The 130000-nt window shown below is 42.4% G+C and overlaps 3 protein-coding genes across 4 annotated transcripts; 1 reads left to right on the forward strand and 2 right to left on the reverse strand.

Moving 5' to 3' along the window:
- Window positions 1–44997: 44997 nt before the first annotated feature.
- Window positions 44998–94040, reverse strand: abcb7 (ATP-binding cassette, sub-family B (MDR/TAP), member 7). Its single transcript, XM_080416478.1, has 16 exons — window positions 93881–94040; window positions 89904–89987; window positions 88748–88825; window positions 85780–85899; window positions 77442–77574; window positions 72892–73160; window positions 70467–70555; window positions 70280–70367; window positions 66572–66746; window positions 66127–66284; window positions 63117–63280; window positions 61602–61731; window positions 58272–58443; window positions 54000–54103; window positions 50546–50653; window positions 44998–47038 (listed from the first exon to the last, which is right to left on the reverse strand). The coding sequence occupies exons 1-16, from the start codon at window positions 94034–94036 to the stop codon at window positions 46820–46822; spliced, it is 2247 nt and encodes a 748-aa protein (XP_080272604.1). The 5' UTR covers window positions 94037–94040; the 3' UTR covers window positions 44998–46819.
- Window positions 94041–96729: 2689 nt separating this feature from the next.
- On the forward strand, window positions 96730–106660 carry LOC308076268 (uracil phosphoribosyltransferase homolog). Of its 2 annotated transcripts, none has more exons than XM_080416481.1 (8): window positions 96730–97053; window positions 98924–99222; window positions 100004–100046; window positions 100481–100550; window positions 101749–101811; window positions 102344–102505; window positions 103810–103908; window positions 106077–106660. In XM_080416481.1, exons 2-8 carry the CDS (start codon window positions 98960–98962, stop codon window positions 106181–106183), a joined length of 807 nt encoding a protein of 268 aa, XP_080272607.1. In that variant the 5' UTR covers window positions 96730–97053; window positions 98924–98959; the 3' UTR covers window positions 106184–106660. The 2 variants fall into 2 exon arrangements, with proteins under 2 accessions (XP_080272607.1, XP_080272606.1); XM_080416480.1 differs by having other exon boundaries at window positions 96730–97010.
- On the reverse strand, window positions 106367–118275 carry zdhhc15b (zDHHC palmitoyltransferase 15b). Its single transcript, XM_080416479.1, has 11 exons — window positions 118023–118275; window positions 117013–117039; window positions 116704–116798; window positions 116077–116197; window positions 115435–115504; window positions 114363–114395; window positions 113848–113968; window positions 112422–112554; window positions 111915–112041; window positions 111149–111264; window positions 106367–109728 (listed from the first exon to the last, which is right to left on the reverse strand). Exons 1-11 carry the CDS (start codon window positions 118138–118140, stop codon window positions 109685–109687), a joined length of 1005 nt encoding a protein of 334 aa, XP_080272605.1. The 5' UTR covers window positions 118141–118275; the 3' UTR covers window positions 106367–109684.
- Window positions 118276–130000: the final 11725 nt, after the last annotated feature.

Consider the following 130000-nt stretch of genomic DNA (forward strand, 5'->3'; position numbering starts at 1 on the left):
CCAAAAAACGTTACTTTTCAGGAAATGTGGGGGGAAGAAAAAAGAAGCTGTGTTCCCCGAAGAATCCTATCTAGTTCTTATTTTGGGTCACAAGCTCTTGTTAACGCTTTTCATTTTAACATGAATAAAACCCCACAAACTACTGTAGACTAAATCACGTTCACTTTCACCATTTTTATAAAAGTAGCGGAAATAATAGCCAATCTGCAAGACTCACAACGCGCCGTGAGCTTGCAGATCGGCCGTTTCCACTACTACGACACTCTTCCGCACGACACTCTTTTCGTACGACGAAGCAGGACATCAATTATGTAGATATTATGTAGACAATTTGCTATAATTTTTTTCTTTTTCTTGTTTGATCTCCCTTGGTCCCTCTTCTTCTTCCCTTTCTTGGAAATAACGATACGATGGGTATTATGCACAAAAACAAATTTCACCCACTTCTTTACTTCTGTAACCTGTGATGTGACAATAAAGCTGATTCTGATTCATTTACCAAAATAAAGTTGAAATACGGAGATACAAGGTTTCTGCCGGACAGCGACTATATCTATCTGGGTGGTGGTGGTGGTGGAGGGTAGTGTGTGTGTGTGTGTGTGTGTGTGTGTGTGTGTGTGTGTGTGTGTGTGTGTGTGTGTGTGTGTGTGTGGGGGGGGGGGGTGTTCAAGCTTTCCTAGAGAACAAATGAGAACAAAGGCAGCGCTGCCTCCCCGTTGGTAATCAGCCTATGATTAGTGTTGCTGTGTGGGCTGTGTGAGGGTGTGCGCGTGTGCGTGTGTGATTGTGTGTGTGTGTGTGTGTGTGTGTGTGTGTGTGTGTGTGTGTGTGTGTGTGTGTGTGTGTGTGTGTGTGTGTGTGTGTGTGTGTGGAGGCCTGGAGCACAGTGGTGCTGCGGTGGTGCATATGCACTGGGGCATTAGCAGCGCTTATTCTCCAGGCTTTGGCGGGACAATGCGAGCTTCTGAGCGAGGTGATTAACCCATTAAGACCGGGAACGCATCTGTGTCATTTTACGATGATTTTTTAGCTATAACCATTATTTTATACTTTGGGCTAGTCAAAAATAGCAGATATACAAGCTTGTAGCGCAGCACCGAGTGCCACGCTATGAACTTGCAGATCTGCTATTTTTTAAACATCTTGAACGTTTGTAACTCAAATCTTTGCTTCTGGGGGTCCAGGAACAACATATTTTGATGGGGATCGGCGGCCAAAAACATATAATTCTGGGAGGTCCTTGGCAAGAAAAGGTTTGAGCACACTGATATAGCAACTATAGTTTTTCAGAAAAATTAAGACATTTGTTGAGACATTTGACAGTTACAAATGTTTGCTTTAAAATATATATATATTCAAAGATTTGCACACATTTTCGTGATTTTCCAAAGAAATCTAAAAATGACACAGATGCGTTCCGGTCTTAATGGGTTAAAAAGGCCTTGGCTATTGAGCTCCTCCGATCAATGGCCTCTCCTGTGCTATATATACGGGACAGAGCCCCGGAGGCCATAGACCTCCTAAACAACACCCTGGCCAGCCAGCCAATGGCTTGGAAGAAGTACTCTGATTTATTTTTTTAAATCTTTTATTTTACTTAAGCCCCAGCATTGTGGGAAAGCATTCGCGGGAAAAGAGCAGATTGATAATCGATCGATAATCGGCAAGCTTACAACGCGTCGCAGTGCGACGCGTTGTAAGCTTCGGCTATTTTTTGTAAGCTTCGGCTATTTTCAGCAAAAGCTTTCCCACAATAACAGTAAACAGGAAAGACACTGCATAGAGCCCTGAGGGGGCTCAACCATATGGGCTTTAAGTGGTTAAGTAAAAGTAATAGTACCACAATGTAAAGAAAATACTCTGTTACAAGTAAAAGGCCTGTATTCAAAGCTTTGCTTGAGTAAAGTATTGGCATAAAAAAATGCAGTCGCTCTGGATGAGAGCGTCTGCCAAATGCCTAAATTGTATACATTATATACAGTACATTACCAAAGTAAAGTTTTTCAAAATGTGTGAAAGTAAAAAAAAAAAAATCAGATTAGACAAGCTCATGCTTGTCTAATGAGGTTGAACTTGTAGATTGGCTATTTTCAAAAGTATAAAATAGGGCTTAATGCATGTTTGTATTAATAATCAAAATCTGCACTTGAGTAAATATACTCAGTTACTTTCCACCACTGGCGAAGGCATGCACGCAAACACGCACACGCACACACACACACACACACACACACACACACACACACACACACACACACACCCCCAGAGTCTCTATCCAAACCCCGGCTTGGTTAAGTGTCAAGGGCAAACGTGTGGAAGGGGGGGGTCAAATCCTCGCCACATCCCTGCCCAATGCACACCCCCATCCCATCCCCATCCACGCCACCGCGTGAAGGGGACGTGCCATTTTCGGGCCCCCCGCGCGTCGGCCAATTAAACGCATCTAATACTGCGGTGGGGCGGGGGTGCAGAGGGAGGGTCTTTTCATTGAAGTGGATAAGGTTAATGAGTTATTTGTATGGCTGACGTATTGGGACGCTTTTAAAAGGTTAGGCGCGTCTCCCCGGCTGCCCTTTGGACGGAGGGGCCTGGAGGGAGACGAGAGATGAGGGCGAGCGTTTCACGCTCGCCCAAGCACTGGTAATGAGGGGTCACCGTTCACACCGCCAGGGGTCCGCGAGGGGTCCTTGAGGGACCTGGCACCCCCCCCCCCCCCCCACCTCCCACTTACTACGCTCACAAGTAGGGCTGGGTCATATTATGGACAATATCACATATCACGATATTTTGACCCAATACCTTGATATCGATGCCGTGACGATAATATTGTATTGTGACGACAATTTTCTTTTGAATTCGTCAAAAAGCTCACAATACGTTGCATTGTAGATCGGCCAGTTTCACAATTTTGTATTTTTTTTGTCAATTTCTTATTGATGAATTTTATTAAATAAGGTGATTAACGCCAATAAAAGACAACACTTATTACGATATTCAAAAATCCCAATATCTCGTCTCAAGCCATGGCAACCACAGACACTGTATTACTGAGATTTCCTCCAAAAATAAACAGGCCTGGGTGTGAGAGAGGAACACGGCATGCTGGTCCAATTCTCCTTATCTACCCCCCCCCCCCCCCAAAACCAACCCCCATCCCACATGTCTCCCTCCTGCCCACTCTTTTGATTGATTGATGTTTTATTGACAAAAAAATTATATCGTTGCTGTCGTGCTGAAACCTTGTATCTCCCGAAACGGTTACTTTTCAAAAAAAGGAATCTGTGTGGATCCAATGTAGTGACAAGCTCTGGTTAATACTTTTCATTGGTTCAATATTTATAAAACCCACAGACAGACGTAGCCACTTGAATCTTTCAAAAGCAGCGAGAGAGTACAGAAAAATAAAATCAATCGTACAGATCGTTGCGGACGGGCAGAAACCTCTTATCTTGTGTATTTTTTTGCAAATCAACGCCCTAAACTTGATCATACTACAGCGCCACACAGAAGTGTCAAAAGTAGCAGATCCACAAGCTCGCTCGTGCGTTTTGAGCTTGTAGATCTGATACTTTTGCTACTTTGGAATTTGAATCCTGAAAAGTACAGTATTGGAGATGTGAGGTTTCCACCCGACAGAGACGATATTAATACAATTTCAACGTAGTAGACAAGTCTCTCTCTCTCTCTCTCTCCTGATAAGAGTTCTGCACTCAGCTCACTCCTCGGCGTCCTCGCCGCTGTTGTCAGAACATCCTCTCCTCTCATATTTTTCAATAAGTGCAGAATCCCATTTCCTTTCTTCTATTTTTTGCAGTCTCCTCCTCAGAGAGACTAATTTCATGATCAAATTTACATTTCCAGGAGAATTCTCATCATCTCCTCATCGTCAGATCTCTGCCAACATCTTCATCAACGCCTCAATTAATCAGGCTAACGAAAACAGCAGATATTCTTTTTTGCTGACACACAATTACTCCTGAAAAAGGATGGTCAGAGCAGTGGTGGAAAACGTACTAAAATATTTGACTTACATAAAAGTATCAATACTACAGCGTACAAATACTCTGTTACAAGTAAAAGTCTGGTAATCAAGAGTAAAAGTACAAAAGTATTGGCATCAAAAAAAGTACTAATTGTGCAGAATGTCCTATTTCACAAGTTCAAAATGTATAAAAATCTTTTGAAAATAGTAAATAATTGTGAGCTTGTAGATCTGCTATTTTCAAATGGCCAAAATGTATATAGGGCCTAAGTGGTTCACACATGTTTTGTCATAATAATCTAAATCTGCAAAGTAACTAAAGCTGTCAAATAATTGTAGTTGAATAAAAGTGCAAAATTTGCCTCTGAGATAGTGGAGTGGAAGTAAAAGTATTGAAAATTGGAAATACCCCAGTAAAGTAAAAATTCCTCAAAAGTGTACTCAAGTACAGTACTTGAGTAAATGTACTTAGTTACTTTACACCACTGGGTCAGAGTCAGAGTAGCCTCGATCTCCAGGCTTTTATTGTTTAGTTTTGCTAAAAAATAAAAGCCTGGCCCAGCGCGTCGGTGTACTCGGTATGAGGAAGTGTTTCATTTCCCAACCAACCAGAGTGCAGTGGGCGTCGCTCGTAATGTTGTGTTAACGGGACGGGGGTTGAAGGACAGATCAGGCGCAATCTCTCGCCGGCTCTATACACCCGCCCCTCTATACACGAAATCAGGAGCGTTGGGGCAGCCTAGAGTCAGAGCTCTGTCACTGTGGCGTGAGTGACGGGGCCAATATGAAGGAAAACAGCGCCAGGGAGCCCAAAGCACACGGCACACCAACAAACAAACATTAGTCTGCTGCTTTTACAACCAGTAAACATCAACCCTTATAACACCAGGACTAGAGGGGAGGGGGGTCGTTCCATCACTAAACCACTTAAATGTATGTAGGTCTACTTTGTTGACCCCAACGAAGACCCCTGCTTTTTACCGTCCCTGCTTTTTACCGTCTACACTGCTTTTTACCGTCCCTGCTTTTTACCGTCTACACCAAATCTCTTGTGTCTACGCTTGTACATCTGCTATTTTTGCTGAATGTTCCACCCAGAACAGGGGCTCTAGGGTCCCAGTGTTTAACCACTTAAGCCCTGTACTACGAGCTTGTAGATAGGCTATTTTTTTTTTATATTGTATATTTTGGTGAAAAATCCACCTACTGTATACATGCCCAAAATAGGGACGCCATGGGTTGAAAGTGGTTAACACAGTGATATCGATTTGATCATTATTTCACAAGCCCGATCATCTCCAAATACTCTCCAGCACAGAAAGGCCTGCATCGACGGCAGCTCGGCGACCTGTCAGGTTTGCGGTGCGGTGCGGTGCGGTGCGGTGCGGTGCGGTGCGGCGCGGTGCGGTGCGGCGCGGTGCGGCGCGGTGCGGTGCGGTGCGGCGGGCCGACGGACGGACAGGCAGCATCATGCTGCTTAAGAGTATTGGACAAATACAAACAAACAGACAGCGGTCACTGTGACTCAGTGCTCTAATGAACCAGCATATTGACTGGCTGGATCTCCCTCTCCCTCTCCCTCTCCCTCTCCCTCTCCCTCTCCCTCTCCCTCTCTCTCTCCCTCTCTGTTCCCCTCCCTTGCTCCCTCTCTCTCCCTCTCTCTCTCTGTGTTCCCCATACCTTGCTCTCTCTCTCTCTCTCTCTCTCCCTCTCTCTCTATGTTCCCTTCCCTTGCTCCCTCTCTCCCCGTCCCTCTCTCTCTCTCTCTCTCCCCCCCCCTTGCTCCCTCTCTCTCTCCGGTGTCTCTCTTTGCAGCTCTTATCTCCCCTCCTGCCCCCTCTTCCCTTCTTTCTCTCTCGGCTCTCTCTCTTTCTCTCCTTCTCTCCGTCTGCTGTTTGTGTGTGGATCCCAGCTGCCACTCGGAATACCAATTACTGTGGGCTCCGGAGTGGGGGGAGGAGCGAGGGAGGTAGAGAAAGGGAGAAGGAGAAAGGGAGAGAGAGAGAGAGAGAGAGGTACATAGGGAGAGAAAGGGGAGGGAGGACGACAAGGCAGAAAAGGGAGATGGAGAGAGAAAGAGAGAAGCCGTGTGAAGAGGGAGGCGAGGTGGGGGCTGGGTGGAGGAGGACCAGAGGTGTGGAGGCAGGGCAGGAGAACAAGGAGAACATGACTCCATGCTGGAGCTGATGTTGTGACATCCTGCAGCTGATGCAGAATCAAAGGGGACCTATTTGTGTGGCATAGCAGCAGCAGAGGGGCCGATCTTAAGGGTAGCGCACGCTTTTAACCCATTGAAGACCGGGAACGCATCTTTTAAGATCTCTCTGGGCTATTCAAAAATAGCAGATCTATACAAGCTCAAGCTCATGAGCTTGTAGATCTGCTATTTTTGAAAAATCGTGGAAAATGTGTGCAAATCTTTGAATGTATGTATTTTTAAAGCGAACATTTGTAACTTTGAGTTTACATTTTCCACGATAAAAAAAAACTGTACATATGCTATTTTGTATATATGCTATTTTTGCCAGACCCAGGGGGTCGGCCTACAGGAGGCTTTGTCGGTCGGTCTGTCGGTCGGTCGGTCGGTCTGTCCCTCTTTTCCTACCCAGCCATTCAGATTTCAACCACTAAGGGTCTGGCAGAACCAGGTCTCCTGGTCTTGTTTTAATAGCCAAAGAAATGTTAAAATGACACCGATGTGTTCCCGGTCTTAATGGGTTAAGGATACCACATGGTACAGTAGCGGTCGGGGGTGGGGGTGGGGGTGGGGGGTTCTCCTGGGACGTAGCTTAAGCGTTCCTGTCACAGCATAGTTTGGTGTTTGGTTCAAAGTAGAGCCAGACCGATGTACTGGATCAGTTTGGGGCGATACACTTTTTTTGACAATCATGAGGCTGATGTGTCCTGATTTTTAACCACTTACAACCTGGTGGCATGTCGTTATAGGTGCATTTTTAAGTTAAATGTTTAGGGGGAAATTGGTTAACTAGGGCTTAAGTGGTTAATTGAAAAAGTTATTTGTGCTTATTATTATTTGTATTGCGTCGGCTATATAAGTAAAAAAAATTCAAACAGAGACTTTAATCCAATCTTAGTTTTTCTAATTTACTTGACGAAATATGGGTCGAAACATCAGGTCCAGGACTCTCCTCAGCATCGGACACACATACATCTGGCATCGGCCGTGCTCTAGTTAAAAGAGGCTTTTGGACCGAAGAAGGAGAAGAAGAAGAAGACTTGTTCTCTTGGCTTCCGACGACACTCTCCCTTCGCCCGTTCTTCTCCCCCCCCTTCCTCTCCTTCCAACTACCGTAACAATCCTCATGACAACCTTAATGAGCGCGCTCACATTCTGCGCGATACCACTAATTTGAGAAATTTCCAGCACAAAGACATAATTAGACAAACTAATTAGATGAAGACGTCGCTGCACAGAGATCCTCCGCAGTTCAACTCGTCCGCCTACCTGCCCAAGACCGAAATAGGCAGCCGCAGCCGTCAAGCTCCGTCTATGCTAATTCTCCCCTCAGTCGTGTGAGATGTTTGTGAGATGGTGCATATTGTCGCTGTCGGCCGCAAACCTTGTATCTCCATATGCATGTTTTTGTACTGTTTCTTTCATAAGTCAATGCCCCGAATTCGTCGTAAGACGGCGTTGAGCAAAAGTTGCAAAATGTGCCGATCTACAAGCTCACAGCGCGTTGCATCGCGACCACTCAATGCCCTGTTGACTTTGTCGAACAACAAGTTGCCGAAACTCCCTGTTCTATAAGCTTGTACATCTGCTTCTTTTTTTTTACCACTTAAACCATGTACTTATTGGACCTTATTCTTATGGGCTACCCTAAATATCTTCAAAAATAACTTGTAGATCTACAATTTTAACAATTGTGGAAGAATTTTGTACTTGTATGTTTTCGATACTGTATGTTTTCTACATACAGTGGAAACATACAAGGTTTTTCCGCCTGACAGCGACAATATGAAAGAATAACATTATCTCCCTCTAGGCGTCTCTCTCGCGCCGCCTCGGCAGCCGCTGCTGCTGCTGTGGTGACACACTGGACTCCAAGCGGGGTCTTAACCGCCAGGCAGCCACCAAGCCTGTCTAACCTATTTATAACCAACCACCATGGCCTGCATGGAAGACTTGCTTGTCGACACCAACCAGCCGTTTGCACGGAACAACCTGAATGAGCGCCGCGCGGGCCCTGAAACCCTAGTGGGAAAAAAACTAAACAGCAAACGAGAGGAACAGAGAGGCACTCCATGCTGTCATGAACACTTAAAGCCTGCCTGAGTTATACTTTGTTGTGTGTGTGTGTGTGTGTGTGTGGGGTGGGGGGGGGGGTGCGCGCCATAAATAGGCAATCTACAGGGTTGTGAGCCTATAACTCTGATATTTTAAATAAAAAAATATGACTTTTTTATGTTTTTGAAACATTGCAACAACACAAATCTTGTATGAAGGTCCCTGGCCTTTGTTTTATCTTGTGCAATAATAAAAAGATCATGGTAAGAAACGAGATAAGAGATATTTTTACACGCGACCCATAAACATAGGCCCCGCGACCCAAAAATGGGTCCCGACCCAGTGTTTGAGAACCACAGGTGTAAGCGTATATGATGTGTTCTCCAGGAGGAATGGAGGCCGTTCTATAATGAAGACTATGTGAGGAGGAGAGTGCTTGGCGAGGAGGTGGAGAGCCGAGGGAGGTACAGTAGAAAAGATAATTGATTTTAAAAAGCTCTGGGAAAACCCGCCGGTCTCTGGAGAGAGCTGCAAACCTTCTCCGTTTGACACCGAGAATAATGGAATTAATTCTTAGTTCACGTTTAAGTACATTTAATAAAATGAAAAAATAAAAAAGGGAGACTTGAATTAACAGTTGGTGAAATCCCCAGGGAGAAAGCCAAAGTGTTGAATCTGTTCACCGTTGTTTCCCTCTATTCTCTCTTTTTGCCCTCCAAATCTGCAGGAATGTTGCTGCGGCGTGCTTGGCTACGTAACGATAATCTACATAACAAACACGTTGCTCAACTCGCCTCACTGTACATTGTGAGAGATAAACAAAGATTAATTATTTCTCTGCAGTGAAATGCAGACTGACTCGCATAAATAAAACCGTGATTCACATTCTCCGCATGTACAAATAGCACAAATCGGTGCACACACTGTTTCTCACCCTCCTTTGGCTTATTAGTGTGTGTGTGTGTGTGTGTGTACGTGTGCGTGTGAGTGTGCGTGTGCGTGTGCGTGTGCGTGTGCGTGTGCGTGTGTGTGTGTGTGTGTGTGCGTGCGTCTGCGTGCTTGTAATGCTATACTTTTGAGGGCCAAATGTCCCCACAAGTATAGTAGAATTTGATTAATAGACAGTTTCAGATTTTATTTTGTTTTATGGTTAAAAAAAAGTATTAGGGGAGTTAGGTTTACAATTAGGGCACGATTCAGGCTGGGTTTGGGATTAGGATTCGGTATTTAGGATTCAGTTTAGGGGTTTGGGTTAGATTCATTCATGATTTATACTTAGATTCACGCTGGCGTCATGCACCGAAAACAGCCAATCTACAAGCTCACAACGCGTCACAGGCAGCGTAGCGTAGCACAAGCTTGTAAATCTGCTATTTTCATCTTTCGGGTAATTTTTTTAATGGTATTCATAAAATTGCCGTCCTGAAACATTGATGTCCTCAGAAGTATAGTAATCCAAATGTGAGCATGTGTGTGTGTGTGTGTGTGTGTGTGTGTGCGCGCGCGCGCGTGTGCGTGTGTGCATGTGTGTGTGTGTGTGTGTGTGTGTGTGTGTGTGTGTGTGTGTGTGTGTGTGTGTGTGTGTGTGTGTGTGTGTGTGTGTGGTGTGTGTGTGTTCCTAACATAGGCCACACATTTGGGGACCAAATGAAAGCGGTTCATTGGGGACAGCGTGTCAAACTGAGGACAACATTGGTGTCCCAATTAGATGTGACTTCATAAGGTTAGCTCGGTGTGTGTGTGCTGGGGGGGCGGTGGGGGGGGGGGTGGTGGGGATGTAAATCAATGCAATACTGAAAGTCTGATGTCAAAGCCACGCCTCCTTGGTCATAAAGACATTCACCCATTCAATTCCCGTCCAATTACATGTTTACGGTGTGGATCTGCGCTGATCCTAGCCGTCTATAAGAGGGTCGGTCTGTGTGTCTGTGTGTCTGGGTCTCCGGAGCTAATCTTGCAAACTGCTGGACTGATGACTGATGTCACAGGCTGGTTAAGTCTGAGTCGATCCACATGTCTTTTTAAATCACTTAATATAAGAACTGCGTTTCCAAAAAATGAAATGAAAAATCTCCTAGCATTTTGTCAGGGAGGTGGCTGTAGCTCTATTGTTTATATTTAGTTACATTTGATACAATCTGTGATCTGTGCGTGCAAAGTGCAACGTTTTCTTCATCCATCTTTGTGCAATGGTACCAAACAGAGCTACAATATTGTGCCAACTGCCAACTTAGGCTATAATCTAGTACTATAAGTTCAATCAATGATAGCCTCTCAAACGCAGAAACATAGCTTACTGTGATGTGCATCGCCTACTCAAAAACAAAAACAGACATACAAGCTATCAACGCACCACGACATGGCGTGTCGACAGCTTATAGATCTGTTCTTTTGGGCACATAAACAATGAGGCGCGACGGAGTATACAAATACTAAGCATTTTGGTAACCAAATAAGCCTGTAGCCTTAGCCTGTATCATTACGTGGTCAACTTAGACATGTAACTTGCTTGTAGCTTACGTTAATGCAGTGAACATTAACATAGCATTGAACGACACAGCAGCACAACATGGAACACCCGACGTACTCTCACGGATGATCCGATCAGCTTATCAAAATATTAAGCAAATGCCAAGTTAACTAAAGTTAGACAGCTGATGCTGAGCTAAAAAATATATAGTATAATTAAACATTATGATGAAAGAGCCCACACACAGCAGCTGTTGTGCTTGCCATGTTGAATACAAGAACGCTCGCCCCGGATCAATGCCGGCGACCTCGGAACGGTCACTAGAGGTGTTCCCAAAACGTGCAAGACAAGGAAAGGACAATGATGTCGGACTCGGGCATGTCATTCATTAATGTGTCAAATACATAATTAAATAGAGATTGTTCACGAGTATTTGAGGAGCGAGTCTGAGTCGAGCCTCAAGTCGCATGTATGGCATGCATGTATGGCATATATGGCATGTATGGCAACTCGAGTGCGGCTCGAGTCCGAGTCTTAAACTCAAGTCCCCATCTCTGGTATGACGGAGGACAATTGCACGAAAAATGTAACTCTCTGCGATACGATAATTGCGATAAACGATAATAACGATTATATCGTCCCATCCCTACTGTGGACTAAAAGTGATATGAATTTGTTGAAATAGTGTTTGCTGCATACAGTCAGGCAGACAGCATCCTTTTCACAGGTTGATAAGGTTGAGAACTGAATAGTGTTCTGATGTTGATTTCATAATGACAACTGGATACTGCAGTTGGATTTAATTAAAGGGTTCTATCTACAGCTTACGACAGATGGGCATGGAAAAAAACACATTAAAAAACAAGTAATCAACTAACAAAGTCTTCGGTACTCTCTGTAACCAAATGTTTGCAAAAAAACAACGTACGTGCGCATGTGTGTGCGTGTGTGTGTGTGTGTGTGTGTGTGTGTGTGCGTGCATGGGTGCGTGCATGCGTGTGTGTGTGTGTGTGTGTGTGTGTGTGTGTGTGTGTGTGTGTGTGTGTGTGTGTGTGTGTGTGTGTGTGTGTGTGTGTACCTGTGCACCAAACCTGTGTACCTGTTTTAAGAGTAGCCAATTATTCATAACCCTTTTTCTCCCAACTTGGTTGTTGTTATGCCAATTAATTCCTCCCACTGCTGTTCTACACTACCGGCTGGCTCACCTGCCAGTGAGGAGCCTCAACCGGGAGGACGTAGCACCTCCGTCCTCCGTTCAACATTCCAAATGGACCCTTACAGGTCTGTAAATCTGAGAGTGTACATTACGGGTCCATTTGGTTCCATATGAACAGAACACTCTCAGAGTTACGGGGGTCCTTGAAAATAAAACATTTGAGAACCTGGTAACCTGGAACCGGTATAGACGCTCGACAAGCCGGATGCACTGCGGTGCATTCTAACCCCCTAGGAACAGTGGTTTTCAATCCTTTTCATGCCAAGGACCCCTAAATTGATATACATTTGGCCGCGGACCCCCATCTGAAAATATTTTGTGCCAGGGACCCCCAGGAGCAAAGATTTGAGTTAAAATGTTTTCTTTAAAAAATATATATTTTCAAAGATATGCACACATTTTAAAGATTTTTCCAAAAATAGCAGATCTACAAGCTCGTAGCCAAAGCTAAAGAAACACATTAAAGTAAATTGAACTCCATGTATTGGAGAAGTGGCAATGCCAATTTTCTTCGCAAACAGAAGCTCTGCCCATTCACTCACATAGAATGGAAGCCGAATATTTAATTTTGCACATGTGCGACCGTACCTGTATATACTTCCCATCCCGGCGCGTTGTGAGCAGCTTGTAGATTAGCTATTTTCACCCAGTGACACCCATCATAAGAGCAGAGTATAAATGAAGTGCTTCTCCTCGTACACGTGCAGTGGCACAACCTGGTAATCATACCATCTAAATTGCCAAGCAGATCAATCGATAGGAACACTTTAATGTTGCACCGAATTCCATTGCACAGTAAAGATGGTGCTGGCTTCCCTCGACAAATACTTTACCTCACTGGGATTAGACCTGCATAAATAACCATAAGGAACTCCAAAAGTCCCAATCTGTGAACGCACACATACAGTATACACATTACACACACGCACGCACGCACACACACACACACACATGCACACTCACAGGCACGTGCACAGACACACACTCACGTGGGTATTGTGTGGACATCAACATTTTAGGACAGCAATTTTCTAAATGCCATTTTTGCAATTTTCTAAAACAACCATTTCTCTTGTGAGCACCAGGAACATTGTCCTCACAATGGCCATACTTGTGGGGGACAATTTGGCCCCCACAAGTATATTAATACAGTGTACGCGCGCGCACACACACACACACACACACACACACACACACACACACACACACACACACACACACACACACACACACCTCAGAGACATGTCTCAGAGGAACAAGGGCATGTGGCGGAACGTCATTTGAATATAAAAGGAAAATGGCCGCGCTGTGTGCTCCCAGAGTATTTAGCCCACAGACTCAGTACCGATCCTTCTGCGGTTGAAATACTCGCACAGGAAAGACCCCCGTCGAGAGAAGAACCACTGCGGCTCCAATTCAGGGAAGCAACTTTTTTTTTAAAAAGGGAAGAGCCTTTGAAGATTAATGTACGCCATCGACAAGTGACAAACAATTATTTCCATCGCTCGTGTAACACGCTCAGCAAAACCCCCCAGAGACTACTCAAGATATATTCAAAACCAGGTATCCCACAGCACAGAAATAGCCCCCCATTATCCCATCACATCTCCAAGGGTTTATACGACTGAATAATCAATTATTTTTCGTTTGTGCCACTGGCTGCTACACAATGAAATCCTAAGTGTTAATGTATCCCTTTGAAACGCTGAGAGTGTACAAAATGTAGCATTTTGTACACTCTCAGAGTTGAAAGGATCTTTCGACTTGGTTGTACGTTAATGTTTTAACTGTCGTGGGGGCTGTGATGTATGCATGCGGGTTGTCGTTCTGACGCTGCGGTGCTGAATGATGACTTAGGGAAACGGTTGTGGAAGGGGAGCACAGAGCTAGGGAGAGTTAAATAAATATCTCTCCTCTCGCTCATGACAGTGCTTTTGCTACGTCCCGGAATGTTGCTGTCGCGGCGGGATCTAAATAAACGCCTCGTACGCATTCCGGTCCTTCATGTCTCCCTCCAGCTGCAATCAGCCGCTCGCTTTTACGACAGCCGAGACTGGGTCACCCTAGTAATGTAAAACACTGTGTGCACGTGTGTGTATGTCTGAGTGTGTGTATATTTGTGTGAGTGTATACTGTACCTGTGTGTGACTGCATCATCACAGATGTTAGTGATTGTATGTGCGCATGTGCACGACAGAAGAGGAACTCATAGTCAGAGCTGCAGGGAAACACAGCACAAATTACTCTACCAATACACATGTGTGCACGCACGCACGCACGCACGCACGCACGCACGCACGCACGCACGCACGCACACTCAGACACACACACACACACACACACACACACACACACACACACACACACACACACACACACACACACACACACACACACACACACACACACACACACACACACACACACACACACACACACACACACACACTCACACACACACACACTCACACACTCATTCACTCTTCACCAGTGTTGGGTAATGCTTTAAAATAACGTGCTACAAAGTAATGCGTTACAGGGTTCAGATGACTTTTTCCATAAAATGAGTATCGTTATGTGTTGGTTTTGTAATTCGGTAATCAGTTACTTGGTTACATTTTCAAATAAGCAATCAGTCACGTAACAATTATTTCCCTGATTTCCCTGTTCCTTCTGTTGCCACAAATGAAAAAATAAAATTCTGACACATTTGTACTGCTTCAGTTTATTTACTATGAACATATGGAGGAAGTTTCCAGGTACAGTAGGTGTGTCAGTGCACACTTGCATCTCAGTCAGCGAGTGAGATGGTCAGCCTATAGGTTGTGGAAGTATTGGCATTATTTTGACAGGGGTAAGAACACCACAGTGAGATGCAAATTGTGCCTGGGTGACAAGTGTCTGTCAGCTTCAAAGAGCTCCACTTCAAATTTGAAAAAGCATCTCCAAGCCAAGCACAGCTCCACAACACTGTAGCAACGCCAGTACGTTCTTGATTTTATGTTTAGCCTACTTCAATCAATCAATCAATCAATCAAACAAACAAATAAACAAACAATCATTAATAAAGAGCTGTAAAGGTTATTAGCCTTCAGAGTAAAATGTTATGGGCTGTAGACTAGGCTCTGCAAAGACGGTACAGTCAAAACATTCAAAGGTAGACATTCTGTACAGTAGCCTATATATAGTAGGCTACGACCCCTCTGGACAATATAACCAACTTGCCCAAGGAATGTCCCGGTATACGGCAAAAACAAGCTACTTTTCCTACAGCTACTTTTCCTACGCACGCACGCACGCACGCACGCACGCACGCACGCACGCACGCACGCACGCACGCACGCACGCACGCACGCACGCACGCACACACACACACACACACACACACACACACACACTCTTCATCTCTGCAATTCAATCCTCACTTCTCCCTGTTCCACAAAACATTTCGAAAACATTTCTCATTTCAAAATGTCCTTACAAGACGTTTCTCTCTGTCTTACGGTGGTAAACTGAGAGCAAAGCCTTCATAATTCATAATTAAATAGCAGATATACAAGCTCACAACGCGCTGCATCCACATGGCGTTGCGAGCTTATAGATCTGCTATTTACGCCGCGAGACACCGTCACACGACGGAGCACAAATTGGGCATAAAGCTCTACTCATCAGCAGACAGTATCTGGCACAGAGACTAATGTGTCTGCTCCAGCGGCTCTGACTGTCACTCAATCCTCTCTGAATCAGGCGTGGTTCAAGTCCAGCCAACGTTAAAAAACAATCGGGTTCAATTATCACTAATGCTAGCTTAATTACGGCGCCACATTGGCGTGGTCCACACAAAAAAAAGCTGCGGCGGAATCAAATTGAAACGAAAGATAATGAAGCGTCAACAGAATGCGGCATCAACGGGCATAAATAATGTTATTTTTTTTTTAAACACTCAATCGGCACGCTGCGGCAGACGTGTGCAGCCCCAATATAGCCTGTCTGTTATTTGTACATAAATTCACAACATCGTTTAGAGTAGCAAACAAGCCTGTCTTCAATGGTTGGTAATTATGTGCGGCAGCAAATAAAGCGTGCTTCCTTTCTGAGGCGGCTGGTGGCTTGTTAAGTGGTGTGCAGACAAAACAGAGAGCTTGGAAAAATAAAAGGTGCAGGGGCAACATCCAGGGCGCAGCGAGCTCGCGCTGCCATTAGAAACAACACCGTTTGTTCCAAGTGGGGAAAGAAGAGAGCTAGCACACCCTGAACCCATGCACCCCACCCCTCTGTATCCACCCCCTCCCTCTGTCCGTCCGTCCGTCCATCCCTTTCTCATTCTCTCTTCCTCTAATCTTCTCTCTACCTCTATCTCCATCTCTCCAGGAGTTCTCTCCTATTTTTAACCCCTCTCCCCCCCCCACCGTACATCATTTTCCTCGTCTTGTGTTCTCCTTCTTTTTTTTTTCATCATCAACCTCACCCCCCACCCCCCTTTTTTTCATCCTCTCCCTTCCTTTCTGCAAACACCCCTCACCCACCCCTCCTCCTCACCCTGCCCCCACAGCCGCCCCCCCCCCCCCTCTCTCCAACCGACGAATCGCTAGATAAGGCTAACGAACGAAGGTGGCTTATTATTCCGGCGTTGGGGCTCCGTGGCGGTGGCGACACGCGTCTTCCTTTCGAGCCGCGCTAGGAGGAATTCAAAGAGAAACATGCTCAAATTAGACAAGGGGCGATGAATCTATTAGAGTTATTATATAACCAAAAACTAGAGCTTGTGTGTTGCCCGCCACCGTGTGCGCCATTACAAAGGGAACAATGCATGCGAGGCTGCACCGCGTGAGACCAATTAAAATGTAGCCCAGTCATATAGGTTTTCCTGTCTCCCCGAGTCATGTTGTGTGAATATGTCGCCTTCACACCATTCATGTCGCTGCACCTGTGTCCGTCGCATTAACCCCCCCCCAACCCCCCCGTCTTACTTAAGACTCAACCACCAGGCTGATCTCAGATCTGTTTCAAGAAGCCCAGGAGCTAAATTGCAGAGGACCCAGGAGAGAGAGAGAGAGAGAGAGAGAGAGAGAGAGAGAGAGAGAGGAGCAGGGGGAAATTAGTATCTATCCATCAGCAATATAAGAGTCTAATGCCAGATGATTTGTACTATACTTGGTTGCACGCCGTGTCACGCAACCAAAAACGGCAGATCTACAAGCTCACAAACGTGTCGAGCCAGCTGTGACACGTTTGTAGATTGGCTATTTTCGGCAGACGACACACACACCGGCGCCTAACCGAGTGTAAATCACCCTTAATGTGAAGTCAGGAAATGAGCTCTAAATGTTCAGCTTGCATCCTTGCGGTCCCAGTGGCCACCGACCAACATATTGAGATAAATCAGGCCATCCAGAAAGTGGCTTAATCGGCTACAGTTTAATTGGACTTTTATTTTTTTGGTTAATGGCAGAAATCCTGATGCATTGCTTTAATTATCCTGGCTGGACTGATCCATGAACACATTGGAAGCATGTGGTCTGAGTTGGCATCCAAACAGTCTCCCAAATCCCTCTCATCCCCATTCCTTTGCTAAATAAAACGACTACACCGTGAAATCCAGAGCGTTCATTTGGCCACTTTTCAACCTGGCGTCCCTATTTTGTGCCATGTCATTTATAGGCAAAGCTTTAAAATAGCAGATCTACAAGCTCAAAACGCCATTGTGATGTACATATAGAGCTTAAGTGGTTAACGCAATTAACACCGTAATGTCCCTGATTGTCTATACTGTAAGTCACAATGTTTTTTAACCACTTGAACCCCAGCGTTCGTATTATGGAGCCAACATTCTCCCAAAAATTGCCTTTTTCAACAAGCTGATGTAGAAGAGATTTGCTGTAGAGCAGTGGTTCTCGACTAGTGGTCCGGGGACCAGCAGTGGTCCTTGAGGGGGTCCCCAGTAAAAGGTGTTAATACATTTTCACCCCTTTATCCACATTGTATGTGTTGGCTATTCAAAAATATCAGATATACAACTTGTAGATCTGCTATTTTTGAACATTTTCGAAAAATCTTGAAAGTGTTTGAAGATTATTTTTTTTTACACAAATCTTCTCTTCTGGGGGTCTCTGGCACAAAACACTTTCAGATGGAGGTCCGCGGCCAAATGTATATCAATTTAGGGGTCCTGGGCATGAAAAAGGTTGAAAACCACTGGTGTAGAGGGACCTCGGGCCCTGGGGGAGGGACACCGGTTCAATGAAGTACATGGAGGGTTGAAGTGGTCAAAACCCAGCCGGCTGTCATCGATGAAGCCATATGAAAGGAAGAATAAAGGGGGCTGTAGTCATTAGGTCTCACACACAGCCCCCCCCCCCCCTGCACACGGTTGGTTGTGGTCCTCCCATACAATCACAGCCCAGCCTCCACTCCACTCCATATCCACAGCCGGGCCAATCGCAACATCGACCATGCTCCGTCAAACGCTGACCGGCAGCCAATGGAGTGAGACTTCCTTAATGTCTCTCTGATTGGGGCAGCTGCTTTTTTTTCTCCTCCTATATTTTTCTCTTCATTACAAAGACTGCGCTGTAACAGTTTCTCCTCGGCGCCTCCTCACACCTCGTGCTGCTGCTGACACATATCTTCTAAAAACGGGGCGTTATTTTAAAGTAGATTAGCACACTGTTTACTGCTGTGATGTGTGCCTCTTCTCTGTGTGTATGAATGTATAGATTGTACAGTAGGAGTACCAGTCAGTGGTGGAAGAAATACTTTTTACTTAAGTAAAAGTAGCAATACCACAATATAAAAATACACTGTTACAAGTAAAAGGCCTGTGTTCAAAATGTTACTTGAGTAAAAGTACAAAAGTAATGGCATCAAAATATACCTAAAGAACCAAAAGTAAAAGTACTAAAATGTTTGAAAATAGCAGATCTACAAGCTCACAGCGCGTCGCGATGCGACACGTTGTGAGCTTGTAGATAGGCTATTCTCAAATAGCCTATGTATAAAATAGGGCTGATGTGGTTAATGTATGTTTTATAATATAATAATTTATATCTGCAAAGTAACTAGTAACTGAAGTTTTCAAATAGTTGTAGTGGAGTAAAATTAAGTGTGTGTGTGTGTGTGTGTGTGTGTGTGTGTGTGTGTGTGTGTGTGTGTGTGTGCGCGTGCGTGTGTGTGTGTGTGTGTGTGTGCGCGTGCGTGTGTGTGTGTGTGTGTGTGTGTGTGTGTGCGTGTGTGTGTGATCTATTTTCAGATCTGTTTTCAATGCACAACAGATCAGGTAGTTTTCGTGCTTTAGGCTAATAGGGTTAAAAATGCCTTCATTAAATTGCGCTCCTAAAATGCTGATGTCCTCACAAGTATAGTAATTTGTGCATGTGTGTGTGTCTGGGGGGGCGGAGGGGGGGTGGGGGGGCAGAGCACAGGCAGTAAAGAGCTGAGTAGAGCACTGGGGGTCCCTGGGGGGGGCGCTGCAGCTCTCTGCTCTGGGCCATGAAAAGCAATCAGAGCCCTGCCTTCCCTCTCTGGACTTACCTCCGCCTTTAATTACACCACTCAGCTACAGCGCTGGTTCTCAAAGTGGGGTCCGGGGACCCCCAGGGGGTCCTTGGGGGGGTTCCAGGGGGTCCCCAGCTAAAAGTAGTTAACATAGCGTCACAATGATTTTAACCGCTTAAACCTTTTATACGATGGCTATTTAAAAATAGCAGATATACAAGCTCGTCGCGCGGCAGGAGTGCCGCGCTATGAGCTTGTATATCTGCTATTTTTCAAAAAATTGAGAACCACTGAGCTACGGCACTGAGAGACTGCCTCCGTTATCACACACACACACACGCACACACACACACACACACACACACACACTTTGGCATTACTACACTTTACGACAAAAACATTTTAGGAGGGCAATTTATGAATGCCATTTTTTACAATTGTTTGCCATTTTTAACCCTGAAGCCTGAGTTGTATACAGTACGTAGATGCGCACCTAGAATAGCCGATCTACAAGCTGGACAACTGCATCGCGCTCGCGCTGCAGCACATTGTGAGCTTGTAGATCGGCTGTTTTTGGTGCACGACACTGGCGCGCAGCGGCATATAAATCAGGCATAACTCTTACCCCAACCACTAAATGCATAAACCTAATCTTATAACCACATCCTGAACCTTTTGTAATTGTAAGCCTAACTCTATAAAAGTATTTTTTTTTAAAACCATATTAACTCTTTGACTGCCAGAGTATTTTCATAAAGTACTCCCCCAGTGCCAGCAATTTTCGTGTTTTTTTATTTTTATATTTTGAATTTTTCTCATGAAAATAATTTAAGGGCACATAATATAAAGACCCAGCACAAATCCGCCACTAGAGTGCAGCACATGACTGCTTGATCAGGTCGTTAGGTCTCTCTCACCCTTCTTGATAGATTAGACAGGGAAAAACATGAAAACGGATGTGACGTCCTCCCAGATTGTTTTGATCGCCAAAATTACGATGTGAGACACGACGGTGATGACTGATCGTCACCCAGACCATAGATTATAGAAGAGAAACTGTCCGTTTGTCCGTCATACCGTGTGAAAGACCGTTTATTTACCTATTTTGGACGAAAATGACTGGGGAAAAGAATCAAAAACCGGAAACGGAATCCAGGTCATGAAACCGGATGCAGATGTCCGTGAAGTAAGTGGAACTCGAGAATAACATTGAATATTAAGCAGCATAGCGCAATCAGAGATTAAACAATGAACGCGCGTCCAGCGCGTCGAGCGCGTCGACGGCCAACTGGACAAAGTAGCACTTGACGCGTTATCGCGTCGTCCGCAGTCAAAGAGTTAAAGAACAGTTACCTCTTGTGAGGACCAGGAGAACTCAAATTCCACTTTACTGTACTTGCGTTACTATTACTTGTGAGGTCATGTGGTCCTCATAAGTATAGCAATACAAGTACACACACGTTCAGAATGCTTCTACATGGATTGGAACGGAGCCAAGATGTCTCCACACTGTACAGAGACACTGGCCTTGCATAACAGGGTTCCGCGTATTATTTAATGGTAACAAGATTCTACCAAGCCCCGCCCTGCCTGCCTTGCGATTGGCTGAATGCAAAAACGAGAAAACAAGTCTCCGCCCCCAGAGGGGACGGTGGGAGTGTTGTCACTTTCTAATAAAGCCCAAAACACACACTGCAGACCTTAACCTGCGACAACCGTGGACTACTTTTTTTTCCGATAAAGTATAGTTTTGGACCGCGACGGAGGCGCGCCGTCTCAAGCGAACTTGAGCCACGAGAGGCACCACCAAGCGAGGTAAAGCGAGTTGCCGTGCCGAACGTTGCGAAGTTTGCTTGAGCCGACTCAGCGCCGTCCGAGTTATGTACCGATAGGCACAGAATCATAAATCATGCTTTGGGGCGAGTGTTTGCCCCAACTGCCACTCAAAGTGACTACTGGCCAATCACAGCCCGTCTTTTCCGGTACTTGTCACAATCTAGTTCTATAAAACTATCACGCCAGGGTTCCATATTGCTAAGGACGCCCATGGATGCTTAAAGGAAGCCTTCACCCATTTTCAACCTATCTTCATATAATTGGTCCTCACTAATGCGCATTATAATATGGTACCATTTTTGTCTACCCGTCTGTGTCTCAGAGGAGGGCTGTGGACAGTTCAGAAACCCACCTACCAGCGACATCATCGATGGGAAATCCAAACTAATAGAAAATGCAGGCTTCCTATTCCTGGAAGGTTAGCATGCTATAATGGAAGCCATTGTTCTAGGGATAATACAAATCTAAATCTTTTTTTTTTTTAATATTGTTTAAAAACAATTATCTGCCTAATGATGATGTCACTGGTAGGCGGGTTTCTGAACTGCCCACAGCCGGGCAGAGACACAGACCGGGTAGAGAAAATAGTGCTATTTTATCATGAACATTAGTGAGGACTAATTATATGAAGATAGGTTGAAAATGGGTTAAGTCGTCCTTTAATGCTTAATGAGACACACGTAGGCGTCACAGCCTCCACAGAGCAGCCTACGATTTTGAAACAAGTAAATAAGCAAATAAATAATAATACAAACAACAAACATACATGCATTGGCTACAATAACAACAAAACAACTGTGATTATAATCAGCTACACAGCATGAATCCCAAATGATTATGGCTTTAAAACAACACAACTACATCTGTGTTAAAACTATAGGGGACAACATGCCGTACTTGACCAAAGGGAACCAGCTGATAAGGTTTGTTGTTACTGCATTTACTAGTCTCTTATCCGTTAGCGTTTACAATGTACAAGCTGGGGAAAGAAATCATCACAAATGAGATCGTTACACATAATTAGCACGAACAGGGGTTAAGAAAAGAGGGTGATTGATGAGGATTAGTTCACTCTATATGATTAACCCATTAAGACCGGGAAGGCATCGTGTCATTTTAAGATTTCTTTGGCTATTTTTAAAAAAAACTTGGAAAATTTGTGCAAATCTTTGAATATATATTTGTTAAAGCGAACATTTTTAACTCAAATCTTTGCTTCTGGGGGTCTCTGGAACAACATATTTTGAGATGGGGGTCCGCAGCCAAATACATATCATTTTGGGAGGTCCTTGACATGAAAAAGTTTGAGATTCACTGATTATAGCAACACAAGTTCTTTAAAAAAAACTGTTAGGATTTAGAAGACATTTGTAGAATCCACCAGAAGCTAAGATTTGAGTTACAAATGTTCGCTTTAAAAAATATAAATATTCAAAGATTTGCAAAAAAACATCATGATTTTTCAAAAATAGCCCAAAGAAATCTAAAAATGACACACAGATGCGTTCCCGGCCGTAAAGGGTTAAAACAGTGGCGGGGCGGGCAGAGGGCCGAGGCACGGAGCCCACATGGCCGAGAGGAGATAACAGAATGTGTACACAAGCTGCTGGCTTTTATGGCTGCGACGCGTCCCCATGACAGCATCTGAACCACATTTTCACTTTCCGTGGAACGGAGTCAAGATGTCGAGAGATGTTTCACTGGGGCTCCATGTCTCACTCCATTTAAACCCATTAAAGGGATAGTTCACCCCAAAAAAATATTTTTTTCTATCGATTGCTCACCCCATGGAGACTTGAATTTGTGGATATTTTTTTGTTTTTGTCGCATTCTTAAGCCAATAATTTGATGACTTGCAGCGGTTCCAGTAGTAGACACAAAGGAGACTCTTTGTATCTCCTACCGGAATCGCTGCCTACCGGTCCACTGGGCATCAAATTATTGGCTTATTGACTGTAACAAAAACAAATAAATATCCACAAATTCAAGTCTCCATGGGGGGTGAACTATACCAGTGGTTCTCAACCTTTTTTGGCTTCAGTTTCCCTGATTTCCAAGTACGGCCCTTCACCCAAACTGCAACATTTTGCTTAGAAATCTGCCAGAGAAAACCACGGCTAGTATATGATGCTATGAATGAATGATAACCGCAACGTTTTGAAGAAAATAACATTACAAATAAGAAATGTAGCGAAAGGGTTGCAATTAGTGCATCCTGAACTGATTCGTTTTAAACTGTGGCCATTATTTCATATTATTATATTCTACAATATTCATTGAGTCCTGAGTTCTGATTGTCAATACCCTGAAAATAAAACGGCAAATAAGCATTGTTTTCCATTCGTTTAACATCAATTAACATCAATTAACATAATTTTCCATTTCCACTTTCTCCCCGTAGTACCTCTGCGTACCCCTAGGGGTGCACGTACCCCCATTTGAGAATCACTGATTTAAACATGCGAAGGGCAAAAAAAAAAAGGAAAAAAACGATAACGAGATACGACAAGGCCCAACAGGGCTGGATGTGAATGAACGCCGTATCTCCTGTTGTAAAGCTGGGTTGTCGGCGCGTCACGGAGTGAAGATGTGGTTTGATATGATCGCTCCAGTCACTTCTCCACATCTTTGATCTTCAAACGGGGGGCCGTGGCGGGCGCCTGGACCCAAGAAGACCCTCTCTGTCTGTCTGTCTCTCTCTCTCCCTTCTTCTTCCACGTGTCACCCACCTAGCCCCCGGGCCCAACGGCACGCTGTGTGCCGTCACACATGATAATGAAACCCGCGTCAACGTGTCAACTCAATTTCCCCCTCTTACGGTCTCTCCTTGACTCAATCAATGCATGGTCCTCCATCTGGCCTGTCGTCACGTTACAACGGCAAGGAGGAGGAGGAGGAGGGATTTGGGGAAGGGAGGTGACAGACACTTGCTAGATGCTCTGAAGAGGATACCAATGGAACCAAATGGACCCATAAGGGTCCATTTATGGTTCCACTCATACACACCATTAAGACAGGGAACGCATCAGTGTCATTTTTTTATTTCTTTAGCTATTCAAAAAATAGCAGATATACAAGCTCATAGCGCGGCGCTCAATCTGCTATTCTTTTGAAAAATCGTGTAAAAAAATTGCTAATCTTTGAATACATATTTTTTAAAGCGAACATTTTTAACTCAAATCTTTGCTTCTGGGGAGGGGGGGTGGTGGGTGTGCCTGAAACAACATATGTTGAGAGGGGGGTCCGCGGCCAGATACATGTCAGTTTGGGAGGTCCTTGACATGAAAAAGTTTGAGAACCACTGATTATAGCAACATATGTTTTTTTCCAAAAAACGATTTAGAAGACATTTGTAGAATCCCCACCAGAAGCAAAGATTTGAGTTACAAATGTTCGCTTTTTCACGATTTTCAAAAAATAGCAGATCTACAAGCTCATAGCGCGTGCAGCGCAAAGAAATCTTAAAATGACACAGATGCGTTCCCGGTCTTAATGGATTAAATGAACACAAAGGATGTTTTGCTGTGTGGTGTCGTTGGCCTCTGGCCCCTAATGAGTTTAATGTTACATTTTTCGAAGCTCTAATTAAAGTTATCAGACCAAATCGGTGTACAAAGCACTATTTTGCATACAGGGCACAATGTGGCAACATCCTCTACTGGGACAAATAAACAAAAAAATGTCAAAACACAAGTGTTGATTTTAAAGGGTGTACGTGATGTGTTTTTGTAAAAAACTAAAATTAAAAACAGTTTTTTGGTCAAACAAAAGTTAAAGCTCAATATTAGAGATGTACCGATATACCGTTACAGCTCTGCATCTCTGAGAGTGTGCAAATGGAACCAAATGGACCCTTATACGGTTCCATTTGTACACTCTCAGTCAGAGTTATGGGGGTCCTTGAAATTAAAAAGCTTTGAGAATCCCTGATCTAGGAATAGAGAAAAAAATCCATTAATAATTGTTAATGTGCAGCTACAAGTTAGTCAAATAATAATGTAAATAGTGCAGTAAGAGTAGAAACATCGTCGTGCAACATCAACTGAATCGATCAAAATATGACTGTAAGGCCTGGACCGCTGGCGTAGCGGTCCAGGCACCTATAGGTTACAATGTAGCCTGACAGCGCGTCGCGGGTTCGAGTCCCGATCCCAACGCCCTTTGCTGCGTGTCACTCCCCCTCTCTCTCCCCATTTCCTGTCAGCCTACTGTCCTGTCAAAATAAAGGCATAAACGCCCAAAAATAAATCTTAAAAAAAACATATCATCATGTGATAAATTCCGTGGTATCGGAAAGGCATAGACTGGCATACTCACCGATACCAGCATTTTAGGCAGTATCGGCAGCTTTTCCGATACTGCTATCGGTATCGGAACGACTCTACTCTGTATTTTGGTATGCTAGCTACAGTGTTCAGTAACAGGGGCCTCTGCCTCTCTCCCACTCTTTAGTGTATATACAGAAAATACATTTTCAGGGCGGGATACCAATTTGATACAATCGGGAGAGAGAACCCCCACAAAGGTAATGTATCAGCTTCAAATTTGTAGTGTTCCAGTTCCAATTATGTGTGTGCCATTGTTTTGAGTGTGTCATTACTTCCAATTTCACTAGTTTATCCTGTATCCTGTAGGCCTATACAGTTCTCTCTCCTGATTGGATCAAATGGAATCACAACTAAAGATCTGGAGAGATGGGGGGGGACCCTCTGTTACCGGGGTCTCACTTTATAGCAATGATTAGTATCAGATATTATAGTATATGCACTTATTTTAGCAAAAGAAAATATTACTTAAACCCCGCCTAAACCCCGCCTTGTTTTTTTATAAATTAGAAAATAAATGTGAAAAACCCTATTGAAACTGAAGTTAATAACACATTCTAACACCCTATAATAATAGGACTGCAGCTCATTATGTTGTAGCATGGTTTAGTCTGGCAGGCTGGGACATCCATCCAGTCAACATCTGTCAGGAACACAGACCTCTTTTAAAGGAGCAGACACACTGCTCTAATACTGACCCCCCACAGTGATACACACACACACACGTGTGTGTGTGTGTGTGTGTGTGTGTGTGTGTGTGTGTGTGTGTGTGTGTGTGTGTGTGTGTGTGTGTGTGTGTGTGTGTGTGTGTGTGTGTGTGTGTGTGTGTGTGTGTGCGTGCGTGCGTGTGCGTATCGCGATATTTGGCCCCGACTGGATATACATTGGGGTGTTTTTAAAACGTTTGTGATCAATCATTTAGGGGCATCCATATCACAGTGGAGAGAGAGAGAGAGAGAGAGAGAGGGGGGGAGGTGGGGGGAGGTAAGATGATGTGTTGTCCCATTGGGTTTCAATAACCCATTCATCAATCATTCATTAGTTTAGGATACATACTACTGTACTAGAATATTCTGCTTCATTCCTATCCCTTATTCCTTCTCTCTTTTTTTTTGGGGGGGGGGGTGCATTGATTCAAAATGCCGACCACCACCACCATACAGGCCAGGCCACTATACAAAAACACACCAGCAGCTAGGTGATGGAAACCCCCCCCCCCCCCAAAAGAAAACCCGGTCCAATGTCGATCGGACCCACACGTGGCATTTCTATGATCTAAGTGTGACATTTCTACAGATCGGGTCAGAAAGCTGTGCTTTGAATTAAGTGTGTGTGTGGGGGGGGGGGGGGGGGGGGTATTAAATTCTCTCAGAGAGAGAGAGAGAGAGAATATGGTAATCGATGGGTGACGAATGGATGTACAGGGCTAATATACGACAGACAGCTGTCCCAGGGAGGGAGGCTCTTCTACAGGCTACTACACACACCCGCATGCCTTTATTGGAGCCCGAGCCATTCCTGCCTTTTAAATCAAATACACCGTTCGGTCCAATTAAACACGATCTAACGCAGTGTTTAACGTCAAGGTGTCATGGATGGTGGGACTCAACCCAAACACACATCGGCTGATCGTAATAACGTTGCACTATAGTCTCTTACCTCCAGTCCAGATCCGTCTGCACCACAAACTGCGTGCTTTTTTTCTCCTCCTCCTCCTCTGATCCTCCTTCTCCGGATCGCGGTGGATCCTTTAACGGGATCCTGTTTGCTGCCTCGGACAGAATCTCAGATGCAGCGTCTTCCTTTCCCCGAAATGCAAACCCTTCTCCTGCCTCCTCCTCTCCTTCATGATCATGTTCCACAACCAGCAGCGAGCAGCGATCAGCCCGGGCCTCCCTCTCCCTCCTCTTCTCCTCCTCCTCCTCCTCCTCCTCCTCTCCTCTCCTCCTCCTCCTCCGTCCGGTGCAATAGCAGGTGAACGCGCCTTCAGTGATGGAGACGCTCCTCTCTTCTTCTCCTCCTCCTCTGCTGCCGCTGCTCCATTTTACATTTAATACGGGAAGAGATGGTTCCTATTCCAGAGGAAAGGTCCGCTGATGACGGTCAGTCAGCGTGTCATCATAACAACAATAATGCTGATAATAATGCTGATAAGAATGATGATAATAATGTTATAATATGATCCCCATATGGTATTCAGTGGATAGAAACGGGACTCGTGTCGCTGCGTCCCGCCTGCTCTCTACCTTTTAGAAGATGCTTGTGTTGCCATTGTCAGAGAGGCTTTTTTTCTTCCTTTTTTTTTTTTTTTTTTGCAGCTGGACCTCTCTCTCTCTCTCTCTCTCTCTCTCTCTCTCTCTCTCTCTCTCTCTCTCCCCGTGCGGCGCGCGGTCTCGTGGGCGCGCCCTCGCTCCCCCCCCCCTCTCTCTCTCTCTCTCTCTCTCTCTCTTCGACCTGTGAACGCGCACCGAGCAGTCGACGCAGCCAGGGCCACGCACGCACGCTGCACGCACGCGCTGAGCAAATCAGGTACCAGCCCCAACACCCCCCCCCCCACCCCTGTGTGTGTGTGTGTGTGTGTGTGTGTGTGTGTGTGTGTGTGTGTGTGTGTGTGTGTGTGTGTGTGTGTGTGTGTGTGTGTGTGTGTGTGTGTGTGTGTGTGTGTGTGTGTGTGTGTGTGTGTGTGTGTGTGTGCGCGTGTGTGTGCGTGTGTGCATGTGTGTGCGTGCGCGTGTGTGTGTATGTATGTCACACACATACATACACACGCACACCGTCTCCAAATAGGACTGTATCATAACAGGGCAACTGCAATGACATGAATAATGAATATCTACTCATGTCATGTGTGCCTGGGCTGGATGATGATACTGTAGCTACGCTCATCATAATGCATTTATCAAAATGGAAGCTTTTTCCTGTGAATAGAATAGCTGCAGACTTTCTCCTCTTTCGAAATTATGGACCAATTTTTTCTTTCAAATTCTGAATGAAGTGAGTCGATAAATCGGTGATCTCGCAAGGTCAACGAATGTGATATAGGACAGCGGTCCCCAGCCTTTTGAATGTCATGGAGCCCCAGTTTGATATGCATTAGATCTGTTTTTCATTTTGTCTCTGCGGGCCCCAATCTACACAGTGTTAATTTAACTGAGAGTGTACAAATGGACCCATAAGGGTCCATTTGGTTCCATTTGTACACTCTCAGAGTTACAGACCCATAAGGGTAATTTTTAAACCCCAGGTGATTCCCGGACCCGACTTTGAGAACCAGTATTAGTGCATTAGAGTGGTGTATTGTGTCAGTCATAATTTCACACATTGTATTGCTTAATGAGACACTCATAGTGTTTTATTGTAATTTTTTTACTCACAGTGGAGGGGTCAGAGTTGTGTGTTGACAGGCAAAAATGACATTCCTATAGACAATAAATATTGTTAAAGGAGCACTTCACCCATTTTCACCCTTATGTTCATGTTAGTCCTCATTAATGCTCTTTATATGCATGCTCCATTTCTGTCTACTCACTCTGCGTCGGCTGAAGCGGACTTGAGCCACCGCCGAGCGAGCTAAGGCGTGCAGAGCGTTGCGAAGTCCGATTCTGCCGACTCAGCACAGTCCAAGTTTTTTGATTGATTGAAAATGTTATTAGGCAAAAGAATGTAAAACAACACAGTTACATTTATAATACTTTTGTCTAAAAGGTCCGACCAAAAAAGTCCTTGCGGACTTGTTTCCGTTGGGGTCCTTGAATTAATTTCTAGACATATATAGTAGCAACCAAACAGTTCAAATCAACATAAAATACAGAGAAAAAATACCACTATGTACAAAAAAAAGCAGCATGAAAAATAAAAAATATATACAAAAAAAAGGGGAGGGGGGTCGTCTGTCTACCGGGAAACTGGTACTACCTCCTCTTATGGCCTCCAGAAAGATTAGTTTTTAGGGCCAGATTGTTGTTTACGCTCCCTCTAGTTTCGTGACTGTGGGTGTCACTAACATTTTGGAGGTATTTAGACAGATAAGCGGGTATAGGGGGCATTTCGGGCAAATCTGCATTTACAATTTTGAAGACCAGTCCCATTTTTTGTTGTTTAACCCTGTCTTCCACCCTGAGCCAGCCTACTGGCAAAGTGAGTGGGAGAGAGGTGGGTCATGGGCCCCTGTCCGAGAAGTAGTCGAATCAGTTTGTTTTGGGAGGTTTGAAGCTTAAGGGGGGCGCATGCTACCATTTTCGGTGGTCACCTTATCACCTCGGTGGTGATAGAGAGAGCTCTCTCTATCATAGAGAGCGCTCTCTCTATTACCTAAAGGGTGATAGGGTGACCACCTCATTTGGTAGCATGCAGGTCCCTTTAGTCTTCAGTGACACTGAGGTGTTGGAGTACCAAGAGGAGCAAGCATAGTCAAAAAGGGGCTGAATCAGGGCCCCTGAGAGGGTCCTGTACCGAGTAATGTACCGATAGGGACAGAATCGTAAATCATATGTTGGGGTGAGCGTTCGTACCTATACTGCCAATCAAAGTGACTGCTGGCCAATCACAGCGCGTCTTTTCCGGCCAATCACAGTGCATCTTTTCCGGGAGTTGGACATGTCACGTGACAGCACATGCCTTAACATTGAATCACCTAAAGAAAAGGCAGATAAGACCCAAATAGACCCAACTAGTTGGGGAGATGGGCCCAACTGGGCCAAATGTATGGGATGTTTTGTGATGATTTGGAGCCCAATCTATGGGCTGATAACGTGAAGATCGGCTGAGCTAATAGACCAATGATGTCACTGGTAGGCAGGTTTCTGAACTGTCCACAGCCCTCCTCTGAGACACAGAGTGAGTAGACACAAAATTGGTGGCATCTATGAACTTAAGGGGGTGAAATGCACTTTTTTAAGCATAGTTAAAGTTATACAATGCAGAATCCCAAATAACGATTTTTAGCAACCTCTGCTGGTCACTACCGTCACTGCATACAATTTCCGTAATCCTCGATTACCCAGAATTCCATTCGTTTTCACCGGAAGCCGGAAGCGTTTCAAAAAGCGATCTTTTAATTGTTTTATACTATCTACGGATCGTTTCTCTTAGCCAGTGGAGCATTAGTTACCATGAGCTGTGCTTTCTTTTTCTGTTCTTTTTCGATCTTCCAATCCTACATTATCTTAACATCAGCGTGAGGTTCCTTTTTGTTATAGCGCGGTAGTTCCTGGCCAAACAGGAAACCGTTGCGGTAGTTCCTGGGGACGTCGGCCACGACGTCATGACGTTGGCCAGGAACGTCATTTCCCCGGGAAAGTCCCCCCAGTCCACTTTCAATAGAAAATATATAAATAAAAGGCTTCCGGGGGTGAAATTCACGGAGTGGGTGTTGTGAAACTTTTGCCACTCGCAAAAGATATACAATTTAACTTTAGTTTTGTTGAAAACGTTACCTAGTATTACTTTAAAGCATAGCTAGGATGGTATTTAAAAGCCTTTTAACAGTACGAGTAGACCGGAATATTGTAGGGGGTTCAAGCGACCTCTGGACAATTACATAACACATTTCTAGGTGGAATATCTCTACCTGTCTCCCCATAAGACAATATACGGCCACCCATCCGACCACATTCGGCTGCCGTGTTAAGTGGTCATGATGGGTGGGCACTCAGCATGACAGGCTATGTAAAAGAGACATGTTTACAATCGCCCCGATGAACTCAAATACTTGATTAAACCAGAATATCCATGTGCTAAAGCAGAAACCGTATCGACTGCAAGGCTTACAGATCTAGTTATCATAATGTTAGATATAAGAAAGGACTGATTACTGCAATTACTGACATTTTATCTCTGTATCACCATCTCTCTTTCTCTCACACGCACACACAGAATACAAAAAAAGAAATACATTGAATAACAAATTGTAAATGACATATTACATAAATGCACATAGTCATTCATGCACAAAGAACACACAATCATGCACGCACGCGCGCGCACACACGCGCGCACACACACACGCACACACGCGCGCGCACACACACACACACACACACACACACGCACACGTGCACACGCGCGCACACGCACACACACACACACACACACACACACACACACACACACACACACAGCACATTACCTTGTAAACAGATTAGTTTATCTTATTAGCCTGTTGCCTCTTTTCACTTTAACCGCAAGTGCTGTAAGCTAATGATCTCCATAGTAACAGAAATACAGCTCTTGAAATACCTTTCCAACAACAACATTCATCATTACAGGTGTACGGTACAAACAAACTGACTTTATACATTTTCTCAGCAGAGGATAACAAATTTCACTAAACACAATTTTGAACTAGGGATGCAACCATGTGACATTTTATGCCATCCCGAAAAACTAGGGATGTAAGACATTGAGATTTTGCCCCATATCCAAACATAAACAACTGAAATGTATTTTTATTTAACATTTTTCCATTTGAAAGATTCCGCAGTGGTAGGCAGCACTGATTGATATGCACTCAGCTTTCATCATCACAAAAGAGCTTTTTCAGCTTCACATTCAGGCAAATAGTGAATCAGAAGGGGGATATTTAACTGTCACCCATAAAAATGGGTCTGCGACCGAAAACAAAGTGGATGAAGATGTAGAAGATGGAAGGTGGACAAAATCCACTCAACACTAGCTAATGGATGCAGAAGCTGAATTCTTGCTTTGGTGTAATGGACAACAGCCACTCAAAACTAGCTAATGGATGCAGATGGAGAATTCTTTCTTTGGTGTAATGGTCAACAACCACTCAAAACTCAGAAATAGCTACAAATAGATGGCAAATGATGGATGAAATGCATCCTAAAAAAAAAATAAAAAACAGCTGAAATACATTATTCTGAAAGTAGTGAGAAGTAGACAACATTTCTAGCTGTTTTGTCTCTTTGTACCATGAAAAGGTCTACTTTTGATACTTGTACTTTTACTTTTGATACTTGAATACATCTTAACACCAGATACTTTTCTTAAGTACATGATGTGAGCTAAGTGATTTTCTTTTTCATTTTAAGTTTTTTGTTCAGCATGTAGGGTCGGGTGTTCTTAGACAGGGAAAACTATACAGTACATAATGCTTCTTTTTCTTTTTCATACGTACAGACGAATATACAGACGCATGTACAGGACTTCACAGTAAACATAACAACAAGGATACAAGATAATCGAATGGTTTAAAGGGATATTTCACTTTAAAAAAAACGTCAAGCCTTTGTGAGCCCCCCAGACAGTTTTTAGTTTTTAAGTTGCTCGATTCAGTATTTAGATATTTGATATTCATTTTATCAGACACGCCCCCTTCCTATACAAACCCATTGTAACTTCAAACTCCATTTTAACCATGTTAGATTCATCAAAAACACCCGTCCTTGGTTCTGGTGACTCATACCGCCACCCTAATACGCGAGGGGGCCGCCGTGTTTTTTCAATTACTTTTTTCATTTATTTTCTATATTTATTTTGGAAAATGAAAAAAAATTCAATAAAAAAATAAAAAAGAATCGAAAAAACACGGCCCCCTCACGCATTAGGAGGGCAGGGTGAGTCACCAGAACCAAGGACGGGTGTTTTCGATGATTCTAACATGGTTAAAATGGAGTTTGAAGTTACAATGGGTTTGTATAGGAAGGGGGCGTGTCTGATAAAATGAATATCAAATATCTAAATACTGAATCGAGCAACTTAGAAACTCTCTGGGGTGCTCACAAAGGCTTGAGTAGACGACAAAAATACCAAAAGTTTTTTTGAAAGTGAAATATCCCTTTAAGTAAATGAGGACGTTAAAAACACAACAAAACATTCCCTTACCCTTTCCCCTCCCACGTGGAGCTTTGGATCCCTCTCACCTCACCATATAGGCCTGTAGAATATTTCTTAAAAATAATTGACTCTAAAAAACTACAGATGTCTAGGGTGTCTTTCCTCTCCCTTCTTCCTCTCTCCCCCCTTAAATATAGAACATTTAAAAAACTATATAATATCAGGAAGGAAGAAATAGAAAGATAATTTGTCAAGTGACTTCCTTATGGGTGACTTAAACTTTTAATGAGTGAAAATATCTTCAAAGTAAGATTTAAGTTTCTTCTTCTTTTCATTTTTTTACGTGTAAGGCAGAATTGGGCAGAAATCATGAAGCAGTTGCAGCTTTGTAACATTGACAGCTGCCCTTGCACAGAAGAAATAATAAAATAATAATAAATGAACCCTTTAACCAACCAGTTACACATTTCTTAACAGTTTCCGGTTAAACGGTTAAAGGTAGGGTAAGTGATATTTAATTTAATTTAAAACAAATTGTTAAAAGGTTAAAGTACTATATTCTGATAGTAATCATTGCTACAGAGCGTTTGTTTGGTCACAGGGGTCTCTCCAGCGCTTTAGTAAACAGAATTATGTACATTTTCAGGTAGGTGACAACATTTAAGCCAATCAGGAGAGAGCATTGAAAATGCATTTTCTGTTTAATAAAGAGCTGGAGAGACATGGGAGACTCCTTTTACTGAACAAACACTCTATAGCAATGAGTACTATCAGAATATAGAGCTATTTAACACTTATTTTAACAAAAGTAAATCACTTACCATACCTTTAACTATGAACGTTTTTGTTATTTTTTGTTGTCACAGTCTTGTGGCCCCCAACTTCAAGTAATTGCATAACTGTGGCCACCCTAATCTAGACGTGCTAGTGGTGCTACGACAACACGCAACACAGCGGATCTATATTAGGAAATACATACTTACCAAAGATTACATTTGCGCACATTTGGGTTGGCACAATGCAGTTCTGGTGGATGTTCATTTGGGACCCTGAGTGAGTCACAAACTTTCCTCCATTCTAAACAGAATAGCCTATATTTCATTCTTATCGGCTGAAGGTTGATTAACCATTAACCAGCTTCAGTTTACAGTCATGAAAAACATTCAAAATGGTCATCCTGTGTACAACCAACCATCCAATAATAATTTCTTACGTTCATTTTTACATTGGAATATAGAATGTCTCCTGGGGCCACAGCCTGGGGCCTGGATTTTGTCCGCGGGCCGGCAGTTGAATATCACTGGTTTAAGTGGTTAAGTGCACCCCATTGATTGGCAGAAGTGGAAATAGTATTGCGAAGGTAAGTATGTAGGATAAATGTACGCAGTTCCATGGCTATAGGGTTAATGTGTAAGACATGGCATTTTAAAGTTTCTCACTTTGACCTTTAATCATGGCAGCAGTGGGTGTTTATACGACACCTCTGCTACCAAATGTGATTCATCTCCCAATTTAGACAGTGACAAAGGAAAGTTACACTCCCAGCACATGTCTTTGTTAAGGCCACTTTGGATAAATTATTGACACCAAGTCAAATGAGTCTCTAGAGTGAATCTAAAGCTTCTAGAACGTATATAGTCTTCTAGAAGTATGTCTTCTAGCCATGCACCTTATATATACACTCTATATATACGCTCTGCTGTGCTACGTAACCTTATGTACAGGTTTATGTGTAGGGCATCTGAGTCAGTAAATGACATCATCGCTGTCATAACGGACCCTACACGCAGTTCTGTCAGGTTCTCCTCTAGACTGTGGAACCATTGGCGCACGTGTTTGTATGTCAGAAACTGAACAATGTGGGCTATTTGCATTTTTATTTCTTTTTTTCTGTTATTTTATTGTGTTTCATAATTGTAATATGGATCTCCCTGGGTCTGAAATAGAGATTGAATTGAATTGATACTGTATCTTTGTGCATATAGATCAGATACATGCATATATCTGACCACTTAACACAGCAGCCATTCGGATGTCATATTAAGTGGTCCGATGGGTGAGCCGTGTGCATTTTCAGAGCATTGATTAAGAGTTAATTTTGATGATCTATCATTCGACTGTGTTCTGGCTTGGATAAATGGAACTAACATAGTCAACTTTATATTCATCAGAAAACTAATCTTTCAAGATTTTTAAAGACAAAATAACTTTTTACAATGATGTTATATCATCAATAAAAGCGTTTTTTACCCAAATGATGTGAGGGCCCACTTGCAATATCCTCAAGGCCCATCAGTGGGCCCCGGACAACAGATTGGCAATCGCTGTATTACTGTATGTACTGTACGCAAGCACCTTATTTCTATGTTTGTCCAGAACAAGCTCATACAGTAGCGACCTTGGCTGGAATGGTAATAAAACCAGGCAAACACCTTTGTGGACAAAAAAAGAGAATAAAGCAACAGAAAAATGACAGCTGCGTTTCAGACTAGAACAAGCAGGACAGCTATATCAAAGGTGGAACAAAAGAGCAGACACCATACAATCCTGCTTTCTGTTGAGACCTTCTTTAATTGCTGTGATATTCTTTGGTAGAACTTCTTGTTTATTCCCAAAATGACTGGCTATCCACGTTTGTATAAATTTGTAGCAATTGTAGAAATATTAGGCCTTAAAGGGTTAGTTCAGATTTTTTGAGTATTTTCTGTAGGAAATACTTGCCATTAATGTAGTGGTTGCAAAGGTATTAATTGATTGCAACTAATGTTTGTGTCCAGAATCACTACGCCACGGCAGCCTACTCACGCACAAAATATATGACACAAAAAATAGTACCATGGGACAGAGGGGTCGAAATTGAACGAAACCTGCACTATATGGTAGAAATAGGTCAACAATACAAATTACGCTAGTTTTTTAAATTAATATATTTTTAATGAGCGGCCCCCACCAAATCTACTAATCTACCGGAACTACTTCATATTCATCAGAACCGGACCATAACTCTGACCACGGGACTCGGGCAATCAATTAATACCTTTGCAACCACTACATTAATGGTAAGTATTTCCTACAGAAAATACTAAAATAATCTTATCTAACCCTGTGTAAATGTTATTTTTTATTTTTATTTTTTATTTAAGTGCCCAGAGTTATCAGAGGCCCACTATTACGGTTACCAATTTCATCCAATCAGGAGAGAGAACTCACACGGATACAGGATAAACAAGTGAAATTTGGAGTCGATGAAACAAAGAAACTAGCAGACAAACATTGGAACTGGAACACTGTTGAATTGAAGCTGATGAAATAGTTCTTCCTCCCGATTGGATGAAATTGGTGCCCCACCTGAAAATGCCTTTTCTTTTTTAATAAAGAGCTGTAAACACAGGGAGCTCCCTGTTATTGAACAATAAAGCTTTAACCTTTTAATGATTTTTTTTGTTTTTTTTTAACAAAAAAAAAACATCACAGCACCTTTAAAGAATTCATAACCCAATTATTTCAGGCGTTCAAAAGCATCCATTGCTTCTAGAGCTTAAATGGGGCACAGATGACGTTGTGTTTATGTGTAAATCATAAACTGCAATTAGATAAAATATCAGAAATTAACCTGAAGCCAAGGCACAAATTGCAGCAGTTTGTTCCGCAGCCTACGGGCTCTGCTCAGCAGTTGCATCATCTCTACACAATATATTCCAGATGTCTGGAAATTATAATACCGCCATAGATGCATTTATTGACTTTTAAGAAAAAAGGGCTCTGCAGTGTGTGTGTGTGTGTGTGTGTGTGTGTGTGTGTGTGTGTGTGTGTGTGTGTGTGTGTGTGTGTGTGTGTGTGTGTGTGAATATTCATTCCCGTTTTTGACCAGGAGCACAGATACTGTACACAGGGATTACGCACATAAATTTACACTCCCACACAAAACGGTGGAAATAACTACATCTTCTCTGAGGCGCCGATGCATATTCATGGCGTGGCGTAGACGCCCATGGCCATACACTGGCTCTATTGTAGTGCAATGAAGGCAGCTGGAGAGAGAGAGGTGACATTGCACATTTGAGATATACGACAAACCTGCTGTCCATGCATGCATCCAAAAGCCAGACCAAAGGAAGGCCAATGCTCAGTGTCTGGTTCTTTAGTACATCCACTATTAGATATGTATATACTTTGATTACTTAACCACACTTATACAAGCACATTCATTCTTTACATACTCTATGGATTACAAGTAGATCTTTTAGGCATTTGCTCCTATCTGCAAATGATTGTTACAATTTAGCTGTTGACCCATCAACATTTGTCTCATGTTGTCATTTGGATGCCTATAGTTTGCATAATTCAACTCAGTTTAATGGTGATGTGTGTTTCTATGCCTCTTAATATAACCTCTACTTTTCATCTGAATAGAAGAAGTCTTTGCAGCAAGTCATTTATTATTTATCTTCACCCAAACACAATTTTTCTGTTACTGCTGTATAATAAACATGTACATCTTTCACTGAATTACAACACTGCTATGTACAACTGTGGTTCTCAACGTTTGCTCCCCAGCCAAATGAGTTAATGTCCTCAAAATCTGTTTAACCACTTTAACCTTATTTTATACTTTGGATGTTCAAAAATATCATATCTAGAAGCTCAGAGCTTGTAGATCTGCTACTTCTGATTATTTTGGAAAAGATCTTGAAAATTTTTTCAAGATAATCTTAAAATGTTTTAAGAACACAAATCTTATGGGGGTCCCTGCCACAAAATCCTTTCAGGTGAGGGTCCACATATCATTTTGAAGGTAATTGACATGAAAATGTTTGAGAAGCACTGAATGTACAACAGTGAGAGAGAATAGATGTGGAGGTGGAGTGTCTTTGTTTATTCATGATGCTTATTCATTTGAAATGCTCTCCGAGAGCTGAGGTGGAATCAGTTTGTTTTAGGGCTCTCTGCTGTCTCTGGTGGAAAGAATGCTAATGGTTTTACTTATCGCCCACCTGACTGTCATCAAACATTCTAATGAAAGTTTGTCCAGTTTTCTTGACCTGATAAAGACTTAGCAAACAGTTTAGATTTAAATATAAATTGTAAGAAAATATATTAGATTGAGAAAATCCTCAGATTTTCCCAATACCAATATTCTTTATAGAGGGTATGCGCATGCTTAAAGTGAATAGCACATCGAGTGGCAAATCGAGTGGCGTAGCAACATGCAAAGTGAGTTTAACGTTGTTTAATGCAATCAGATAGGACTTTTATGTTTGGATGCATGCGTTTCAAGGCCAGAAAATAGTTTTTTGCCACTCAGTAGGCATTCCTGCATAACTTCCGGGTTTGATGATGATGTCACACGCATACCCTCTATTCTAGTTCCCTGACTTATTCATAAATATCCACATGAGATAAAGAAAATATAGCAACTTTGCTTGATAGGATCTTAACTATCTTTGAGTGAAATCTAGGGTCTTTTCCCCGTATTTCTGTAGTATAGAGCTAAACATAATCAAGAAAATAAATGCACAAAAGAATTGTGAACAAGTACAATAGTTGCTAGAGGATAACAGGAAGGTCCACACCATCATGTGACCAGCACAGATGCATTAAACCAGTTAAACCCTGTTATAGTTGACTGGAATCCACCAGGGCTCTATACTGCCCTACAAAGCCAAAGTGCAGTAACTACGTTTTTTGTCTCAAAGGTCAAATAAGCCTTCATGATACTGGGGGCTAAACAACTCCTCAACGAACAGATATACAATTAGTGCACTCATTTATATACCAATTAGCCATTTAGTGCACTATCAATAAACCATTTAGTGCACTATCATGTTTATACCAACTAGACCATACCCGGTGAAGGTTATTGCACGTCCTGTAGCGCGGTCCCCCCGCGGGTCCCCCCGCGGCACCCCCCGCGGTCACCCCTCCCCACGGGCAACCCCCCACACACCCCCCCGTCACGCACACACCCTCATGCGGCCAGAGCTGTCCCCCGTCGCGAACACACATACGCGGCCGTCGCGCGAACACAAATAATGTCCATTTTGACACGTGCCTCCCCAACGTGCATACACGGCCGCGGAGGCGAGTGTTCTGTGTGTGCAACAGTGCAACGCTGTGGGGCTGTAGATGCGACGCATGCGCACACACAGAGCCAGCGTGTGTGTCGCGACGCATGCGCAGTTTGATCGGGCACAGACGAAGACACCACAGACGAAGACAGACAGACAGACAGAGGTTACGCAAATTATAGGATGATAAGCCATTTAGTGCACTATCATGTTTATACCAATAAGCCATTTAGTGCACTATCATTTATATACCAATAAGCCATTTAGTGCACTATCATGTATATACCAATAAGCCATTTAGTGCACTATCATGTATATACCAATAAGCCATTTAGTGCACTATCATGTATATACCAATAAGCCATTTAGTGCACTATCATGTTTATACCAATAAGCCATTTAGTGCAATATAATTTATATACCAATAAGCCATTTAGTGCACTATCATGTATATACCAATAAGCCATTTAGTGCACTATCATGTATATACCAATAAGCCATTTAGTGCACTATCATGTATATACCAATAAGCCATTTAGTGCATTATCATGTATACCATTACCAATAAGCCATTTAGTGCACTATCCTGTATATACCAATAAGCCATTTAGTTCACTATCAAAATTATACCAATAGGCCAATTGAAACACGCCTAATGTAAAAGCCTATTTGATCAGTTTGGTTCTTTGCGTATACAGCAGTAACTGCACTGTATACTATAGGCCAACATATTCTCACTCTCGTAGTCGTACTATAGTGATGAGTTGGGGCGCCATCTGACTATGTGTGACTGCGTCACCTGTTTGAGGTGATGGGATTTCCTGTCGCGTCATTCTACAACGCTACCGGTAGTTGCGCCCACACTGGAATGCGAAAATGCAGATCTCACTCCTAACTTGTAATAAGTTGACACGTTCGTAAAAAAAAAACATTTAAAACAAGGCAGGACTTGAGCCCAGTGAGGCGCCCCCGAGCGAGCTGCCATTCGAGCGAGGCCGCGCTGAGCTGTGCGAGAATGCGTTGAACAAAGGAGGTCCCCCCCAGGGACCCCCATTACACATTGTATAAAATTGTGTTGCATATTAAACCTTTTACATAGATTTCATAGATAGCTTCATAGACGTGTTTGAAGTACATTATCTTTTCTGTTAATATGTTGGATTCACGTTAGTGTGTATTTTCAGTCAGTTAACATTTTAACCCCTCAATATTTAGTCTACTTGACCGGTCTGCAACTCGGTCGTGAGTTTGTGAGTTTGCTTGTAGATCTGCTATTTTCGGCTAATGTTCCCCATCACACAAAGATTTGGCGGACCCCCTATAGTAACTCTGAGGACCCCTGCTCTACAATAAATATCTTTGCGGAACATAGACGATCTACATACAAGCTCATGGCGCGTTGCATTGCGAGCTTCTAGATCAGCTACTTTCAGCGAAGATTCGCACTCAGAATATGGACACTAGTGTTCATGTGGTTAAAATGAAGTCTCTGTGTTTGGTTTAAAGAGGAGCTTGGGCTCCAAGCGTCATGGTTGGATGAACTCTTAAAATGACACTTAAGGAGCTGCAGAGTGTGACCAACCTTCCTTTTATCCTTTACGTTTGTTCTCTTTGGAGCCAGAACCTGGTATCTCGCACAAACCTTGTATGTCCACAACAGTGACTTTTCAGAGTGGCAATGTGATGCGTTGTGAGTTTGTAGTTTGTAGATCAGCAATGTTTTGCTACTTTTGAGTGACACTGTAGTATAATTAAGTAGGGCATTCATTTACAAAAAGAAAAGTTTAAATGTGGAGATATGAGGTTTCGTGCGCCACAGCAATGATATACTGCTACAAAGTAAAACATTTAAAAAAAGTTCGACTTATCACGATGCGATGCGTTGTGAGCTTGGACCAAAAAAAAACCAAACATTTTTTACTGTACATTATATTTATTTTTGCTTTTTTTCTCTCAACATTTTGAAAATAGGGCTTAAGTGGTTAAAAGAGCATTTAACTGCTGTCTTGTAACTGCTTCAAAGTATCAGGAGTCAATACAGTTACATCCCCCACAAACACACACACACACATTCGTACGCATCACATTCATTGTCTGCTCTTATGTTGACTAGGGTGTTGCCCGTTGGGAACGCATGTCTGTGTGGTTATGCAATACCCATTGTACCTGTTGTCAAGAGTGTTTAGTGCAGTACCCATTATCATAGTACATGGAGTCCAGTCTATGACGTCAGAACTGTGACTCTGAGGGATCTCCATGTATGGGCATAAAAGGGACACAGATAGATGGATACAAGCAGACAACAGGGGGGGAGAGAGCCTTTTCACCCACACAATTACCCAGCAGCCAATGCTGGGTACTGAAACCTTAACACGTTGACTGACGCATCACGTTGTCAGCCCGACAACACTTATACTTTTCTGCTTGTTATACAGTATACATTTTGTTACTATTAGTTTAAAAACCCTTCTGTGCAGTCATATTATTTATTATTATGTGTTCTCTATGACTTTGTGAAATTGTAACATTATTTAGGTGGAGGCTTCAAATAAGCTCACTGGGTTAAATTGTGCCTCTCCTTGCACTTTGTCATTTTTGTGTATTTTTAAGCAGCATGTGTAGCCTATTACACAACATTTTGGTTCTTCTTGGCTTCAGAAGGTAGCAAGGTTGAAAGTGGGCTTTCAATCGGCGAGCATTACAAATAAATGTAGTCTCTTCATCTTAAGCACCAAATTCTGAACAGCCTTATGAAATATCTGTGGAACACAACATAATAATAAGTTCCGCATAATAGAGCTTGGCATATATTAGAGCAAAAATATGAAACCCATTTCATCTACCTTGTTCCAGATTGTGTCGCTGCATGCACTCAAAATGTTCCACAGTAATGCTGAAGGGTAGACTGCACAAATCTTTTTTTCTTATAAAGCCTCTTGCATTATTATAATTGAAACAGACCACAACAAAAGGATGTAGCCTATATAAGGAGAGAGAACAAACCCCAAGACCCCGCCACCACCTCAGAAGCCACACATTACAGATTAAAGTGTGCTTTGATAATGCTCTGCTTAAAAGGAAGCCAACTAGATGATTGCTGCTTGGATTGGGTTCTCTCTCCATGCGTCAGATGTCTGGGCTGATGACTCCATGTTAATGTCATCCCTTTAATCTAAACCTTGGAGCGGATTATGAGCCTATTCATTAGCGACTCCCAATAATATTCAGCCGCTGTCTCTTCACAGGTTCAGCGCTAATTATTCGTAGGACATAAAAATCACGGTGATGTGTTTGGCACCAGTGACTGCGTACAGGACAGTTTTCGCGTTTCAACCCCAGACTATGGAGTCTTGTCTGTGGCAGTGTGTCTTCAAAGTGGATGCCAAGGAAATTGCAAGGTTAACCCATTCAATCCGGGCACGCATCTGTGTCATTTTAGATTTCTTTGGCTATTAAAAAATAGCAGATCTACAAGCTCATAGTGCGGCACCGAGTGCCACGCTATGAGCTTGTAGATCTGCTATTTTTGAGGGAAAAAAATGTGTGCAAATCTTTGAATTTATATATACATTTTTAACTCAAATCTTTTCTTCTGAGGGGGGTCCCTAGAACAAAATATTTTGAGATGGGGGTCCGGACAAATGCATATCATTTTGGGTGATCCTTGACATATGATAACCACTGATATACTGTATATAGCAACAGTAAAATAAAATTTAAAAAAAATCACACCCAGTGTGAAGAGAGTGGAGCCTTTGAATTAGAAAGCTGGTTGCATCCTTGTGCCCCCACATGAATCTCAGATGTCGGGGCCCAAATTTACAGTACAATTACTATAGCGGGGCGCAGCTCTGAAGGTGCAAATGCGTGCCCACGAGAGAGCCAAAAATGCGCCGTTAACACCTAGAACAATAGCCCAGACAGAGTGCACTGTGCAGTGACAAAATGATTTTTCTTCCCGGTCGCGGCGGGGGGGCCGGTGGGGTAGGGGGGGAGGGAGTCCGGGGGGGAGGGAGTCCGGGGGGGAGGGCGTCCGGGGTCCCCCAGGGGTCTATAAGCCCCCTCATTTTGTCCCTCTACTACACCAAATCTCGTCGACAATTATAGCAGACATACATCCTGTCCTCAAAATAAAATACAAAAAAACCCCCAGTATAAATCCTTGAACATCTTGATAGTAGAATCCTCTCCCCCCCCTCCTTTCTCTGTAAATATACCTTATGATTTTACTGAGCTTTATTCCAATATGTTTTCTTTTTGTATCGTTTTTGAGCAGGGCTTTTTGTGTTATCCTTTTAGCATGACCTTTGACTCTACTACCTGTACTTTAATAATCATGCTTATTAAGTATTCAATCAATCAAAACAAGCTTGTAGGTCTGCCATTTGTACCGAATTTTCGCCAATTATTATGACATGGCCATATTAGGGACCCAATAGGGTTCATGCAGTTACGTTACGTAAAACTTGTCAGCAGTAGAAACAGGGAACATATATTTGTTCTCTAGTTAGCTAGTGAAAATGAAAATAATGTTTCAATAGGGTGCGGGTGTGTCCCCGGGTTTGTACAGGGTGGTAATGAGGAATCCGTCTCCCCGTTTTCCATGCAGCATAATGCAGCGGCAACAGAACGCCACACAAAGGCCTCTAATAGCATCCTTTAATATGGACCACAGCAGGAGAGCTGGCCCCTAATACAAACGACGGCTCTTTAGATCTCACATCTCTTATATGAGCGTAAGGAAAAGACTACTGGCGTGTTCATGGCATGTCCTTGCTATACATACAGCATTGATACGTCCATATTTAGCCACTGACACCAATCTGAAAAGAGTTTGTGCCAGGGACCCACAGAAGAGAAGATTGTGTTAAAACATTTCTTAATTATCTACAAGATCGTTTGTGAGATTGTAGATTGACTACTTTTGAACAGCAAAATGTACAAGATAGGGTTAAAGTGGTTAAAATGGTTGTGAACTAATTTAGGCTGGGGACCTCCTGGAACCCCTTCAAGAGCCCCTGGGGGACCTCACCCGGACCCCACTTTGAGAACCACAGGATACCGCATGTGTCCGTTCCGTGACACATCACAGCGTAGCTGCATGTGTGGCGTCATCGGATTTGATATAAATGTGGAATCCTCAGAAACACTCTCCCGGTGCTTCAACTGCGGTCGCATGGAGCTTATGCAAAGTGGACGGGTGATAAGAGGGATTTTGGACGCATGCATGCATGCGCACGCACACACACACGCCAAAGCCCCAATGAGACTCCCATGGCCTGGTGATGAGGTGCGCCGAATTATTTTTCATCATGACAACAGGCAGGAGCGGTTTGAGTCCAGGGTTCTCCCGCTGCACTAAACCGCCACCTTGCTCCCGGCCCAGGGCGCCGACGCTCTGATGAATATGCATCCAATTAGTTTTTATTTTTGCACAATTTAACTGTTAATGAGCATTTACAAATGTATTAACCTGAGAGAGAGAGCACTACAAACTGAACTAAAATGCAATTAGTAACCCATCTGTCAACACATTAAACTTGAGGAGTTGACGAACATCTGGAAATATTGAACTGATCTTTATTCATTTTAAAACTCTGTCTGCAGGCCACTCATATATACATGTTATACCTGTTCCCACTCAGAACACAATGAGAGGTTTTACATTTTGTACAAGCTAATCTAATATGGATTCTCTTCATATACAAATACAACCCCATAGTACAAGGAAGTCCCGATCAGAACGACTACACTCTTCAGCCAAGTTAAGTCCTTAATAAAACCAGGGTGTGTAACCCCAAACTGTACGTAATAACATCCAACCTTAGGTTTGAGTATTCAGGTCGTAGAAGGTTGTTTTTATCAAAACGATAATGGAAACAAGCTTGTACATCCTCAAGAAAAAGCCCAGGTGCAGGATAAACAGGTCAATAATAGGTCAAAAAGAATAAAAAGTCCACACACCGGAAAGTTACTTGCTCCCTGATGTCGACCCTACAATATGTCGGCTGAAAACATTAATAAACTGACTGGGAGCAACCGAGCAAGTCACTTTCCAGTGTGTAGACTCATTCATTTTCACCAGTTTTATCAAAATGACCATGATGTTACAATTCTAACATCATACTGCAAGTTTCCATGAGAATAGTCCAGTAATAAAAGATAAATGATATGAACAGCACAATGCTCTAAAAGCTTCAAGTCACTGTCAGGGAAGACTAGACCCGTCATGGGTTATTAGCCAGGCTCACGTGAAGCCATCTTGAATCTCTGAAGCCAAATATTCACACTTTTTTTCTGGCACATCTCTAGGTACTGTAAGACCTTATGAACTGAATGCTGCTCTGCCAAATGTGATTCTTTCATCAGGGCATATTATGAACATCGGAAGCATAGACTGTGACTCAATAACACTGAAACAGCAGCTTGGTGACAAACGACATTACTGGAACAAATGCAAACAGTTAATGTGCATCTATAATAATAAACATAGGCTGGTTTTATGTTTAAATAGTCATATACATTTATACATCCTTAAAAAAAAAAGAACGGCAACTAACTACAGGCTCAAATTACATGGAAAAATTATTTAAAAAATAAATTCAATCAACATAATTCATAGGTTAACGCCAAGGCATGTGTCATGTCAAGTCATGGTTCATTACGTGTGTGTGGCCTCATCTGTTGCCAAAGCCAATTAACCACCTAAACCCTATATACTTGACTGGAGTCCCCCAGGGCTCTATACTAGGGGCCCTGCTGTTTTCGCTGTACGTGTAAATATTTCCGCCGAATGTTCGTCCCCAGAACAGGAACACTAGGGTTCAAGTGGGTAAAGGCGTGTCCGAGTGCAACGTCAGAAAAACGTAGGCTAACAGACAATGTGTTTGTGCAGTTTGTACGTCACATATACAAGCACCGCCCCCCTGGACGTCAGCCAATGGCACACTGGCTCCGACTGCTTTCACCCCTCCTCTTCCCGCTTGGAGACCAATGGTATCTCTACGCTCCCAGGAGGAGGAGTTAAGAAAAAGGAAAAGTTCTGACCACAAAGAAAAAAATAATAATCCAGGTCTGAAAATTAAAAGGCCTTTAATTCAATGGGCTTGATGCAAAATATACATTTTGTATCAAGTCTATTGAATTAAAGGCCTTTTATAAACTTTAAAAACCTACTTTGAGTGCCTGGACCATTGTTTTGTCCTGAACATTATTCCCTTCCATAAGCACCGGTGGTTTGAGGGATACCAATCACGCTCCTGTAACCTCTCTTCAGGAGGAGGAGTTCATCTGTGTTCATGAACCTCACAGAGGAGAGAGGAGGAGGAGAACGACAGCGGGACAGGGGGCACCTCCTAACTACTGCTCCTCCTCCGCTCCTCTCAGCAGGAGCAGTTTCCGCAGCCCTTCACGCCGTTCATGATCTCCTCCTGCAGTTTCTTCCTCTCCTCCTCTTTGGCGGACAGTTGTTTCTCGGCGGGCGGCTCGGCCACGCCGCCACTGTTGAGGATCTTGCTGTTCTGGGTGTTCCACAGGTCGGCGTACAGGCCGCCGGGCATGCTCAGGAGCGTGGCGTGGTTTCCGCGCTCCGCTACTTTACCCTGGGAGAGAGAGGAGCAGAGGAGGAGCAAGAAGTGAGGGTCAAGGCTGTGAGGAAAAGAGAGACTGGAGGAGTTCCTAGAATTGGAGTTATTACCTATTTGCATCTGTCTGGTGGAAGAGCTAGGAAGCTCAAAACATCACCTTGGAAAATGTCACCTTGGTGGTAATTCAATGAAAAATAACTATTGTGGAGCTTGATCCAGTGTGCAGACGTTTTTCCTTTTTTTGATCTTTTGTCCAGCAACTGTGACTTTACATTTGGATGTGTTAGTTCAGTTTTTTGCTTCTTCTACCCCCCCCCCCCCCATGAAGATCTTGGACATCATGATGCCAATCTGTGACGCCCACCGTCAATACAGTATCTATGACTTTGTATTTGAGCAAGATTTCAGGCCAATCTGACTGCCATTGCCTTCTATAATGAAAATCAAGTTAAATATTTCATTCATATTCATATTTCATTTATTTGGAAAGAATAAAAAATATTCCATGTGTAAAAATGGAGATTGTATCAACAACAACCCCCTACCCTAACACAGAGGTCTGCACGGACCCCATTAAAAAGAGTCAAATCAAAGCTCTCAGGAGAGCAAGATCTCCAAACATTCACATCTGGGTCACGGTCAATATTTCCTCTGGTAATTTGAATGACGTTTTCATCCCGTCAGACTGCTCTGCTTAGAAAATGTTAAATAATTACCCACTGAACATTTAAAAAGGTTATTCAAAAAGGACCCCTCAGGTAAATTAGCCCCCAGAATAGGGCTATTTTTCTGTATCTCTGCTGCCCCCACTCCAACACCTGGCCCTCAGTTTACACACACATTTATAGTCAAAGGACCACCATTGATTTGTTTTATCCTTTTGACAGATATGTACAAATATATTGTTATGATATGCATGTATGTATATTTTTATCAATAAAAACGTCAATAAATCAATCAAAAGAAAGGGTCTCCTCAGCCAAGAGAAGGCTACGTAAAATAATCATTTAAATAAAATGTCTGTCACACAAAAGGTGAAAATTAACCACAACAATAATATCAGGACGATGCACACACTACATTTACTTTAGAAATCTAGGAATTCCACATAAGGTTGTATGCCTCCACCAACCAGTTGCCGTTTACATGCGTCTGTCCAGACTCATAATAGTAATATGTAGGGAATGAAGACTTAAGGAATTTAATGAACGTGTTTGTGAGGTCCCCGTGAAGTGACCCAGGGGTCGTTTAGGGGGTTCCAGGGGGGGCCAGAAAAAAAAAGAATGTAATAGCATCCAAATCAGTTTAACCATTTTAACCCTATTTTATACTACGGCTATTCAAACATAGCAGATCTACAAGCTCACAACGTGTCAACTATTTTAGATATATATATATTTTTAATCTGAAATAGTTTTTTTGTTTTTTAAACACAAATTTTCTCTCATCTTCTCCCTGGCACAAAATCTTTTCAGATGTGGTTCTGTGGCATAACAATTTGGGGGTCCTTCACATTATTTGAGAACCACTGTTCATAATTATGTAGTGTCTTTCTGACCACAGATCAGTCTGTCTGAGTCTCTGTGGAGTAATGGAGGCCCTGCCGCCTCCCCAACAACTGTTCCCTCCTCTCTGCCGCAAAAACATGGGACACATGCAGACTGCACAGACACACACACACACACATAAACACGCGTATGCACGTACATGCACCCGCCTCCATCCCACACAGTCAAACACAAATAATGGCACCCCCTTCCCCCACCTCCCAGGAGCGCATGCAGAGGTGTCGGCGTCATCTTTAGCTCGCACGAGTCATGCACGTGCCCGCTTCCACTCGTTATTTTAATGAGCACCCCCTCCCCCCCCTTCCCCCCCTCCAGGCATTCCTCCGCTCATGACACCAGCAAACGCTGTGCCACTGCAGCCGCATCACACGCTAAACAAGCCTCCTCGCCGCGACCCCTCTGATCCCCGCCATCTGATGCGCGACACTCACTCCACCAAGGCTTGATTCACACTTTCAGTTGCACCAAAAACGGCACATCTACAAGCTTGTAGATCCACTGTTTTCGGTGTGTGCGACGTGCCGATTCACAACTACGCATAAATCGCCCTTTACACCTCTCAGTTTCATCACGCATTCAACTCTGCAACGGATTGATGATGTCGCGGCACCTTTCCTTACAGGTCGCATTATAAACGCTGCATCGCGGAGTGTTGTGTGGAGGTCAAAATGCACGCATTGTTTTTCTTGGAATGACTTGAGCGCTGGTGTCACAGATGCTTCTGGCACCGATGTACGTTCGACACACAGCGGAAGGTATTCAAATAAAACATGGCTACTACACTTGCCTGGCTGTGTATTTTAGCTCTCATTTCTGCACACTTGAACGGCACATACAGTAGAGAGGTGTTTCTTTCACACAGGCCGTTGAGTAAAGGCGGCCATTGAAGGGGCGAGGCGTTTTGGTTTCCAGTCCGGGGCGAGGCGTTCATCATGGGTGTCTGGGCAGCGGGCCCAGCGCACAGTTATTAGTCAGTGAGACAAACAAGACCGTTCCTTCCAACCATCGCACCATCTGACTGCAGCGAGCGGTCGCGTCTGACTGCTCTAATGAGTTCTTATGAAGAGAAACATTACGCTGACAGTGGCCTGTTGTTCTCGGGACTTAACCCATTAAATCATTTTGAATTTTTCACAAATCTTCTCTTCTGGGGGTTCCCCTGGCACAAAACATTTTCAGATGGGGGGGTCCGTGGTCAAATACTTATCAATTTGGGGGTCCTTGGCACAAAAATGTTTGAGAACCACTGATTTAGTAGGCATTTTGTAGAATCAGCCTCAGGTCTTAATGGGTTAATGAGATATGGCCAACAATGCGTTTTTTCATCACGCACAGTTTGTTGAAGAAAGGTGAGTGGCAAGTGGCAGAAATTGAGCCTGCCTGCTAAGTTCCCTGGCCATTACTCCTATCAATACACCAGCCACCTAATTGGAGCGGTAATTAACACGGCATACTTTTGTAGCAGACAAACCTGACCCGCCATTTAATTGGCCATTTATGAAGCCACCGCTAACACTGGAACCAGTGGTGGGAAGTAACTACTGTAAGTGCATTTACTGTACTTAAGTATAATTTTGAAGTACTTTTTTCTTTACTTGAGTATTTCCATTTTTCCAAACGTGATACTTCTACACCAATAAATCTCAGCGGGCACAGATTTTACTTTTTACAACACTACATTTATCTGACAGCTTTTAGATACTACGGTAGTTACTTCTCAGATTTAGATTATTAAAACAATTATAAAAAATCTAAAAATTATTCTGAAATATGTAATCTCCATAATGAATACTTTTACTACTTTAAGTATATTTTGATGTTAATACTTTTGTACTTTGAATTAAGCTTTTTTTTACTTTTTACTAAAAACAGAGTGTTTTTATATTGTGGCATTGATACTTTTATTTAAGCAAAAAATCTGAATAGAGGATTGATGAGATGAACCGGTTCTTACCTGATTGAGGACGATGATCTCATCAGCGTCAACGATGGTGGACAGTCTGTGGGCGATGAACACAGATGTTCTGTCTTTGACCATCTCCTTCATCGACCTCAGAATGTTCTGAATAGAATGGAATATAACATTTTATATGGCAGACAATTAAAAACAACAAATCACCATAAAAGCACCAACATGTTATAAAATCACAGATAAGCTTGAGCTTGTTTCCACTGTGGTCCATTAAAACACTAAACTCAGAAGAATATACAGAACAACGGTGTTGTGGTGACCCACATCGAGAGACATTGAGAGACATTCACCAAAGAGGGCTTGTCCTTTTAAGAGCGGGGGTTAAGGGAGATAGTGACTTCTGGTTCTGGGTTCATGTTGTTGTTATTATTGCTGACCGCAGTGAATGAATGAATGTACTTATAGTGAAGCTAAGTAAACTACCTCGACTTGCCTACGTCTCCTGTCTCGCTGTTTCTTACTCCACAGTAAACACAACATTAAATACTAATGTAAACAGACAGACATAAAGACAGAACACATTTGACAAAAGACTTCACAAAGGCACACAGTGACACTGAGACAACGGGCTGGACAGCCAGGGGAGTTTATCCAATTCCAGTTTGTATTTAAGTGAAGCCATGATTTAAGATGACCATTACACTTTATCAGCTAATAACACTGGAATACCACCCAGGCAAATACAATCATAAAAATGAAATATGAAATATTCTTATTATATTGTAGGCTTACTCATCTGAAAAAATAAGATGCAAAAATATGAATGACAGGATATATATGAAATCAGCCCTGGAGCATTAACTTTAAGGTAATTTGGTTAAATAAACAGTGCTCAGAAATATATGGCTTTGTGCGTTCATGAAGTTGTTTGCTCTCCGTTCCAATGTTATATGATGGGAAGAAAAAAAGCTACGAGGCAATATGAAAATACTAAACTTGCAAATGAAGACTGAACTCCTTTTTATTCTATCGAGTTTCCCCAGGAGGACGTAATAGAACTCTGACTGTGACCCTCCCAGTCCCACTAACCATTTAAACCCTCTTTACTTAGTAAAACGGACCCGAGTTGCAACTGAACTTGGTACACTCTTTTTTTCACTCTACACCAAATTTCTTTGGCAAAAATAGGCTTGCGTTGTCAGCTTGTGTAGCCTATTTTTGGCGAATGTTTCCCCAAGAATAGGTATGCTGCGTGATAGTCTTATACAACTAGATTCTGACAAGTCCCAGAAAAGACACGCTGTGATTGGCCAGTAGTCACTTTGAGTGGTAGTTGGGGCAAACGCTCGCCCCAAAACATGATTTACGATTCTGTGTTTGCAGCGGGATTCGATCAGCGGGGGTTGGGGTCGGCAGTCCAATGCTCAGCGGAGCACAGCACGGCATCACACCAGTTTTTAAAAAAATGGTTTTAGGCTGTATTAGACTGTGACAACGCCCCCACCGTCCCCTCTGGGGGCAGAGTCCTTGTTTCTCATTTTTGCATTCAGCCAATCGCAAGGCAGGCTGGGCGGGGCTTGGTAGAATCTAGTTACCATTAAATAATACACGTCTATGGTGGGGTTCAAGTGGTTAAGGTAGGAAATCACTAGTGCAGCGAGAGTTCATTCTCTCCGCCCGACTTCCCATCTGCGAACACGGCCAATTGTGTTTAACCCTAACCCTATGCGTCCTGGACGCCCTCAAACCCCTCCCTTTATTTTTTGCTACTTAATCACTGAACCGCTTGTTGTACAGACAAGGTAGTCAACCTTAGTGGACTCGGCTGACAGTCCTCGTGATTAGTGTAAATTAGGCTGGCCCGGCCTGGACCACTGGCCTAGCGGTCCAGGCACCTAGGCTCAGTGTAGACTGACAGTGTGTCCTGTCAATAAAGGCATAAAGGCCCAAAAATAAATCTTTAAATGAGGCCCGCCCCCTTTTACCCTAGCATGGCCTACTACACCCTAGTAACCACTCGTTTGACCCAAGCAACTCCATAGCAACAGCTATGCTTTTAATAGATACACAAAAATGGCAAATATTTCTGCTCAACATAATTATGCTTTTAAATTGATAAAATCTCATTTCATTTAAACCTAAACTCTATTGAAACACTTGAACACTATACTGTTTAGTAGACCAGGGAAGCTCGGGGGCGCTGTACTTGGTCCACTCGTATTTACCTCTATACCACATCTCTTTGCCGAACAGCTCGTTGTGATGCGTTGTGAACTTTAGATAGCTATTTTTGCCCCCAGAACAGGAACGCTATGGTTCAAGTTGTTAATCTTCTTCTACATTTAAGAGGGTACATTCCTCCAAATGCTTTTCTACTCAAAAATAAACATAATTTTCTTTACAGTTGTTTTCAGCGAGCCCACGCAGTTTTCCCCAGAAGCTGCTTTTTTTCTAGTTAATGTTAACATTTACAAAGACTGTGGGCTTTACGCTCAACTAGGGATTTGGTAAGGGAGAAATGGTGGCAGGTGGCAGGGGGTGGGGTACGCATGTGTGTGTGTGTGTGTGTGTGTGTGTGTGTGTGTGTGTGTGTGCATGCGCACCCACACGCCCACACAAACGAGCTCATTCCTGAGCCAATCACCAAGCACTAATCATGCTGTGAGAAAGAAACAAAGAGATTTGTGGATTTACTTGAATGAGTGAATGTATACATCTGTGTTCTTATGAGCTGGCAGCCTACATGAACAGCACGCTGTCAGCGTGTGTGTACCTGGATTACTATATTTGTAAGGGCCAAAGGAATGGAATAGTCTAACCCCATCCCTCAAAAAATGCAGTTCGCTGGGCTCATTCAAAACAGCCCTAAAAACTCATCTTTCTGGAGGCCGAAAGAGGAGCTAGTACCAGTTTCCCTGTAGACAGACGACCCCCCCCCTCCTCTTTCCATTTTTTTTGTACATATATTATTTTTTATTTTTTCATGCTTTTTTTTTTGTACATAGTGGTATTTTTTCTGTATTATCTGTATTTTCATGTTGATTTTTGAACTGTTTGGTTGCTACTATATATGTCTATGAAATTAATTCAAGGACCCCAACGGAAACAAGTCCGCAAGGACTTTTTTGGCCGGACCTTTTAGACAAAAGCATTATAAATGTAACTGTGTTGTTTTACATTCTTTTGCCTAATAAAAATGTCAATCAATCAATCAATCAAATGTCCCCACAAGTATAGTATAATTTGAGGGGAAAAAAATACATTGTGAGGACCATGTTCCTGGTCCTTCGTGGTTAAAAAAGATTTTCAGAGTTTAGAGTACAATTAGTTAGGTTTAGACATTTAGAGCTAAGGTTTATGGTTTGGAGTTACCGTATATTTCCATATAGTAGCCCTACCGCAAATAGCGGCCCCCTTCCTAATACCACGCCAGGGGTCTGACACCATTTTGTGTAGTAAACGCCCCGTGTGTGCGTGCGTTCACTATTATGCTCACCTCTTCTGTAATAGAGTCCAGGGAGGATGTAGCCTCGTCATACAGTAGAATGGGTGGGTCCTTCAGTACGGCGCGAGCGATGGCCACGCGCTGCTTCTCCCCTCCTGGAAACAAAACCAACAGCACAATTAACCCATTAAGACCGGGAAAGTTTAACCACTTTTAACCATGATCTTCTACTTTGGCTATTCAAAAATAGCAGATCTACAAGCTCATAGCGAGCACCGGGGATTCTACAAATGTCTTCTAAATCCTAACAGTTTTCTGAAAAAACTCATGTTGCTATATCATATTTCATGTTAAGGACTCCCCAAAATTATGTATTTGGCCATGGACCCCCATCTCAAAATATTTCGTTCCAGGGACCCCCAAGAAGCACAGATCGGAGATAAAAAAGGTTCGCTTTAAAACATATACACATATATATATATATATATATATTTATTTATTCATTTTTTTTTTTAAATAACAGATCTACAAGTTCAGAGCTTGTAGATCTGCTATTTTTGAATAGCCAAAGAAATCTTAAAATGACACCGATGTGTTCCCGTTCTTAATGGATTAATTGCGGGCAGAAAAGAAGCAGGACACAAATATTTCTCCCACTGTGCTCGACATGGCCTTTATTACATGCGAGCTGAGCGAAAGACTTTTGAAAGCAACCCGGTGTTTGGCACACAGATATAAATACCACCGACAGCGGAGAGTGCGGCACAGGAGGTGAAACGCTCGCACGGCCCTGCGCTGACCCTCCAGCGCCCAGCGCTCGAGCGGCAGTCACGTACCAACCGCAGACAAATTAATGAGAAGTCAGTCATCTCTAAATATTATACCTCTCCCTCTCATCTCATCACTCACACGAAGAAAGCTCCTACCGTCGCGGTAATTGTGTCTAGGATGTTGAGTCAAAGTGCTCGCCGCGGCGTGTTTACAAGGCCGATACATGAGTAATGCAGGAATGCTGGGAGCCAAATTGCTAAATAAGCCTGCCAGGCAACATGTTGCTAAGAATAGCTCACAGACCAACATAGAAATTGACAATAAAACAACTGCATGTTTTTTTTTTTTTTTAAGAGAAATTGTTCTGTCTCTCAAAGCCGTCAGAAAAAGTTTTGTTGACACAGAGTTTGCCCGCAGTCGCCACGTAGGTGTAGAAACTGATGTGCAGCGGAGGAGCAGCGTGGGGGATCGGAGCTAATTCTGGGCTCCGTGCTAATAACGTGATGATAACGGAGTCTTAAGGAAAACAACTTTTGAGTCCACAACAACATCAGGTATTCAGTTGGTTTCACATAACACATTAGTCTTACAGGACTTTAAGACCGGGAACGCATCTGTGTCATTTTAAGATTTCTTTGGCTATTCAAAAATAGCAGATATACAAGCTCGATAAGAGTGTTTGTTCAGTAAAGAGAGACACATGGTCTGACATAAGGAGCGCTGGACGCTCCTTATGAGAGTAGGTGAGAGTAGGCTGAGGCTCCTAAAGAGTAGGTGGAAGTACTTGAGTAAATGTACGTAATTCACACATTTAATATAGCACAGTGCAGTAGGGGGCGAAACTCAAGTTTTGTAGACAACCTTTGTTTTTGTCTAGTTAGTGGCTCGAGCTTGTAGATCTGCTATTTTTGAAAAATCGTGAAAATGTGTGCAAATCTTTGAACATATATTTTTTAAAGCGAACATTTGTAACTCCAATCTTTACTTCTGGGGGGGGGGGTCCCTGGAACATTTTGAGATGGGGGTCCACGGCCAAACATATTTAAAAATGTTTTCTAAATCAACAGTATGTTGCTATATCAGTGGTGCTCCAACTTTTCCATGTCAAGGACCCCAAAATGATTTGGATTTGGCCGCGGACCCCCATCTCAAAATGTTTTGTTCCAGGGACCCCCGGAAGCACAGATCAGAGTGTGTGTTGACCCTCGTTCCAAACAATTCATATTGGTTGAATTCTAACTAGAAAAAGTGCTCCTCGGAGCACAGGTCTCCGCCAGGTCAGGTAGGTTATTGTGGGGCAGCAATGTTCGGAATTAGCCAATCAGGATGGAATATGAAAAATTGGATGGAACCATCTTGATCACTTGACTATATGTGTACCGATTTGCATGATGTTTGAATTTGTAGGAGTAATATAAAAAAGAAAAGTGTTGCAAAATTGGCCTCATGGTGGCGCTATAATAGGGCAATGTTAAAAGGGTGGCATTTGTTCTTCAATGTAGTGCGAATGTGCGTGCAAAGTGTCGCAATCGGACGCTGCATTCATGATTTGTGGCATTTTGTTCAAAACGGGCCACTCCTGCAAACTTTAGATGTCAATGTTAGCCAATCAGGACGGAATATGAAAATTTTAAAAGATCCATCGTGATCACATCATCGTGATCACATGACTATAGAGATCAAGTGTACCGATGTGCGTGAAATTTGGATAAATTCTGAAGGCTTAATATCAAAGAATGTGTTTTACATAAGTCGGCCTCCTGGTGGCGCTATGAAAGGCAAATGTGAAAAATGCAGGTCAGTTGTTTTTCCTTGGCCTCTAGGGAGTGTGCGTGCAAAGTTTCGTGCAAAGTTTCATGCAGATCGGTGCAGTTATAGGTAAAAACATAAATCGTCCATTTATAGCGCCACCATGAGGCTGATTTGAACATTTTCAAGTGGCATTTCTTCCTCGGCCTAGTGGGAATGTGCGTGTGAAATCTCACGGAAATCGCAAGCTGCGTTCATGATTTGAGGCATTTTGTTGAAAACGGAGCAATCCTGCAAACTTTGGAAGCCAACCTTAGCCAATCAGGATGAAATATGGAAAATTGGACAGATCCGTGTTGATCACATGACTATAGAGATACCGTGTACTGATTTGCGTGATGTTTGGATAAAATCTGTAGGAGTACTGTCAAGAAGTGTGTTTTGCAAAAAGCGGCCTCCTGGTGGCGCTATAAAAGGCTAATTTGAAAAATTTGGGGCAGAGGTTCTGCTCTGTCATCCAGGGAGTGTGTGTGCACAGTTTCGTTGCGATCAAGCCAACGGTGCCGGAGATTAGCTGTACACAAAATGACAGAATGACGGACGGACGGACACACGGACGGACACACACACACACACACACACGGACGGACGGACAGGGGGCAAAACATAGTCTCTCGCCATGCCTTTCGGCCTGGCGGAGACAATAATGTGAGATGCTGAATTGGTGTACAGGGAGGAAAGGAGGGGACCAAGTATACAGCCCCGGGTACTCCGGTCAAGGAAGTACATAGGGTTTAAAGGATGGTGTAAATTATATCATTTTGTTAAAATAACTGTTAAATATCGCTCCATCTACCCAGCATTTTAGTAGACATCCATTTTCAGGTCGGTATACCAATTTCATCCAATTAGGAGAGAGAACTCATACAGGATGCATAATAATCAAGTGAGATTGGAAGTAATTAAACAAATACATTAGAAGACAAAATTGGACGTAGAACAAATTATCTTTGTGGTGTTCTCTCCCCTGATTGGATAAAACTTTAACCCACCTGAACATTTATTTTCTGTTCATTAAAGAGTTGGAGAGACGGTGAGACCCCTGTTACTGAACAATAACAATGATTCCTTTCGGAATATAGAATTAAAATGTTTTAACAACTTACTAACAACTAATAATATCACTGGCTTTTGTCACGTGATTTTGTTTACAATTGAAGTAAAAAAATCCCAAAATGTAGACATTGAAATACAATTTTTAAACCAATTTAATGATTTCATAACCAGTATACAGGATGAATGACATTCTAAGCTCACACAACAAATAAATAAGGGTAGTTCTTGTGAAGAACAATATATCGGTGTGGCTGAAATTTCGGGCATTATCTGACTTTTTTGACGACATCGGCAATTATGCAACCAGTTAGGAACCAAATGGACCCTTATGGGTCTGTAAAAATGGAACCAAATGGAGTTAAATTAACATTGATATTACAATTTAAATTGGGGTCCCAGAGATAAAAATGCCATTAAATAGGGGTCCGTAGCCTAATGCATGTCAAACTGGGGGTCCTTGAAATTAAAATGGTTGAGAATCACTGCTAGAGCCGTAAAAAAAAAATCTTCTCTTATGGGGGTCCACTCCCTGGCTTATCTTTTCAAATGGGGGTCCGCGGACTAATAAGTGTCAATTTGGGGGTCCTTGACATGAAAAGGTTTTGAGAACCACTGGTCTAGGGCTCTCCAAAAATCTGTATCACTGTCGTTCGGGCTTTAGTGTGCGAGGTGGTGGGTGTGGCCTACCTGACAGCTTGAGGCCTCTCTCGCCGACCTGGGTGTCGTAGCCATGGGGCATCTTCAGGATGGCATCGTGGATGCCAGCCAGCTGTGCCACACGGTACACATCCTCTGCAGATGCCCTCATGTTCCCGTACAGCAGGTTGAAGAAGATGGTGTTGTGGAACAGAACAGCATCCTGGGGGGGCGAAGAACAACATGTTTTCCTTTTTAATAGATGATTATTATTACTATTATTAAGCAGTTTGTTTTTTGCATTATCCAGGATTAACCAATTAAGACTGGGAAAGCATCTGTGTCATTTTAGATTTTAACCACTTTAACCATTATTTTAAACTTTGGCTATTCAAAAATAGCAGATATACAAGCTCATAGCGCATGCCGCGCTATGAGCTTGTATATCTGCAAAGTAATGTTGCAAGCTGAGCTACAACAACAACATGGCAAAAGTAGTAGATGCTACATCATTTTTTCCAACATTGAACCAACTTCATTCCAAGTCGGTGTTCTCTCAGTAATCAATAAAGCTGTCAGACAGACAGGCAGGCAGGCAATAACTGTTCACTTCAATTGTGTATTAAACAATATGCTGTGTTCTCTGCTCTCACTGCTCTGAAACCAATTTGGCAAAAAAAGCAAACAAAAATATCTGCTCCACATAATAACAAAGAGCATAAAGTATGTACTGTGTGTTCCTCTCTCTCTCTGTGTGTCTGTCTCTGTGTGTGTGTGTGTGTGTGTGTGTGTGTGTGTGTGTGTGTGTGTGTGTGTGTGTGTGTGTGTGTGTGTGTGTGTGTGTGTGTGTGGACACCTGTTTGCATGGGTGTGCACTGTTCAATTTAGACTTGGGAACAATTGCTGGACAAAAAAATAAAATAATAAATATGTGCTCCACACAACATTACAAAAACACATGTTCTCTAGATAACAGTTGATGTGTGTGCGTACGAGAGAGAGAGAGAGAGAGAGAGAGAGAGAGAGAGAGAGGGGCCCATCTAAGGCCAATCAAGTAGAAACCAGCACAGATCTGACCGCAGGAATCATCTCACGACAGGGCTCACGTGTTTTTTTTCAGACGGCTGCATCCGGCCAATCACAGTGTAAGAATGGCCAGGTGTGGATAAATGTGCCGGCTGAAAACGATTGACATTTAACTATCACACTCCTAGATATTCTTGTTTCAGAGCCTAGGCCTCGCCCCCTCAGGTTTATGACATGAAGAAGTGGAATTCGGCCAAGAAGAGCAACTTCTCCGACATGCAGATAAGATATTTTAATGGCAAATAATTAAAAAACAATTTGATAATTGAGGTCCTTGGCCTGCTGTCAGCGTGCACAAGAAACATGAGGCTGATCAGCCTAATGGAGAGATTAGCGGCAGAAAGCACACACTTGCTTGCACATACAAGCAAGCAATAATGTATTTATACACATCTTTGCTGTCAGGTGGAAACCTTTTATGTCCAAAACCATTACTTTTCAAGAAATAGAAAAAATAACCCGTGTAGCAATGGATCAGATGTAGTTATTATTTATTCACAAGCTCTTGTAGTTAATACTTTTCAGTGGTTCGTTATTTATAAAACCAGACAATTTCTCAAAAGTAGCAAATATTGCTACTTTCACTATTTCGGCATGACACTTTTGTACAACGAAAAACCAGGAAATGTTTAAATATGGAGATACAAGGTTTCTACCCAACATACAGTATATATTGTTTTGATTGTAGCAAAGACGCATATAGAGAGGACTGCAAAAACAAGGAGAACAGGGAGGAAAATCCACCATAACAAATAATTCACCATCCGTTTTGATCAAATTGGAAGCTCACTGTAACCAAAGTTTGGCTGAATTCACTTTAGTTCTTATAGTTTCTCATTGTTCTATGCTGCCCCCTCATTGTAGGGGAAATTGAGCAAATGCCTTTTGGTTTTCACAAATAGTGAAATTATCAGATCTACTGTACAAGCAAACAATGTGTTAAAATGCGCCACGTTGTGCCATTTTCACTATGCGCCATTTTCACTATGCGCCACGTTGTGCTATTTTCACTATGCACCACGTTGTGCTATTTTCACTATGCACCACCTTGTGCCATTTTCACTATGCGCCACGTTGTGCCATTTTCACTATGCGCCAACTTTGTGCTATTTTCACTATGCACCACGTTGTGCTATTTTCACTATGCGCCACGTTGAGCCATTTTCACTATGCGCCACGTTGTGCCATTTTCACTATGCGCCACGTTGTGCCATTTTCACTATGCGCCACGTTGTGCCATTTTCACTATGCGCCACGTTGAGCCATTTTCACTATGCGCCACGTTGTGCTATTTTCACTATGCACCACGTTGTGCTATTTTCACTATGCACCACGTTGTGCTATTTTCACTATGCACCACGTTGTGCTATTTTCACTATGCACCACGTTGTGCTATTTTCACTATGCACCACGTTGTGCTATTTTCACTATGCACCACGTTGTGCTATTTTCACTATGCACCACGTTGTGCTATTTTCACTATGCACCACATTGTGCTATTTTCACTATGCGCCACGTTGTGCTATTTTCACTATGCACCACATTGTGCTATTTTCACTATGCGACACGTTGAGCCATTTTCACTATGCGCCACGTTGTGCTATTTTCACTATGCGCCACGTTGTGCCATTTTCACTATGCGCCACGTTGTGCCATTTTCACTATGCGACACGTTGAGCCATTTTCACTATGCGCCACGTTGTGCTATTTTCACTATGCACCACGTTGTGCTATTTTCACTATGCACCACGTTGTGCTATTTTCACTATGCACCACGTTGTGCTATTTTCACTATGCACCACGTTGTGCTATTTTCACTATGCACCACGTTGTGCTATTTTCACTATGCACCACGTTGTGCTATTTTCACTATGCACCACGTTGTGCTATTTTCACTATGCACCACGTTGTGCTATTTTCACTATGCACCACGTTGTGCTATTTTCACTATGCGCCACCTTGTGCTAATTAAAAGAAAACTAGAGGGCGGCAAAAAAGTGGCCACTTAAAAAACGTGCAGTGTGAGCTTGTAATCTGCTATTTTTGCTTTTTTTTGCATGTAATGACATGTCCAAAATAGGGATTAATGAATGGATGGTTGCAGAAAGAAAACAATTGTTCATAAGTGTCTATCTAAAAATCTGATTAATCTGAAAGAAAAACATGGTGTGGAGGGAATATGAATAAAAGACCAGAATTTTGAGGTTAAAATGCAAAAGCTAGGGGGTGGCAATTCCCATCCCCTGGAACCCTACATGACGCTCCAGTGTGTGATGTTGTTAAGTGTGTTCAGACCTGAGGGATGACGCCCACAGACTTCCTCAGGCTGTCCAGGCTGACATCCTTGATGTTCTGACCAGCGATGTAGATGTTCCCCTGCTGGGGTTCATAGAAGCGGAACAACAAGCGCACGAGGGTGCTCTTCCTGCAACCACACCACAACACCAACCATCAGTCAATGAAAACGTCTATCAGTCATCAAACAACATCTTACTTACGGTGTAAGCAAACAAATAAAATAAAGAAAATGAACACATTTTTTTTTTAAATAGATTGTTTATAGATTATATTAAATTTAACGACTATGAAAAGAATATTTAACTTGAATTACATTAATACTCAATGGGCCTCATTCACTAAGCTCTTTTACGCACACATGTTGTACTTATCGGCACTTTTACAGGTTGAGAGACTGATTCATCAAAACATTTTGCAGGTGAATTTTGACGGATGTCCACTCAGAGGCAGATTTACATGAGACCAAAGCTATTGTCAACACAAAAAAAAAAGATGTCAAACGAGCTATTGCATATTATAGACATGATACAAATTCAACCAATCTTTTTTTCTTTTCAGTTGACGCATTTAGAGCTGAATTATTAGTTCCCTCGGCGTGTGTGCCATTTCTGCAAGTGTGGCCACAGTTTCACCTATTGGGCTTTCATGCCAACTCCAACGTCGCGCTATTCATTTATAATATTGACCATGTCACATGAACGCAGTCTTACAATCTGATGAGGATACAGTAGACCTATGGATGAAATCCAGCTGTGTCCATTACTCAATTTCCAAGTCCGTAAGACAGTGTTCGTCCAAAGGACAGATTCCCCTCAGTAATCAATAAAGCTCTGATAAAATATTGGCGGATTCCAGTATCATCTATTTAAATCGGCTAAGGTGAGTGAGCAATTGTTCAGTAGAAAGGGCTTACAGGTATATAATATCCATTCCAAGTTGTATTACCCTTTGGTCGTGAGGTTAAACTTAACGTTCAGCGGATCCATCGTGTGAGGGACTCGCTTGCGCTGATCTACAAGTTGTCAAGTGGGTGAGTCCCGCCGCGTTGTAAGCTTGTAGATCTGTCCATTTTGAAGAGAGATTATGTTTGACATTGACGTTGGATGTTGGATGTTTCCGGTTGCCTTTTATGGTCTTAAATGGGGCGTGGAAGAATGCAAATGATCTCCACGTGCGCACGCCTTTGACTTTCAAACAAAAATTAGATACACCTGTGATCCGCACATATCAGGGCTCTACACTCCCTTTGGTGAATCACACGTGAATTTGTGCTTAGAGAAAATACACACCTCTTTAGTCACTATATTTACGAACAGCTTAGTGAATGAGGCCCAATGTATTTTTGTTTATTATGTCTATATAAATGTGTGACAAACGGACAATCCTGATCTCGTAAAAAATTGCCAATTGGCCAAACCCAAATATCAGTTATGCTCCAACACACACGCACACACCTAAGCTCTCATGACTAATACAATGGCCGGGTCGTCATTCCGCTCGTCCGACACCTACCCTGATCCACTGCCTCCGACGATAGCCACCTTCTTCCCGGCGGGCACCTCGAAGGACACCCCGTTCAGGACCTTCTGGCCTTCGAGGTACTCGAAGTAGACGTCCTCGAAGCGGATTGTGGCATCCTGCGGCATGATCGTCAGCGCTGGAGCCAGATCCTTCTCCTGCAACCAACCAACGCCAGTGTGTTTATTAATGTCACACAAATACTATGGGACAGAAGTCCTGAGCTGAGCGTGCTCCACTGTCAGTGGATTAAGAGAAGGAGAGACGGGTGCAGAGTGCAGACTCTAAACAAACAGTCTATAGAAACAAACGTTTCATTTCATTTATGCACTCAGTACTTGCACTCAATACTCTGGGACCTTGATTTCCAAATGAAATGCAACTTTCATCTGAAAAGTAAAGTTCCTCGTGTAAAAGGAGCCCCAACCAAGTATTGAGTGCATAAGTGAAAATACCTTTCAGAGGGTTGTTTATGTATAATAAATAATGTTTTTGATATACTAATAGTTTGAATGGATTAATCAAGATTAAAGCAAAAAAAAAGGCTTTGAATATTTCACTTTAACTCTTTAACTGCCAAAAACGGGAATTCCCGTCCGATGGCTCTATGGCTATCATGGCCAATGACGGAAAGACGGAAATATTTTTTAAATTTTTTTTTTTTTTTTTTTTTGGGTTATCTCAAAGGAACTAGGAGATAACGCTATCCAAAAAATTGCTGCTACATTCACTTCAATGTTAAAAAACAAACGGAGGAAAAATTCACCTTTTTCCTGGCACTGGGACGACACAGTCTGAAATAAGTGTGGCAGTGAAAGAGTTAAAGTTTGTGTGTAATGAATCTAGAATAAATTAAAGTTTCACTTTTTTAATTACAATACTGTAAGGAAATTTACTTTTTCACAACATCCACATTTTCTATAATGGACTTGTACCTCCATATCGATATTGTAGCATATGTATACTGTTACTGTATATATACTGTATTGTGATAACATTTCAAAAAGGGGAAAATTGCTGATCTACAAGCTCTCAATGCGTCGATATGCAACAGGCATATCGAATCGATGCATTCGATATTTCTACAAAAGCAAAAGTTTTGAAAATATAAAATAATGTTTAAGGGATTCAAACCAGGAAAAGACAATACTCATGCCATGTCATGATATATTATGATATCCAAACTCACAGACAATATCTAGTCTCATATCACAATATGGCCATATTGCCCAGCCCCAGTACGATGCAACTTCATCCAACATCTGGTACTGTTGTGGTTATTAAATAGGTCCATACAAAATGTTTCTATCCTTCATATGGTTGCTGTCGGGCAGAAACCTCGTATCTCCATATTTTAACATTTTATTATTTGTAAATTAATTCCCTATACTTCATCATATTACATTGTCACACAAAAGCAAACAAAAAAAAGCTTATGCTTGCAATATCAGCTATTTTTGCTACTTTCACATTATTTTCAAGTGAAAGTGCTTAAGTATATCTGTGGGTTTCATAAATACAAGTATTAAGAAGAGTTTGTGACTGAATAATAACATCCAATACATAGGATGCATAGGATCACATTTCCCGAAAAGTCACAGTTCTGGACATACAAGGTTTTCACCGACAGCGACGATATACTATCTTCCGTGGACGTGGAGGAAATCGATAACTGTGAATACAAAGAACCGGTCTTCGGCCAAGGCCAGCAGAGTAAAAGCTTCTATCCTGCTCTGCTTCTACACTAGCTAATAGCACCATAATCACCCTCGACCCCCCCCCCCCCCCCCCGCCCGGCCACTGAATGGAGACCATAACACATGGTCCATTAGTATAAACAGATGCTAATTTTACAAGCCCCCAAAATGGACAGGGGGGGGGGGGGAGAGAGACTACGAGGCCAAAATAACATTTTATTATTATTTTTTCTGAGCAGAAATTAAGGCAGGAAAGATGTGAATGATTTTACATCCACATAATAGGCCAACCTGTTTAGAGAAATTATTTGCTGAGAAACACAACGACAGGAGGCTTTACTGATGAGTGAAGATAAGTGGGCGGATTCATGTCTCCTATAGAAATTATAGGTTGGAGACGGGAATGGAATTCATACTGGTCGGACGTTTGCACTTAAGCGTACTTTGTGTGACGCAAAAGGGGCGGTCTTTGCCCCTTGAAAAAGTGAATAAAAAAAACTAAACGCTGGCAGGCGGCCTCGCTGATGACAACCCAGTTATTACAACATTAAAAGGAAACACGTTTTTTGTGACAAATGAACTGACTAAAGCTGAAGAAATTACGGGGTTTGGGGATCAATCGATTTATACATTTATTTATTCAATGTTCATGACATGCTTGCATGCTTTTGGGTGCCATGCCATGATTTGAACCCTTTAACACTTGTTAAGCCCTGTATACTCCATTGTAAAACGAATTTAAAAAAAAAAGCTAATCAACAAGCTCACTATGTGTTCTGTGCACTGTAAAAACTAAATATATATATAGTGTAGCGACCCTGCGAAAGACCCGGCCGTCCTTCTCCAAGGGAGCTAGCTTTCTTGGCGTTGCTTGTTACCTGCCGGTCACGAGCTAGCTTTCTTGGCGTTGCTTGTTACCTGCCGGTCGCGAAACGTTACATTGGTGTCAGAAGCGGTTGAGGACCGGTGGAGCGTGCCCTTGCCTGAGGGAAGTGAGGGACTCGAGCAGTGAAGTGAGAAGCGCGAGGGCACGCTCCAGAAAGGGGGGGGGTAGTATAGCGACCCTGCGAAAGACCCAGCCGTAACTTGTTCCTCCAAGGGAGCTAGCTCTCTCGGCGTTGCTTGTTACCTGCCGGTCTGCAGAGCTGGAGACCGGGGTTCGATTCCAGCTCGGGGTGCGAAGCGTTACAATATATAATTAGGACCATTTTTTTTTTACAATGTCCACCAGGTTTTTACACAGAGATCGTGAAATATTGGTGTGCAAAGAACCACCATTGACGCTTTGCGTCAGGCCATCAGGTTACCTTGATCTTGGTGTCCACACTGAGCAGGGTGAAGAGTGTTTGCATGTCGATGAGCGCCTGTCTGGTCTCTCTGTACACGGTACCCAGGAAGTTGAGAGGAAGCGAGAGCTGAAACAGCAGGCCGTTCACCATCACCAGGTCTCCCACCGTCATGTTGCCTAAACACAGTAAACACCTCGTCAACGGACGGCGATTTTATGTCCCCATTAGCGCTGCAAGTATTTATCATTTTATTGGTGATTATTTCAATGATTATGTTTTAAAAAAACGTCCCCATGAAAAAAAGAAAAGAAAAAGAAAATCACAATTATCTTTTCTCCTATATGTTCATTTCTCATTCATCTGTAATAAATCTTGTTATTTTCCCGATTCATGTGATTATCAGGCATTTCATCAGGTTATACAATTGAGAATCGTTGATCTGGACTGCTATCATGTCATGTACCTGCCACGATGCCCTGGCTGGCCATCACCATGATGGATGCGAGGCCCACAGAGAAGATGGCGCTCTGTCCAAAGTTAAGCAGGGCCAGCGTTGTTGTGGTCTTCAGGGAAGCACTCTCGTACGTCTGCAGGTAACCATCGTACTTCTCCGCTTCATACCTCTCATTGTTGAAATACTGAGACGGAAAAAGAAGATGCAAAGATTGTGAAGGAGAGGAGAAATGTTAAAAATTAACAAAGAGAAATGGGAAGCAGAGAGACAGTGAGGTTACAGGGTCAAGGGTGAACAAACCAGTATTGAAGCACATTAAAACTTTGGTAGAGGTTTTGGTTGTGTAGTCCCCTTGCCATGGTGTAACTCCAAATATTGGAGTCACAATATGCTACAATATTGCTCCATTGATCAAATTGACTAACATTACATTGAAAACAGGTCTAAAGAGAAGTCTCACTTCTCATACACAATGAACACAAACAAAGTGGATTCTGCCAATGCATAAAATGTGCATTATTTCTGTTCACAATGATTGATAGAAGGTACCATCATCATTTGTTACATTTGTAATAACAAACATGGTGAGTCTGGGTTTCTTTTAAATGTTACCTCTGCAAAGGGAGCCTTTACAAAACGTTGTGTCGTACATCCTTATATAAACAGGAACCCCTCGGTTAATAGCAGTCAAGGACAGTACAATACTAGTTTGATTGTCACGTTATGCACTCGCCTCTGCCTGTAGCAGTCTGCTCAAACAGTGACGTGACAAAGCATTTTGCAGATGCTTGTCTCATTTTTAAGGTTTTAAATGGGCTTGCACCTCCACCACTAAAACAGTTCATAGAGCGAAGAGAAAGTGGTGACAGAACAACAAGGGCAGCTACCAGAGGAGACTGTGAGGTACCATTCAGACAGAGTGTGTTTGGTAAAACAGTCTTCTCTGTTAGAGCCTCCCATCACTGGAACAGTCTTCCTACCGAAGTAAGAGAGACCACCAACTATCTAACTTTCAAATTCAACCTTAAAAGATGGCTTAAAGCTAACCAAATTTGTAATCATGAGTAAATTTCGGCTCCATTAATCACTGTCTTCTCATATTTTACTGTATTTGTTTTGTCTTCTGTACTACAGTATGTCTACTTGTTTTGTATTGTTGACGATGTCTCTTTTTGTATGGATAACTATACCACTTTTTTTAACAGCCCGCTCAGGGACTACAGATGAAATTTAGCCAACTCTGGCTCATTTACATGGACGTGAATAACTGACATGTTGATCAATGTGCATTGTCCCTGTTAAATTAATTAATTAATTAATTAACACATCCACCGCCAGAGGTTAATCTCATAATGTACTCACCAGTGCCAAGGTGTTTTTGTTGTTTTTTTGTTTTTTTCATGTCGCCATAGATCTTGTTAAAATCCTTAAGATTGAGCCGTGAACGGTCTGTTTACATCCGCGAGATCTCCCTGTATCTCCCAGTGAAGATCGCGTGTCAAACGGGGCATCCATGTTTGAGTTAGAGCGGATTACGTTAAACAGTGAAATGCGAGGAGAAAAAACTACAGGAAGAGAATTGAGTTTCAGTTTCGTCTGTAGAATGGGAGCGGGCGTGATCGTCAAAACCGGATCCCAAATAATTCTATTTCCTGTCATCAAACCGGAAACGGAAGTGGATCAAAAAAATTCCGAAAGTGCACCCGGACCGCGCATGCGCGAAAAGACCGCAGCCTGTAGGGCTACGGTCTCGGCGCTTAACAGTTGGATTTAACGGACCGTAGGACTACGTTCTTGGCGGTTGATGTGTTAATAAACCCGGGGCAGTTCGCAAGAATGCTGCAACAAACTTGATATGTACTTTTAGCATTAACGACTTACATGCCATCAGTTAGTGAGAGGGAAAAAAAGACAAATCTACAACTTCAAAAGCCCAAGTCCAAAAGTCTTATAATGCTAGAAGACATGTCCTGAATATAGAATCTGTTGCCAACGTGTAGGAGGGGATGGAAAAGAAGAAAATAGAGAGAAAGAAAGATGGTTGATTCTCTATTCTCTCCCAGGTAGAACTGGTCCATGGTTGCACTGCTATAATTGCAAGGATATCAGGTGGTTGCTGATGTTGTCTTTTCCTGGTTTAATCACTTCAACCGTATTCTATACTTACACAAATGTTCCAAGATAGCAAAAATAGCCTTTTTAGTCTACAATGAGTTAGCCTGTAGATCGGATATTTTAGCTATGTTTGACAATTTTGTAAATATATTTTCAATCAAAATCAATATCTACATTATAAAAGGTATTTGGAAAAAATATATATACTGCGATAGATTTGATCCATATCACCCGCCGGCCGTACATGACCGCTCCTAAACTAAACTAAGCAGCATTACCTAATAGCCCTGTTTGTTTAGTGTCTACTATTATTCCTACGCTCTGGTTAAGTGGGCGATTCACTACTGTAGCCAAAAGGCAAACGCTTCTGCTACATCTGCAGCCGTAGATTTGATTTGCATACAGGGATGGGAGATGCAGGGAATAGGAGACAGAGGGAAGTAGCACGCGGAGCGGAGGACAGACAGACAGACGGAGCCGAGCACTGTTCAGGTTTCTCATCCAGCCCCTTTGTAAAAGTGGAACGGATTTCTGAGTGGGCGGAGTAATTACATATGCACACTCAGTCTCACAGTGATGCTAAATCCAGCCGGCGCTGAGCCTGACACAGATGACACAAAGTAACACACATAACAAAAACATGAAGGAAAGACGTGGGACCATTGAACACTGTGGCACAAGAAAATGTTTTCTGTAACAAAACATAGATCTGGGAGAGCAGAAAAAGCTACTTAAAGCTGCAATCCATTTATGTCCTATGCAGGATTCAAATCTGGACTGAGGTCTGACATTTCTACTGCTGAGCTAAGACAGAGGACGCGCTTGGGCAAGGGTGATATTGATCACACTTTGAGCTTCAGGCAGTACCACATGTCAAAAAGTAGCGGTCCTACCAGAACACAGGGTCTACAGTAAATGTCTCAATGGAAGGGTACGGAGACAACCTCCAACCACTGCAGATGTACTAGTTATATTGTATTATCATACCCTATCATTACAGATTGATTAAAATAATGTTTTATTCATTCAAATAAGTTCTGGATTGCAGCGTTATTGGTGTAACCGGCACGTGCGACAGGTGACCCAGAGATTGGATTTATATTTAAAAATTGTAAGAAAACAGTGCAATAGGTAGAGTAGGCCTCATTGTTTACGTTCCTGTCCTCATGTGAGGACAGATTTCACACAAATTAGCCACGTCCCCTTCAGACAAATACCTGTAGTCCAAAACTGTAATTAGACCACGACTTGTTTACAAGTAAACCAGACCATGACCCAATGACATTTAAATATAACAAGAACAAAAGTGACTGTTTCAGAGTGAGAAAAGACGGAGGGGGAGAGAGAGAGACAGACAGACAGACAGACAGAGAGAGAGAGAGAGAGAGAGAGAGATGGGCCTTCTCTGAGTAAATTAATTAAAATACAAATCGTGCCAGAGGTAATCATGCTAATGAAACACGGCATTATCACACAAGAACAAATATTTGCTCTCACATCTACGTGCTTTGCTGTGATGGGGGGAGGGGGGGGGGGGGTGAGAGGAGGTGCGGGAGGTGTGATGCGAGGTGCGGGGTGGGGTGGAAGAGGAGGTGGTCTCACCTTAACGGTCTCATAGTTGAGGAGGGAGTCGATGGCTGCGTTCCCCGCCTCGTTGTCTGCTGCGTTCATCTCCACCCGGAAACGAGTCCTGTGTAAGATGGAGGCCGGTCACATGACACATACCCGCCTAATAGAAGCTAAACCTGCTAACCAGTGGAAATAAGCGATGGCGAGTCAATGTTCTTACCTCCATTGAGTGCAGAGGATGGTGAAGGCTGTATACGCCGATAACGTTCCCACAGCCACGGCCGCAAACTGTCCACCGCATTTATAATACTGTAGAGCAAGATAAAAAACAGTTATTAAAATTAGTATACAGCTTGCCATAACCACTTTCAACCTGCATGGCGTCCCATTAACAAATCTAAATGGTTCGAAATATTACAAAAATGTGCAGATCTACAAGCTACTTTTGCGTGACACTGTTGTATGACAAAGTGCAAAATAAGGCTTAAAGAGACGCTTTTTAGACAGTCTGTTTGAGGCTTACCAGTGAAAATCCTGGCATTTTCTTTAGCTCTGCATATCTCGAAAACCATGAATATACAGTTTCATAACTAAAATCTGGTCTTCAGACTAATTTACTGAGAACAGGTTTGGCGCAGAGCACGCAACTCAGATGAGGAGTGACATCATGTCACACAGAGCCCAATAAATTAATGACAAAGTATGCAGGGACCTTGAGTGAAACAAAACAAACTGCCCCATAATGAGGAAGTGACTGGCTTGTTTGTTTTGGTCACAGTGCGTTTGGTGGATGTTCTCTGTGGATACTCAAATTCCGGACGATCAAAATGTATGCATAATTCATGGGATATGGAATACTAAATGAGGGCAAAGATAGAACAAAGAAAAGGGTACTGTAAATCTCCTTTAGGGATGGTTCTTTTTGGAGGAGAAACGCCAAGCCATTAAATTCTGATCAGGCACCTGAGATCAGCGTCACACGGTATTACAACAGCACATTCTCTCCTTTCACCCATTTCACTATCAAATTGAGTGTTACAAATGGAGGGGAAAATACAAGAACTAATCGCGCTAATGCTTTAGCTATTTGGGCAATGGGCTCTGACCTCATTACAGGGAAGCTGACATTATTATGGTCCTAAGTAGGATAATAGCAGCAAGCCATAGAGGATCCACGCTCCTGGTGCCCGCCAAGGAGGAGGGCATCTGTTCAGGGCAAACCAGTACCACCAGTACACAGGAATACATTAACCCATTCAATCTGGGAATCTGTGTCATTTTAGATCTTTGTCTATTAAACAAATAGCAGATATACAAGCTCATAGAGTGCCGCGCTATGAGCTTGTAGATATGCTATTTTTGAAAAATCTTGAACATTTGTGCAAATCTTTGAATATATATTTTTTTTCAAGCAAACATCTTTAACTCAAATCTTTGCTTCTGGGGGTCCCAGGAGCAAAACACTGCTCAAAATAATTAAGGGAACACTTTGATCCCTTAATTCTTTTTGGCAGTTTTTGTAAGCAGTATGTACACAGTTCATGAACACTCAAAATAATTAAGGGATCAAAGTGTTCCCTACATTTCTTTGAGCAGTATATTTTGATTCTACAAATGTCTGAACAAACTTGTGTTGCTATATCAGTGGTGTTCAAACTTTTTCATGTCAAGGACCCCCAAAATTATATGTTTTAGGCCGCCGACACCCGACAAAATATGTTGTTCCGGGGACCCCCAGAAGCAACGATTTGAGTTAAAAATGTTGTTTTAAAAAAATATAAGTACGATAAGATTTGCACAAATGTTCAAGATTTTTCAAAAATAGCAGATCTACAAGCTCGTAGCGCTGCACTCAATGAGCTTGTAGATCTGCTATTTTTGAATAGCCAAAGTATAAAATAATGCTTATAGCTCAAATCTAAAATGACACAGATGCGTTCCCGGATTGAATGGATTAAGCTGTTTCCAAGCTGTGGGATTCATCATTGAGTCTAATGGGTTCCACGCTGCCACCAAAACTTCTCTGGCATTGGCTTTCTATTTAGGATGCAAATGAGACCACGTCCCACAACTCGTTTTCCACACAATCTGCTCTGAAAACAAAACGCACCACGGAGAGGGAACATGAGCCAACAGGAGGGCTACAAACAGGATTGGTACTCGGCTGGCAAATCTGTGGATGTTTTAGTCAATTTGAGACGCTGAACTGTGCGGATTGATGGCAAATCGTTCCAGCGTAATGCAATACCGTCTGACATGGGAGTCTGATCCTACAATACCCAGAATGCATTGGTCTATTGGCCCCTAGTGGCTTAGGAGAGAATGGCTGTAGTATTTGATGTGTGTGGTGCTTTCAATTGGCCGCCACGGCAAACACAAAGAGTTGACTGATTTAGCGCCAACATGTATTGACTCCCATCGATAAAGACATGGGAATAAGGCTGAAAACCCGATATCATTCCAATAGTATTCCTTTAGCCTCCTTTTCAAACTGGAGTTTACATTTTCCAAAAACATATATATATATTTTTTAAATAGTCCACAGAGGCATTTTCAATAAGAGAGACACCAAACACAACAACCAAGCCATCTCCATTTTTATAAAAAAGGTAATAATTCTACAGTATATCATAGGGTTTGCTCACCAGGATGGCACTGACGAGGCCCATCTCAAAGACGGTGGGTCCCAGGTTGAAGACCAGGGCGCTGAGGACGAAGGAGATGCCTCGCGTCCCGCGGTCGATGGCCTTGGACAGCGCGCCCGTCTGCCGGCTCAGATGGAAGCCCAGGTCCAGGTTGTGCAGGTGGAGGAACACGTTCCTGGCGATCCTGCGGATGGAGCTCTGTGCCACCTTGCCGAACACAGCGTTCCTCAGCTCATTGAAGAGGGCTGAGCCCGCCCTTGACACACCATCTGAGAGAGAGAGACAGAGACAGAGAGAAAGAGGCAGACAGAGAGAGAGAGAGTGAGAGAGAGAGGGCGATTGACAGACAGAGAGAAAGAGAGAGAGAGACGGTTTAGGACATCTGCTGCGAAAAGCATTAAGGTTAAAAAAGAGCAAGAATGGAAGCTGAAGAAGAGACCATCATTTATCTTCATCTCAAGCCTTTTTTTTTAACCTATTCAATACGGGAACGCATGTGTCATTTTAGATTTTAGCTATAACCATTATTTTATACTTTGACTATTCAAAAATAGCATGCTACAAGCTTGTAGATCTGCAATTATTGACTCATCATTGTTTTTTTCATCCCACGATTTGTGCAACCCCTTTTTTCACCCGGTGCCAATTCTCTAAGTGATCCTGGGCGCTACACTCCCCCCACCAGCCTAGGGAGGCCAGGGGCGAGCTCATGCCTCCTTCAATGCATGAGAGCCAACTGACCTTCTTGTCACCTGACAGGGGGGAGTTTCCCCTGTTGGACGTAGCGCGTCGAAGGAACACGTTATTCCAACCAGTTCCCTTCCCCTCCATCAGGCGCCCCGGCTGTCATGGGGGATGCGGTATAGCGACCAGGATTACTACATGTTTTTGTGAGGGTATTAACTACCCTCGGAGACACGGGGAGAACGCTAAAAGTAGTACACGCTAAAAGTAGTAATATATACGGTAGGCTATATTCAAAGATTTGCACACATTTTTCAAAAATAGCATATCTACAAGCTCGTAGCACGGCACCGAGTGCCACGCTACGAGCTCGTAGATCTAAAATGACACGGATGCGTTCCCGGATTGAACGGGTTAAAGACACAGCAGGGAACGCGGGAATACAGACAGACAGACCTGTGGCATGTCGTGTGTTTTTCAGATGTAATCGAGTATCGAGGGAGCGGGGAGAGAGGACCCGGCACAGGGGTCGAGGAGGCCAGTCAAGCGCTCTTAATTGAAGGCTAGTAAAAGATGGCGGCGGGACGGATCGTTCACATCCTCCCTCTCTGTGTGCTCCAACCAAAGCCCTGCAGCGGCGGCAGCAGCAGCAGAGCGGGAGCAGCAGAGCAGTTCCCCAGGCCGCGCTAATTACAGAGCAGGATGCTGTGTGAAGCCTCGCTGCTATGGCAGGCCCGGGGGGGGGGGGGGGTGTTTGTATTACTATACTTGCGAGGACCAAATGTCCCCACAAGTACATAGGCATGCAGCGATTTATCGATATCAAAAATCGATTCAAACCGGTGACAATTTAAATCGATGTAATAACAAATGTATCGAGATGCAAACAGCAGGGGGCGCGTAAAAAAAAGAAAAAGAGAATTGATAAAAAGAAGAGTTTGTCCTTTTCTACTGTATTGAAAAGAGGATAAGAGAAAACACAGTATTGTAAGAAAAATCACACCCTGTGTGAAGTGGGCGGTGTCTTCCTAGCTAACCACAATACTGAATGGAGTCAACCAATGATGTACAAAAAATAAATAACTATATAACTAAATAACTATAAATACATTTATTGAAACACTCTTTATGATGGACAAAACCATAACTTGAAAAAAAAACAATTTATGTTTTTTTTCAAGTTATGGTTGCTTATATAGGGCTATGCACATGTGTCATGTGACACTGGCCAATCACAGTCCTGAATAGATTGTGATTGGCCAATCACAGCGCAGGATAATTGTACACATTTCCAAACCTCACTTTCAGGGCCGGTTTCACTGCCCAAGATATTTGTACATTTTTCCAAATCTCACTTATAGGGGCGGTTTCACCGCCCAAAAATAAAAGAAGAAAATACTGGATTTGTGCAAGGGATTTTTCGGTCATTTTAATTTTGTATTTAACCACTTAAACCGCATATGGGTAACCGGAGTCCCTCAGGGCTCAATACTAGTGTATTTTCAGTTTTCTGTTATTGTGGGGAAAGCTTTTGCTGAAAATAGCGGAGGAGAGGAGAGGACTATGTTCACAAGAAAGAAAACAAATGTTCTATGGTTGGAAAAACATGTTTAGGGATATGTTTACAATTAGAAAAAGGATTCAGGTTGTGGTTGAGGTTTAGGATTAAGACATTTAGAAGTTTAGGGATTAGGGATAGTTTTGCCTGATTTACACTTAGTTGCACGTTAAAGTCGAGCACCTACAGATCGTCGAGTGGAGCACCTACAAAAATAGCTGATCTACAAGCCCACAAAGCGTTTTCTTTTTTGTAATGGCACTCCTAAATGTCTAAAAATGTTGATGTCCTCACACGTATAGTAATACAGACCTGTGTGTGTGTGTTTGAGCTGAATACAAGACGAGGGGGAGGAGGTTTTAATAAGAGTGCTGGGGAGACAGAAATGAGTCCAGTTGTCAATGAACCAGCCTCATTTCACAGCGGCACTTGTCTCCACCTTAAGGCGATTTATAATTTGTCTTACGTCGGGGACACGCGCCAAAAATAGTTTATCTACGAGCCGCGTCGTGAGCTTGAAGATCAGTTATTTCCGCCGTTGTACAATGAGATATCGATTATAATAGTTTCCAAACTGACCTGAAGAAGATCCTGTGAGGATCGAAACGTACATTTTTCGAATAAAGTGATTCTCTACCATAAAGTCAGAGTGCGGGCTCTATCTCTCTAAATGTTAGTTTTTTGGCCTAGTAAACACTGTCAATGTGCGTGTAATTAGGTATGCTTTGAAGAGAGAGGGCGTAAACAATACACGCTACATCACCGTCTTCTCCTTATTAGTTCAGTTTAAAAAAATAAAGTTATCTTAAATTAGCCCATTTAATGAGCTAATTCAACAACCGTGAGAACTTCAGCTCGACGGGATGCAAAAGTCAGTCATCATTTCGTTCTAAAACAGACTCCTTCTCATGAAGCCATATCCAAACAGATGGCCGGCATGACTGTTACGAATGAATAACAGCGGAGTGTTTGAATGAGACATGGCCGTCCTGCGGCTTTGCAGAGAGCGCACGGCTGTCCGTTGGCGAGCCAAAGGCGGGGGTAATAATAATAGCACCGTCCTCGGCGGCCCTCGTGAGCCTGTAATGTGGCGTTAAATAGGAAGCGTTCGTCTAATGAAACAACGTGTCCACATCTGACAAGGTAGGATGAGCACTGAACTACCTTTTAGGCCGATTTATACCCGACACTACAGACCCCACACTACAAGGGTTGCAAGCGTCTCAGAAATGGGGAAGAGAACTTGTTTCATTCCTATACTCTTCATTCTAAATTCTACCCAGTCTGCAGTTCCATTCCTGTGCCCCAATTATTCCACCACAGGCAGCATTAGCGTGCAGGACCTAAGTGGACTCATTAAAATAAGTGGCTACAGGGCCAAGTGTACAGAGCATCTGAAGCCGATCTCACTCGAGGCCAGAGTGACTCGCACGTCGAGCGTCGTGTTCGTGTTATTTGAATGATTTCTGCTCTCCCTCATCAGCACCTCGGTGGGAACACTCTGATCAGGGACGAGCTACAACTGACCCCTGACCAGCCTTGTGTTCGCACAGTCCTCTGGTACGGGAGGGAAGGGGGGTGATATGGACAAGAAGAGCGAGGACCAGAGAGGAGATACCAAATAAACAAAGCCTAGCAAAGCTTTTAGAAAAAAGGGCTGCCAATTCCCCTCATTAACCACATTAACCCTGGTGTGTTTGTAGACGAGAATTCTTAGAAATAGCCTTGGCCTATATACTAATTTAATACAAGTCGTATGACGGTGTTGCACAATCGCCAAGTTTACAAGGCTCGCGTTGTGTTGTGATCTACGGCCATTTCCAACGTATGACGGTGTTAGGCTAAGGTGGTTAATTCCACTAGAGCGGGAGAGTGTGTGTGTGTGTGTGTGTGTGTGTGTGTGTGTGTGTGTGTGTGTGTGTGTGTGTGTGTGTGTGTGTGTGTGTGTGTGACTGAATCCAAGCCTCACTACTAGAAGACACTTAAAAGTACATTAAAGATGTCTGCCCCGCAGCTGAACAGATGCATCCAGTGGCTCGGGCTCTCGCCCCGGAGCGCACAGGTGAGGCCAGTCACAAGTTATCACGATACACCAGGGGACCATCTGGAGGCACAGAAGGAAGGGGGAGGGGGACGTCATGCAAATAACGACGAGGGAAGAACAGGCAGTTCGAGGAGTGGCGTTGATATGAATGCGTTGGAGAGAAGAAAAAAAAAAAGGTCAGCCTGTAGATAATAGGCAGTCCCACGGTCTCCCCACTGATGAGCACGGCACCTGCCAGCCCCTAACGCCCGGTCTCACACTCACAGCCAATCAGCACGGCTGTTGCCATGGTAGCCACGGTGCTTGGCGCGTCATTCAGGTTCAGCATGTGTCCCGACATCTGGTTGAGCTCGTCCACCGCATACTTAAACATGAAGGGTACCACCACATTGGTCATCTGGGGAGGAGGAGAGAGGGAGAGACGAACAGAGAAATAAAGAGACAGCACTGTTCAAACTGTTTCAAATGCCAGATCTCAGCATGTTTATTTTCAGCTCAGTCCAGTCTTCTGTGTCATAATAGCAGGGGTTCCCAAACTTTTCCATGCCAAGGACCCCTCATGTCTGCGGCCCCCTGTTGCAAAATAGCTTATACATTTTTTTAAAACAGAAATAATTAAAATAACCAATTTACAAGCTCACAATGCGTCGTAATGAGACACGTTGTGAGCTAATAGATCTATTTTTATTTATTTACGATGACATGCTGAAAAAACAAACTTTTTTCATATTCCTGGCAGCTTGACTTTGAAACCCTGCGTCATATACAGAATGTGACACCATATTATATAAAAACCCAATAAAAATTTAAAAAAATGCTCTAAAGCTGGAATCAGTGGCTCTCTGCTGTTGCTTCACATTAACTCAACATTTTTTATATATTCAGAGGTTCGTGTGTGTGTGTGTGTGGGTGCATGTGCGTGTGCTTGTGTGTGCATGCGTGCCGGGGCGCCGTGTAGAGGTGGCTGATGCATCCTGCTAATGGAAGTGAGATGGTTATTAGGGCTAATTAAAAGAGCAGGGACAGCTGTGTGACGAGGGCTGGGAGGTTGTGCTGCACATTAGGACAGCCAGAGAACACTGCAGCACGCTGCTGGAAAGCATTTTCATTTGGAAGCCACTTTCAGCTGAACCTTTCAACCCGTAACGCGCTGGAACACGCCGCTTCTTCAGTTCCTTGACTCCACTTCTCCTTGTTTTCTTCTCCTTTTCTTCACATGAAGGATGTTTTAGCTTTGATTAAAAAGAAGAAATACCCTTCATGGAGCTGCTGGAGTAAATCCAACTCCACTTAATGGAACTCCATTTCGTTGCTGTCGCGCAGAAACCTAGTCACCATTTCAACTTTTTATGTTTTTTTTGTAAATCAATGTCTTACTTCATAATACAAGAGTGTCGCACAGAAGTAGTGAAAATATCAAATCTACAAGCACACAATGCGGCTATTTTCACTATTTTAAAATGTTAAAATAATAATAAAAAAGGAACCGTTTTGGACATCCACCCAACAGCAATGATTTAATACTGTAAAAGACACAGCTCCAGGGTTCCCACTCTCACCCTTCCACATCGTGCCTCAGACAATAGCAGTCCTCAGACTCCCCCCCCCCAAAGAGAAAACTAAAATCTGCCACTTTGCAACCAAGACAACAGAACACGACACAAAAATAGACTATTATCACCAGACCAAAACATGTCCTCAATTCTACCGCCAATACAGTATACGTGATAAGGAGAAATGTGCAGCAACCACTACAAGCGACACTGGGGGATTATCTCCACAGTGTCACTCTGCACCTGGAGATGTGACATCTGGTGTAATGGAGAGATAGATTGTGTGGCGATTTAGTGGTGAAGGACTGAACGCCTTTAGGCTAACATGGAATTAAGACTAGTATTTACAGTGTGTCACTCAGGATATAGCCTCGATCTCCAGGCTTTTATTGTTTAGTTTTGCTAAAAAATAAAAGCCTGGCCCAGCGAGTCGGTGTACTCGGTATGAGGAAGTGTTTCATTTCCCAACCAACCAGAGTGCAGTGGGCGTCGCTCGTAATGTTGTGTTAACGGGGCGGGGGTTGACGGACAGATCGGTGAACCAATGGGGATCAGGCGCAGTCTCTCGCCGGCTCATACACCCGCCCCTCTATACACGAAATCAGGAGCGTTGGGGCAGTGTGTGTGTGTGTGTGTGTGTCTGTGTGTGCATGCGTGCGAGCGTGTCTGTCTGTCTGTCTGACAAAAAAATAGACTGAGGACATAAGGCATAATTTATACCTACTCCAGCATACAAGGTTGTTGCTGGCTTAAAATAACTGTATATATATATCAGTGTGGCGTGTAATGGTGAATGTAACTGATCTACAAGTTTCATAAGTTAGATAGCTCCTCACAAAGAAACAAATGCATATCATATAAAATATGTGCATCGATCATAAAGTTTTAAAACCTACAGTGCTCCCTGACCAGCCCCCTTACTGGCTATACAGTGTATTCAGATACATATTTTAATAAGGTGCCATTATGGGTTGCAGACACCAGGATTCACTGCAGAAGAGATTCGATCAGAGCTTCTAGCTTCACAGATCTTTTCCTGTTTGGAGATGGAGATAAGTGTTAGCATGCATTCACACAACTCATTTCTCAGAATTGCAGGATACAGTGATAACTCTGCTTGAAAGTGAAAAGCCACATGAAGATAGCATTTGACTTTTATTTGACTTTGGAGCCAATATTTGAGAACATCAGCACCTCTCCTTAAACCAAAATTGCATTCTTAATTCTGGTGGGTTTAAAATTTCTCGTGTTAAGCAGTTTGTTTTATTGTGAGAGCTGTGGTCTTAATATACATTTCTTCTGCCCAGATTGTGCAGCTGCACCATGCAGCTCCACAATGTAAGAATGGAGCAGAAAGACTTGATGGGGTGAAATAGTTGTTCAGGTGAATCTTCCTGTATGCTAGACAGGACTGCAAGTCATTTATTGCAATATTAACAATTTCAAGTATCAAATATCAAAAGTGTACATTATGCTTCTGATAGGTCAAAAGAGTAGGGCATGCTACACACCGTGTGTGTGTGTGTGTGTGTGTGTGTGTGTGTGTGTGTGTGTGTGTGTGTGTGTGTGTGTGTGTGTGTGTGTGTGTGTGTGTGTGTGTGTGTGTGTGTGTGTGTGTGTGTGTGTGTGTGTGTGTGTGTGTGTGCGTGCGTGCGTGCGTGCGTGCGTGCGTGCGTGCGTGCGTGCGTGCGTGCGTGCGTGCGTGCGTGCGTGCGTGCGTGCGTGCGTGCGTGCGTGCGTGCGTGCGTGCGTGCGTGCGTGCGTGCGTGCGTGCGTGCGTGCGTGCGTGCGTGCGTGCGTGCGTGTGCCTGTCTGTCTGTCTGTCTGTCTCTCTGACTTACAAAAAAATACGACAGGTGGGCAAGCAAACACACTACTCGAGTTGTGAGTCATGCATGAGTCAAGAAAGCACCTGCAGACATTTTATTGTACAGGACTTACAGTCTGCAACTTGCAGCATTTACGAGATATTTATTTGCATGTAAAAATTACTTGTCAGCTCAGTTAGCCATGCAGACTTTGTCCTGTAGTCACATGTATAGGCTGTATAGGCTGAAGGTTCCACATATTTGAGTGTTAAACTATCAGTGGTGGAAAGTAACGTAAAGTAAGTACTGTAATTAAGTACAATTTTGAGGTATTTTTTACTTTACTGGAGTATTTCCAATTTTTAATACTTTTACTTCTCTGCAAATATTGTACTTTTACTCCATTACAATTATTTGAAAACTTTAGTTACTAGTTACTTTGCAGATATAAATCATATCTTATAAAACATACATTAACCACTTTAGCCCTATTTAATACATAGGCTATTTGAAAATAGCCGATCTACAAGCTCACAACGCGTCGCATCGCAACACGTGAGCTTGTAGATCTGCTATTTTCAAACATTTTAGTACTTTTACTTTTGGTGCCAATACGTTTGTACTTTTACTCAAGTAACATTTTGAGCACAGGCCTTTTACTTGTAACAGAGTATTTTTATATTGTGGTATTGCTACTTTTACTTAAGTAAAATATCTGAGTACTTCTTCCACCACTGTAAACTATATACATTTTAATAAATTGTGATCTGCATCTCGCAGCCCAGGGGTCCCTGATAGCCCCAGGGCCCCTGGACACTGACCCCATTGACCCGGTCCATAACCTGTCCGTCTCCAAGGCAACACCGACGACAGAGTATAAATGCCCATTGAATATGGATCAGTTGCATCAGTAGGATCTACCAAAGAAATCCAAAAGGGTAGCACATCCAACAATTTCAATTAATTGGAGGACAAATTACTCACATTTCCACTTTTTCCACTCACTTTATACAAAAGGTCAGAGTTGTAGGCTTGGGGTAGGCTGAGAGGTGGACATTGCTCTTGTCTTTGTATGTCTTTATGTATGTATTTTGTTTTGTTTTCTTATGTCATGTTTATTGTTGCATACATGGCTGCTGTGTCGCAAGACAAATTTCAGTGTGAACTGACAATAAAGTATTATCGTATCGTATCGTATCGTTCACCAACAGCTGAAATCTCAAGTCAATCACCAAGGTCCAATCACTAGTATGCAAGAACACAGGCAATTACAGGTAATTTGAGGCATATATCATAAAGTAACAAAGTAACACATCCAATAAACAGTGAAGGGGCATCAAAGATAGTCTTAACCCAAAAAGCATTTTAAGCTATAGTGTGGGGATGATTGAATGATTTCTTGTCTGTTGTGTTGTTGAAAATAGATGTGTGAATCATTCCAGTTTCATCCTTGGATCCAAGGATGAAACTGGAATGATTCACACATCTATTTTCAGAAAAGACATTCTTGTATTCTTGCATGTTGTTCTTGCATACTAGTGATTGGACCTTGGTGATTGACTTGAGATTTCAGCTGACCTTTTGTATAAAGTGAGTTGAACCTATTAGTCCATGAGCCAGAGCCCCAAAATTGAGCAATTATTATCGAAAGAGTGGGCAAAACCAAACCTATATTAAATTGTTCAGAGGGTCAATACGAGTAAATAAATGTATGATAACCTCACCACAGGAGCAGCTTTTTCATGGTTATCACACATTTTGTAATTTTCCCCATACGTACATGACAGGTCAAAAAATGACAACATTTTAAAAAGAGTTATCATAATGAAACTGCCTGAGTTGATTACTTACATGAAGACGATGATTTATCGTATTACAAGTTTTCTGAAATTGTATATTTAAATATGCAAATTAGGCATAGGAAAATATGCCCACATTTGCATAACTTTCCAGAATCAACATTGGACAAAGCCAGAGTCAACATACTTATTTCATTTTGTTAAGATGTTGGATTCAAAGGTTTTTAACGAGGTAATATTCAATATCTGCTCAATTTTGGGGCTCTGGCTCATGGACTAAATGCCTAATTTGCATACTTAAATATACAATTTCAGAAAACTTGTAATACGATAAATCATTGTCTTCATGTAAGTAATCAACTCAGGAAGTTTCATTATGATAACTCTTTTTAAAATGTTGTCATTTTTTGACCTGTCATGTACGTATGGGGAAAATTACAAAATGTGTGATAACCATGAAAAAGCTGCTCCTGTGGTGAGGTTATCATACATTTATTTACTCGTATTGACCCTCTGAACAATTTAATATAGGTTTGGTTTTGCCCACTCTTTCGATGATAATTGCTCAATTTTGGGGCTCTGGCTCATGGACTATATGGACATATACCAAATGAAGTATGCCAAGAAAAACGTTCAGAGGTTTATGGGTAGGCCCTACTGGTATGACACCCCTGGTTTCTGAGTGAATTATTTTCTGGTAGCACATATCCGTATCTGACGATTCTCTCTAGACCGGATTAAAAAATTGTGAAATGAGCCAGAAATCCCATTTCTGGCCTAACCAGATAGAAATCAGATTAATTTGTCTTAACAGCTGAAAAACACATGGAAACAGGTTTTGCAAATCAGATTTGAACCATATTACCGTACTAGGGCTTTGTTCAGACTGCAGATAAATGTGATTTATTGATCAAATACTGACGCACTGTATTTTGCAAGTGAACTGATTTGTGTATTCAGACATATCTGCATTGGTTGCTGTGGTAACAACGTAAAGACATAGGTGTGATTAAGTAACTTATACCGGCGTAGAACAAAGTTGTACCTAGCAGTGATGTTTTTAGCTGCGGGTCTTGCACCAATAACCAATTGTATTCCAAAAAGACTAACTAATACCATGCATGGTATTTTCCTCGACGGAAGAAAAATCGACAGAAGAATCATCTTTTTGTTTTAGCGTCTGCTGCGCATCTGCGAGTTCTGAACCGATTAAATAGTTGTTATTCGTTACGCATGTAGGCTACACAACATACCATTAACCTCCAATTCAAAACAAGTCAGTCTGTCAGACCGGCGGATCCGACATGCTGCGTCGGTGTGTGAGTCTGTGCGCGCATGTGTGTGGGCGGCTGCGCGAGGTAGAAGACCAACCGAGTTGTTTTATGCCATAGTACGATACAACAGAGTAGCATTAAATGCGACTTAATTGGGGAGAAAAAGGGGTAAAAAGTCATTGGCTACTCAAAATTTACAAAATGAATGAAAAAATCATAATAATTATAGACGGGACATCGTCATTAAACTGGTTACTTTGGAAAGAACCCGTGGTATCAACTTGGCAACGCACAATCATCGCGATGGAAGGAGGCGGGTTGTAGAGAGAGAGAGAGAGAGAAAACAAGCTGGGTGTGTGTGTGTGTGTGAGAGAGAGACATGCTGTTGTGTAGCATATTAATAGTGTATATTTTTCATATACTGTATACTGTAACCACCATGTCCTCAGCATAGGACACCCTTTTACTACTTTATTTCATCATTTGGTACTATTTAGCCTACCGTACTAGTATTTTCAGTAATAGAGTTCTCTTTTGCAGATAAATTGGTCAGATTCAGGATATTCTTTTCTTTAGATACATTATCAACATACATAAATATAATCATAATTATAGCCATATAATATTAAACACAATTTTAACAGCAATTTCTCAAAAACGACAATTCTTTTCAGGAAGTTTCCCTGGGCCCATTCAGATGACCACCAGGACCCACTACATTGAAAACCTAACAACGTCACTGACCTACAGTAGGCCCAATATGAACCTAAATCCTTTGCTCTGCTGGTTCCAAACGGATCGCTGACACTGTTTGTTTAGCTTGAGCAACTGGTTTGGTCCACACTGTGTTTGATACATTACCCAACACCAAAAACCTCAGTAACCCTGTTCTATGTACAGGATCCATGTTTGCATTCCAACTGTGCAGCCACAGTCCCTGAATAAGGCATCCATTTCAACCCGGCAGTCTGAATAGATACTGTACAGTAGATGGTAGTAGGTACACATGAAATGATTGTGGTTCACAAACACACGCTGCAAGAAATACATATAACAGTGAATATCTAGCGTCTACAGAAAGACCCATTAACCACTTTCTATCAAAAATAGCAAAAACAGCAGATCCACAAGCTGACGCGCTGTGAGCTTCTAGATCTGCTATTTCCACAGTACAACACTATTGTACGATGATGTATAAAATAGGGCTTAAGTGGTTAACCACTTTCAACCTGGCATCCAGGCCCTGGTGTTCTCTGCTGCCGAATACTGCGCCCCAATCTGGAGTAGAAGCCCACATGTGAAGAAGGTTGATCCTATCATCAACAATGCCCTTCGGATCATAACTGGCTGCTTGAAGCCCACCCCCGTGTCCTACCTGCCAGTCCTAGCGGGAATTGCCCCGGCCGGTCTCCGACGAGAGGCCGCTACCCTCGCACTTGCAAGGAAAGCCCAAGAACATGACAGGCATATCCTGCACGATACAACAACTAAGGCAGCGTCCCCAAGCAGACTCAAGTCCCGTCACCCCTACAACAGGACAGCACAAGAGATGCTTGGTTCCATCCCTGAGGACCGGTCTACAAGGGCATGGCTAGCAACTTCCTGGAAGCAGGAATGGGAGTCGGCTGAACCCACACGTCTGCACCATCACATCCCAGACCCGGGAGATGGAGTTGAAGGAGAACATCTACCACGCCGGCATTGGACCCTGCTGAACCGCCTCCGTACTGGGGTTGGTCGCTTCAAATGGTCCATGAAGGAGTGGGGCCTGGCAGACAGCGCAGTATGCGAGTGTGGCGAGCCCGAGCAGGCTGCCGAACATATAATCACCACCTGTCCCCTGTACAGACCTCCTTCAGAGGCTGGCCTCTTCCAAGTGGGACCAGAGACGAGAGCGTGGCTCTGTGACACCGAGCTGGACATATGACGACGATACACGAAAGAAGAAGAAGAACCTGGCATCCCTATTTTGACCGTCGTCATAGGCGAACATTTTCTTAAAACTTTCATTTTCTAAAATGTTATGTTCGCCATATTTTGTTCATCATATAAGGGCTTGAGTGGTTCCTATAATAGAATTGTTCAGCCTTCTGAAACAAGTAACAATAAGTGACATAAAGAAGAACATTAAGAACATTCAGTGCGGTGTCTCTCCATCATCATCATACCTTGGCAGCAGCCAGCAGCCCCAGAGAGATGGCCACGCGCGCCCGTAGATCGGGCCTGTCCTTGGGCCACACATAAGACAGCATTGCAGACAGAATCTGGGTAGAATTGACCTCCTTCAGCTGTGTAAAAAGACAACAACAAAAGGCATGGCACTTTAGACAATATTAGATAATCTTGTTTTATCCACAAGGGCATAACATTTCCTCTGGGTTCATACAGAATAAACTGCTATTATGAGAAAAATATGTTTTCCATCTCGAGTTAAAGAATACTGTGTGATGCTTGTCGGAAAACACATTCCCCTTCAGTTATGTAATCCCTTGTACCCATTGTCAAGATTACATAATGCAGTACCCATTATCATTTACTTGGAGGCCATCTATGACGTCCATGGTATTGATGACATCGAGAAAGAAACTCCATACATGGGGCTCTGTGGATTTATAGATATTTTTCAACTGAGTTATGTGAGTTAAGTTAATGTGATTTTTATAAACAATTTTAACTAAACAAGGTCATGTTGCTAGGAGATGAGAAAACAAAAAAACTTGGGACGCATCGAGTCTGTGATGACTGGTTAATATGATTTTGTAGATAGCATAGATCACAGGTTCTCAACGTGGGGTCCCCAGACTGGGGGTTGATAGTTAGGAACCAAATGGACCCTTACGGGCTAAACTGGGGGTCCTTTCCATTTGTTATCCTGAACACAGACTGTAAGTTCAAAGGTTGAACTTCTGATCCCATTTAGATCACTGGCTCTCAATGTGGCGATTAAGGACCCCCTGGGGTCCTTGAGGGGGTTCCAGATGGTCCCCAACTAAATGACTGATTTGTAATATTCACCGTTGTTACATGTACATAAGTAAATAAATAGATACAACCAAAGAATGTACAAGAATTATCTATTTTGATCACACTTTTACTGTTACTATATCATACCAGTTTAACCACTTATGATCCTATGACTGGGGTCCCCCCAAGGGCTCTATACTAGGTCCACTAGTATTTCACTCTACGCCGAATCTCTTCACCAAAAATAGCCAATCTATAATCTCGAATGTTCGCCAGAATACTAGTCTCGCGTAGCCAGACAACTATTCCACAATCTCTGAATGCTATATAGAGTCTGGAACTACAACTCCCGAAATCCAAGAGAGGAAGCTGGCACTTCCATTCACGAAAATATATTTTAAAAGATCTTTAAATTTTACTTTTTAATTTCCATTTCTGCTAAGCAGCAAGCTAATTGTACTTAGATGATTTGTATTTATATTAGGATAAATTTGCGCGACTGTAAAGACGAAACGGAAGTGAGGAGGAGGCTTCACATCCGGTTTATATTCTAATCATGATCAGAGCTTCCGAGTCCCAGACTGTATGACTGGAAACATTTGAAAATTGTGGGAGGCAACAGTCTGGCCACGCGAGACTACCAGAATACAGACGCTAGGGTTCATGTGGTTAACCAATATTGAAAGATAACCGTTGCACTTTACAATAGACTGCCCCGACAGTCCAGGTAGGACTCAGTGGGCATGGTTGGGCACACACACAACACACAAAGCATCAAATGTCAAGGTAAGTCCCAGCGGGGGGTCTGGGAGCAGCAACAGCAGCAGAGTCTCCAGGTGGACCAAAGCATCCTGCCTGACACTACAAGTCCCAGGACACACCTGTCATCCCAGCCCGCCATCACGGTGCCAACATGGATGTTTACCCATGCTCCGGCACACACCTGCCGCAGGGACTCTCCACGCTGCGGGCAGAAGACTATGCAGTAATTCCTTTAATCCACTCAATATGGCAGAGCCATGCTACAGTACTGCTGCTTGGTGGCCACACTGGCAAATTAAAGTGAGAATTGTGCCCAACACCTGCCTTTAATCAAATGCAATCAGGCAATAACTGTTGCCAGTGAGTCGAGTTAGAATTAACATTAACAGTTGGATGAGCTAGTGAAGGTTAGTGGACCATATGGAGACCTCCAGTCCATTAACACTAGTTTATGACAGTTTGAGATCACGTTCAGAATATGACTGGACTAGCCCATATGGACAAAATCTCACAACACGTTTTTAGCAAATACCTCAAAATCGATATTGAGGCAATATCGTGGGGATTGGTGCTTTCACAAAATACTTAGTACAATGAGATTTTTGATAAATAATCATCAGTAATGCCCATATAATAACTGTGTAAAGGCAAATAATCGAACAGCTAGAACAGTCAGCTAAGTTCAGAACTTTACTGTAATGTAGCCTTTAAAACCAGGAAAAGACAACACAATCCCGTATGATATACAGTATTGTCATGTCATAATATAGGTATTATTTCAATATATTGCCCAGCCCCACAATACATTGTGTTTTGATAATGTGACATTTACTATCAATGTAATAAGCATTTCTGTAAACGTTTCTCTGTATACTGCATTCATCTATGTTGTTGAATTGTGAATGATTACACTTTGTTACACAAATTGTTTTTAGTGCAATTAATTTGCATTATTTTAAACTGCTGTTTGTGTCATGAGTACATCCACACAGAACAATATTACACAGCAATACTAATAAGCCTTGCAGAGCAGGGATCGAACCCCGACCTCCAAACCTCAGGGCAGACACTGAGCTGTGATACACGGCAATAATTCTACATGATTTATTTTCGAAACAGTCAACTTTTCACCGTGAATTTAAAAAAAAGCATCAACCTGTATGAATGGATCATTTCTGTCACATTCCAGATGTTCAAGGACCTTTACCCTTAGACTTATGTGCTTATCCACATTTAATCCAAAAGTTAACAGAAAATATGGGATCCCACTGATGAACTCCAAAACAATGTGTCCGATACCAACACAATGTGTTAAATCAGAGTTTACAAACACAGGCCCAGCCCATGGCAGAGCTTGAAAAAGGGGTTGAAAGTTAAAAGTTAAAAAACATTGAAAAGATCAATACCCACCACATTCTTGGGGTCGGCATTCAGTCCTCCACCTGCGCTGCCGTGCCAACATGTCCGTTTGTCCGTCACCTGCAAATACTGTGAAAACAAACACAATTACACAACTGACAAAGTATATGATGCATTTACATTCTGCAAAGTGTTAACTACTTTGGCCCTATGTTGACCAGAGTCCCCCACAGGTCTATAGAGCGTCGCAGTTCCCGCCCACTTCCTGTTTTTTTTGGTGCCGGAAGAAAAAACTCAATGCATTTTTCCATTGACATTTCCAAAAATATTTATATCTATTAATTTAAGCCTCGAATCAAGCCATCACGAGATGACATGAATCATGACCATAAAACGTTTTTTTCTGTGATTTATTTTTATTTTATATTTAATTATATGATATACTATATTTAATAAATACCCTTTGTTTTGCCGTTTTCAACAAAAAAAAAATCACAGAATCAAACGTTTATGGTCATGATTCATGTCATGTCATGATGGCTTGATTCGAGGCTTAAATTAATAGATATAAATATTTTTGGAAATGTCAATGGAAAAATGCATTGAGTTTTTTCTTCCGGCACCAAAAAAAACAGGAAGTGGGCGGGAACTGCGACGCTCTATATGAGGCCCCCTCCTCTTTTTTCTCTACACAAAATATCTTCATCGGAAATAGCTGATCTACAAGTTCATTTTCCCCGAATGTTCACCCCAGAATAGTGACGCTAGGGTTCAGGAGGTTAACCCATTCAATCCGAGAAGGCATCTGTGTCACTTTAGATTTCTCTGGCTATTCACAAATAGCAGATATACAAGTTCACAGCGCGGCTATGAGCTTATAGATCTTTGAAAAATCTTAAAAATGTGTACAAATCTTTATATATATATATATATATATATATATATATATATATATATATATATATATACGAAATCCGCCTGCCCCTGAGTGACTAATTACACTCCTCTGAGAGAAATATAGCAGCTACAGTAAAAAATAACACATCTAAAAGCATCTAGACGAGTTCAGCTATTGGGATATCTAAGAATTCCATGTCATTTGTGCATATTTCAGGGCCGGATGGCAAGTTGAAAGCGTTCGCTTCCCGCGTTCGCGCGTCTTACTTGTATTATGAACTATTTGAAAAAGCTTTTCTACTCTACTTACATTTGCCGCTTCCAAGACCCGACGACAGTTTCCGGTGTTGTTGACACTCCATGGTGCTGTTCTCAGGTTGGCTGTGGACCTCAACTGATGGAGAAAAAACAACAACAAAGAAAACCTTCATGTGAATTGTTTTCATTATTGATGGTGAGAATATTATTTTGCCAACATTTTGACATTTGCATCTTGATGATTTGGTAATGGAATAATTATTTTATCCCTCCACAGTCCACTATGCTCATCATTAAATGCATGCAGCAGAGCTGCTGTTAACAAAGGACTGCTTAATCCAATACTAAAGCAACATGAGTTGCTTAATCTAATTGTTCTACTGTAAGTGAAACAAAATTCTCCACTATTGCCAAATTCATTCATGATATTGTGAAAACAAGCATTGTGATTGTATTAATGTTGTGTTGAGCGGAAACCTTCTATGTCCAAAATCCTTGCTTTAAAGTTTTCAGTAAGCTGACAAGTTGCTTGTAGATCGGCTATTTTTGCTACTTGTGTATGACACTGTAGTATGATGAGGTAGGGCAGTAATTAATGAAAAAACGTAAAAGTTGAAATATGGAGATACAAGGTTTCTGTCCCCGACAGCAACAATATACTGTATGCTTCAATAGATCCTGATTTTAAACAAGTTCCAAAGCTAAGTCATACTAACTGACTGAGTACTCCAACTAGAGTCCTCCTGAGTCCTGACCTCAGTCAGCAACAGGCCAATCTGGGAACCCATCGCCAACTGAAAATGAAAAACAGCGCCCTCTGCTGTTTGTTCTATGTCTGTTGGCTCTGGGCGGACGATAACGTAACACCAGAGCACAAGGAAACCGGTGTTTGTGATGCGCCTTCAGCGCATCACTTCCGGTTGGTGCGACTATGTTTTCATTCCCACTAACAATATTTCTACACGGAACACTAACACCACTTCTCCCAGAGAACATGGATCGTTTTGGTTATAAGCCCACTTGTTTCTATGATGAAAGAGTAAGTTAAAATGTGAATATATTTCCGTGGTTTTGTCTGCTCCGCGGACGCTATTGTTAAATTAGTTTCGGTTTGTTTCGAGGGGGAAAGATCGACGGACATGTGAATCCCGCCCACTACATGTGATTGGGTAAAGCGCGGCCTACTTCCTGATCTGAATGCGCACTCGTTATGACGAACCTCCCCGACAGATTCCAACGCAGTGCAGAAGCTGTTCTTGAGAGATTAGCAACAGGCAAAAATACAGACCGCAAAATACCAATGGTTTCTTTGGTATGAATTAACCCATTAAATTAAGACCTGAGGCTGATTCTACAAATGCCAACAGTTTTCTCAAAAAACATATGTTATGTTACTATAATAATACCAGTGGTTCTCAGACTATTTCATGTCAAGGACCCCCAAAAATTATATGTATTTGGCCGCGGCCTACTTCCTGATCTGAATGCGCACTCGTTATGACGAACCTTCCCGACAGATTCCAACGCAGTGCAGAAGCTGTTCTTGAGAGATTAGCAACAGGCAAAAATACAGACCGCAAAATACCAATGGTTTCTTTGGTATGAATTAACCCATTAAATTAAGACCTGAGGCTGATTCTACAAATGCCAACAGTTTTCTCAAAAAACATATGTTATGTTACTATAATAATACCAGTGGTTCTCAGACTATTTCATGTCAAGGACCCCCAAAAATTATATGTATTTGGCCGCGGACCCCCTGGTCAAAATAAGTTGGTCCAGGGACCCCCAAAAGCAAAGATTTGAGTTACAAATGTTATGTAAAGAATATGTGTATTCAAAGATTTTTCAAAAGGAGCAGATCTACAAGCTCATAGCGTGGCACTCGGTGCCGCGCTATGAGCTTGTAGATCTGCTATTTTTGAATAGCCAAAGAAATCTGAAATGACACGGGTCATAATGGATTAAACAATAGACACAGTGACATTCCTGGCTAGCCACTAAAATGAATAGTGCATATTGAGTATTATGAGTAACTCAACCTGAGGATTAAATGTTCTTCTTGAATCATAGAACATAATTAGACCATTGGAGGTCATGACAACACAGCACATTATTAGGACAACATACAGTCAGCAGAAAATAATGACAGGCTGTCATCATGTTGTCACAACAACAACAACAGAGTAAAGATGAAAGCTGAGGAACAGTAAAAGTCCAAAGGTCTGCCCAGCGAGATTAAAAGCTTCAAAAGCAGGCTAGGGACATAGAATGACATTAGTACACACACACACACACACACAGGGTGGGACATTAACAGTACAGCTCTTATCTCACAGGACATGCTATTTACTCTCCCCACTTCCACACGTGACAGACAGACAGGGGCCACTGTCTACTCTAGTAAAGGCATCAGCATCTTGCTGCTGACACTAGTCCAGGCCTGGGGGTGCCAGCTTTATGTGGTGCAGGTGGTATTTCTGTGTGAAAGTGTTCAGTGACAGGGGTCTCCCCTTCTCTCTGGTCAGGATACCAATTTCACTATAGTCATTTGCAAACTTTAGTTACTAGTTACTTTGTAGATTTTGATTATTATTACAAAACATGCATTTACCAATTCAGCTTCAACATTTTATCCACAGCAAATTTTGAATTCTTGACTTTTACTTGTAACAGAGTATTTCTACATTACTTTTACTGTAAAATGTGAGTACTTTTTACACCACTGATTATAACCTCCACCACAAACTGACACCATTAAGCACACGCGCGCACACGCACATGCACACACACACACACACACACTAAGCACTATAATTGTGGCAACAAACCAAATGTGTGGTGTGTTGGTGTCATAAGCATGATGATGATGACATGTAATCATCACATACATTAACATACTATTATTACACTATACTATACATTACAGTCACAGAAACTGAAAACGTAACTTCTATGTTGATGTTTATTATGCAACATGAAGTTATTAATTAAATCCATTACACCAGCCCCTGTTCTTGTGACCCACAGTCAGTGGTGGAAAAAGTACTCACATTTTTACTTAAAAGTATCAATACTGTTACTGTATGTAGAAATACTATGTTACAAGTAGAAGTCCGGAATTCAATAGAGTAGAAGAAAAATTGACATTTGCACATACTTTAGTAAAGTAAAAGTACCTCAAAATGGTGCTTAAGTACAGTACTTTGTACTTAGTTACTTTACACCACTGAGCATCAGCATGATGACATGTATCATCATAAACCCGGAGGGTAAACTAAACCATACATTAATGTACATGCCAGCGACTGAAAGTGAAAATACAGGACATATAAACTACTATTATAATGTTTATGATGCAACATGAAGTTATTCAATTCATGACACCATGCAGCCGCTGTCCTTGTGACCCACAGTGACGCACGACGTAGACCTGAAACATGACTGACATGTCCTGACCGTCATGGATGAACTTCAACCTGGTGTTTGCATTTTCTCGAATTACGGTCCGTACATCTATACAAACGTTCAGACTTCAAATCTAAAGTGTTTACCTCATGGCCATGGATGTTACAATTATGTACGGGCCCTCAAAAGTACCCGTATATTCCGTATTGTTCAATAAAAAGCAGTTTAATCCGATCGGTGGCCATTTTCTTATAATGTATCTGAGTGCAGTACACCTCCCAACCGATAGGGTCGCGTAGTTGAAAGCTATGACGAAAATATGGAGAAAATGGCCACCAATCGGATTAAAATGCTTTTCATTGAACCATACTGAAGATACAGGCACTTCTGAGGACCCGTACAAATAAATAACATCCATGGCCATAAGGTCAGCACTTTATATTTGAAATATGAACGTTTATGTAGATGTACGGACCGTAAATGGGGAAAGTGCAAACATCAGGTTGAAGTTCATCCATGACCGTCGTGTGATCCATGGCTAGACTCACAGTGACGTACGACGCAAAAAACGCCGTGTCCTTTCCAACTCTCCCCCCCTCTGTACCTCTTTAAAGACCTTACCACGTGATATGTCTTATTGTGTTGATGTTTGTGTCGGTGCTCATCCTGGTCCTTGTGGTTCCACGCGTGAAACGAACTCGTCTGTCGAAGAATACACGCTAGTCTTCGCCTTTGAAAGTGAATCCCACACTTCAGCGGGACCAAGAGCGGCGCCATGTTGATGACCAGAGGAGGCGTGTCCTTCTCAACCCGGCCGGTGCAAGGAAGTCACAGTCTGACGTTCCCATAGTCCAGAGGGACACCACTGCGCTGTGATTGGCTGGTTGATTGTCAGCGGAGACAATGTATGAATACAAGACAGGTGGGCACCAGTGGGCACTAGCCTAGTGCCCACCTGATGTCCCTAGTGCCACTATAAGGATAAGGATAAGGATAATTCCTTTTAACAGGACGTTCATGAAAGTCCTTGCGGGCTTGTTTTCAATGAGGGCCTGTGAGCAATTAGGGGTTAAGAGTCTTGCTCAGGGACAAATTTAATTTCATCGACACATATGCTGGCGTGGCCTGGAATCGTACCTGGGGCAACCAGGGCCTCTGGCTCCCTAGGCGGGCTCACTAACCACTCAGCTATGGCCGCCCCATTTTACTATGCACTAGGGACATCTGAGTACCATATTTTTGGGATGACTGGGCATCCGGACGAGTGAGCGTCTAGAGAGGTGGACACCAGGACAACCGGGCACCAAACCATCTGGGCACTAGGGACATGTGGGCACATGGACGAGTGGGCACCTGAATTAGGATTCGTGTCCACCACAAGTGTTTTTTAACTTTACATAGCATGCTGCTTTGTTGTTGGTAAGTGATATTTAACCCACTGTTCTTTAAACCCCCAAACTCAACACAACAACAAGAAAAAGTACAATATAAGAGTGTATTTGCCAAAATAGAAGTAGGCCTACTGTTAAAAAATATAACAAATTGGGAAAATGGGAAAATACAAAAAAGAATTAAAGAACAGTGGGTTAAATATCACTTACCAACAACAAAGTAAAGTTAAAAAACACTTGTGGACACAAATCCTAATTCAGGTGCCCACTGTCCCTAGTGCCCAGATGGATTTGGTCCCCAGTTGTCCCTAGTGCCCAGATGGTTTTGGTGCCCACCTGTCCCGTAGAATAATTGATTGGTTGATTGATTGAATAATTTATTAGACATAAATGCAAACAGCACGAGTACAGTCATACACTTAGTCTAGAAAGGATAACACCCAAAAAGTATTTGCAGGTTGGGAAGGGGTTAGCCTGAATTTTCATTTCGTTTCACTCCATTATTCCTGAATGAGAGGCTAGCGATTCAGGGGCTGGAGCCAGGCTAGGAAGGGGTGGCATTTAACATAAAGAGTTATGTATAATCAATTTGATCATTATTTTAGCTGCATTTAACATAAAGGTAAACTGACAGAAGGAGACTCGCTCACTGCATGGAGGTTAAGGAAAACTCCTTAGACAAGACTTAAAGAAAATATTAAAAAAGCAAACGTTTCAGTCCTCCCAGGACCTTCGTCAGTGCTATAATGGTGGCATACAGACAAATACACTGCTTTTATAGGGTACTTGATCACTGCTCAAGGTCATTACCATGGTTACGGTAGGGACTGGGAGTGGACAGATCATTGCAGACAGCAAAACCAGGGTTATACATTTGTGTTACATTTGAATCATGAAGTTCACTATACAAACAGTTTACACATCCAGTCATGTCAGCATTCTCTTGATAAACATTTTTGAAAAACATTTGTAAAAACATTTGAGAAACATTTAAAGATTTAAAAAAAGATATATACAAAATAGTACAAAATAAGATAAATGCAGGGTTCCTATAGGTAGCATTGGAGGGAAAGGTCTTCATTCATGCCACCCGGGTTAACAGACTGCAAGTGAAAAATCCATCTGGATTCAGTTTGTAAGAGTTTGGTGTCTAAATCACCATCTATCACTGTGAATGACGTCTCTGTCGATTAATTTCCCATGGCTCTGATGTTGTATATTGTGTATTAATTGTATGTTTTATTGTCAATAAACTTAAAGATGCAAAAAATAATAATATTTTAATAATAGCTATTCATTTCAACGTTAACTTCTGTAGTCAACTCTAGTTTTTGCTTAGTCATCATCAGTGAGAAGATTACACCCCACACACACACACACACACACACACACACACACACACACACACACACACACACACACACACACACACACACACACACACACACACACACACACACACACACACACACACACACACACACACACACATTCCAATGTTGTGTTTAAAATGAGTGTTGTTGTTTCTTGTTTGTTTTTCTACAGCAAGTTCTCCTTGCATCAGTCGTTGCCATGGGAACCAACTGGGCCAATGACAGCGTGGCAACCCTGCGGGCTATGGCTTCCCAACTTTATCGTCAACCGTCAACAAAACAAACCGGCCGCCAGGGTTGCCATGTCCGCTTATTATAAGCGACTTTGGGTTTGTTTTTCTGTAAAGTTGCTTGTAAATGTTGGTAGTTTCGGGTTGCGATTTTTGGGCTTGTTTCTAAAGTGTAGTTGCTTATTTGGGCTTGTTTCCTAATGTTGTTTAAACCAGTGGTTCTCAAACATTTATATACAATCTATATTTGTTTGCTGACCACCATCCAAAAACATTTTATGCCAGGGACCCCCATACCAGATTTGTGTTGTTAAAATGTTAAAAAAAATAAAAATAAAAAAATCTTCCAAGGTTTGTTTTGAAAATAGCAGATGGTTTAAAGGACTCATATCTTTAAGACACACATACAGGTATTTCGGGGCGTTTTCATAGACCCGGTTGCTTGTTTCTCTCTCAAAAACAGGCAACTAACCGGCCACTGCGTCACTTCCGGATCCCACACAGAGCTGTCACTTGTGTGTCAAGTTAAGCTAGCATTAAGATAGCAGGAGGTTGAAGATCTGCAGCAGATCTGTCTGTTATTGGACTGTTCTGATCCACACTGGACTGGTTTATGAACGTGTCAATCATAAGAGGTAACTGTATGACTGTACATTGGCCTTTAAACTTCAACACAGTCGTGTTGAACAAGCCTTGAAGCTAAAGAAGAACACGTTGTCTGGGCTGGACTGCTCTTTGTCACTCACACAGACTTCAGGTCAGTGGGACCACACACACACACACACAAACACACTCTTCAGGTCAGTGGAACCACACACACACACACACACACACATTCTAACCCAGACTTCAGGTCAGTGGAACGACACACACACACACACACACACACACACACACATTCTAACACAGACTTCAGGTCAGTGGAACAACACACACACACACACACACACACACCAACCCAGACTTCAGGTCAGTGGAACGACACACACACACACACACACACTCTAACACAGACTTCAGGTCAGTGGAACGACACACACACACACACTCTAACACAGACTTCAGGTCAGTGGAAACACACACACACACACACACACACACACACACACACACACACACACACACACACACACACACACACACATTCAGGTCAGAGGTCAGTGGAACAACACAAGAGCTTTGATTAACATTTGATTTCACCTGCTATGTTTTAGCAGGTGAAATATGCGGTTGAATAACTGTACATATACCATCTATATATATTTACTAGAGGTTCAGGCCACTTCGTGGCCCTCACATTTAGAGATCCGCTTTGTGGCCCTCACAGCTGCATTGCACCAGTGATCCAACCGATATGGCCATATATGGAGGTCTCTATCTGTCAGTCCGTGTCCCGTTTATGGCCATATATGGTAGCCTCGCGTGGCCAGACAATATCACACGACACACTGCGTGGATATTAGTCTGGTCCCTATCAACGATAAAAAAAATTCCAAGGGGCGGTTACAAAAAGATCCAAACGGACTCTATTGGTTAGACCTAAACCAATCAGAGAAGTGCTTCCTTGTTCACGAACTAATCAGAGCAGTGCTTCCTTGTACGTCATTGCTCCAAATAAGGTGATAAGCCCGCCCACATTTGGATACTGGGCCCTGGTTGGCTCCACACCACTGCGGAGGGAGAGAAATGGAATCTCTATGGAGGGGGGGCCAGACCTAATCTGCCGAGGGCTAAAGTGCGATGCGATTTTGCAAAGGCAGATTCGTCTGGAACCAGGCTACATATATGGTATATGCTGACTGATTTGTTAGGGCCTGATGGCATGATGACTCATTGAGGTTAAACACCACAGTCCATATTTGGCCGTAGCTGCATTGGAAAGTCCTTATATGGTTATGGCTGATCATAGTGACATGAGCTTGATGATGTGGTTCTTCCACCTGCCCATCCTCCCTTAAGTTATTTATCCCCTCATTTGTAAAGGAAATGTAAAAGCAAAAAGAAATGCATCTAAAAGAAATGGTGGCCAGTGTTGTCAGGGGCCCACTGTTCCGGTTACCCGAGCCAGCCACCTATATTGGTCATGTATCTGTATATACGGCAGGGGCTCCCCCCAACTGTCCTTTTTTAGTTATATGACTATGAGCAGAGATGAGGAGACGATTGAGCTATCCATGATTTTAACATGCATGGTACATCATTAGTGGGTATACAGGTTTTGTAGCAATCTGTAAGGTGGCCAGTGTTGTCAGGCATGTAATTGCCTGTTGCTGTTAGGATTTAGAAGACATTTGTAGAACCCCCAGAAGCAAAGATTTTAGTTAAAAAAACATATATATATTCAAAGATTTGCACACATTTTCACGATTAAAAAGAATAAAGAGCAGATCTACAAGCTCATAGCTTGTATATCTGCTATTTTTGAATAGCCAAAGTATAAAATAATGGTTATAGCTAAAACCTAAAATGACACAGATGCAGTTCCCGTATTGAATGGGTTAAGTCTACCAATTTACATTTTTACACTTTTACATTTGTACTCTTATTTGTATTATTATTAGATCTCATTATACATCATATCTTAGTTGTACTCTACTCTTACCTGTACCTGTTGTGATTTCCTTTTCCTTGCTCACTGCGGGCTGTGATGACACCGGGGATCAAATGAAGGTCTCTCTACCTACCTACCTACCTACCTACCTCAGGATGCCTTGTCCCAGTCAACAACTGAGCAATGTCAACAACAGCTGCCAGGATCAACACCCGACCATGAAGCAGGTTCGATTCGCCAACAGTAACAATTCACCTGCTGATGCCGCTGCTACGGCGGTGTCCAATGACGACCAGGCAGCAGTCGTTGTCACCGTCAGCATACAGCCGGAGACGATCCAAGAGGCCCTGGGACCTCAGCTGAAACTGCTCCCCTTAAACGACCAGATACGAGAATTACAAACTATAATCAGAGACAAGTGAGTGTGTCCTTTTCTAACGCACAAGTACAAATGGAAACCTATTAAGTCCATTTGGTTATATTTTGTATGCTCTTCAGAGTACAGATGTGTGAAGGGTCCATTTGGTTCCATTTGTATGCTCTCAAGAGTAAATTAACCCATTCAATCCGGGAACTGTCATCTCTGTCATTTTAGATTTCTTTTGGCTAGTCAAAAATAGCAGATATACAAGCTCATAGTGTGGCACCGAGTGCCGCACTACGAGCTTGTAGATCTGCTATTTTATGAAAAACCATGAACATTTTTGCAAATCTGTGAATATATATATTTTTAAATCGAACATTTGTAAAATATCTTGTTCCAGGAACCCCCAGAAGCAAAGATTTGAGTTAAAAAAGTCAAAGATTAACACAAAAGTTCAAGATTTTTCAAAAACAGCAGATCTGCCGTACTATGAGCTTGTAGATCTGCTATATATATATATATATATATATATATATATATATATATATATATATATATATATATATATATATATATATATATATATATATATATATATATATATTTGAATAGCCAAAGTATAAAATAATGGTTATAGGCTATATACTGTAGCTTAAATCTAAAATGATTGTGTCCCTGGATTGAATGGGTTAACATGGAGTTTGGTGACTGTGCAGGCTTAACATTAATTAATTGGTTGTCAATTGTGTTTACAGTCAGGCTTTCCCAAATGCAATTCTAACATTTTGTTCTTCTCAATTCTTGATAAACGAACAAGTTTTGTTCACGTTCACAGGACAACCAGCAGAGGAGATTTTGTGTTTTGTGCCGATCGACTGGTAAGACCATCCACTCACCACTACCGACATACTCGTCTGTGACTGGGGCGCACACACCTCTCAGTGGCTCAGAGTCAGGAGGGAGAGACTCCGTCTGGGAATTGGAAGTTCCCTGGTTTGATCCTCTGCTTCTCTAGGCTTTGTGTTGCCTGGTTAAAGGAGCAACTTCATACATTTTCAATCTTATATAATTGGTCACTAATGCTAAGACACTCCGAGCAAGACACTGAACACCCAGCTGCTCCCTAGTTCGCTCACTCTGAGCAAACCACTGCTGGCTCAATCCAGAGAACTAATCACTGTAAAATTCTCTTCCACTGGCCCACCTGCTATTATATATGAATGTTCACCTATTTTGCTGGATGTTTGGCTATTATGACATGCCCAGAATAGGCAAGCTAGGGTTAATGCTGAGTTTTTCATTCCGTCTACAGATCAGACTTGTGGTTGAAGAGGGGCTGAATCAGCTCCCCTATTCAGAGTGCACTGTCACCACACCCACAGGTGAGTGCCTCTTACAGATTATTACTAATTATATTTGCTGATACCAATTTTACCGATAAAGCATTTTAAGATAAATATCGTCCGATACTGACATGATGAACGATTAATCACACATCCCTAATTCCTATTGTACGTAACTAATTACGTACACCCACTGGCGATTGACCCAAATGGCCTGTGTGACCAACCTTCTCGGTTAAGAGACTTTCCTGCTCTTATGTTAGCCTTTACAGACAGACAGCGTGACAACACCCCCACCAGGCTCCACCAATCAAATGGGTATGTTTAGGTCTAGGTTGGAGATGGTTAGGGCCATGTTACGGGTGTGGCAGGCCTACCCAAGGAATTGTACGAGTCTGAGGGGAAATGCTGCCTGACTTGCCTCAGAGCAACGACAAAAATCCCCTCTCCTGCCTTGCCTTCCTGCAGTCTGCCTGTTGGTTCAATGGCATGGCTTAAAAAGTGTTGCTGTGTTTCTTTTGCCGAACTTCCGACAGACAAAGGATATTGTTGGGAAATGTATTTAACCCATTAAGACCGGGAAAGAATCTGTGTCTATTATAGATTTCTTTGGCTATTCAAAAATAGCAGATATACCAGCTCATAGTGCGGCACCGAGTGCCGCGCTATGAGCTTGTAGATCTGCTATTTTAGCACATTTTCATTTTAGCAAATCTTTGAATATATATATGTATATATATATATATATATGTTTTTTAAAGTAAACATTTATAACTCAAATCTTTGCTTCTGGGGGGATTCTACATTTGTCTTCTAAATCCTAGTTTAAAAAAAAAATGTTGCTATAATCAGTGGTTCTCAAACCTTTTCAGGTCAAGGACCCCCAAAATTATATGAATTTTGGCCGCGGACCCCCATCTCAAAATATTTTGTTCCTGGGACCCCCCAGAAGTTGTAACAGAGTTAAAAACAGATATTCAAAGATTTGCACACATTTTCACGATTTTTCTAAAAATAGCCAAAGAAATCTTAAAATGACACAGATGCGTTCTCGGTCTGAAAGGGTTAAAGTTAATTGAAAGCACAGGAAGTACCGCTGGCGTCCAGCAAGGGCCGCTACTTTGCCAAACTTGCAAAGGTCTCAGGGAACCAGCCCGACCCAGCAGACTGACTGGGGCTGTTCTGTTCAGAACACAAACACTTTGATTCCTCCCGTTTCCTTCTGTTCCCCTTGCAGGGTACAAGTATGAAGGAGTCAAGTTTGAGAGAGGTAACTGTGGAGTCAGCATTATGAGGAGTGGTAAGTCGAACGTAAATGCGTAGATAAGTAGATGTGTTTGTTATGGTATCCCTAGAAATGAGCATCATAAGGCAAAGGCACTTCAGCTAAATAGACGGCTGTCAACACTCTCATTTTATATCTCTGGGCAGTGATTATGGTGTAATTGCTGTGAGGAAAAGTAAACCCCTGTGGTTGTAGCTCCATTAAAGGAAAATGGCACTCTGTGGTGAGTTTCATTTGAATAAAAGTCGCTTTCCTGCAAGGTAAAATGAATTCACTATCTGCATATAAACAGTCCTGACTCCAGACATAAAGCCCTACTACTACTTTACGAACCATTAAAACACAAATAAAATATTGCAGCTGGCTGACAAATGCAATAATTGTAGCGGTAGGGTAGAACAGTGTTTCTCAAATGGGGGTACACACAGGAGGTATTTTTACTTACGTAAATAAAATGGAGTATACCTCTTCCACCACTGCTTGAATGTTGCTTTCCAGTAGAATTCCTCTTTAAGCCCCAGCCTGCTGTGTGTCGTCGTGCTGACAGGTGAGGCTATGGAGCAGGGCCTCAGAGACTGCTGCCGGTCCATCCGCATCGGCAAGATCCTCATCCAGAGCGACGAGGAGACCCAGAAAGCAAAGGTCTACTATGCAAAGTTCCCCCCCGACGTGTACAGGAGGAAAGTGCTGCTCATGTACCCCATCCTCAGTAAGTCACTCAAGTCCATGCGCCCCACCAGTGGTGCAACAGTTAATCGAACTAATCAATTTAATCGATTATAAACAATAATTGATGATTGATTTTGGGGGAGGGATTTCAAATTTGTGAATCAATTCAATTAGACTTTTCCCCGTTGTTTATATATACGAAAAATGTGCTTCTCTATTATGCTTTTAATCGAAAAAGTAAACGATAGATTAATCACCAAGAAAATGGATATAATGGTTATTTTTGATTAATCTCGAAATAGTGCCTAAAATAAGTATAATGATGGCTGACCACAAGTCATTTGAACCCAAGAAGGCATCTTGAAATTGCTTATCTTTACCCAACAGTCACAACCCTAACTTTTAATTTTATAATCTGGAACAAAAGAAAAGCAGTTAAGCTGATTATTCGATTACAAAAATGTTGATTTACGAAGCGATCTGCTATTTTCCCATTTTTCCCCCATATACATTTTCATCTGATGATGTGACAATCTTTTCTGGTTCATAAATTACCTTTCAGTTGACCCTTTCAGCCAGCTCTACATTTCCAGGCTAAATAGCCCCCCTTGATAATCATACAGTAGCTGTTAGGGGCAAATTACACACTGCCTGCTGTGTGATGGCCACCTAGCAGCACAATACCGTAATGAAAGCCTCCAGAAATAGTATTCTAATAGATTCAACATTCCAGAGGTTGTATTTGTCACTCACTCATACATCATTGTGGATTGAAATAATGATGTTGATGTGAAATGCTCTGCAGTCTGCAGAGCATTATCCCTTATTTTATAACATTAAACAAACAAGCTAAAATACAAAGGGATAATACAAGTTAACCACATCAAGGTTCGCCCCTATTCTGGGGGCTAACATTTGGCAAGAAATAGCAGATCTACAAGGTCGCCACGATGCGTTTTGAGTGTGTAGTAGGGCTGGGCCATATGGACCATTAAAATTGCACAATGTTGTTGACTAGATACCTCTATCGATATTGATATAACGTATTACAATATACATTTTCTTCAGATCTGCAAGCTCACAAGCTACCATTGATTTAAAGCATTTTAAACAATATAACAATATTCCCAGCTCTAGTTTGTAGACATCTCTTCATCGCTATTTTCAGCAAAGAGATTTGGTAGAGGGAAAAAAGGAGGGGGGCCTTGTATAGACCCCTGGGGGACTCCAGTCAATAAGTATATACTGTAGGGTTTACCTGTAAATGTAAGTCCAAAAACTGTTTTAACAGAGCATGGCTTCATTAGTGTGTGTGTGTGTGTGTGTGTTTTGTGTTGTGTGTAGGTACAGGGAACACTGTAATCGAGGCTGTCAGAGTTCTGATAGAACACGGAGTTCAACCCAAACACATCATTCTGCTTAGTCTCTTCTCTACTCCACATGGTACTGTATTATGTTACTTTAAACATTTGAACCATTTTGAAAATAGGCAATCTACAAGCTCCCCACACGACATGCAACGCGTCATGAGCTTGTTCAGGCTATTTGACAATTGATTGCCAACTAAGATTTCATGACGATGACAACCATAAAACTCATGGTCTGATTATGCAACCTTCCAATGGTGGAAAGTAACAAAGTACATGTAGTAAAAAAGTTACTTGAGTATTTCCAATTTGCAGTACTTTTACCCCACTACATCTCAGATGCAAATGTTGTACTTTTACTCCACTACAATTATTGGAAAACTTTGCAGATATAAATTATTATATTATAAAACATTCATTAACCACTTCTGCCCTATTTTATACATGGGCATAGCCGATCTACAAGCTCACAACGCGTTTTAAGCTTGTAGATCTTCTATTTTCAAACATTTTAGAACTTTTACTTTTGATACTTTAAGTATATTTTGATGCCAATACTTTTACTCAAGTAACATTTTGAACACAGGCCTTTTACTTCTAAGGGCGTGCTCCCACCGCACTTTTATTTTACCTCTGGGGCGGAATCTGCCAATGCAAATGCGTGGATTCATGGTCTTGAGGATTTTTTCCAAGAATACACGCATTTGCATTGACAAAGCATTGGCAGATTCCGCCCTAGAGGTAAAATAAAAGTGCGGTGGGAGCGCGCCCTAACAGAGTATTTTTATATTGTGGTATTGCTACTTTTACCTAAGTAAAATATCTGACAGTGTTGGGGAAGCTACTTTGAAAGCGTAGCTTGTAAAACTACAAGTAGTTCACCATGGCAGTAGCTTGATTAAGCTATATTTCTACCCCTGGAGGAATGTAGCTTGTAAAGCTACAGCTACATAGAAAAAGTAGAAATATGCCTCTCAACTGAGTTTTATTTAACAAAGGTTGACATTTTCTTTAGCAAACATCTATGTTCCTAAAGATGACCCCTCATCAACCCTTGGGCTTGTGATGGACATTTTCCTCAAACTGTATTTTTGCCAAGGACATAAATGAGTGGTCAATAATATTACCATAAATAAAATACTAATGCATACTAGTCCAGTAGACACGATGGAGAACACATGCTGTGTTTTTAAAGTGGGAGAGTGGTTAGTCATCATCCCTCTGAACTTTATTTTATTTTAATAATATAGTAAGTAGGAAAGCTGAGAGGTAAGGTGTAGATGGAGCAATTTGTAACCCATTTTCCAAAATTGCTTTAAAAGTCAAGTGTATTATTGTTATTTCCATGACCATCTCTGCACTTTTGTCTACTTTCTACTTCCCTTTCTCCACTTTCTAAATCAAAGTGATGGCTGTGAACTTTTCAAAGCGTTAAAAACAATCAGAGACGGTGAGAAGAATTGTCATGTTGACATCATCCACCGGTCATTACTCATATAAGCTTAAACTCAGGCTCAGACAGATTTTTCCAGGCCCAGTCATAAAGCACGTATCCGCCACTGTTCGGTACCTGGTTTAACAAGGTTTGAACACCTGTCTGGCAGTGTCTTTATTAGAGTCTTAATGTCAAAGGGCATTTGGGAAACCCAGCCAGCTCTTATCATGTTAAGTCAAAATCAGGTCATTCATTGGCATGGAAGACATTTTTTTAAATGGTTCTCTGCAGTGACGTTTCTGGGTGGGGTCTGGGGACCCCCAGGGGTCCTTGTGGGGGTTCCAGGGGGTCCCTCGCAAAATTGCTTAATAGCCTCAAAATATGTTTAACCTAACCACTTTAAAAATATTTTATACATCAGCATACAACAATGGACAGCAGGCATATCTTGATGAGAGTGCCTGTTGTGAATATGAACAGTGTGGATAATTCAATATCATGATGATGAGTGACTTGCTATTTCAAAGGGGGTTCCGTTCTGGTACAAGAACACAGCAACCAATGGTAAATCAAAAATGAATATATTCATTTCATGTTATTGCCTAAAATTGTAGCTTGTAAATTAGCTAAGTTACAAAAAATTACCCAAAAAGTAGCTTAATTACTTGAGGAGGTACACAAATATGAATGTAGCTCAACTACCGCAAGCTACAGCAAAATGTAACTAAGCTACATAGCTCAGCTATATGTAGCTTAATGCTCCCCAACACTGATATATGAGTACTTCTTCCACCACTGCTACCTTCTAGGAGCCAAGTCCATAATCCAGGAGTTCCCAGACATAACCATCCTGACCACAGAGGTGCATCCCGTAGCTCCAACACATTTTGGACAGAGATACTTTGGCACGGACTGAACCCACGGACCACCTGAAGAACACTTTGAAACAGGAAGCCTTTTGAGCAACATTTCATTGCCGTCTTAAATCTGCAAATGTTCCCTAAAACTGACAAGAAGTGATTAATGTGATTAACTGTATTTATTTTTTTCTGCCGTGTATATGAACCTTGACTAATAGGGACAACTCAATACTAAAACATGTAGAATTCAAGCTGGTTGATTTTATTTTGCATGTTACATCCACTGATGGATCAAATAAAAGATTGATATATTTTGTCGACAGACAGAACAGCAAGAGAAGCGGTTAGCAGTATTTTCATTTAACAGTGTATTAAAAAGTGCCCACCAACCACCATTAAGTACAACTGTACTTTACATCAAAGAACGTTAGAAAGGGGCCCTATGTAATGCAACATCCTTGTGTACAGAACTGTATATGGAACAGGTGTGACTTGTCCCTTCATGTTAAATAAATGTCAGCATATTTTATAAATCCAGTTCATTTCAACAAGTTATTTCAAGGCTGCATATCACTCAACACACAGTAAAGTTCCTCTGCAGCGATACAGTTTATCAATAAATAAAAACACACACACCACATAGACACTCGACAGCCACTCTCACTTCTCTACACATGCTTTCAAATACCGACACATACAACTCCGTGGATAACATGAAGAAAAGTTGGATAAGATATTTAAATGTTTGGATGTGAGGAGCACTTTCATTTGGCTTGAACAACTCAGGAAATACAGACCCAATGAGTCTCGCGGTGCCAGACTATCTGAGATCTCCACCTAACAATACGTCTGAGGACAGGCTTTGTTGACACCAGGCAAACCCAATTAGTTTACGACTGAATGTCCATACTGTTAATTGCAAGTGATCAAATGTATGCATTCAGAGTTCAGACAACGACCTATCTGCATTGGTTGCTGTGGTAAAGACGTACTGTAAGTGAGTAATGCATCATTTACACTTCGTTGTACGAAAGCAGATATACAAGCTCACAACGTGTCGACACCGTGGTACGAGGAAGTATAAAGCAGGCGTCAGTGTCCAGAATGAGCTCTTTAGACATCGCAATTCAAACTACCAGAATGGGGTTCAAATCTGATTAGTAAACATCTGTTACCATGTGGGGTTTTTAACAGATCAGCCTTGATAAAAGCGATGTGATTCCTATCTGGATAGGTAGACAACTAATGGGATTTGGGCTGCCAGTGTGAACTGTGAGCCTAAATGCAAGGTAGTTGCTAGAAAGGACGCTTACTTATCAATTGTCATTTTCCCCTATAGGAAGGAACACCCTAAAGATTATGGTTTGGTTCTAGAATGCCAGTTGTCGTTTAATCTCTTTTAACAAAGAAAGCTGGGAGATTGTCCGTAGTCTCTAGTTGAGTGAGGTTTTTAGAGACTGACTTGTTGTGAGTCTATAATGAAACAAGCCAACGTTTTTTTTTTCTCCTCTCAAATACATCTTTCAAGGATACATGAGAACCTTAAGGTTATACTGAGTACATGGTCTAATTTACTATGCAAGAGGTTGATCATTGTTAAGTACATTTGCTGAGAGCCTATGAGGTCATACTACTTTTATAACCAAACAGCCTCAATAAGAAATAATTCACTGAATTTAAAATAAAGAAATGTTTACAGTGCATGAATTTATGTAGATTGTATGAGGTCACTAATACCTTAATAATTCTTTAAAGTATTCCCAATGTAATCTATGGAGAATGAAGGAATGTGATAAGAAAAAACAACATCCACAAATGCTAATGACATTTACAGAGGATGACAGACAGCAGTGTTTTCTCAGAGGTTTCAGGTAGATTTTCCAAAGAATTTTGAAAGCTGCAATCCATATGTTTGATGTCCTACCCATGTGGGTGACCAGCAAATATCTACCACTCCTCCAAACCAAGAGGGAATTCCCGCTTGAGCAGGGGGGATATTGCACTTATGAGCCTCAGGCAGTACTACCCGTCAACCAGTAGGTGTCCTATCCAACACCAGGGGTCTAAATGGCTCAATAGAAGAGTAGGGAGACCCCCTCCTCCAACCACTGCAGATGTACTAGTTGTATTGTGTTAACATACAGGTGTAGAATTATATTTTATTAACATACTCTACCATACAGATTGGTTAAAATAACATTGTATTCATTAAAATAATTGCAGCTTTAACTACAATTATGGGAGTGTACTGTATATGGCCAACGGCGCTCTCTTCTGATGCGTGATTTTATACCATTTACGCTCCACTGAGATTTCCACGCTGCGTGGTGCATGCAAACGGAGGCCAACCTTACCCTGGGTGTGACTTCAAAAACCATCAGCACTGTAGGTTTTAAGCAGCAGGCTAGTCAATGTCATACCCGTTTGCCTTAGTGCTGCCACTTGTCATGAAAGTACAACTCCAGACATCACCGCAAATACAGACACGAGCCCACTCCTCAGACCCTGTGATACATTCTTTAAACATGTAGTAGGTCCACAAAACAGACAGGGCACAATCAACACAGAAGTGTGCTCAATAGCCTATGTTAACCACTTGAACCCTAGCGTCCCTATTCTGAGGCGAACCTTTATGCAAAAGTAGCAGATCTACAGACCTCACACAACGTGTCGTGTTGCGACTCATCGTGAGCTTGTGGATCTGCTATTTTCGGCAAAGAGATTTGGTATAGAGGGAAACAGAAGTAGGGGGGCCTAGTACAGTATATAACCCCGGGAAGACTACAAGTCAACAAAGTATACACTGTAGGGCTTAAGTGGTCAAGTCCTTTTTGAAGGTTCCATGCTGTGATGACGCAGTGGTAAAAAGGTCCTGCCCACCACCGCAGACACTACTCGGTTCGAATCCACCACGGTGCAGCCGGCTTGGCCGAGTGTCCATACGTATGAACACAATTGTGTTTGTGGGAGGGAAGCCGGGGCGGGGAGGGTGATCTGTGTCGCTGCACAAGTGACAAGTGACTCCTTCAAGTTGGTCAGGCGTGTTAAGGACCTCGAGGTGCAACACTGTAAATGCACTGTACACTCACAGGCCTACAGTAGAACATGAGACATTAGGAAAGCAGACAGTATCCCAGTTCAAAATAATCTCTAGTCCCCACAGAAGCTGGTGCTCACACAGCATGAAGAACCACAGAGAAGTTAAGGTCCCACAGTAAACAATGCTTGTCTCCCGATTATGTGAGCTTTAGTTTCTACCCGTCAAATCAACGTGATGCTGCCTTGAATCCGTCCGACACAGAGAGGTTCATGACGAATGATGTCCATCCTGTTTCGTTTCTTCACAATTATGCAAATAAAAACACCAGGATAAAAAGTGGCAATGATAAAGAAATGCAGATTACATCCACACGTTTTAGCTTCTCTGTTGTGTGTGAAATCTTCAGTGTCTGAACGTGTCCAGGACATTCGGAATGCGTTTTTCCTCATGGTACAGAGAGACTAATGAACTTACATCTGCTGTTCCAGGGTTTAAAAGTTCCAAGCTGACACTTGCGTTACTCCTCCATCTCTATGGTAACCGAAGGGTCTTGGTCATCAGCTAGAATAAACAAAAACAACAAACAAAGATCATAGAATATTCAACATAGAAAACTTGCATCAATGCCTTTTTGTAAAAACTAATCCAAACGCGCATTTCCACCCACTGTTCATCCGTCCAGGCTATGGGACCGCAACTACAGATCCTATAGCCTGTGGTGAAAAATGCTTTGGAAAAAGTGAAAACTCGACTTCCTCATTCCTTGCATATGCCAATGCCCATTTGTAAGCTCAGATCGAATGGTCAACCCACCGAGGAGAAAAATGGACGGACTGAGAGAGTTTTGTTTTGCTTCATCTGACCACAAGATGGCAGTATAGAGCATTGACTGGACCAGGAGGCTTGGTGCGTCACTGTAACACACAGACCACCTCACACTGATAAGAACCAGTATGCACGCGCCGGCCCAGTACCAAATTAAACTCATTCTGTTTAATGTCTCGCTAGGACACGCCTCACTAGCCAACACACAAGAGGAGGTTGAATGTAATGTAGCCTCGATCTCCAGGCTTTTATTGTTTAGTTTTGCTAAAAAATAAAAGCCTGGACCAGCGCGTCGGTGTACCCGGTATGAGGAAGTGTTCATTTCCCCAACCAACCAGAGTGCAGTGGGCGTCGCTCGTAATGTTGTGTTAACGGGGCGGGGGTTGACAGACAGATCGGTGAACCAATGGGATCAGGCGCAGTCTCTCTGCGCTTGATCCCACCCGCCTCTATACACGAAATCAGGAGCGTTGGTGCAGCCTAAATGTAATGAAACCAGCGCACCCCGAAACAATATGTTGGGAATTGATGACATGAAACAATCACCTGTGCGTTCAGTCTCAATGTTGGTAAACAAATAATTGGTCAATTTCGTGGCTTCAGAAGGTGGCACACCCGTTTCCTGTTTCGGTTCATTTTCCCATACTGTAGCTTTGTTTGATTGGCTCTGCAGCAGATTTGAACCGGAAACACATATGAAGGTGTCGTATATGTTTCCAGTTCAAATCTGCAGCCAGAACAACTGGAAGAGGAAATGCGTATGCCACCATCTGGAAACCCATTACTACAGTTATGCACAGAGTCTAAACCATAACATTATGTTCAGGAGAAACTACCGTAAATTTCGGACTATAAGCCGCGACTTTTTCCCAATTTTTCGACCCTGCGGCTTATATAACGGTGCGGCTTATCTATGGATTTTTACAGCTAACGGCCACTAGGGGACCTCCTAAATCTATGGATTTTACACCCGCGGCTTATAGTCCAGTGCGGCTTATATATGTACAAATCATTCAATTTAGCTGCTGCGGCTTATATTCAGGTGCGGCTTATAGTGCGAAAATTACGGTATTGCGACTACCAAAAGTTACAATGTAGGCGCGAGGAGAGTGTCGGTGTCATTGTCACAGTGTCAACAGATCTAAAAGGAACTCACCAATGCTCCCATCATCAGACCCCTCATCCGACTCCTCCCACATCTCTTCATTGGCTAGTAAAGGGTTCTGGGATTCGTTCAGACTCTTTAAGGGGAAGTAGTGCCCGTTCCCTTGACTGTTAAACCAAACACAAATGAAAAGGAACGATGTGAAGCAACAGTCAACGTATTCACTCCTTCCATCTCTTTCACTCCAATTACAACATAATAATACTTTATTTCGTCACATAATTGCTGTCCCTTGAGTGTGCCAAATGTCATGATGATGATAATGATGATGATGCTGGTTTGTTGTCTATAGCCAGTAAAGAACTGGCTCCAAGTAGGCAAATTATTCAGATTCGATATGCTCAGAGTCAAACAAATTATCTTCAATTCATGCAGCACGTCTGTAATGCATGGGCTTTGTATGCCTCTTGCCTACAGCTACGCTCACATGCACAGGCTCACGTGCAATTCACCCAAAAGATTCAAAAAGGGATTGGAAGGATTCAAATTTCATAAGCAGACCCCGATTCAGAATCAACAAATGCTTTTGAACCTCAACCCTAGTTTAAAAATTGAAAAGTGAAACTAGCCAACAGCTATCTGCTATTTTCACTACTTTTGTGCGACACTTTTGTAGGAATGAAGTAGGGCATTCATGTACAAAAAAGAATACATAAAAAGGTTGAAATATGGAGACACTTGGTGTCTGCCCGACAGCGACGATATGGATGCAAGCTAGGGTTTAAGTGGTCAAGTGTGTGAATGTGAACAAACTGACCTCGTGAAAACAGGGATGAACCACAGCCTCCTGTCCTCCCCAAACACCTGCTGCAGGTTTCTGCGAATGCCCACGTTGAAGCCGTTTCTGTCTGGACCACCGACAAACACTGGAGCTGAGAAGGCCTCTGGAACACCACCAACACACATGTTAGCGACAGGTGAATAAAACGAATCAATTTTAATAAGAATATAGTTTTTGTTATTTTTGTAGGCAATTTTTGGGCCGGCCACCGTGACCGGTACAATGAAGTACAAAATAGGGTTAAAAAAAAACTGATTTAGTCGATTATAAAAAAATCTAATGAATATTTAGTGTATTGTTTTGTTGATATAAAAATATATGTATCCTCCCAAAAACATGCTTCTCGATTATTTGATTTATCGAAAACATAATCAACAGAATAATCGCTAAGAAGATAATCGATAGTTGCAGCACTAAAGGACACAGAGTGAAACTCAAGACGGGGAATCTAAGGAGTATTCTGATAAATATGTAAAGCGTTACCCAACGTGGAGCGATTCTTGGCCACCAACCAGCAGTGGTAGCTGAACAGGAACATGAGACTGACAAAGAACATGAGTGCCACAAACATCAGGAAGAGGACGTGGAACTTCGCAGGGCCGTTTGGCAGCTCCCCCTGGGAGAGAGAAACAAGAGAGGCAGAAACCTGAGACACTCTGGTGGGCTCCACAATAAAACGTTCTGTTCTCTAGAATAGGGGGGGGGGAGATCTCCCACAGGTTCAATTATACACACATCATGATCTTGTGATAAGAGTTGAATGACAAGATGCCACACGTTAATTATGACAGTGGCCTATGAGGTGACCAGACTTTACGCTAGGCAATTTTTGGGCCGGCCACCGTGACCGGCGAGATTATTTTTCAATGGCCAAAGAATACATTTATCGGCCATAATTGAATAAACGTTACGTGCGTGTTTGCAGATACGGTACGTGCATGTGCAGTAAACCACCCAACTTTGTCATTACACCTTGTTGCGTTACGAGCTGAGCTTCTTTCCACTTTCTCACAGATGCAAATGCAATCTGTTCCTATGTTTACAGTTTCCTAAACTATCTACTCCACCATGCAGGTGTCGCTTGCCAAAAAGAACAGAATTAAAGTCAGGACGGCGGATGAGTGAACTGCTTGCTGTCGTACAAACGGGCTGAATGGTATGGACTTTACATCTCGTTCACCTTAATACGCAGTAACCTACATCAGCTATAGTTTTGTTTTGTTTTATACTGCTACGTTTAGTTCATGATGGCAAGGAATTGGTAGAACTTGCCTGCTGCAATGTGTCACCAAGTTATTCCACCGTATATATATATATAAAAACTTGCTTCTCGATTATTCTCAGTGGTGTAAAAAGTACTAAAATTCTTTACTTAAGTAAAAGTACCAATACTGCAATATAGAAATACTCTGTTACAAATAAAAGTCCAGAATTCAAAATTTACTTGAGTAAAAGTACAAAAGTATTGGCATCAAATTGTACTTAAAGTACCAAAAGTAAAAGTACTAAAATATTTACTAAAATAGCAGATCTACAAACTCACAACGCGTCGCAATGCGACGCGTTGTGAGCTTGTAGATCGGCTATTTTCAAATAGCCTACGTATAAAATAAAGTGGTTAAAGTATGTTTCATAATATAATCATTTATATCTGAAAAGAAACTAGTAACTAAAGTTTTTAAATAATTGTAGTGGAGTAAAAGTACAATATTTGCCTCTGAGATGTGGTGCAGTAGAAGTAAAAGTATTGGAAATTGGAAATACTCAAGTAAAGTACAAAATACCTCAAAATTGTACTTAAGTACAGTACTTAAGTAAATGTACTTAGTTACTTTCCACCACTGATTTATTCTGTTATAAGGCGGTAGAGCTATGATGGTCAGACTCAGAACTATAATGTGCCACTCACCACCCAGAACCTGAGGAAGTACTGCAGGACAGTGGCTGAGATGAACACGCAGTACACCATGGAGTACGCCAAGAACAGCAGGAAGAACTTGTAGTTCGAAAAGCCCACGCAGTTGTTCACCCTAAAAGACGAAGCAATACTGCAGTCAGCATAGCATCTGGTTCACGGAAATCACAACATAACAATTGTTCAGTATATTGGGTTATGATTATCCACTCAAGCCTTTGTCGTACGAGTAGTGAAAATAGCAGATCTACAAGCTTATAAACAAATATACAGTCGCATCGTGGCGCACTGTGCAAACTAGGGACGTCAGGTTGAAAGTGGTTCACACATCTATAATCGCAGCGCATTTCTGAATTATTATATTAATTATTATATTATTATATAACAATATTCACATTTTTGACAGACATATTTATTCAGTAGTTTTATACTTGCATTTAAAATACAATAAAAACTTTTTGGCAAAAACTTTTTTTAATTCCAACTAAGAAAAGTTGATCTGAGCTTACCATGGACAATGATGGTCCATCTTCAACACACATCTGAAATAAGGCACATTCATTATTGCATTGGCCTAAAGGTAGAAACACGGTTTCTCTTATTCAAACTGCTACAGTACATTCCAGTGCAACAAAATGTTACTCTTTCTAAATCCCACCCATATGATGATGGTGACACTATGGTACAGTAGATACAACAATGATTTACATAGAAAAAATATCCAATGGCGTTTAATTTTACACTCAAATTAAAGCATTCTCACAATTATCCAAATTTCACACCAAACGTTAAAAGGTGCGTAAATGTGATATGTTTAGTTAAAACAAAAAATGGTATTTAAAAGTGTAAAGCTCTATTCTGATAGTAATCATTGCTAACAGGGGTCTCGCTGTCGCTCCAGCTCTTTATTACACAAAATGTTTAGGTGGGTTAAAATGTATCCAATCAGGAGAGAGCACCCCACAAAGATAATATATCCGCTTGTGTTCCGGTTCCAATTTTGCCTGAGTGATCATTTATTTGTTTCATCACTTCCAATTTCACTTGTTATGATATGAGTATGGCATGAGTATGACTTCTCTCTCCTGAATGGATGAAATCAGTATCCTGACCTGAAAATGTATTTTATATTTACTAATGAGCTGGAGAGACTGAGATACCCCTGATACTGAACAAAAAAACTCTAAAATAAAAAATAAAAAAACTTAAAGCACTTTTATGTGGTGAATTAACAAATACAATTACACCTTTTCTTTTTACACACAGAATCCTAAGCCTCTGAGCTCATTTTACATGTGAATGACAAACTTCCACGTATTGATTTTGTTCTTTTCAACAAATAGAAAGTGATTTGAAACTGGAGCCTTCCTTTGCGTCCTCCTCTCTTAGTTCAGGGAAGGCAACAACACGCATCGCTCTCTGATTGAACACGGTTGGGTGATTCTCTTTCAAACAGATTGGGTGCCTGCGAGAGCAACACCTTCTAATTATCACAACACTCCCCCGGGCCAACACGTGTCCTCTTGCCTGGGGCAATCTCCCTAAGTTGAGTGTCCTGAAGGGAGGAAGCGGGGTACTTACGTTTCACAAACAGAGCAGTGGTGACATCGGTCAGGCTTCAGTACCTGGCAGCGGTCACAGAACCTGATCGCTGGAAGACAAGAGGGGACGGTCAGTTGAAAGCGCGGACACTTGAGCCCGAGCTTGCCCTTCATTCACTTCCTGTCAGAGCTATCAGCGCTAATGAAAAGAGACACATTGGCTGATTACAGTGGTGGAGACCGTGATGGCCCCCCGTCCATGCATGCAGCAAGAGCCGCACACATTCTCAGACACACACACACACACACACACACACACACACACACACACACACACACACATACACACACGCTCCCAGAGACACACACAGCTAATTGCCCTGGGTTATTTTCAACACAAAGAGGATTAGAAGATGCGGAACAGTGCATGAAAGGGCCAGGGACTGAGAGCTGCAATTTGTGGACATACTCTTAAATGCTGAATTACAGAATCTCTCTTAAGGGTTTAACTACAGGGGTCGGAACCGATATGATGCCGTGCGCCTTTTCAAAGCTCACAGCGCTCTCTCGCCGCTGGCAGACAGGTGATCAGTCACACTGATGTGGTGGTGGTCATGTTGGCAGCAGAGCCTTGTAATGGAAACCCATAGGGAAGTCGTTTTAGAGAAACCAGAGCCTTTACCTCCAGATTGCGCTCGAGTGAAGATGGGCAGTTTCTTTGCAATCTCAACCAGGATCTGTTTCTGAGCATCTGGCCTCTCTTCCATCTCGTAGCGCTCCTTGTCTGAATATGACAGCTGGAACTGGAACACAACACATGACTTTTAGATGATAGTCAGAGATATAAGTCATTCACCAGGTATAAATCACTTAGGGACTTCATGTCAGGGGAAGTTTACACACCTGGAGCCAGTTGCACCACCTCACACTAAGTTCAAACTTAGACTAGTTATGGCTTAAATGGCTTTTAAAAAGCCATTTAACCCATTTAGCCGGGAAAGTATCTGTGTCATTTTCACGATTTTAAAAAATATATAGATCTACAAGCTCATGAGCTTGTATATCTGCTATTTTTGAATAGCCAAAGAAATCTAAAATGACAGAGATGCGTCCCCCGGATTGAATGGATTAAGCTATAACTAGGCTAAGTTTGAACTTAGTGTGAGGTGGTGCAACTGGCTCAGGAGTGTGCAACTGGCTCAGGAGTGTGAAACTGGCGGTCCGCGGGCCAGATGTGGCCCACAAAAGGGTCCAACCCGGCCGGCAGATCGCCTTTGAGAACCAAATAAACGTAGAACTTTACACTAACCTTTTTGCAAGCAGACGCAGGCGATGTGAAGATGGACTTCCAGTATGTCCATGAGAACATTGCAAAGCAAACATGGAACACCAGTAGATAGCATACTGTAGTAGACAATGAGACATAGATAGCATCAGTCACATTTCTGTATGTATGAAACATAGCGTCACGGCTATTTTCAACGAAGAGAAGAGGGAAATACTAATAGCAGACTATAGACCCCTGGGGGACCCCAATCATCAAAGTATATACAGATTACAGGGGTTATAGTGATTAATCAGCTGTCTACAGTTACATACATAAGAGAGATCAACTCACCTTTTTCCAGTGAGTTGGTGAGTGTGACTGAAAAACACCAAACACAACAGTAAGCCTATAGTATAATTAATATTATTATTATTGTTGTTATTATTATTATGAGAGTGCTCACATATTGCACAATAATAGGCTACAGCTACAGTAGGCTAGCTAAAGCTAGACAGCCAAACGAGGAACTAGAGAAAATCCAGTTAGTGAACTTCCTATAGCTATAGCTGTCAACAATGGCCACCACGGTCTCTGTATTAGTATTTAGAATATCACAACATGACAGGAAATGTATGTTGAAAATCACAATAGTAACAACAACAAAGCCTATAGATTATATAGCTCTGGTCCAGAGCGTTAGCGAGTTCTCTCTAACGCCCTGTTAGGAGCGGGGCTATTCCCATGGACTGAAACTTCCACTACCGTGCGAGTCTCCAATTTTAGTCAAAAACAAAGACAACTATTTCGCAACTCATCAAAACAAAGGCTGTTTTGTCTTGTTGAAAAACTATTCTCCACGGTGGGAAACGTCTCATGACCCCAGATTTTCTGTATAATACACTTTTTAGGCAGAAAATAAAATATGTCCGCCAGACAGAAATTATTTGAATTACTCACCTGCGCCCTCTAACGATCTGGTCAATATAAATTCCCATTGACCAGATCTGTAGAGGGCGCAGTGGAGCAAATAAAACAATTTCTATCTGGCGGACATATTTTATTTTCTGCCCATAAAGTGTATTATACAGAGAAGGTGGGGTCCGGAGACGTTTCCCACCATATAGAATAGTCTTTCAACAACACAAAACAGCCCTAGTTTTGATGAGTAGCGAAATAATTGTCTTTATTTTTTTTTACTAAAGTTGGAGACCTCGCACAGTAGTGGAATGTTCGGTCTATCATGAGCAGAGCAGCGCGACTGGCAGAGCGTTAGAGAGAACTCACTGACGCTCTGAACCAGAGCTGTGTGTCAGTGTAAAAACCCCAACACAAGGCGGATCCGATCAGATCATTATACTCACACAAACACAGCTCAAACACATAAGCGTAGTAGGACCAGAGGACCACCGAGGTGATGATGAGGACGGGGATCCAGGAGAAGACCCTCTGGCAGCATCTCAGCCCTCTGGACAGAGACATGTTGGTCTAATAATGCTAATAATGCCTGTTACTGTCTAATGTCTAATAATGACGGGGATCCAGGAGAAGACCCTCTGGACAGAGACATGTTGTTGGTGTTGGTCCATCTATCTGGCCCCCGGCCGACGACATCTATCTGTGTTCCACTATCCTTCCTGTTACTGCTGCCTGATCCATCCATGCATCCTCCTGATCGGAGAGCGATTAGCAGCACTGTCTTCACAGGAGGCGGGCCCACTGTTGCCAGATATTGCGAGAGAAATAAGCAACTAGGTCTCTATGAAAACCTAACCTCGCGTCACCAGTCTTTCCACCTCGGAGAAAACCAGGGACTCACTCTGTCTTTGGTGGTGTTTCGCCCAGGTGGGCGTGGTTATATGCTTAAACCTAACCCTAATCCTATTTTAACTCTATGCCTTAACTCTATGCCCTAACTATACCCTAACCTCGTGACGCATCAATTCAATCAATCAATCAATCAATACAAGCAACTTTACAGAAAAAGAAGCCCAAATTCGCTGTTAATAAGCGGACATGGCAACACTGGTGGTGATGGTGGGTGGTCTTCATGGAGGTGCTGGGGTGGTATTATTACATTAAAGGGTATATTCATTGATTGCACTGCCACTCTCCATCCTGCACCATGCGCTGCACCTGCAGCCAGTGGGTACAGTAAGTAATTACATTTACTCAATTACTGTACTTAAGTACAATTTTGAGGTACTTTTAGTTTAAGTATTTCAAAATTTCAGTGCTTTTACTTCTACTACTACATCTCAGAGGCAAATATTGTACTTTTACTCCACTACAATTATTTGAAATGTTACTAGTTACCTTGTAACTAACGCCTTGTAACTAACGCCTCGCAGCACGACCCGTTGTGAGCTTGTTGATCTGCTATATTCGGATAATGTTCCCCATCAGCCATCACACAAAAGATTTGTCGGACTCGCGGACCCCCTGTAGTAACTTTGAGGACCCCCTAGGGGTCCCGGACTCGCTGTTGAAGACCCCTGTTATAGACATTTGTCTTCTGTCCGGATTGTCTCACTTCGCCTAGCAGCATCCATGGTGTTGAAAGATTCTCAACCCTTTTCATTTCGAGAGTTTAATTATGCCATGGATCCCCATTTGATACTTTTTTTTTAATTTATTTTTTAATCTCTGGGGCCCTCTTCTACATTGTAAAATCCTCAGTGGTATATTAACTCTGATTGTGGAAGTGTGTTTGTAAACTCAGATTTACAGCCCTATGGGCCTAATAGGGTCCATTTGGAATGGATCCCTGGTGGTCACTGGAGATAAACAGTACAAAATATAGCTCAGATATGTAATAGCCTACACATGATCACAACAAAGTTAAAAAATCAATAAAAAAAATCAATAAAACAATGGGTACAGCTTTGGTTTGCTTTTAGCCAGCAATTAACCAGATATTCATGATGTAAATCAGTTTAGGCAGGATTCAGAGTTGGCACATTGACACATACACGTCTGGAAATCCCAGGAGAGAATGCGGAACAGATCAACAAATAGGCCCATGTAGCCTACTGTATATGTGTATGTGTATGCTGTAGTACTGATGAGTTATTGACATTATTGTCTTTTAGCCAGTCACAATGCAAGGTCGGAGCTAAACTGTGATGTCACCGCCAATATATAAGAGACAGAGAGATAAAGAGTTTATGCTTTGCAGTTTGCAGAGTTCTGATTACATATCATTTACATCTTGAGCTGTTCAAAGTAGCAACTCAACTTATTCACATCCTTCAAACATGCAGGTTTTGTGTAGAGCAGACCCTTACTGGCAAGACCATCACCCTGGAGGTTGGGCCAAGTGATATCATGGAGAATGTCGTGGCCAAACTCCAGGACAAGTAAGGCATTCCCCCCTGACCAGTAGACGCTCATCTTTGCTGGCAAGCAACTGGATGATGGCCGCACCCTTTCTGACTACAACATCCAGAAAGAATCCACCCTCCACCTTGTCCTGCCTCTGAGGGGAGAGTAGTAAATGATTTTATATTCTTAAAGGGATAGTTCACCCCAAAAAATACTTTTTTCATTTCGATTAGTCACCCCATGGAGACTTGAATTCATGGATCTTTTTTTGTTTTTGTCGCATTCCTAAGCCAACAATTTGATGACCAGCTGACCGGTAGGCAGCGGTTCCGGTAGGAGACACAAAGGAGACTCTCCTACCGGAACCGCTGCCGGTCATCAAATTAAGAATGCGACAAAAACATAAGACATAAGATATCCATGAATTCAAGTCTCTATGGGGTGACTAATCGATAGAATAAAAGAAAATTTTGGGGTGAACTATCCCTTTAACGTCTGTCCATTCTCCATCTTGTTCTGCATCTATAGTAAATGATTACTGTATATATTCTTAAAGTTTGTCTGTTCTCCATCTTGTCCCTCTGATGAGAGGGCAGTAATTAGTTTCCCTTTTTTCTTTTCCCCCCCTTAGCTTATGTGATATTGGTCACATGGCTTACAAAGATTTAAAAGCCGACTCAGCGGCTTAAGTAATGCACATGATGAGTTGTTACAAATCCAACATCCAACCTGATAATCAATCACAATGTTATCTTTTAAGAATCTGAATGTGGTGATTTGTAAAGTGTCGGGATGACGTGCTCATTATTATGTCTCACGAGATTTGTGGTATTGTGGTACCCCTGGTACCGTAGCTGTGACATACAGTACTAGTATCATGTCCAGGGGGTGTGCCTAGGCCCTGTACATCATGTGACATACTAGCATCATGTCTACGGTGTGTAACTTGTACATGATGTGACATGCTAGTGTCATGTCCAGGGGGTGTACTTGGATATGAGGTGACATACTAGCGTCATGTCCAGGGGGTGCACGTGTACATCAAGCTGCCTCACGCTACAGAAACAGGAGAAAAGTTCCTGACCTATAGGACACGTTCGTGAACCGCTGGTTCCCAACACTAAAACCGGACCGATGGCAGATTTTGAGGTTGGATGCCAATTGGAGTCCTAGACCACTGGTTACTGATGTTTTGATCGATAATCTTTTTTTTTTGTCAAAAAGAGCAACGTTTTCTAATCAATCAGACTTTTTAAATATTTTGCAAAACCCTTTTACCCCAAAAAAACACTTTATTTTATTTGATTCAGCACTTACAGGTAGGTCCTATTCAAAGATGTAAAAAAAAATAGCTGATCTACAAGCTTGCAATGTGATGCATTGTGAGCTTGTAGATCAGCTGTTTTTGAACATTTGAGACGTTTTGCCTATTATGACATGATGATGTCCCAATTAGGAATGCCAGGGTTAAAGTAGTTACGAATCGCGACACATCGGCTGCATAATTGCCAATACCAATGTAAAAAAAAAACTTTGGCTTTCCATGACATATTCTTATATGAGATAGGGGAGCAACAGTTACTCGAATGAATCAATTTAATAAAAACATTTTATTGTGAAAATAGGTAATCTACAAAGCTCACAACTCGTCATGAGTTTTGCGTGACACTTGTAGAATGAAATAAAATAGGGCTTAAGTGTTTAATCAAAGTTAACCATTTAGTCGATAATAAAAACCTATTTTTGAGTCGATTCGTTAATAAAAATGTATCGATAGAATAATTGTTGCTAAGAAGATAATAAATAGTTGCAGCCTTAATCTGTGATCTGTTATCTGTATCAGCTGTATCAGCTGGATGCCTTAAAAACAAGGCTTCAGATATCCCAAAACAAACGGTCAGGCTACTTCTTGGCCTTACATCTACAACTCATCTAACCCCTGCTCATCATGCTAGGGTGGGATGGCTCAGGGGTAGAGGACAGAGTACAGCAACTTGCAATGGGCCTGGTCGACAAGATACTCTGTCTACATCACAAAGGCACCTGTCAAACTACTTCAAAAACGTTAAAGACGTTCACACGCACAACACCAGAGGGAGCTCCACAAATCACATTCAACCCAGATTCGGCTCTAACAAGGGGTTAAATTTGTTCTACTGCTATGCCACCAAAATGTGGTGCCCGACCAACAGTTATAAAAAAGTTTGAATCCTTACTCTCCTTCAAAACCGCTCTAAAAGAGCTTGAACTGGCCCCTGCAAAAAGTCTAAGCTTATCACCAGAAATGCCCCCCCCCCCCCAACTCCCCAACTGTTTAGGCCTACTGTACATATTTTTCTTTTTGATTACTACGTTTATATTATGTTTTTGCATATTAGTGTACATTATTGTTTGTCTTTAAATGTTTCGATGAATTGAATACACAGGACCCCAATGGAAACAAGCCATAGTGCTTTCTTGGGTTTATCATTTTAGTATCCTTTTGTATGAAACTGTACCTCTGTACTTTCTTTGGCCAAACTGTTAATTAAGTATTCAATCAATCTTCTTGAGCTGTGAGCTGTTGGCTGTAAGGACTATCAAAACATTTCATGTGTTTTATACTCATAATGATCCGACAACAGAGAAACCTCCTACTTAAGATATGAAAGTAAACCTACTTACCACTTTGAATTACGTTTTCATACTTATTTTTCCATCTGCCAGGGTTGCAGCCTAAACAATAAAGCTAAAATGATCATAGACGCCATGAATAAATAATTTAATGGAATACATAAATGTAATCATAGTCAGATCTACCAGTGCACTAATGAGGCAGTGATATTATTGAACGTGCTTCGTAGTACAGACCTCTGGCCAGGAGACTCAGTTACTGTACACATTAAAACAGTACCCATAATCCACAAAACAATAAACAAACTAATTACACATTGTAAATGTCAAATTAAATAGCTGTTAAATAGCTGCAATCATCAGTTCTTAAGGTATGCACCATACTTTTAAAACCGCCTAATGGGTTGAAGTTATCCAGTCTAATGTTTGACGTTGATGGGGAAAGTTTAGGGGGTCAGGGGGGAGAGTATACTGTAAATAAGTTCCTCTGGTTTTGAAACCTTCAAATGTACAGTACGTTATTTTATTTTCTCAGGAAGTCCTTGTGTCCATTCATACTCTTAACATGATTTTTTAGAGGGGAGCTTAACCTAAAGCAACTTCTTGTACACACCACTAGAAAGAGTCAGTGTATCACAATCTGTGGGGTCAGATTATGGAATGGTTTGGATTTAGAACTCAAACAAAGCACTAATATAGCACAATTTAAGAGGATGTATAAAAAGGACATCATTAGCTGTTATAGAGTGGAGGAAGGGGTGGGTTGATTGTATTCATTAATTAACTTATTTAAAAAAATTAAATAAAAAAGCAAGTGGGTATGGGTATATATGGGTTATGTATAGAGCTATATGTATTAGATATATATATTATATAGAGATAAGATGTATATAGATAGGTATAGGTAGGTAGGTAGATAGATAGATAGATAGATAGATAGATAGATAGATAGATAGATAGATAGATAGATAGATAGATAGATACAGATATCATATGATTTATATGATATGTTACATTTGTAATTGTTTATATGGATTATGAATGTTAAATAAGACGGGGGTAGGAGTAAATAAGTTTTGCTTCATCCTACTCCTTTTTTAACATGTTGGGGATGATCAATGATCGCATTTTAAATGTTTTTTGTTTATTTCATTTGGTTTTGTTGTTATAAGGACTTGCTGTATACAATGTGTTCATATTAATTATGTTCAATCAGGAATTTACTGTAAACAGTGTTGTGTGTTCACAGAAACATGTGGGCTACACCTGTATTTTTACTTCAAGCGTGTCCTCCATATTCTGTGAGTATGATGTAAATCAGGGGTCTTCAACGTTTTCAGGCCAAGGACCCCCTAGCTGAGAGAGAGATGAAGCAGGGACCCCCTACTCTATATTGTATAAAATTGTGTTTCAGATTAAAGTTTTTTTTTTTACTTAGTATGCTCTTTTTTTTTTTACACCTATAGCCTCTTGTAGATTGTTGCTTGTAGATCTGCTATTTTCGGCTAATGTTCCCCTCAGAAAAGGAATTCTAGGGTTCAAGTGGTAAATGGTAAAAAAAACTAAATCCTATCACACAAAGATTTGGCGGACCCCCTATAGTAGCTCTGAGGACCCCCTAGGGGTCCCGGACCCCCTGTTGAAGACCCCTGATGTAAGTAGTATGGCTATGTTAAATGATGAAATATCTATAGGATACCAAATAAAACCAGCAGGGGGTGCTAGCCTGTCTACAATGAAGAATAAATGCATGAGAACATGGATGGATGGATTTACTGTGCAGATTAGGTGAAACTTTTCAGACAACACAATGAGTTTTAAATAGAATTATCCTAAAATGTTCTTTAGGTCCATGGATGCCGCCTACACAAGGATGCTACGAATGGACCCTTGTTGTCACATGGGCGGACCACTCCGACCACATCAGAAACGTGGACCTCTACGGAGGTCACGGAGAAGGTCAGAGAGGGAGAAGGATGAGGCTGGCAGGGCACTGTGTCAGGCACCAGGTGTAACAGCCACAAATATACCCCCGGCCAAACTACCAGGGTTAAAGTGGGCTAGCCTGTTTTATACCCCGGGGTATATTCTGGACTAGTGCAGTTCGTACACCGGGGTGTATAAATTAGGCTAGCCCAAAATAACCCTCTAGCCCAGATACTATTCTTTCCAAGGGGGGTATAATCTGGTATTATAATGTTATTATTCAACCAATTGACCGTACACAAGGGGGGAATAATCTGAACTAGAGAGGTAGACTACTAGGCCTACTTGCTATTAAATCCAATACTTCAACCACTTCATTTATGAAAAACACAAGGAGGTATAAACTGGACAGGAGAGATATACAGATTTATTGATGAAAAATGCAAGGGGGTTATAATCTGGGCTATAGAGATGACATAATAATGCATTACTAAAATAATGTCGTAGCAAAAAACACAAGGGGGTATAGTCTTGGCTGGAGGGGTGTATTTTGGGCTGGCCCACTTTAACCCAGGGTATAGTTTGGCCGCGGGTATGCTGTATTTTGGGCTGTTACACCTGTACTGGTAGCGAGCAAAAAGAAACATATTACAATATTGAAAACTTTTCATTTGAGTACTAAATGATTATTTGGCCATGGTTTTCTTTTTGCATAATGCCCTGTTTGTCCATAGACTAACGATAAACATTAGCCAGTGTAACAAACCAATGAGGCAAAAAGTTGAACATCACTTATTATCGTCCCTTTGCTGAATACCTATCAATCAAGTCTTTTTTAAACTTTAACACAGGTATAACGATTATGAAATATTTCCGTGCAATATTATGACAAAGTTCTGTATTTAGTGTGCTTGACACGGTTCTTTTTTTAAATTATGACATCGTATGTTGACTCATGGAAAAACCTCTCCTCTAGTATTCAAACTATACTACTATTACATCACCTTGTTCTGTGTTCACTTAAACTGAAGCCGAACACAGTTTTGGATGATGCCAAAAAAAGATCCAGTATTCATATGCATTTTGTCCAAGTCACCAATATGGGGCGCTGTGAGACCGTTCTAAAAATTAAGGAACTGCCTGCAACAGCACACAATTCTACAGTACAACCTCACAATAAAATGCTTAGACCTAATGAAGAACCATCTTTAACTGTAAGACAAAAACTCTGCTTGCTGGGGGTGTCAGGGGGTTCTCACTGGATTAAAAGTGTGATCATATTTCTTGTTTCATCAACGTAAACTAATTTCAACAGTTTGTTTTTATTTCACACTCTTAAAACCACTAAAACCCTACCTGGTTGACCGCGGTCCCCCAGGGCTCTAGCCAATGTACAAGGTCACAACACGCCTCGACGTGTTGTGAGCTTGTAGATTGTCTATTTTTGCCGAAAGTTTGTGCCCAGAATAGGGTCGCTATAGGGCTCAAGTGGTTCAATTGAGAACTGGGCCTAAACAGCTTCTGAAGATCAAGCCTGTGTAGCAGAGTAGCCCAAAAGAAGCCCAAAAGCCTAATGTCTGCCTGACCAAGGGGGAATTCCCTCTTGGCTCCCCTCTCTTGGTTTTCCAAGCTGTCGACACAGGTTCGAATCTCGGGTGTTGGGGGGGGCTGAATCCCAAAAGCCCAATATCTCCCTTGGTCAAGGGGGCATTCCCTCTTGACCTAGCGGCAGATGTTTGGTTTCCACCGGGGTTCGAATCTCAGGTGTTACACCCAGATATCAAGAGTCCTGTTGTCTTGTCTGATCGCCACCAAAGCGTCCGGTTGCGTTCGTCTTCATGAAACACGACGAGGGAACCACAGCAGTAAAACTGGACGGATCTCGTTCCAACTGCCGCTGATGTCACTACAGTACGAGTGGAAGAGATGACCTCCATCAGTGTCTGACGCTCGTCTTTAAAGTAGCCCATTAATACACTCCCCGCCACCCCCGGCCCTCCAGAGAGATGCTGCCTCGTCCCTTTATTCCCTTTGTTCTCGGGATTTATGGCATTCCGTCATCCTCTGAGTGACGTACCCTAGCCGTCCGAACGCGACGCATAGCAACCGGCGTAACAGCCATTACTGGAGGCTGTGAAACTTCTCATCACGTCCTGCAGGACCCCCAGAGTCAGTGGAGCATTTAGCCGTGGGCTGTAGCACAGTGGTTCTCAAAGAGGGGTACGGGGGTCCCAGGGGGTCCCCAGCTAAATTAGTTAATACAGCAGCACAATCATTTTAACCCCTTTATCCATATTTCATACGTTGGCTATTCAAAAGTAGCAGATATAAAAGCTCACTTTGCATCACATCTGCTGTTTTTGAACATTTTTGGAAAAACATTTTCAGATCGGGTGGGGGGGGGGGGATTGGCCGCGGCCAAATATATATCAATTTGGGGGTCCTTGACACAAAGAATTTTGAGAACTACTGCTCCAGCAGCCCTGTGGGCTAGTTGATCACAGAGGGGGTTCCACCTGCTTTTACGTAATGCAGGCTCCCCCCGTCCCGTCCCACTCCCGTCCCGTCCCGTCTGGGGGGATGAGGGTGTGAGGTGAGTGAGTCGCACCCTCTGTTGACCTCCCTCCTTCCATCACGCGTTCTACTTCTTTTTTTTTTCCCTCTCTCTCTTCCTTTCCTCACTCTGTCTCTCTCTCTCTCTGTCTCTCTCTCTCTCTGTCTCTCTCTCTCTCTCCCTCGCCGTGGTGACGGCAGTGAAGTGCTGACAGCTTCTCTCTCACTCCGCCGCTCACTGGAGGCAGGGAGCGGCCTGTCTGTCTGTCTGTCTGTCTGTCTGTCTGTCTGTCTGTCTGTCTGTCCGTCAGCGCAGCAGCAGAACCACAGAACTACAAAGCCATTGTGACTAGAAAAATAGTAACGGCCTTTTAATCAAAACATTTACCCCCGCGAAAAAAAAACACAAACCTCCTATCAGCAGGTTGGGGCAGACCCCGGATCTGTGTAGTGTGCAGTGTGTGTGTGTGTGTGTGTGTGTGTGTGTGTGTGTGTGTGTGTGTGTGTGTGTGTGTGTGTGTGTGTGTGTGTGTGTGTGTGTGTGTGTGTGACAGGGAGAGAGAGAGAGAGAAACAACATCTCTTTGCCTACATGTACATCTGACATAATCACCTGTAATCTTTACTACTGTAGGGCTGGAGAGACACACTCATGCAACAACGCAGGTCACACACACACGTGCATGCACGGCGCGCGCACACACATGCACACACAAGCACACACGCGCATACACACTTATACACACAAACCTGCACGTGCAAACAAAATGCAAATGTATAAGCATGCCTATACAAATGCACTCACGCGCACACATACAAGACATGCAGCTACACGCTGGTGGGCACACGTGTGCACGCACAAATGCAATCACATCCGCGTACACACACACACACACACACACACACACACACACACACACACACACACACACACACACACACACACACACACACACACACACACACACACACACACACACACACACACACACACACACACACACACACACACACACACACACACACACACACACACACACACACGTGCACACACATACCTGTAGTAGAGGAATACACACACACTAGAGACATGGAAGTGACACAGTTTTGATTGATTGGATATTTTATCAACAGTTTGCAAAAAGTACAGACTTACAGTTATACAATGACGCTAAAAGGATAACACAAAAAGCCCTGCAGGGCTTTTGTTTCCATTGTGTTGTGGTCCTGCATATTCAATTCATCTAGTCTAGTGCAATGCATGCAGCTGAGAGGCAGTAATGCAGGCCCTTAGGGACAGTGGTGGATGCTATAAAGTAGAGGTAAAAAGGCCTGTATTCAAAATCTTACTCATACGAAAGTAGCGGCATCAAAACTTACTATATAGTGTACCAAAGTAAAAGGACTTTTTTGAAAATAGCCATTCTGCAACAATGCGCAGATCTGCTATTTTCAAAGTATAAAATATGGTTTAAGTGGTTAATGTATGTATGTTTTGTATGAATAATTTAAATCTACAAAGTAACTTGTAACTACAGTTTTCAAATAACTGTAGAGTGTGGAGTAAAAAACACAATTATGTGCCTCTGAGATGTAATAGAGTAGAAGTATTGTAAAGCAATGAACATACTCAAGTAAAGTAAAAGTACATATAAATTCTACTTAAGCGCAGTACTTGAGTAAATGTACTTTACTTCCACCCCTGGCTGAGAGACAGTCATGCAGTCCAGACGGATGACATCAGGTGACGTCTTGTCATCCGCAGGGAGGGTGTCGGTGTTGTATGTGTATGTGTTCTTTACACTGAATGCCGAAAGAAATCAAACACGCTGTCAAGGTGAATATCGGGCGTGTTCCGTCACGTCCAGACTGTCAGCCGCACGTTTCCAAACTCATGACGTCTCGCCGGTGTTTCTGCCGCCGCATGGAGGCCAGCGGTACGGCGCTCCAACACCTGCGACACGCGATACCACTGAAGCCTGGGAAACGGCCTGCAGCTCTGCATGGCTATGGTTCCCGCCGGAGAGCTTGGAGGGGTGTGTGTGTGTGTGCACGTGTGCACGTGTGTGAGCGTGTGTGTGTGTGTCTGTGGGACGTGTGTGTGTGTGTGTGTGTGTGTGTGTGTGTGTGTGTGTGTGTGTGTGTGTGTGTGTGTGTGTGTGTGTGTGTGTGTGTGTGTGTGTGTCTGTGGGACGTGTGTGTGTGTGTGTGATCTTGGAGTGTTGGGTGCGAGTCCGCAGTGCAGTGTGTTGAGTTGAGGGTTGCTGGGGAGTGCAGTGTGTGTTCAGCTGCACTTTCAGGATGTTTTTATAAGGGAGGCAATCCCCTCCTTCACACACACACACACACACACACACACACACACACACACACACACACACACACACACACACACACACACACACACACACACACACACACACACACACACACACACACACACACACACACACACACACAGGTGCATATGGGCTTTAGCTCTGACGGCATAAGGTTACGTGGTCAGCGCACAATGCGTCACTGTGCAATATGGTCGGAATGCAAGACATGAGTCTGTCTCAAAGCAGCAGCATGCAGGCCTTTCCTGTGGCTCTCCCTCCCTCCCTCTCTCTCTCTCTCCCTCTCTCTCTCTCTCTCCCTCTCTCTCTCTCTCTCCCTCTCTCTCTCTCCCTCTCTCTGTCTGTTGGGAAGCAGCCGGCCTCTGTAAGCCTCTCGCTCATGTCAGCCTGTCAGGAGGCTCTCGCTCTCCAAGCCCCCAGGCTGCGTCTACCTTGCCCGGCCACCCAGGGACCGCCCATCCACACCTTTCCCACGGGCGGACCCACGGAGGAGGGAGAGGGGGGTTCGGGGGGCTTGGGGCGGGTTCCTCTGGTTACAGTAACCGTCCGGGCCGTTCCCGGACCAGAGGAACAAAATAAATAAATAAA

Source organism: Gymnoscopelus braueri (genome assembly GCF_963280865.1).
Source record: "Gymnoscopelus braueri genome assembly, chromosome: 20".
NCBI classification, from domain to species: Eukaryota; Metazoa; Chordata; class Actinopteri; order Myctophiformes; family Myctophidae; genus Gymnoscopelus; species Gymnoscopelus braueri.

What these genes read in the sequence shown, in the direction of transcription:
- abcb7 (XM_080416478.1), bottom strand. Translation starts at nt 94,036, where the DNA reads ATGGCGCCGCTCTTGGTCCCGCTGAAGTGTGGGATTCACTTTCAAAGG. An exon ending in AACAGCCGTGCTGATTGGCT is followed by an intron (nt 73,161 to 77,441) that starts GTGAGTGTGAGA and finishes TCTCTCTCTCAG; the next exon opens with ATGGTGTGTCAAGGGCGGGC. An exon ending in GTCGGAGGCAGTGGATCAGG is followed by an intron (nt 61,732 to 63,116) that starts GTAGGTGTCGGA and finishes GTGTGGTTGCAG; the next exon opens with GAAGAGCACCCTCGTGCGCT.
- LOC308076268 (XM_080416481.1), top strand. Translation starts at nt 98,960, where the DNA reads ATGCCTTGTCCCAGTCAACAACTGAGCAATGTCAACAACAGCTGCCAG. An exon ending in TGTTTTGTGCCGATCGACTG is followed by an intron (nt 100,047 to 100,480) that starts GTAAGACCATCC and finishes TTCCGTCTACAG; the next exon opens with ATCAGACTTGTGGTTGAAGA. An exon ending in AGTCAGCATTATGAGGAGTG is followed by an intron (nt 101,812 to 102,343) that starts GTAAGTCGAACG and finishes TCGTGCTGACAG; the next exon opens with GTGAGGCTATGGAGCAGGGC.
- zdhhc15b (XM_080416479.1), bottom strand. Translation starts at nt 118,140, where the DNA reads ATGTCTCTGTCCAGAGGGCTGAGATGCTGCCAGAGGGTCTTCTCCTGG. An exon ending in CACCAACTCACTGGAAAAAG is followed by an intron (nt 116,799 to 117,012) that starts GTGAGTTGATCT and finishes TGTCTACTACAG; the next exon opens with TATGCTATCTACTGGTGTTC. An exon ending in GTCTGATGATGGGAGCATTG is followed by an intron (nt 109,729 to 111,148) that starts GTGAGTTCCTTT and finishes TGTTTATTCTAG; the next exon opens with CTGATGACCAAGACCCTTCG.